The sequence below is a fragment of the Mobula hypostoma genome, chromosome 4, assembly GCF_963921235.1.
Source record: "Mobula hypostoma chromosome 4, sMobHyp1.1, whole genome shotgun sequence".
NCBI lineage: Eukaryota > Metazoa > Chordata > Chondrichthyes > Myliobatiformes > Myliobatidae > Mobula > Mobula hypostoma.
Window position 1 is genome coordinate 40,369,699 of NC_086100.1, and position 144,179 is coordinate 40,513,877.

A 144,179-nucleotide genomic window follows, 5' to 3' on the forward strand; every position below is an offset into this window, starting at 1 on the left:
TCTCAAGCCTCCAGCCTCCAGCCTCGCCTCTAGTCTCAAGCCTCCAGCCTCCAGCCTCACCTCTAGTCTCCAGCCTCCTGCCCAGTCTCACCTCGTCTCTTGCCTAGCCTCGAGCCTAAAGAGTCCAGCCTCGAGCCTCTTGCCAAGCCAAGCCAAGTCTCTAGCCTCTAGTTTCTAGCCTGAAGACTCCAGCCTCGTCCTGCCTGCCTGCCAAGCCTCGTCCCTGCCTAGTTCTGGAGTCCGAGCCAGAGGAAATACCCATGTACCAGGTCCTTGTCCAGTCTCTGGCTCGGAGTCCTAGCCCGGGCTCCCAGCTCTATTGTTCAGTCCTGTTCCAGGTTCCTGGTTTTCCTGTCCATGTCCTTGCCATCGCCCTGTATCCTAGTCCTGTCCCTAGTACTTCAGTGTCTGTGTCTTGCACTTGGGTCCGTTCCCAGCCGTGCCCTTATGACAATTTCATCTTTTCCCTTCTAATGATTCTTTTAGTTCAGCGGTCTTCAACCATCGGGCCGCGGACCGGTACTGGGTCGCAGAGCATGCGCTACCGGGCCGCGAGGAAACGGTATGGTTTGGCAATAGGAGTCAGCTGCACCTTTCCTCATTCCCTGTCACGGCCACTGTTGATCCATTATGCATGCAAGGTCATTACCCGCACGTCATCCATGTCAGTGTGGGAAGGAGATCAACTCTTCGAGCTTGCAAATGACAGCGGGCTGAAAAGTATGTTTGACATAACATCTCTGCAGGCATTCTGGATCAAAGTCAAGGCTGAATATCCTGAGATAGCCACGAAAGCACTGTAAAGGTTGCTTCCATTTCCAACATATCTCTGCGATGAATGCAACGAGAACTAAATTGCGGAATAGACTGGACATAAGTAACCTCCTTTGAGTATCGCTGTCTCCCATCACCCCTCGATAGGACCGCCTTGTTGCAGGGAAACAAGTATTCAACCCAGGGCTCCCAATGATTCAGTGATATTGGTGTGTTGCAATGATCTTATATGTTCATACGGGGAAAATATGTGCTGTGTGTTTAATATCCAAACGTTACTTAAAATGTTATGATGCTATTGACTTACTTATATAACCATATAACAATTATAGCACGGAAACAGACCATCTCTGCCCTTCTAGTCTGTGCCGAACACTACTCTCATCTCGTCCCACCGACCTGCACTCAGCCCATAACCCTCCATTCCTTTCCTGTCCATATACCTATCCAATTTTTCTTTAAGGATAATATTGAACCTGCCTCTACCACTTCTACTGGAAGTTCGTTCAATACTTACTTCAAGGTCCCCTGTCCTCCCCTGATAATTGACATATTGCTATATTCATGCGAGGAAAATATGCGCTGTATGTTTAATATTAAATTCGTTAGATAAACCCTTTTAGAAACGAAATTGAGTGTATTAGCCATTTAGCACCTATATTCCGGTCGTGATTAACACGCCCCCGAGCAGAATCACTGAAAACGATTTGTAGAATAATGTGCACGTACACGCATGCGCACTGGTGCCCACGCAAGGCTTCATGGTCATTGTAATCTCTCTGTGTAAACAATGTATTTGGCTCTACTCTTGTCCGTTGGCAACCCTACCCCCCCCCCGCCCCCCTGGGTCGGCCGGTCCACAAGAATATTGTCAATATAAAACCGCGCTGCAGTGCAATAAAGGTTGGGGACCCCTGTTTTAGTTGCTCTCTATAGGTTTTTAAAAATATCCTAATTCTCCATCTTCCCTCTAATTTTTGCTTTGTTGTATGTCCTCTCTTTTGTTTTTACATTAGCTTTGACTTCCCTTGTCAGCCATGGTTGTACTAATTTGTCATTTGAGTATTTCTTCATTTTTGGAATACACATGTCCTGCACCTTCCTTATTTTTCCCAGAAACACACGCTGTTGCTGCTCTGCTGACATCCCTGCCAGCAGCTCCTTCCAAATTACTTTGGCCAACTCCTCTCTCATTCCACTGTAATTTCCCTTATTCCACTGCTGTATCAGACTTTACTTTCTCCCTCTCAAATTTCAAGTTGAACTCAATAGTATTGTGATTACTGATTCCTAAGGGTTCTTTTACCTTAAACTCCTTAATCACTTCTGGATCATTACTTAACACCCAATTCAGTATAGCTAATCCCCTAGTAGGTTCAATGACAAACTTCTCTAGAAAGCCATCTCTCAGGCTTTTAACAAACTCATTCTCTTGAGATCCATTACCAATCTGATTTTCCCAATTGACCTGCATGTTAAGATCTCCTGTGACTACTATAACATTGCCCTTTTGACACACCTTTCTATTTCCTTTTGTAATCTGTGGTCCACTGTTAGGAGGCCTGTATATAACTGCCATCAGGGTCCTTTTACCTTTACAGTTTCTTAACTCAACCCACAAGGATTCAACATCTTCCAATCCTATGTCACATCTTTCTATTGATTTGATGCCATTCTTTACCAGTAGAGCCACACTATCCCCTCTGCCACCTTCCTATCCCTCCTTTACAAAGTACCCTTGGACATTCAGCTCCCAACTACAACCATCCTTCAGCCACGATTCAGTGATGGCCACAACATCATACCTGGCAATCTGTAATAGTGCAAGAAGATCATCCACCTTATTTCTTATACTCCACGTATTGAGATATAGCATTGAGTGCCATATTTGCTGCTCTTTTTGATTTTGCATCCCTAATGTACTGATACTCACCCTGCTGGCTGCGACTATGTCCCATCACCTGCCTGCCCTTCCTGACAGTCTGACTGCACGCTATCTTTACTTTTTTACTATCTATCCTCTCCTGAGTCCCATCACTCTGGTTCCCACCCCCCTGCCAAACTAGTTTAAATGCTCTCCAACAGCTCTAATAAACCAGCCTGCAGGAATATTGGTCCCCTTCGGGTTCAGGTGCAACCTGTCACTTTTGAACGGGTCATGCCTCCCCCAGAAGAGATCCCAATGATCCAAGAACCTGAAGCCCTGCCCCTTGCTTTAAGGCCTTACTGACGGGGGTGGGGGAAGAAGTGTATAGGGACTGGATATCCATAGTGAAAATGAGGCAATCAGAGTCAGGGAACTAAAAGTGGTTGAAGAGATCGAGAGCATGTGAAGTGCTGCGGAGGTAGGTGGGAAGAGACTGAACCATGGAGATAAAATCGATTTGAGATATGCAGACACGTGTTCAGTGGGGTAGGAACAGGCAGAAACAATGGGCCTACCTGGATAGTCACATTTGTGGATCTTGAGTAAGAGATAGAAACAAGCAGTGTGGAGTAAGGGAACAATGAGGTTGGTGGCAGTGAATGGGAGATCTCCAGAGTTGTTGAGGTTGGTAACAGTGTGGGAGACAATGGCCCGATGCTCCTGAGTGGAATCCCTTCCTAGGGTTAAGTAAGAGGAGGTGTCTGAGAGTTGCCACCTGGCATCAGCAGGTAGAGGTCAGTCTGCCAGACTATAACACCATCCCCTTGTTTGTGGGTTTGATGGTAAAGATTGGGATTGGTGCAGAGAGTGCATTCAGAGGGTGTAAATTTCAAATAGGAGAAAGAAGTGATTGTCGAGATGGTTGATGTCATATCAAGGATGACAATGTTTTATTTTTTAAATTGTATAAATATTCTCATGAAACTGATGTAAATAAAGCTATTTTCAAAAAAGGGAAAATTTTTTCGTGCTGCAAACATACCATGTAACTGTGACTCTGAAGAAGGAATTGTGAACCAGATTTAAATGAATAGCTGCAGTTCAAATACTTGCTCCTGCTATGCACTTTGAAGGACCCTCTTAGTCTCCTGGGCCTCAGTATTTACCTCATAAACACAAGAGGTTCTGTAGATGCTGGAAAGCCAGAGCAATATACACAAAATCCTGGAGGAACTCAGCAGATCAGGCAGCATCTATGGATGGAGGGAGGGGAAGAAGGACTAGCTAGAAGTTGATAAGTGAAGCCAGGTAGGTGGTAATAGTAAAGGGCTGGAGAAAAAGTAATCTAATAGGAGAGGGGAGTGGACCATGGGAGAAGAGAAAGAAGGAGGGTCACCAGGGAGAAATGATAGGCAGGTGAGGAGAAGAGGTAAAAGGCCAGAGTAGCTATTAGAAGAAGAGGGAAGGGGAAGGAAAGAAAAAAATTACTGGAAGGAGTAATAGATGTTCATGTCATCAGGTTGGAGGCTACCTAAATGGAATGTGAGATGTTGCTCCTCCACCCTGAGAGTGGCCTCATTGTGGCAGAAGAGGAGGCCATGACTGAAATGTTGGAATGGGAATGGGAATAGAAATTAAGATAGCTGACCATCAGGAGATTCTGCTTTTGCGGATAGAGTGAAGGTGCTTGGCAGAGTGGTACCCCAATTTACATCGGGTCTCAACAAAGTAGAGGAGGCCACATTAGGAGCACTGGTTACAATAGACAACCCCAACAGACTGGCAGATGAAGTGTTGCCTCAAGGTGTAGCATTTCTGTCACTTGCAGGGAAATGTGCCAGGAGGGAGATTGGTGGGGCAGGATGAATGGACAAGGGTAAGGGTTAGGGCTAGGGAGTGATCTCTGCAGAAAGCAGAGAGTGGGAAGGTGCAGAAGTAAAGATGTGCTGATAGGTTCCGTTGAACATAGTGGAAGTTACAGAGAATAATGTGTTGGATATGGAGACTCATGGGTAGTAGGTCAGGACAAGAAGAATTCTATCCCTGTTAAGGCAATGGGATGATGGTATAAGTGTGGATGTCCAGGAAATGGAGGAGATGCGAGTGAGGGCAGCATCAATGGTGGAGGAAGGGGAACCATGTTATTTGAAGTACGAGGATATCACTGATGGTCTGGAAAGGAAAGCCTTATCCTGGGAACATATGTGGTGGAGACGAAGGAACTGAGAAAAGGGAATAGCATTTTTACAGGAGACAGGGTGGGATGAGGTACAGTCAAGATAGCCATGGGAATCAGTGGATTATAAAATATGTTGGTAGGCAGTTTGTCTCCAGAGATTGAAACTACCAGAAAGAGAAATCACGCCATATTCTCAAAATTTACCTTATAATTTTTCTGTGGGTTTTTGCAAATAAAAATGGTGGAGGTGTTTTATGTTTAAGAAAACTGTAACAACTCATTTAGGAAAACAGTCGATAGAATTATGAAAGAGTTTTACTAGCCGAACATGAGGAAGGATATTATTGAGTATTGTAGACGTAAGCCGACACAGTTAATGCATATTAATACGTTAAAAGCTTACCACGATAAGAAAGCAGATCTAGTTGGTGTTATCACAAAAATAAATGAGGTTGGGGTGCCAAATGATAAGGGGAAAACCCATCTTGAAAAGATAAATATGGTGCCGACCAGATTGGAGAACTCTATTGTTTTGGCCAACTTTGCTGATAAAGTCTCTCACTTAACCCCTGAACAGAGCAAGTGGCTGATAAAGCTAATTAAGAGGCATGCAGATGTGTGTCCGGATGTCCCGAGGCAATGCAAGGGAACAGTACATGACGTTGTTGTTACATCAGATCAGCCTATTAAGCAACAACCCTACAGGATGAACTTGGAGAAGGGCAAGCTAGTGGAGAAAGAAATTGAACACATTGCTAGCCACAGGTATTATTAGGCCATCCAAATCCGAATGGGGTTCTCCCTGTGTGGTTGTCCCGAAACCCGATGGGAGCATACAATTCTGTATAGATTACAGAAAGCTGAACGCCATCACAAAAACTGATGCTTACCCCATCCCAAGGGTAGACGATTGCATCAATAAAGTGGGGAGAGCGAAGTACATCACAAAGATCGATTTGCTGAAAGGGTACTGGTGCGTTCCTTAAACCGACCGGGCTAGAGAAATATCAGCATTTGTCACTCCATCTGGGTTATACGAGTATAATGTTTTACCTTTTGGCATGAAGAACACCCCAGGGACCTTCCAAAGGATGATTAATTCAGTGATAAAAAGGTTAAAGAACGCAGAAGCGTATATTGACGATTTAGTGGTCTGGAGTGACATGTGGGAGGAGCACATTGTGGCAGTAGAGGAACTGTTTAAACGGCTGTCTGAAGCCAACCTGACAGTGAACCTCTCGAAAAGTGAGTTTGGCCATGCTAAGGTCACTTATCTGGGGTATGTGGTAGGACGGGGCAGCTGGCACCGATGCAGGCTAAGGTGCAGGCTATCTCTGAAGTTCCCATCCCGACGGACAAGAGAGCCCTGAGAAAGTTCTTGGGGATGGTGGGGTACTATCGGAAGTTTTGCAAAAACTTTGCAGATATTACCCTCCCTCTTACTAAGCTCTTGCCGAAGAATGCAAAGTTTGTGTGGAACGACCTTTGTCACAAGCCTTCGAGAGTCTGAAGGCAATTCTGTGTCACCACCGTGTATTGAATGCGCCTGACTTTTCAAAACCCTTCTCCCTAGCAACAGATGCTAGCGACGAAGCGGCCGGGGCGGTGCTGTTACAGACAGACAAAGAGGAAATTGAACACCCAGTGGCTTATTTTTCTAAGAAGTTTAATGTCCATCAGAGAAATTATTCCACTGTGGAGAAGGAATTACTGGCAATCATACTGGCATTACAACATTTTGAGGTTTATATTTGTCCGGCACGGAAACCACTGATAATTTGCACTGATCACAATCCATTAGTGTTTTTGGCCACAATGAAGGATAAAAACAAACGCTTATTAAGTTGGAGCCTGGTAATACAGGAATTTGATATTAAGATAAAACATATAAAAGGAACTGACAATGTGATTGCTGATCGTCTGTCAAGGTGTTAAAACTTAAAGTTCTCTGAATTAGCCGAATAGCTGATGACTACCTGTATATTAGTGTGTATCTTATAATGTGCATTCATGCCCATAATTTTTACCCCAGTAAAAATCCTTTTAAGGGTGGGGGTGTCATATGTGACGCCAAGCAGAGCTACCGGATGGATGATGCTAATGAGAGAGGTAACAGAAGACAATGGAGAAACATTCAAAATGCTAATAAGAGAGAAGAGAGAGATTAACGAGAAAGAAACACAATTCAGATATTGACAGACCATTTGCTTTGAACCTGAACTGTTTGAAGTTTGATGGACAGGTGATACCCCAGCAGGGGGATAAAAAGAGCAGGTTTGCTAAGGCACAACACGCCACGAGACCCTGGAAAGAGCAGCATGCCCCCACAAGTTGGTGAGAGTTTGGAGGACTGGTTCGCGGGAATTGGTCAGAGCCTCACAGGGTGTAAAGGTACGATCGGTGGGAACCTGGGGTGTGTGTCCGCCCTTGCCTGGGTACCGGGTTCACCGCGGAAGAACGATCATATCAGGAACGGAGGGGTCACAGTCGGTGAGCACTGCGGGATCAGAAGACATCAAAAGGTCTGCCCGAAACCAACTGCATCTCTCACTCTCTCTCTCTCCAACGGTACAACAACAGCGATTACTTCGAACTGCACTAAACTGAACTGAACTCTACTTCACTGATCATTTTACCCCTAGACTGTGATAGAGCTTGGTTGATTCCTATTACCCTATTTCTGTGTATATGTGTATATTATCATTGCTAACCTGTTACATTTATATCCTTGCGATTAGAGTACTGTATTACTTATTTCTTTAATAAAACTTTATTAGTAATCACAGATTCCAACGAGCATTCCATTTCTGCTGGTTTGGCAACCCAGTTACGGGGTACGTAACAAGGACAAGAAGAACTCTATCCCTGTTAAGGCAATGGGATGATGGTATAAGTGTGGATGTCCAGGAAATGGAGGCGATGCGAGTGAGGTCAGCATCAATGGTGGAGGAAGGGGAACCATGTTATTTGAAGTACGAGGATATCACTGATGGTCTGGAAAGGAAAGCCTTATCCTGGGAACATATGTGGTGGAGACGAAGGAACTGAGAAAAGGGAATAGCATTTTTACAGGAGACAGGGTGGGATGAGGTAGTCAAGATAGCCATGGGAATCAGTGGATTATAAAATATGTTGGTAAGCCGTTTGACTCCAGAGATTGAGACTACCAGAAAGAGAAATCATGCCATATTCTCAATATTTACCTTATAATTTTTCTGTAGGTTTTTGCAAATAAAAATGGCGGTGTTTTACATTTAAGAAAAACTGTAACAACTCATTTATTGTACTCCAAACACTGAACACAAAGTACAGTAAAAGCAGTTTTCGTAATTACATCATCATGACAGACCAGCCTCTTAAAGTGAATCCGAACTCAACGTCAATGTTTGTCAATTATGTACATTTCCACCAATTACATTACTCTACACAGGACCCCCAGTATTCACTAAGACCGACATTATGAGCCTGTCCAGAGCTCAGATGAGTCACCCAGCTCGGGTTTTATGTTCTGCGGGTGGAGAAACTGCAGAGGTTTCTGGCTTGTCTGGGGGTGAGTTGACATGCTCACGGTCATGCCATAACGGCAGCGGCATGGTAGCAGAATCTTCCAAATCTTGCTGCGTCAGTTTAAGGCGATCTACCGAAACACATTCAAGTGTGCCCCTCTTATCTGTGATAAAAGTCTTTTCTCTCTATTCCAAAATGCAGAACGGGCCATTGTAAGGGCACCTAAGGAGATGATGTGCGTAATGGTGGACAAAAACAAATGAGACAGGATGTAAGTCAACTGGAACCCAAGAGTGCTGTACACCATGATGGGAGAGAGGAATAGATAAAAGGAATTGAATTTACTTTTGAGAGGCCAACCAGGTGGTCGTGGCATCAGGAATAAAATCACTTGTCACTCATAACGGCTGCCCGTATACCTACTCTGCTGTGGATAACTGCAGGTCCTCTTTTGGAGCTGTTCTGAGCCCAGCAGGACCCATGGGAGCCAATTATGCCAACACTCATCCAGCAGGAAAGCCCTCAGAGCAGCCTTTAAGGTGCGGTGAAACTGCCTGCATAGGCCATTGGACTGCAGGTGATACGCCATGGTGCAATGTAGTCTAATGCTGAGGTTCTGAGCCATCATAGCCCAGAGGGTCTGAGTAGTGTATGGATCTATTTCTTTTGGAGCAATGACTCACGCAGCACTACATATAAATCTGTTCTCTCTCTCTCTCTCTCTCTCTCTCCCTCCTCTTTCTCTCCCTCTCCCTCTCTCACCCCTCTCTCCTCCCTCTCTCACCCTCTCTTTCCCCTCATCTCCCCCAGTGTAAGTACATCAGTTAAAGACATCTCCCGCATGCATGCTTTTATTTAATTGATATGTAGTTGCAAAGACACAACAAACTGGTGATGAGTAGGAAACTAAATGTCAGAGAATATCTCCAAATGCACCAATAATGAGACAAAAGAGTGAGAGGAAAGATTAAACAGTGCTGAGAAAGCAGCCGTGGATGCTAACAAAAGGACACGTGGCACAGCATAGTACACAGTGAAAGACATAACTAGCAAATTTAAAGTGAAAATAATGTGGTGACGGCTTCAGTCAGGAAAATTGATGAATTTCATAGTGCAAATGAAGGCTGGGAGTCATATATTAAGAGTGTTGAACTGCATTGTAAGGCAAATAGAGTGGCTGAGCAAAATAAAGCCCTCTCACTTCTTAGCTTAATGAGCCCTAAGACGTACAGTCTCTTATGCAACTTCGTAACCCCTGAAAAGCCAATAAGCAAGATGTTCGATCAAATTGTTACAGTTTTTACAAAATTACTTGCACCCGAAACCACTGGTAATAGCTGAGAGATTTAGATTTTACAAAATGAACCAGTCAAAGGATGAAAGCATTTCTGAATCTATGGCGGAACTGCACAAACTTTCCCAGTACTATGACTTTAGAGATTGTCTTTCTGATGCATTAAGGGACAGCCTTGTATGTGGTGTTACATGCTCAAGGAGATCTGGTTTTTTTTGTGAGAATGCTGTAATGGTCTTTTGGAGGTCACTTGATGTGATTTTCCCGCCGTTGTGAGGTCACGTGATGACATGTGCCCCGTGGCTATATAAGGGTCGACTCAGGTGACGCAGTGGGATTTTGAGTTTGTAGATTTCCAGGTAGAACGTGTTGTGCCTCCGTTTCTGTGGCGCATTTGTTTTTGTGATGCAGTTTCATTTTTAAAATGGTTGTACGTTCTGTTGAAAGATTCCATATTACTTGGACTGGGAATTTGTGGCTGAAAGTGCCAATCTACTCAATTCCGACAGTTTTGAAGGGATAGTGAAGAATTCATCGAAGTGAAGGATTGAGAGAAGTCGGCATCGGTTGGCAGTTTAATAAAGGACGACCTTATTGAGTCTTCATTGAAGAGAAGCTGCATTGAGATAACTCTTGCAATAGCGCAATGAGTTCATGCACAAAGGCTCTCTCTCTCTAAACAATTTAAGGTCAGTTGATTTAAACTGTTTATTTTCGGCATCGGGAATCCTGTGGACAGAACCGGCAGTAAAGGTGCATCGGTGAAGAAATCGTTCTCCAGAGAAGTCTCTCCCAATTGAATGTGTAAAACTGTTGGACTTTTGAAGTTATCGCTTTAAGAACTATATCTGACTGTATCACTTTAAGAACTGTTTTCACATTTAACGCTTTAAGAACCAGAGCCGAGTGGAGTTGGTGAACAGCTGTGTACCTGTTTAACCTCCAGTTAAAGTTTTCCTTTTGTTTTTTTTCCCTTATCGCTTATATGTGTTTAATAAATGTTTGGTTGTTTTCATAAAACCTGTCTCGATTAATATTCATTGTTGCTGGTTACGTAACAGTGGCATGCATGGTCAAAGCTAAGAATCCACAAAGCACGTTCAGTGCCTTGTGCATTATGTCCTAAAATGGATGCTGAACATCAGAGCTTGAGGCTTCTGGAATCCTCTCCAAGGTTGAGTGGAGCCATTGGGCCATAACCATGGTCCCAGTAATTAAGAAAGGGAAGGCCAGAGCTGTTCACATATGTAGGGAATTCAAAGCGAGCATCAACCCACTGCTGTGTACTGTGCAGTATCCCCTGCAATTAATAGAAGACATTTTTGCAACTTTGGCAGATGGGGAGAGGTTTTCAAAGATCGGATTGTCACCAACCTATCTGCAAATGAAGATTGAGGAGTCAAGCAGGAAGTTCCTCATAATCAACACTTACAAGAGACTGTTCCAGTATAACTGTCTCTTCTTTGGTGTCACATCAGCTCCAACAATTTGGCAAAGAGCAATGGAGTAAGTGCTCCAAGATATCCCAGGAACATAATGTTACCTTGCTGACATCATTGTGACTGGCAGGAATGATGAAGAGCACCTCAGTACCTTGGTAAAGCGCTACCAGGCTGAGTGAGTATAGTCTGTGGGCAAAGAGGGGAAAATGTGAGTTTTTCAAGAATGAAATCTCATATTGTGAACATGTCATTGACAAGCATGGCTTACATAAGTCACAAGAGAAGACTGAAACAGTGCTACAGGCACCCAAACTGGAAAATGTGTCTCAACTCAGACCATACTTGGGCCTTGTAAACTACTACCATTGGTTTCTCCCAAACATTGCTTCGGCGCTGCACCCATTGAATGTACTGTTGCAGGGAGGATCAAAGTAGGAATGGTCAGAAAGATGTGAAAGAGCATTCAAGGAAACAAAGAGACTAATAACACGAACTGCTCACCCATTATGACCATTACTGCCCATCCGATAGGCAGGCAATGCATCCGCTTATGGCATTAGTGCCATTTTGTCACACACTGTGAAAGATGAATCTGAACATCCAATTGTGTTTGCTACAGGATCACTGATGAGCGCAAAACACAACTATGCACAGGTTGATTGAGAGACCCTTAGTCTAGTATGGGGAATAAAGAAGTTCCACCACCACCTCTACGGACAAGAGTTTACTCGAGTGACAGATCACCAGCCCCTTGTGTCCATTTTCAGTCCCAAAAGATATTCAGGATGCCAGAAAGATCAAAATGGACCCCACAGATATCATTACACCTGTGGCAGTGGCTATGTTTGCTATGAGTACATATTGGCTTTGCTGAGCCATTCATGGAATCCATGTTTCTGATTCCTGTGGATGCTCATTCGAAGTGGTGGAGGTTTTACCAATGAAGGCAACCATGTCAGCAACGACTATCTCTGCTCTGAGGACTATCTTCACCAGAAATGACTTACCAGAAGAAATTGTGAGTGACAACAGATCACAATATACATAATCAGAGGAACTCACACTGTTCATGAAGAAAAATGGCATCAGACATTTCAAGTCAGCTCCTCGCCACCCAGCAATAAATGGACTAGCTGAAAGATTTATCCAAACATTCAAACAGTCCGTTAAAGCTATGAACAAGGAGGAGATTTCTCTACAGCACATGGTGGACAACTTCCTTTTTGAGTATCAGAACTCAGTTCATGGGACGACAAGTCAAAAACCTGCAAAGCTGTTCACGAGCAGGAATCTGAGATTTCACATAGACCTCCTGAAACCAGAACTGTGGAGAGAAGTCAGAATAAACAGTTCAGCCAGATGCAAAATGAAGCAACAAGAGCTTCGAGATTGGACAGGAAAGCCTAGTGCATGATTACAGAGAAGACAAGTGGACACCCGGTAGGATAACTACAAGAAATGGACCATTGATGTACACAGTGAATGTTGGAAATCAGACATAGATACCTCATGTGGAACAGATACCAGATGCGCAACCAAAGAATACACCTGACTCAAATGTATCCAACAAGACAGACACATTGAATACTCCAGACTTACCTCTCAGTGAGGATCATGTCACTAACAGTAATGTGATAGTGGCAACTGAGAATGTTGTCTCAGACAAGACACCTACCAAACCTGATGCCACTCCATAGGCCCAAAGGCACTATCCTGAAAGAAACAGAGTGCCACCCAAAAGATTGAATCACTAGAACAGTGAAGTTAGTTATGGACTTCTATTGTGAAAGCATGTTTATTTGGAATATGGGTTTTTAAAAGGGAAATTGAATGTTTTGTACATATACAGTTTTATGTTGCATTAACCTTAAGGGGGAGGAAGTATAAAAGTATGGATTCATTTCTTTTACAGCAATGACTCCACCCCCACCTAGCACTACATATTGATCTGTTGTCAACGTATGCGCAATTCCCCCTCCCTCTCATGAATACACCAGTTAAAGCCATCTCCCACGCATGTGCTTTTATTTAATTTATATGTGGTCGCAAAGACACAACAGTCTGAAATGAATTGGGGACCTTGTCAGAGGAAATATATGGGCTGCCAAACCAAGCAACCCAAGTGCTGATGAATGCCCATGCCACATCTGTGGCTGTCAACAATGTTAGAGGGACGACCTCTAGCCACCTGGTGATATAGTCCCCCGTGGTAAGGAGGCGCATGAAAGTGCGGAGGGGGATAAAAAACCAACAAGGTCCACATTGACATGGTCAAACCATTGCTCAGGGACCTCAAAAGGTGCCAATGGCGCCTGGAGATGGTGGTTAATTTTTGCCCGCTGGCACTCCACACAGGCTGCAGTTCAATCATGCACGTGCTTTCTAAGGCCGTGCCACACACTTTCTGTAAAACCTTCTGGTCCCAATGTGAGAGGCCAGGAGTCTAAAACAGTCTATCTCCAGTTTGCGAGTGAAAGCCCAGCTTCCCCAAACTTAATGTCAGCCAACTGCAGGCCTATGACTGCTGTTCAATAATCCTGGACCTCTGGATCAGTAGCTTGGTCAGCTGCTATGCTGGCATAGTCAACCCCTAGGTGTATGGCCTCAATGGCTGGCTATGAGAGGCAATCATCCATGGCATTATTTTTCCCCTTGATATGTTGTATATCAGTTGTGAACTCTAATATGCAGGCCAATCGGCATTGCTGCAGTGCAGACCAAGTGTTTAGTATTTTGGCCTTCACATGCACGAAGGGTTTGTGATCAACAAATGCTGTGAAATGGCGACACTGTAGAAGAAAATGAAAATGGCATATAGCCAGAGACCGAGAAGCTCGTGGTCAAATATGCTGTACTTCCTTTCGGGGGTATGGAGTTGACGGCTGAAGAAGATCAGTGGCTGCCACACATCTCCAACCAACTGTTCGTGCACAGCACCCACAGTGCTACTGAAGCATCAGTAGTAATGGCTATAGGCGTGTTGGGGAGCAGGTGTGCCAGTAGGGTGGTATTGGAAAGAGCTTGTTTGGCATGCTCAGGCGCCCTTATCATGTCTGCTGACCAGTCAAGCACATGATTAGGGGTCTTGCCTTTAAGCCCACTATTCAGGGGAAGGATAAGTTCAGCAGCTCACAAAATAAAGTGGTGATAGAAATTCACCATGCCTGTAAACTCCTGTTGTTTCTTAGTAGTGCAGGGCGGTGCAAAATCCATAATAGCAGCTACTTTTGATGGGAGGGGTTTCGCACCACCTGTGGAGATGCAACAGCCGAGAAGGTCAGTAGCACTTAGCAGGGTTAATAATCAACCTGTGTTGGCTTAAGCACTTGTAAAGTGTGTGGAGATGTGATACGTGTTTGGATTTGGATGCACTGGCGACAAGTATGTCATCAAGGTAAACAAAAAGAAAATATGACTCTTTTAAAAATGAGTCCTTCTGCCATTGGAAAGTCTATGCTGTATTTTTCAGCCCAAACAGCATGCGTGGAAACTGAGAGGCCAAATGGAGTTATCGCAGCTGTTTTGAGAATGTCCTCTGAGCACACAGGCACCTGATGGTAGCCCCTAACTGGCTAAATGTGCCAAACTGTCTTGGATGTGTGGACTGGGTAATGATCGTGGGCGGTGGCCTGTGGTAATTGCCACCTGGGCGAAACTTACTGGGAGAGCAGGGTATCTTTAACATCCACAAGCTGGCAGGGTCTTGAGATTGACTATTAGTCCTTGGGCTCACAGGAATTCTGCACTGAGCAGAGGTCTAGCTATTTTAGCCTGTATGAAGTCCCATGTGTAATATCGCTCACTGAAGCACAGTGTCACCCGTTGTATCCCTTAAGTCTGGATCCTGTTGCTATTGGCAGCCTTCGACAAGGTTTCATTGCTCTTTGATTTCTCATCAATAAGTGATGCTGGCAGTACACTCACTTGCGACTGGTATTTATTGTGTTCGTGTCACTCAGGAAGTGTTGCTCTGAAAGGGTGTCCGTAATGAACATTAGGTGACCCTGGCAGCAGTAACTCCATGGTGTTCACTGACCTCTGATGTCCTGATGCACTGGCATTATCGAAGATGCAAGGCAGTCAGTACTTGATGGTGCTTGTATCTAAGCAAGCATAGTAAACACACAGGTCTGGCGTCGTCTCTTTCGCAGCCACAGGCATCCTTATGTTGGGGGCCTTACCGACCATGCTTATTGAGTTAAGGAAAGGAAGAGGAATGATGCACCATTGCCTCGTTGAGTGTAGGCTGTCAGCGATTTTAGCAAGTCCCCTTTAGTTCTTCACAAGTGCATTAGTGAGGGTTATGCAAACTTGATCAGGCATTTGCTGCATGAAGAGTTCTTTAAAAATAAAGCAAGGATGGTGATTTCCCTGGAGAGACGGAATGTGGTCCATGAGCTCCAATGGCTTAGCATCACCCAGGCCAGGCAAGGATAGCAACTGTTTGGCTTACTCAGACTCTGATAGTCCAAAAGTCTGTAAAAGTTGAGTTTTCAGCGATTGGTATTTATTGTGTTCAGGCAGGTGTTCGAGTAGACTCACCACTCTTGCAGCCATGATATTGCTGAGCAACACTACCACAAAGAAAAATCTGGTCTTGTTAGCGGTGATTTCTCGCAGCACACTTTGGGTCTTGGCTTGTACAAACCAAAAACTCTGGCAATTTCAAAGCCACTGCGCTGCCCAACATGTTCAATAACTCTGGAATCATTCTAGAGCTTCGGGGTCACCAATATAGGTTTTAGCAAATAAAAAGGGCAGAGGTGATTTATGTTTTAGAAAAACAGTGAAACTTATTGTACTCCAACCATTGAACACAAAGTGCAGTAAAAGTACTTTAGATAATGATGTCATCACATCAGACCAGCCTCATAAAGTGAACTCCAACTCAATGTTCACCAGCAACTTTGATGTAGAAACATAGAAAATAGGTGCAGGAGCAGGCCATTCGGCCCTTCGAGCCTGCACCGCCATTCTGTACGATCATGGCTGATCATCCAACTCAGAACCCTGTACCTGCCTTCTCTCCATACCCCCTGATCCCTTTAGCCACAAGGGCCATATCTAACTCCCTCTTAAATATAGCCAATGAACTGGCCTCAACTGTTTCCTGTGGCAGAGAATTCCACAGATTCACCACTCTCTGTGTGAAGAAGTTTTTCCTCATCTCAGTCCTAAAAGGCTTCCCCTTTATCCTCAAACTGTGACCCCTCGTTCTGGACTTCCCCAACATTGGGAACAATCTTCCTGCATCTAGCTTGTCCAATCCCTTTAGAATTTTATATGTTTCAATCAGATGCCCACTCAATCTTCTAAATTCCAGTGAGTACAAGCCTAGTCGATCCAGTCCTTCATCATATGGAAGTCCTGCCATCCCAGGAATTAATCCAGTGAACCTTCTTTGTACCCCCTCTATAGTAAGAATGTCTTTCCTCAGATTAGGGGACCAAAACTACACACAATACTCCAGGTGTGGTCTCACCAACGCCTTGTACAACTGCAGTAGAACCTCCCTGCTCTTGTATTCGAATCCTCTTGCTATGAATGCCAGCACCATTCGCCTTTTTCACCGCCTGCTGTACCTGTGTGCCCACTTTCAATGACTGGTGTACAATGACACCCAGGTCTCATTGCACCTCCCCTTTTCCTAATTGTCCACCATTCAGATAATAATCTGTTTTCCTGTTCTTGCCACCAAAATGGATAACTTCACATTTATCCACATTAAATTGCATCTGCCATGAATTTGCCCACTCACCTAACCTATCCAAGTCACCCTGCATCCTCTTAGCATCCTCCTCACAGCTAACACTGCCGCCCAGCTTTGTGTCATCCGCAAACTTGGAGATGCTGCATTTAATACCCTCGTCTAAGTCATTAATATATATTGCAAACAACTGGGGTCCCAGCACTGAGCCTTGCGGTACCCCACTAGTCACTGCCTGCCATTCTGAAAAGGAACATACATCAAAGTTGCTGGTGAACGCAGCAGGCCAGGCAGCATCTATAGGAAGAAGCGCAGTCGACGTTTCAGGCCGAGACCCTTCATCAGGACTAACTTCTGAAAAGGTCCCGTTTATTCCCACTCTTTGCTTCCCGTCTGCCAACCAATTCTCTATCCACATCAATACCATACCCTCGATACCGTGTGCATTAAGTTTGCACACTAATCTCCTGTGTGGGACCTTGTCAAAAGCCTTTTGAAAATCCAAATATACCACATCCACTGGTTCTCCCCTATCCACTCTACTAGTCACATCCTCAAAAAATTCTGAGATTTGTCAGACAGGATTTTCCTTTCACAAATCCATGCTGACTTTGTCCGATGATTTCACCACTTTCCAAATGTGCTGTTATCACATCTTTGATAACTGACTCTAGCATTTTCCCCACCACTGATATCAGGCTTACCGGTCTATAATTCCCCGGTTTCTCTCTCTCTCCTTTTTTAAAAAGCGGGGTTACATTAGCCACCCTCCAATCCTCAGGAACTAATCCAGAATCTAAAGAGTTTTGAAAAATTATCACTAGTGCACCCACTATTTCTTGGGCTACTTCCTTAAGCGCTCTGGGATGCAGACCATCTGGCCCTGGGGATTTATCTGCCTTCAATACCTTCAATTTACCGAACACCACTTCCCTACTAACATGTATTTCCCTCAATTCCTCCATCTCACTAGACCCTCGGCTCCCTACTATTTCCGGAAAATTATTTATGTCCTCCTTAGTGAAGACAGAACCAAAGTAGTTATTCAATTGACACACATCAAAGTTGCTGGTGAACGCAGCAGGCCAGGCAGCATCTCTAGGAAGAGGTGCAGTCGACGTTTCAGGCCAAGACCCTTCGTCAGGACTAACTGAAGGAAGAGTGAGTAAGGGATTTGAAAGTTGGAGGAGATCCAAAATGATAGGAGAAGACAGGAGGGGGAGGGATGGAGCCAAGAGCTGGACAAGTGATTGGCAAAAGGGGATACGAGAGGATCATGGGACAGGAGGTCCGGGAAGAAAGACAAGGAGGGGGGGGACCTAGAGGATGGGCAAGAGGTATATAGAGGGACAGAGGGAGAAAAAGGAGAGTGAGAGAAAGAATGTGTGCATAAAAATAAGTAACAGATGGGGTACAAGGGGGAGGTGGGGCCTTAGCGGAGGTTAGAGAAGTCGATGTTCATGCCATCAGGTTGGAGGCTACCCAGACGGAATATAAGGTGTTGTTCCTCCAACCTGAGTGTGGCTTCATCTTTACAGTAGAGGAGGCCGTGGATAGACATGTCAGAATGGGAATGGGATGTGGAATTAAAATGTGTGGCCACTGGGAGATCCTGCTTTCTCTGGCGGACAGAGCATAGATGTTCAGCAAAGCGGTCTCCCAGTCTGCGTCGGGTCTCGCCAATATATAAAAGGCCACATCGGGAGCACCGGACGCAGTATATCACCCCAGTTGACTCACAGGTGAAGTGTTGCCTCACCTGGAAGGACTGTTTGGAGCCCTGAATGGTGGTAAGGGAGGAAGTGTAAGGGCATGTGTAGCACTTGTTCCGCTTATGTCCTTGTTCCCTATGATCAATTCACCTGTTTCTGACTGTAAGGGACCTACATTTGTCTTAACCAATCTTCTTCTTTTCACATATCTATAAAAGCTTTTACAGTCAGTTTTTATGTTCCCTGCCAGCTTTCTCTCATAATCTTTTTTCCCTTTCCTAATTAAGCCCTTTGTCCTCCTCTGCTGGACTCTGAATTTCTCCCAGTCCTCAGGTGTGCCGCTTTTTCTGGCTAATTTGTATGTTTCTTCTTTGGAATTGATACTATCCCTAATTTCCCTTGTCAGCCACGGGTGCACTACCTTCCCTGGTTTATTCTTTTGCCAAACTGGGATGAACAATTGTTGTAGTTCATCCATGCAATCTTTAAAGGCTTGCCATTGCATATCCACCTTTAAATATCATTTGCCAGTCTATCTTAGCTAATTCACATCTCATACCTTCAAAGTTACCTTTCTTTAAGTTCAGAACCTTTATTTCTGAATTAGCTATGTCACTCTCCATCTTAATGAAGAATTCCACCATATTATGGTCACCCTTACCCAAGGGTACTCGCACGACAAGATTGCTAACTAACCCTTCCTCATTGCTCAATACCCAGTCCATTATGGCCTGCTGTCTAGTTGGTTCCTCAACATGTTGGTTCAGAAAACTATCCCGCATACGTTCCAAGAAATCCTCTTCCTCAGCACCCTTACCAATTTGGCTCACCCAATCTATATGTAGATTGAAGTCACCTATTATAACTGCTGTTCCTTTATTGCACGCATTTCTAATTTCCTGTTTAATGCCATCCCCAGCCTCACTACTACTGTTAGGTGGCCTGTACACAACTCCCACCAGTGCTTTCTGCCGCTTAGTGTTATGCAGCTCTACCCATATCGATACCACATCCTCCCGGCTAATGTCCTTCCTTTCTATTGCGTTAATCTCCTCTCTAACCAGCAATGCTACCCCACCTCCTTTTCTTTCATGTCTATCCATCCTGAATATTGAATATCCCTGAATGTTGAGCTCCCATCCTTGGTCACCCTGCAGCCATGTCTCTGTGATCCTAACTATATCATAGAAACCATAGAAACTACAGCACAGAAACAGGCCCTTTGGCCCTTCTTGGCTGTGCCGAACCATTTTCTGCCTAGTCCCACTGACCTGCACACGGACCATATCCCTCCATACACCTCCCATCCATGTATCTGTCCAATTTATTCTTAAATGTTAAAAAAGAACCCGGATTTACCACCTCGTCTGGCAGCTCATTCCATACTCCCAGCACTCTCTGTGTGAAGAAGCCTCCCCCAATGTTCCCTTTAAACTTTTCCCCCCTCACCCTTAACCCATGTCCTCTGTTTTTTTTCTCCCCTTGCCTCGGGGGAAAAAGCCTGCTTGCATTCACTCTATCTATACCCATCATAATTTTATATACCTCTATCAAATCTCCCCTCATTCTTCTACGCTCCAGGGAATAAAGTCCTAACCTATTCAACCTTTCTCTGTAACTGAGTTTCTCAAGTCCCGGCAACATCCTTGTAAACCTTCTCTGCACTCTTTCAACCTTATTTATATCCTTCTTGTAATTTGGTGACCAAAACTGAACACAATACTCCAGATTCGGCCTCACCAATGCCTTATACAACCTCATCATAACATTCCAGCTCTTATGTTCAATACTTCGATTAATAAAGGCCAATGTACCAAAAGCTCTCTTTATGACCCTATCTACCTGTGACAACACTTTTAGGGAATTTCGTATCTGTATTCCCAGATCCCTCTGTTCCACTGCACTCCTCAGTGCCTTACCATTAACCCTGTATGTTCTACGTTGGTTTGTCCTTCCAACGTGCAATACCTCACACTTGTCAGTATTAAACTCCATCTGCCATTTTTCAGCCCATTTTTCCAGCTGGTCCAAGTCCCTCTGCAGGCTCTGAAAACCTTCGTCACTGTCTACTACACCTCCAATCTTTGTATCATCAGCAAACTTGCTGATCCAATTTACCACATTATCATCCAGATCATTGATATAGATGACAAATAACAATGGACCCAGCACTGATCCCTGTGGCACACCACTAGTCACAGGCCTCCACTCAGAGAAGCAATTCTCTACCACCACTCTCTGGCTTCTTCCATCGAGCCAATGTCTAATCCAATTTACCACCTCTCCATGTATACCTAGCGACAGAATTTTCCTAACTAATCATATTCATTAATAACTATCTGCACATTCAATTCATCCACCTTGTTACGAATGCTCCTTGCATTGACATACAAAGCCTTCAGGCTTGCTTTTACAACACTCTTAGCCCTTATACAATTATGTTGAAAAGTGGCCCTTTTTGAGGTGGGTGTTGCTCCAACTCAATGTCAGTGGCTGTGAGTTATGTATGTTTCCACCAACTGCATCACCCTACATTTCTATCATGGCAAGAAGTAGAGGGGTAAAAATAAGAAGGTGATGATTAAGAGAATGCTAATCTTTAGTTGTTGACTTGATTGGCTACACTTCCTTCTCTAGTACTACTGGCCTTATTATTCCAAATTATACTCCACATAAAACATTTCAAAGACTTTTAGCTAAAATATAATCACTAGAGGTTCTACAAATACTGGAAATCTTGAGCATTCACACAAAATATGGGAGAAACTCAGCTAATCAGACAGCATCTATGGAGGGGAGTAAACAGTCATCGTTTTGGGCCAGGACACTTCATCAGATGGAAATGGAAAGGGAGCCAGAATAAGAAAGTGGGTGGAGAAGCTGACAGATGTGAGGAGAAATCTGCATTCCCCCCCCCCCCACCACTTCACTTTCTTATTCTGGCTTCTGTCCTCTTGCTTTCCAGTCCCGATTAAGTGTCTTGAACATGAGCTAACCAAAGGAAGAACTATCCCTAACTAATTCACACCTTGGGGGCTACTGAGGTAAAACCATTCAAACTCCCCCCCCCCCCCATGCACAGATATTCCTCTTACGGATTTTACAGCCAATTTCTAGATTTTTCTCTCGTTTCTCCACCTTTATTTTCCTGTGTTTTTCTCGTGATTTTGTTCTTTTCTCGTTGCACCATCTCCGTCACGACCCGACCCTGCTGTGACCGAAGTCCGCGACGTGCTCGGCTCCGGCGCCTTTGATGGACAGCTGGAGAGCACGAGCTGCCGTCGCGCGGTGACAGCGCCGGCCCCCTGCAGCTCCTTTCCCGGCATCCACCAGGAGGGCCGTGCACCGCCATGGACGACGCGAGGAAGGGCCAGCAGCCGGCGGCGCGCCGGGGCGACGAGAAGCAAGCTGCTGCTAAGGAGAAGGACAAGAAGGCCAATGGCGAGAAAGAGCAGGAGCAAGAGCTGGTAATGTATCTGTCGGGCGAGTGACGGTCGTGTTCGCCGCTCGTGGGTTTGCTGTGTCACTGTGGACACAATGCTGGTGTGTGCAGAGTCACTGAGGCCCGAGCTGAGGCCTGTTGAGCCCGGACCCATTCCACCGCTGCCGCTCCTTCAGCATCTTCCCGACAGCACCCCAAATAATCTCTTGTTTCGGAAACATATCGCTACGTGCGAGTGAGCCGGGCCCGGGCTTCTCTGAAGAAGCTAGGCCGCAATCAGTGCCTCTCAACTGCTGTCGCGATAAATGTTTATATCGGTTGGACGTGCCGTTTAGTTTGGCTGCAAATGTGCTGAATTTATATAGTGTTTATATTCACAACGGTTTCTGGATGTTTGCAACATCTCTTTGTGAAGTCTGTTTTAGCGAATAAGATTGTATGAGATTTCATCAACTTTACACTGTCTTCGACGTTTTCAGGTGAGTTAAACCTCACCTTTCGATGATCTAATTTGACAATTTAGGTCATTCAGAAAGTCCCGAGCTCATGGTTTTTCTCTAAATACGAGCTTAAAACATCGAGACTATTTGGGCAACTCTGAAGGAGCTCATTGGAAAGTGTTTTAAAAGCAAAGTTCCTGAAAATATGTGGTACCAGCTGTACCTCAATGATTGTTATTGGAGTCATTGCAGATGTCAGTTGGTGGCTCCGTGATCTGCCTGTATCTGTCAGTGACTGTATAAAATCTGCAGGTTGGCAAAACTAATGTAGAATGCTGTGTTGATGAGGCTTTTTGTGGAGTCAACACGGAGCCATGTTGGGTGAACACAGCCTCGTATGCTGATGGGTACAATCTGTTTGTGGTTGACCATTGCAAGTTTAATTACATAATTAAACAAAAGGTTTGCACTCAAGATTCCAGTGATGTGGAACTCTTTGTGATCTGACTAGTGACACACACAGATTTTACTCTGCTGGATGTAGAGTCATGTAGATGATACTCATTAGTATCCAAACAGACTTTTAATCTGTTGTTTTACACATTGCAGAGCAATGTAATGCTTTTTCCAGTGAATATAATGAGCTTAAAGAGAGCTAGAAATAAAACTCCAGACCCTGTCTCTGGACATGGACTTACAAACGTACTGGATCGCAGCTTAGGGTAGCACAGCCATGGATGTGCTTTAGATGCCACAGTTTCAAGTGTTTGTAAAATAGTCATAGTCATACTTTATTGATCCTGAGGGAAATTAGTTTTCATTACAGTTGCACCAACCAAGAATAGAGTATAAATATAGAAATATAAAACCATAAGTAATTAAATAATAATATCTAAATTATGCTAGGAAATAAGTCCAGGACCAGCCTATTGGCTCAGCATGTCTGACCCTCTAAGGGAGGAGTTGTAAAGTTTGATGGCCACAGGCAGGAATGACTTCCTATGACGCTCAGTGTTGCATCTCGGTGGAATCATTGGGGGATGTGGGAGTTTGCATTGGTTCCTCCATGTTCTGATGGTCAAAGTGAGCATAGAAGGCTTTGAGGTCATCTGGAAGTGAAGCCCAGCTGTCTCCTCTGTCACTTGATTTAACCGTATAAGAGGTGATAGCATTCAAGCCTTGTCACAGCTGTCGAGCAGCCCTCGTTCATTCAAGTTTGGTCCAGAATTTCCACTTCGCCTGTGAGATGGCTTTTACATGCACCTCTTGTAACTATCTTGGTCTCCAGACTTGAATGCCTCTGAACCAGCCTCAGATTACGGAAATCATGGTTCATCCAGGGCTTTAGATTGGGGAAGATTGAATGATTTAGTGGAGACACACATGTTTTAATGAAGTCTGTTACAACCATGGTGTAGTCATTCAGATCTGATATAGGTATATAAAGAGGGGCATAGACAGGGTGAAAGCATGCAGTCTTTTTCCCAGGGAGAGAGTGCTAAAAATAGGAGTGCAAAGACTTTAAAATTGAAGGTGGGAGATTTAAAGGGATATCAAGGGCAGCTTTTTTATACACGGGGAGATGCTTATTTGCATCGAGGTGCTAGAAATGGAGATTGAGGTGGGTACGTTATCCAAAACAGTTTTAATGTCATTAGTTTTTGTGAAATTTTGTGCAGCAGCAGTACAGTGCAATGCATGAAAATCTCTAAATTAGAATAAATATATATTAAAAAATAAATGGTTTATAGAAAGAGCAAAAATAGTGGAGTAATATTCATGGGATGGTTTTTGTCTGTTCAAATATCTGATGGCCGAAGGGAAGAAGCAGTTTGTAAAACATTGGATGTGTGTCTTCAGGCTTCTGTACCACCACCTTGATGGTAGCAATGAGAAACAGGCATGTCTTGCATGATGGGGTCCTTAATGATAGATGCCACCTTTTGGGGGATCATCTTTTGAAGATTTCCTTGATGTTGGGGTGGTTGGTGCCCATGATGGAGTTGGCTGAGTTTTCAACCAAATTAGCAACATTTAAAAGCCATAGTACTTGGATAGGAGAAGTTAAGAAGGCTAAGGGACTTGTCACATAAAATTTACAACACTTGGGTGAAAGTTATTCTGGAATGACACACCAAAGACTCACGCTGGTTTTTGTAGATGTACCGTCAAGAGCATTTTAAGTAGTTGCATCACCGTCGGGTGTGGAGAGGCCACTGCACAGGGTGGGAAAACACTGCACAAAGGTGCAAGCTCAGCCAGCCATCAAAGGCACTAGACTCCCCAGCATCAGGGCATCCTCATAGCTGATCCCTCAGAAAGGTGACATCCATCATTAAGGGCCCCCATCACCCAAGACATCTCCTCTTCTCACTGCTACCATCAAGGAGGAGGTACAGGAGCCTGAAGACATGCACTCAACGTTTCAGGAACAGCTTATTCCCCTACACCATCAGATTTCCGAATGGGCAATGAACCTATGAATGGTACCTCACTTTTTTTTTATGTATTGCAATGTACTGCTGCCTCAAAACAACAAGTTTCATGACACGTAATGTTGAACCTGATTCTGATTCCTTCTAACTGTTCTAATCTGTTGCTGTTCAAGATACTTGCCCTCTTCCACCATGATGAGATTTCATTGTACCTGAATTCAGGGTATTCCAAAAAAAAAATCTAATCATACTATTCATGTCTTAAGTGTTTTTGTTTCTCTGTTCATACTCTCAGCCCTTAACTCTGTTGTCTCATGACAGTGCAAGACTTCAGACGTCATTCTTGCATCTTATTATTTTGAGTATTTTGATTCCCTTTCTAAGGAAGACCATAGTATTACTTGGTGATTTTTTCAAAAAAAATGTACCATCAGTGGTCTAATAGTAATGCTTCTAGGTCTATCCTGCACACTTTTCGAGAAATTTCTAAGGTCTAGTTAACTTGTTTTTAATCCTACTAGGAATGAAAATCTTAAGAACATAATATTGTACCTAAAGTTTAGCCATTATGTGCAAAAAATGATGTCTGCTTTTCAATAACTTGTGAAAACTTCTTGCAAATATTTAACTTATTTCCAGATTTTTTTCATTTTTGTCAATGTAATTTTTTTTTCTTCTAAGTTTACAAAAAATGTTTTGTGACCTGTGTTTGAAGAATCAATTTAGACAAGTAATGGAATAATAGAACAAATGGACAAAAAAAAAACGGCAAGTACAAAGTTCAATATAAATTGGAACTTATGAATGCATTTGAAGTCTTAGTATGTTGCCAAGTAAGACTGACCAGTAGGAATAGGACAGTCTGAACAAAGATGGTGGTCACCTGCCTCAAAAATTGTAGACAACTTCAGAAGAGTGAGGGCTTATCACATCCAAATAGGGTGTTGTTTGTGCATTTGATTTGTGGGCCTTTTTAATGCTTTGGGCCAATATCTTTCTGGAGTGGTTTGAAAATGTTTCGTGGGAAAATTACCCAAGCTCTTGAGGAGAAGCTTCATGTTTAAAGATTGGAAAAGAAAATGGATCAGTAATTGGCAAAGTGGTTTTTCAAAATTAGGGTGATTGTGGTAAAAGGGAAAACTGATGTATCAAGAATCTGCATAGTGACAAAACTTTTTTTTTTGCAGTTGATGCATTTATTGCTCTACAACTCTGCACTACATTGATGACTGCATTGGTGTTGCTTCAAGCACCCATGCTGAACGCGTCAATTTAATCAACTTTGCCTCCACATTCCACCCTGTCTTTAAATTTGGTCTATTTCTGACAACTCTCCCCTTTCTCGATCTCTCTGTCTCCATATCTCCATATCTCTGTCTACTAATATCTTCAATAAACCTACCAATTCCCACGGTTATCTTGACTACACGTCTTCCTGCCCTATCTCCTGTAAAAATGCTATTCCCTTTTCTCTGTGCAATCATATCCGCCGCATCTGCTTTTTGTAGACAGAGCGAAGAAATAATTTTGTCACTGTTAGTTGGCTAGAAGTTCAAGTGCAATGGTCATGGATATCCATGAAAACAGCCAATTAAAGTTAGGTCTCACCAATGTGCAGAGGGCCGCATTGAGATCTCCGGATACAATATATGACCCCAAAAGATTCACAAGTCATTAGTTGCCTCACCTGGAAGTACTGTTCGGGGCACCAGATGGAGGTGAGGGAGGAGGTGAATGGGCAAGTGTAGCATTTATGTCACTTGCAGAAGTACGTACCAGGAGGGAGATCAGTGGGGAGGGACAAATGGACAGTGGAATTACAGGGGGGCAATCCCTATGGAGAGTGAGGGGGAGGTAAAGATGTGTTTGGTGGTAGGTTCCCATTGAGGGATGGCAGAAGTTGCAGAGAATGGTGTGTTGCATCTTGCCCTTGAGCAACACTTTTGTTTGGCTGTTTTCATGGATATCTGTGTATGGTTAAATAACTATTAAACTTGAACTTCTCTCCAACTGACAGTGACAAAACTCACTTCCTTTTAAACACAAGCATATGCAACTGATGCTGTTTTAAAAACTGAACACTCTTAAGTACGGTATAGTGTCTTAATGGCCATGCAAGTGTGCGCGGCTGGTGTTGGTTAGGAACTGTTCAGCAATAGTCTCCTGCCCTTATTAAACGGAATAGTGTCCAAAATAAACAAAGGAAGTCCTCCCCTTTGAAGCTGACTTCTCCCCTTCCTTTCCAGTCCTGAAGAAGGGTCTTGGCCCAAAACATTGACTGGTTACTCTTTTCTGTGGATGCTGCCTGGCCTGCTGAGTTCCTTCAGCATTTTGTGTGTTGCCTTGGTTTTCCAGCATTTGCAGATTTTCTTGTGTTTGTGAAGGGAATCCTGGCTATTTTCTCAACTTAGTCTTTGTTCTTTAAGAGTTGTTCCAAATAATGGGCTGCTCTGATTCAACATTGACCCAATTTACTGGAATGTACTGTACTTTAAAAATGAGAGAGAATGGAGCTGTACCATCTATTGTCTTGGGTAGATTTATAGCAAAGTCTCGAATGTGATTTAAAATACTGATCAAAGATAATTTAGATAGAACTCTTGTTGGTCTCCTGTGGCATTGCATAAGAAGGGTAAAGACCATGTAGTCATATGAGATTGTGGACTGTAGGATAATTTGACTGGTGTGGAAGTCAAATCTGGATAAACTCACTCAGGGACCGTATAAGTATAAACCCTTTATTCAAAGCCTCTGGGGCACTTTGGTTAGTCGCTCAAACAGGAACAGTCAGAAGGATAACATTGTAGTTATAGGTTCTGCAAGTGCTGTTCCCCAGGAAAAGTTTCTCCTGGCAGCTGCAGTGACAAATTGTATTTGCCACCCTGGCATGGGGCACATGTAGGTGTGGCCAAGAGGCTTCAGAGGAGGAGGCCATATTCAATGAGAACCTGAGGTACCACCCTTCAAAACACTGTCATTTGCAGTCGCTCGGGGTTCCCTTGCAATTCTGGACTTCACTACCCCAGGTGTTATTAGAGAATCCCCAGGCAGAGGGTTCCTTGCTAGAATTGAGGGGGATCACTGACAACTGTACCATAGTCTTTCCATGCGAGGGTACTTGCGCACATATTCAACATGCCCTGCTTCTTAGTGTTTGGCATAGTTGTGGCGAAGGGACAGGAAGGTATTATGGGAGAAATCATACAGCGGGGGATGTTTTTGGCCATGGCACTTGGGGAACTACTCCCTGTGTGGGCCTTGGGGAAAAGGTGGTTTTAATCTTTGGGGAGCTGCCACATATTCGGTGGCTACAGCTCCCGCCCCTATGCATGACTTTAGTTGACTGGAAGCCCGTAAAAAGAAGGCAAAAGATAATGGCCAAGTACATGATAAAGTCCGTAATTGTTTTACAGTCAGTACGATGTATCCACCGCGGGTGTCCTTCCAAATTGACTGCCGTGGGCATGATGAGCAGTACTTGGAATGGTCCCTTCCACCGTTGTTCTAGTTTGCCACGGCTCCAGTTCTCAATTAGTACGTAGTCCCTGGGTATGATGTTGGGGTAGTCGCCTTCTCTTATCGTATCATTTTCCTCCTTGTATGCCTGACGTACCTATGAATGTAAGGCTCAGATAGTCTTAGTTAGGTAGCCCGTTTATATCAAGAGTGGGAGGCCATGCGGAACCCCATGGAGTCCTTGGGGGCTTCTGGAAGATGATTTCAGCTGGTGACAACCCCATTTTTTTCTCGAGGGGTGGCCCTCGTATAGAATAATGCTAAGGACAATACCTATAACCAATTAAAGCCAGTCTCTTCCATGAGTTTTGCCAATTTGATTTTTAACCTACTGTTTGCCCTTTCCATTGTACCTGCAGCCTGGCGATGGTGTAAGCAATGGAATTGTTGTTTAATGGTTAAGGCATTGCAGATTTCCTCATTTAATTTTGCTACAAAGTGGAGACCGTTATCTGAACTCAACATTTTTGGTAGCCCATACCGGGGGATTACTTCTCACAACAGTATTTTAGCTGCTGTCAGGGCTGTATCATTTGTGGCAGGGATTGCCTTGATCCATCTACTAAACACATCTATGATCACTAAGCAATATTTGTAACAATGCACTCTAGGTAGTTCAATAAAATCAATTTGCAAACATGAAAAAGGCCTCCAGGTAGGGGAGTGGCGCCCGACACACAGGGTGTCCCCTTTCCCACATTGTTCTTACAGCATATTAAACATGCTTTTGCCCTCTTTGCTGCGGCTTGCTGCAATTTCGGATGCCACCACGTTTGCAGCAAACTGTTTACCATTCCCTCCTTTCTGAGGTGAGTACAAGTATGAATATAGTCAAGGAGAACTGGTAGAAAATTGGGTAGAGATGCAGACCTGTCCCGCAGGGGTGTACCAGAGGCCCGTCATGGGACCCTCCTTACAGCCCATCTGTGACCATAGTCAGTGTTCCTCCGGAACGTACATACAGCTTGCATGTCTGGCATACCCGTGCTGTCTGAGAGGTGCAGGGGGTTTTGGCAGGGCCCCGATGGGTCTATAGTTTCGAATGCTTGGGCTGCGGTTTTGGCAGCCTCATCAGCTATGGTGTTACTGGTGGAGATTTTATCAGTCTAGTGAGTATGAGCGGTGCATTTGATAATGGCCAATGTTTTTGGAAGTTGCAAAGCAGTGAGGAGATTCTGTATTGAGTAGCATTGCTAATTGGATGTCCTGAGGAGCTGAGGAAACCCCGTCATTCCCAAAGCACACCGTAGTCATGAGCTACCCTGAAGACATATTGAGAATCAGTGTAGATGCTTGCAGATTTGTTGGGGAGGATGCAGGCACGAGTGAGGGCAAATAACTCAGCTTTTTGTGCTGACATGGCTGGTTGAAAGGCTGCCTGCTCGAGCACCATGTCATCTGTGATCACAGCATAGCTGGAACATCTCTGGCCTTGAGGGCCCATGGAAGAACTACCATGGACATACAAGGTTATGTCGGGGTCCTGTAGGGGTTGGTCCGTGAGGTCTTCGTGGGCGGTAGTGAGGAGTTGATTTCACAGCACGCAATTGTGTTCAGAATCATTTGTAACCTGCGGTGGCGACGTTAGGAAATTGGTCGGGTTTAAAGTGGAGCAGTGAGAAAATGTCAGCAGCGGGTTGCTCAGTAAGGCTGTCTCATAGCAGTTTTGTCGTGCCTGAGTGAGGTGCTGCGTCTGTCGGGAGGTCAAAAGTTCCAGCATCGAGTGGGAAGAGAGCACATTTACAGGCTGATGTAGGGTAATATTAGAAGCTGCAGTTACCAGGGTATATACTGCCTTCCTTGAAACTCCACCCGTAGGGGTTGTGTCCGTTGGTATGTTTGTTCAGACCCTTCGAACCCCGAGAGGGCAATGGTGGCCCTGGAAAGCCAGAATCCATGTTCTGACACTATCTCATGATCGAGAGTGGAAGTGGTTGCCCCCGTATCAATCATAAATGTAAGTTAAATTCCATCTACCTGACGGATTATGTTGGGTTCCTCTTGCAGGTTGCTCCTCACAACGGGCAACATTTTCCAGGGTCAGTTAGCAAAAGGATTGTTCCTGGAGAATGGGGTGACTGCCTGGTTTGGCCTTGGGCGTCTCTGCTGAAACCAGGGGCACCTTGCCTTCCAGTGTCCTGGTCGGCCACAGTTAAAACACGCTCCAGGCTGAGCTCCCCCGGCATGGGTGCTTGCTGGGGTGGCCCGTTTCTTCTCTCGGGGATAAGGTCATTGGGGTCGTCCCTTTATTGCCATCAGCTGGCCGGGTCCTGGGGCGCATGGGTCATCTTGCAGGGGGTAAGGCCAATCAGGGAATTGATCCCAATCCTGGTCTCCTGGTTACAGTGTATGGCCATGATGCCAGCCACTATCTGACCTCTGTCGGTGTCCCTCACCCCATTGGACAAAATCATGCTTGACTGCAACTCTCTTTGAGGTGGATCTGGACTCCGTGCTGGAATCCCAGTAGTAAACTATGGCCCGCCGCATCTGATTACAATCATTATCTGGCCAGTTCGTATTCTTGGTCTTAATCATCATGGCTAACTTAAAAGGGAGACGTTGGAGTAGCAGCACATTAAATTGAGGGGAAGTATTCCTATTATTAAAGATCTGGTCCCCCGCATAAGTCTCATAGCATGATACAAAGCGCTTCCGGTAGTCTAACCCTGATTCCCGGGTTTCGGCTTACATTCTAGTACCTTGGTAATGTTAACAGACGGTTGCAGTGCCTTTTCCAATCCCTGGATTATCTGGTTAGTCTGATTTTCAAAGCTTGACACTTGGCACCCCCCCCCCCCCACCTCTTGCTGTGTAAACATAACTTTGCTGGATCAAATAACGACAGCACAAAAAGATCGTGACTTTTCACCCATTTATTTCTTCGAGCTCAGCCGGCGAGTGAACTTGAACCCGACATCAGGGACAGAACCTTTCTCACCTCCCCGGAGGTTCTACAAGTTCGCTGCCTGATGTCAGAATTGTCAGAAGTTATAAGGCCACCGACACAAAAGAACAATCAGTTTAATAACCATTCTGGCCAAGTCAATGGACTGTTGATACAAAAGTATACTCCAGCCACCTTAATTAAAGAAAAGAATGTCCTACCTGGTTTGCTGGAGCCACAACTTAATTACAAAAATAAGAACATCTGTCAAATTTGTGCTTTAATTATGAAAGGAATGTTCTGTCTAATTTCCATCAGGTACTGCTTTTTGTCAAAATTAAAAGGTGTGAAAAGCCCAGAGACGTCTTATGTGGATCTGGGCAAACTTTGACCCTTACCTTGCTCCAAAGAAAGCAGCTGTGAGACATTATTCAAACACACTGCAGTCACAGACATAGTCAGTACTGAATCCATTGTTTACAGGAATGTGAGAATCCCCCATTCCCTTAAACTTTATCAGCTAGGGCTATGTCCACACTACGCCGGATAATTTTGAAAACGCTGGTTTCGGGTAAAAACGACAGGCGTCCACACTAGGCGTTTTTCAAAATATCTCTGTCCACACCAAACGGAATATTTGGGCGAATTTACTCCTATTGGGCATACGCAGACACATCTACAGAAAACAAGCGAAGAGGAAACGGTATAATATTTACGTTTCCACGGCGGCGTTGTGCTATTTCCATAGAATAAAACTGGAGTACCAACAACAGCGAAGGAAAGTTTTCAACAATGTCTTCGAGGAATACAAAGAAAACCTCCACTGGAAAAATCAGACCGGACTTCTCCGTTTAGACAGACAATGAGGTCGAGCTGTTTCTGTGAGTTACAAACGACTACAAAGTCAGCAAAGCAGTGGAGATGTTTAATTCCAAACAAACTATTAACGTAGGCAATAAAGTAAACAACACATGCATGAAGCTGTCCTCTACCCAAGATCAACAAGTCAGTGGAATTTTCTGCCGCCAGACCTGCACAGTATTTCTGACATTAGTATTTTTAAAGATAGATTCAATCAAATCAATTTAGGGGATCTGGTCAAAAAAGCTCACTTTACAATTTAACTCTCACACTGTTCACACCGACTGTGCGTTATAACAGCGGTGGTCAGTCAGCGATAGTGCCGGCCTGGAGACCCTGGGATACAGGAGATTGAGGGTACGACCACCGCAGACTGGGAGACCAGAGGGTACAGGCAGAAGAACAGAGGATGCAAACAGAGAAACCGAGAGGACCAGCTTGAAAGCCACGATGAGTTTAAATTCCATGCAGAATATTTTGGAGGATCAAGAACCAAGAACCAAGAACAGCCGCCTGGCAGTGCTTGCGCAGTCCCAAGCAGAAGCAGAAAAAGTATTGTTGTCGTGGTATTGTCATGACAACGTTTTAAAATCTCTCCGTTTACCCCGTACATGCTGGAACGCGAAACAATCGCTTTCAAATTTACACACTCTGGAGAATGTTTTCGAAAATCTCCGTTTTCGGGGGATGAAAATGCCGGTTCAATGTGGACGGAGGGTCAAAACGAAGAGAAAAAGCTTCATTTTCAAAATTATCCGGCGTAGTGTGGACGTAGCCTAAGTCTGGTATCCAGTTCTGCCTTCTATTTCCGTCCCTCGTCCGCAGATAATATCATGCAACAAAGACCGAAAAGATCCTGGGGGTATCATTATTCATCTGAATTGTGTTCCACACATATTGTGCAAGAAGTGCTGGTTTCTCTTTTCTGTCAGGGTCATGATTCATTATCGTGATCATCTCTTATGTCTTCCATGGAGCATAGACAGGATAACCACTGGCTGATCTTGCTTCCCCGCCCTGGGATTTGGCATCATTCGGATAGTTAACTGTCTCTGGGGTTCAGGTGGGGGACTTCTCTCGGGGACTGAGCTTATCCGTTCTTCGGTATCACCTTGTGGGATGATTGGATATGGGAGCTTTGTCCTCCCCTTTCCCCTCTGTTTCACCCTTCCTTCCACGGTGTCAGAGAACCCCAGAGATATTTCAGGTCCCCGGGTCTTATTATTAGCCAGTCTTTATCGTGATCACTTTCGTCAAACAGACATGCTCCCGGGATCCAGTATCTCATTTCCTATTTGTCCCTGCACTCGTGGCTTTTGGCCCTCAGTTTTATTCCTCGACCAAGGCTTTCCATTTGTTACTGCAATTCTTTTTCCAGACCATTTTTATGGCTTGGTCACAGCTTGTCACATCCCAAGACCCTCCCCATGGGCACACTTTGTCCCCCAGTTTCTTATGTAAGGTACCACTTAAAACACATAAATCTCTTCTTTATCATGAAACAGCTCATACTTTTTGCCTAGTGAAGTTCCTGTACTATTTTTTATGACACAATAGGTCATGTCCCATGTTTTTGTCTTTTTACCAGGCACGGTGTCTTCTGCTCAATTCTCCTGGTTTCTTTACCAGACCTTGATTCTTACCTGACTTTAATTTTTACCCAATACCTGCGCATGGTACGTACTGTTCAATTTTCCTACTTCCTTTACCTGACTTTAATTCTTAGACTCTTAAGTTTTACCCGACACATGGCACCTGTCCAATTGTATGGTTTTTATCCTTTTTTTTTAACCAGACACGGTGTCTACTGCTCATAACTCTTACCCGACACCTGTCAGGTTTTCAATTTTCAAATAGTTGTCCTACCTTATATGAGTCTCTTGGCAGATTTGACCTGGGTCCCATTGAGGTCCAGGTGAGGGGCAGAGACTTACACCAGTATCGTAGGGAGCGAGCGACAAAGATAATTTGTCTTTGCGGGCCCGATCGGTCCCCATAGATAGGATGTTTGGTCTGTCGCTTACTCAGCCTGCCTCCGTGTCACAGTCCCTATGTTGGTACCCTGCTCGCAGTGCCAAATGTGGAAGTCAAATCCGGATGAACTCACTTGGAGACCCTTTATTCAAAGCCTCGGGGGCACTTTGGACAGTCAGTGACTGTTTCTGCTCAGTCCACCAACTAACTGGCAGTTCCTCTTGCAGGATAGATATGGTTGCTCACATACACACACACAGGTCAGGCTGGAGCTTATTCATGTGAATGACAGTACAGAGAGACAAATTACAGAACAGATGTAGTTGCTCACATACACAGGAGCAGATCTTATCTATGTGCATGACTGCACAAAGAGGCAAGGACCTTGAAGCCCTAACTGCCTAACTACAAGGAGAAATACTGCTCAACATTGAACAGCAAGATTAGCACATCTGTTGATCATCAGTAGTTTCTTGCAGAAAAACAGGCTGCTATGTTTAACCGACCGTGTTAACCCTTTACATACTTTATCACGGGGGGAGGGAGAGAAGAAAAACTGGCATTGAGAAAGCAGAGGCTTATTTATATTCCATATTGTATTTCCAAGTACATTTATTATCAAAGTGTATACTGTATACAACATTAAGATTCGTCTTCTTGCAGGAAGTCACAAAAACAAAGAAACACAATAGAACCCATTTTTTAAAAAATCCCCGCACTACAAAGACTGTCAGACCTCCAATGTGTGAAGAAAAAAGAACAAATTGTGCTACCAATAAAAAAAGTAAACAAATAACACACAGTATCAACCAGAATCCCTGAGAATGAGTCCACAGCCATGGAATCAGTTCATCACTCAGGCAAGTGAAGCTAGTCCAGAAGTCTGATGGCTGCAGGCCATAGCCACAGAGCCAGTTCAGTGCTGCAGCAAGTGCTGATGGACGCAGGCCACAGCTGCAGAGTCAGTTTGGTGCTGAAGCACCTTCATCAAACTGTGCAAAGTTTTTTAAAAAAAACTAAATGAAGTTCAGAGTCTCCAAAAGTGAGTCCACAGCTGTGGAGCTCGTTCAGCACTGAGGCGAGTACAGTCCATCCAAGAGACTTGTGGTTGCAGGCCATAAGAGCTCCTGATCCTGGCAGTGTGGACAAGACTCCTGCATCTCCCATCTGACGTTAGTGGTGGGAAGAGAGGGAGACTGGTCAAACACAGACAGATAGTGCTGAATACCTGTTCTTTTTCCACTCTCATCCTTGATGATTTTAATCTGGCTCAATGTCTTAATCAGCACACAGTAATGGAGCTGCTCATGGGTTCCTGTTCTGCTTTCAGCATCCACCCCTGTCGATGGCTGCCACAGCCATACCGACACTCTAGTTCAGTGGTCCCCAACCACCGGGCTGCAAAGCATGTGCTACCGGGCCGCGCAGAAACAATATGATTTGGCGATATGAAACGGTATGAGTCAGCTGCACCTTTCCTCATTCCCTGTCACTCCCACTGTTGAACTTGAATGCACACAAGGTCATTACCCACGCGAGTCATCAATCAGTTATTAACCTACAACTACTCGATGAGCAAAAAACAAATGTCGCTTGAGAGTTTCTTTGGAAGAGGTGGTAGGGGACATAAAAGACTTAACGATGATAACGCAGAGACAACTGAGACCGAGACTGCGAAAAAAAAAAAAGCTTCCTTCAAAAGAAAATATGACGAGTCGTACATAAAATATGGCTTTATTGTGACTGGTAACTCGCACGCTCCAAACCCCCTGTGTGTGATATGTGGAGACAAGCTGTCTAATGAGGCAATGAGGCTCTCAAAACTGCTTCAGCACCTTGAGTCCAAATACCCTGAACTTAAAGACAAACACGTTGAGTTTCTTGAGTGGAAAAAAACGTGATACACAGGGCTGGCTAGCCAAAAAAGTCTCTTGATCTTAACAGTGTATTGAGTAACGTTGTTGAAGTTATCAATCACATCAAAGCAAAAGCCCTTAACCCACGTCTGTTTGAGCAGCTTTGCGAGGAAATGGATACAGAGCACAAACGCCTTCTCTTACACATTGATGTCAGGTGGCTATCAAGGGGGAGAGCCCTGGCAGGTTTTTTGAGTTAAGAGAGCAGCTACAGAGGTTTCTTTCAGGAAAAAAGTCACCACTGGCAGCACACTTCAGTGACGAGGAGTGTATAGCAAAACTCGCTTATCTGTGTGACACCTTCAGCCTGCTCAATGAACTCAATTTGTCACTTCAGGGGAGAATGACAACTGTCTTCAAGTTGGCAGATAAAGTGTCTGCTTTCAAAGCCAAACTGGAACTGTGGGGACAGCGGGTGGACAGGGGCATATTTGACATGTTCCCAACATTAGCTGGGATTTTGGGAGAGGCTGAGGCTGCCCCGTCCTTCTCACAGCTGGTGCGCGTTCACCTATCTTCTCTGTCAACAGAATTTGAGCGTTACTTCCCAACCGCAAATGACCCAAGATGTGCAAAGGAATGGGTCTGTGACCCATTTTTAAGTGTCCCTGGTGAATCGTCCATGTCAGCGCAGGAAGAAGATCAACTCCTTGAGCTTGCAAATGACGGTGGGCTGAAAAGTATGTTTGACAGAACATCTCTGTCGGCATTCTGGATCAAAGTCAAGGCTGAATATCCTGAGATAGCTGCGAAAGCATTGAAAACATTGCTTCCATTTCCAACATCATATCTCTGCGAAGCAGGGTTTTCTGCAATGAATGCAATGAAAACTAAATTGCGGAATAGACTGGACATAAGGAACCCCTTCGAGTATCGCTGTCTCCCATCACCCCTCGATGGGACCGTCTTGTTGCAGGAAATCAAGCCCAGGGCTCCCACTGATTCAGCGATATTGGTGTGTTGCAATGATTTTATATGTTCATAAGAGGAAAATATGCGCTGTGTGTTTAATATCCAAACGTTACTTAAAATGTTATGATGCTATTGACTTATAAGTGACTCATAATCGACTTATCACTATATTCATGCAGGAAAATGTGTGCTGTGTGTTTAATATTAAATTCATTAGATAAAACTTTTAGAAACAAAATTGAGTGTATTAGCCACTTATAAGTGACTTATAGTTGACTTATCACCTGTATTTCGGTCGTGATTAACACCTCCCTTGTCGGCCAGTCCGCAAGAATATTGTCAATATTAAACTGGTCAGCGGTGCAGAAAAGGTTGTGGACCCCTGCTCTAGTTCACCAAATCCCCCAGGAGATTGCAAAAGCACTAGATTGGTTTGTCGGCTCAAAGGTACAGCCTTAAAAGGGAAACTCCAGGCTGCAGTCGATTGCAGTTCAGAAGTATATCAGAAGAAGAACAATGTCTACAGTGGTGCTAGAATGTTTATGAACCCTGTAGAATTTTCTCTCTTTCTGCATAAATATGATGAAACAAGTCCTAAATCTAGATAAAGAGAATGTAATTAAATAAATAATGCTAAAAACATTATACTTGTTCATTTATTTATTGGGAAAAATTATCCAATATTACATGTATTTGTTTGAAAAAGTAGGTGAACCTTTGGGGTAATGCCTTTTACAAAGGGATGAGATTGGAGATGTGGGTTTTAGAGGTGCCCTGTCCTATTTTTAAAAAAACGTACCAAGTCAAGTTACTGACTGAGCCCGCTCTTCTCAAGAAGCATCTGTTTATGTGCCGATGCTTTAGTCAAAACAACTTTCAGAGGACCTTAGAAGAAGAATTGTAGAGATGCATGAAGCTAGAAAAGGTTTCAAAGGCATTTCTAAAGACCTGAGTGTTCATCTGTCCACAATAAGAGAAATTGTCCACAAATGTAGGAAACTCAGTGCTATTGCTACTCTCTCTAGGAGTGGGCATCCTGCAAAGACCAAGAACACAATCTGCGATGATGAAGGAGGTGTAAAAGAACCCAAGGGTAACGGCAAAAGACCTGTAGAAATTTCTATAATTTTCTAAAGTCTTTGTTCATGTGTGCACTATAAGAAAAACACAGAATGGGAATGATGTTCATGGAAGGACATCATGGAGGAAACCACTGGTCTTCAAAGATAACATTGCTGCACGTCTCAAGTTTGCAAAAGACCACCAGCATGTTCTGCAGTGCTTCTGGGACAATGTTCTGTGGACAGGTGAGACAAAAGTTGAACTTTTTGATAGAAATGCACACTGTTTGGAGGAAAAAGGGTACTGCAGACCAACACCAAAATCTCATCCCAACTGTGAAGCGTAGTGGAAGGAGCATCATGGTTTGGGGCTGTTTGCAATTGTTGAGGGAACACTGAATTCAAAATTGTATCAGGACATTTGATGTCAGGGTAGCAGTCCATTACCTGAAGCTTAATAGAAGTTGGGTAATGCAACTTGACAATGATCCGAAAGACAAGAGTAAATCAACAACAGAATGGTTTCAAAAGAAGAAAATTTGTGTTTTGGAATGGCTGAGTCAAAGTCCTGACCTTAATACTATAGAAATGTTGTGGAAGGACTGGAAGCAAAAGGTTCATGCAAGGAAGCCCACCAACATCCCAGAGTTGCAGCAGTTTTGAAAGGAGGAACGGCCTAAAATTCGTCCAAACTGATGTGCAGGACTGATCAATATTTATCAGAAACATTTGGTTGAAATTATTGCTGTACAAGGGAGTCACTGAAAGCAAAGGTTCACATTCTGTTTCCAAGAAATATATGTACTATTGGATCATTTTTCTCCCTAAATAAATTAATTAACAAGTATGTTTTGTGTTATTTAATTGGGTTCTCGTTATCTAGTTTTAGGACTTGCATGAAGATTTTATCACATTTTGGCATGTTTATGCAGAAGTAGGGAAAATTCTACAGAATTCACAAAATTTCTAGCGCCACTGTAGTAATTTTGTGAGCTGTCTGCAGCATATTGCCATTGGTTGCTGATGCCGTATTTCCATATTATGCATTTTACTTTCAAGGCCATGGGTAATAGGGAGTTCATTCACTTTTTGTGTTGCAAATGCTCTAGAGGAGGAAAATGCTCGCTTGTGCTGCTGAAAGATGGGTTACATTTAAACTTGCTAAAGAGTCTCAGCCCGAAACGTTGACTAGACTTTTTTCTATAGATGCTGCCTGGCCAACTGAGTTCCTTCAGCATTTTGTATGAGTTGCTTGGATTTCCTGCATCCACAGATTGTCTCTTGTTTGCAATGAACTTGTGTGGCTGAAGCATGATTCTTAATTAACAACTACTGTCGATTATTCTGAAATCATGCAAATTTCAGTAACTGCTATATATGGTAGTTATAGCAAAAAAAAAGCAGAGAGAGAGATATCCAGAAAATAATCAAGTAAATTATTTTGCCTTGTTGTTTTTGCTGCTTTTTTTATTCTGTGGATCATCATTGGCATGCTATTTTGGCAATGGAATGTGTGGTGACACCTGTAGGCTGCCCTGAGCACATCCTTGGATGTGCTAGCTGTTAACACAAGTGACACATTTCACTGTATGTTTTGATGTATGTGTGATAAATAAATCTGAATCTAAATCTGTTCTTGCTGATTAACTGCTGTAAGCCTAATATTTGGAAACCAAGGTTAAATCTGAATCAAAAACATTCAAAAATTATTTTCAAGATGTTTTCCGAAGTTTCTCTTTTCAATCTTTTTATTAATTTCAGCATCATAAACATTACAGAAAATAGATACAAAGAAATTGGGATTACATTATTGATAAATAATTTATACAAGTATGAGCTCAATTGACACATAATTAATGGGCCTCCCAAAATCTCAAAAAGTACAAATATAATATAGGAAAATATAAAGTGAAAGTATAAAAATATCATGAAAAAAGAAAAAAAAATTATACCCCAAAAGGAAAAAAATCTAACCCAACTGGAAGAAAACTAAGCAACACACATCAAAGTTGCTGGTGAACGCAGCAGGCCAGACAGCATCTCTAGGAAGAGCTACAGCCGACGTTTCAGGCCGAGAGGGATCGCTCCCTACGCGACTCCCCTGTCCATTTGCTCCCCCCCATCCCTCCCCACTGATCTCCCTCCTGGCACTTATCCTTGTAAGCGGAACAAGTGCTACACATGCCCTTACACTTCCTTCTTTACCACCATTCAGGGCCCTAGACAGTCCTTCCAGGTGAGGCGACACTTCACCTGTGAGTCGGCTAGGGTAATATACTGCATCCGGTGCTCCCGATGTGGCCTTCTATATATTGGCGAGACCCGACGCAGACTGGGAGACCGCTTTGCTGAACACCTACGCTCTGTTCGCCAGAGAAAGCAGGATCTCCCAGTGGCCACACATTTTAATTCCACATCCCATTCCCATTCTGACATGTCTATCCACGGCCTCTGGAGGATTAATCTCTTTCTAATTCAATAATATGGATCTTCTAGCCATTAGTGTAACAAAAGCAATCATCCAACTAGCTGAGGGGGTCAGATGATGATGTTCTATCATTGGTAAACGAAAGATTGCAGTAATAGGATGAGGTAAATCAATATTCAAAACAGTTGAAATAATATCAAAGATATCGTCCCAGTATTTCTTCTGCAAAGGGCAAGACCAAAACATATGAGTTAATGAAGCTATCTCAGAGTGACATCTATCACATACAGGATTTATGAGAATAATAACGAGCTAATTTATCCTTGGACATATGAGCCCTGTGTACTACTTTAAACTGTATCAGCACATGTTTAGTGCATATAGAGGAAGAATTAACTAATTGAAATTTTTTTTGCCATTTCTCTATAGGTAAAGTAAGCTTAAGTTCCCTTTCCCAGTCGTTCTTAATTGAATTCGATACATCTGGATTTATTTTCATAATCATATTGTAAATAATTGCTATTGAACCTTTCTGAAAAGGATTTAAATCTAGAATTCTTTCCACTATATCCAATGAATATGAAATCGGAACGGTAATAAGAACAGTATTTAAGAAGTTTCTAATCTGTAAGTATCTAAAGAAATGGGATCTAGGTAAATTATATTTATTAGATAATTGTTCAAAAGACGTGAAGCAGTTATCCAAAAATAAATCAGAAAAACATATTATACCTTTAGTTTTCCAGATTAGATAGGCTTGATCCAAAAAAGAAGGTTGAAAAAGAAAATTAAATAGAATAGGGCTTGCTAAAATAAATTGATTCAATCCAAAAAATTTTCAAAACTGAAACCATATTCGAAGAGTATATTTAATTATTGGGTTATCCATATGATTGTCCAATTTAGAAAAATCAAAGGGAAGCGGAGTCCCTAAAATAGAACCTAATGAAAACCCTGAAACACATTTACTTCAAGATTAACCCATTGTGGACTTGAAACTGTGTCCCAGTTCAATGTTCAAAATTTTAAATAATGAATATTAATTGGCCAATAATAAAATCTAAAGTTCGGCAATGCTAAACTGCCCTCCTTTTTGAGCTTCTGTAAGTATCTTTTACCTAGTCTAGGATTTTTGTTCTGCCATATGTATGAAGAAATTTTTGAATCAACAGTGTCGAAAAAGGATTTTGGGATAAAAATAGGCAATGCTTGAAATAAATATAGAAACTTGGGTGGAATCATCTTGACAGCGTTGATCCGACCAATTAAAGACAACGTCATTGGTGACCATTTAGTAAAGAAACCCTTAATCTGATCAAATAAAGGGAAAAAATTAGCCTTAAATTAATCTTTATGCTTCTTGGTGATTTTTTACTCCTAAGTAAGTAAAATAATCAGTAACTAATCTAAATGGTGAGGATTTATAATTTAGGACCTGCATGTTTAACGGAAAAAGTTCACTCTTATTAAGATTCAGTTTGTAGCCAGAAAATTTGCTAAACTTAGCCAACAAAGATAAAATTGCAGGAATGGATTTCTCTGGGTCAGAAATATATAGTAGTAAATCATCTGCATATATTGATAACTTATGTATCTCATTTCCATGAATAATACCTAAAATCTTTGGTGAATCTCGGATAGCAATTGCTAGAGGTTCTAAAGTGATATCAAATAATACAGGACTTAAAGGACAATCCTGTCTAGTACCACGAGATAATCGAAAAAAGGGAGATCTTTGATTATTAGTAAAAACTGAAGCTAGAGGAGTATGATATATCAGTTTAATCCAAGATATAAATATCGGACTCAAGCGTACTGAATAAATATGGCCATTCAACTCTGTCAAAGGCTTTCTAAGCATCTAATGAAATGACACATTCTGGAGTTCTAAGTCAAGGAGTGTAGACAATATTCATTAATCTCCTAATATTAAAAGATGAATAACGATTTTTAATAAATCCAGTTTGATCCTCAAATATTTTGAGGCAATACCTTTTCTAACCTAGATGCTAATATTTTAGAAAAAATCTTAGAATCTATGTTCAGCAGGGATATCGGTCTATATGATGCACAATCAGTAGGATCCTTTTTTAAAATTAGGGCAATAGAGGCTCCATAAAATGATTGTGGTAGTTTACCTATACTGATTGCATCTTTAAAAATTCTACTGTATAACCATCTGGACCGGGTGATTTACCAGAATTCATTGAAGAAATAGCACTCTTTATTTCTTCATCCATAATAGGTGTTTCTAACTTTAAACGTTCTTCGGACATCAATTTTAGAAAATTCAATTTCCTTAAAAAGTCAAACATCTCATTGGGATCTTGAGGAAATTCTGACTGATATAGAGATGTATAAAATTCTTGAAAAGATTTATTTATCTCGTCATGATCGACTGTCAAAGTATCAGGTATACAAATTTTAATAATTTGACGTTTGACTGAAGCTGTTTTTAATTGATTAGCTAATAATTTACCAGATTTATCACTGTGTATATAAAACAAACTTCTTGTTTTCATTAGTTGGTTTTCAGTTGATGATAAGAGTAAACTATGCTCCATTTGAAGTTCAACTATCTGTTTGTAAAGCTCCTCATTGGGAGCAATGGCATATTTTTTATCAATATCTTTGATTTTATCAATCAACACAAGTATTTCATTCTTAACTCGTTTTTTCAATCCAGCAGAGTAAGAAATAATCTGACCACGGATATATGTTTTAAATGTGTCCCATATAACCCCACTGGGAATTTCATCAGTAGCATTAGTTTAAAAAAAAGAAATTAATCTGATATTTAATGAATTTTACAAAATCCGAATCTTGAAGCAAATTAGAATTAAAATGCCATTGTCTGGTATTAGAAGATATGTCCGTTAACTTGATAGAAAGATTCAAAGGTGCGTGATCAGAAATGGCAGTAATGTCATAGTTACAATCAATCATGGGTGGAATTAAACGAGAGTCTTTTTAAAAAAAAAAAGTCAGTCCTAGAATAAGTATGATGTACATGTGAGAAAAATGAAAATTCTTTATCCTTAGGATGTAGAAATCTCCAGATCTCTGAGATTCCCGAATCGATCAGAAACGAGTTGATAATAGTAGCCGAATTGTTTGGTAAAGCCTGAGTAGATATAGATTTATCCATCGAGGGATTTAAACAACAATTAAAATCACCACCCATTATCAATATATAATCATTTAAATTAGGAAAGGAGGTAAATAATTGCTTAAAAGTTCCGGATAATCCACATTTGGGGCATAAATATTAACCATAACAACTTTTCTATTAAAAAGTAAACCAGTAATTAACAAAAATCTACCATTCGGGTCATAGAGAGTATCCTGATGCACAAATGCAATTGAGGAATCTATAAAAATTGAAACTCCATTCACTTTAGCTCTGGAGTTTGAATGATACTGTTTTCTTTCCAAAACTTGAAAAAGCGCTGATTATCCTCTTTCCTCAAAATTAGCCTTAAATTTAATCTTAAATTTCTTTTAGTTGGATGATTTAATCCATTTGTATTCCAAGAAACAAGATTAATCCTCTGAGCCATATTTACCAAGAATCAACCTTTTGGTATGTAAAGAGTTAACCAAAGTGTAAACTCATGAAATCGGAAGAGGAATCAGCATTTGGAAAGGAAACAGAAGTTACGACACTGCAGACATTTTTGTAGTTCCAGATTAGCCCAACTGGAAAAAACAAACTAATAGTAAAAGTCCCCCTGCCCACCCCCTGGAAAAAAACTGAACTAAGCCAAGAAAAAGCCAGAAACCTAACTAACACTAAATCTACCCCCATTTCTCAAGAAGGCAGCTCACAAAATATGTGTTGGTAAGAAGAGTACCTAAGATCTGAAACAGAAGAAAAACTACCCTATAACAACGAGAAAGTCAAAAATTTAACATACAATAAAATAGAATACCTTCGTATTATATTTTCTGAAATTATAATAAAAAAGAGACACCAATACATATTATTAAATATTGAATATTTATAAGGGAGAATAGTTAAATGAAAAAAAGGTAATCTGGAAAAGGAAAAGTATTATGGGAAGAAGAACCCAAAAAGATGGCGGAATAAAAAAAAACAAAAGGTATTGTGGGAAGAAGAAGACAAAACGCCATCATGGTTATACGAGAAAAAACTTAATATTCCCCCTCATAAAATAAAAGATTTAAAATCCAACTGATAACAACTGTTTCGGAAATCATAAATTTATAAATATACAAATTAACGGGAAAAAAACTAATCCACCGATAAGGGAAAATTTAGGTAAAATATATAAAAAAAACCAATGCTACCAATCAAAACCAGAAATCTTAAACTTATGAAGGTCAACCTTCATAAATGAATTATAGGTTTGGAAAAAAGACAAAAAAATCAAAACCAATATTGCATGAATCGTACATTAATTAGACCGTGGCATCTGATTCAAGTTCATCCAAGAAACTTCGAGCAGCACTTGTAGAATTAAAGAAGCGTAGCTGGCTGTTCAGAGGAGAAATTCTTAGACACGCAGGGTACAATAATGCTGGTTTGAAACTTTTTTGGTAGCATTCCGACATCAGAGGTTTGAAAGTCAGTCGCGCTGTCATCACTTCGGGACTGAAAATCTCAAACAACCAAAATTGATCTTGAAATTTAATCATTCCCTGCTTTTGGGCGACTCGAATTAGTTGCTCTTTAGCATGAACATAATGAAATTGGATAATTAATTGGTCTGGGTTTAGATTTAGGATCTGGTTTTCGACGTGAAATACGATGAGCACGATCGAGCAATGGAGGAATATCTGGGAATTCAGAGCTGAATGCAGCCTTTAGAAGTTTAGAAAAGAATACTCTAGGGTCTCCTTCCTTGACATCCTCAGGGAGACTAATTATATGTAAGTTCTGTCTTCTGGATGGATTTTCAAGATCAATAATCTTGGATTTAAGACTCTCCAGCTGTTTATCTGTCGAAAAAAACTTTTAATTCCAAGCTCTGAATTTTTTGATCTCTGTTGCGCGCTTCCTCCTCCAAATCGGTAATCCTGTTTTTTTGCTGTGTAACTTCATGGTCAAGAGCATTAATCGCTTCCGTAATTGATTTAATCTCTTCTGTAACATTTCTGCGTATTTCTTCCGATTGTTCACGGAGCAGATTCGACATTATCTTGTAGGTTAATTCAGGTTGTTTGAGATCAAGTTTCTTTTTCCCGTTGCCATCGGCATCTTTTGCAGATTCAGGTTCTCGAAGTTTAGATTTTGTGCTTGTTTACTCATATCTTCAAGATTCAGGATCTAAACTCACAAAAAAGAGAAAAGAAAAGGAAAAAAATTCTATTGTATGAGTCTTTTAGTGTAGATAAAAATAAATTAAATAAAGGTGCTCATGAATATAAAATGAAACGGTAATGGAGCGAAGCCAAGAAGTAACTTCACTCCATGAGTGCCTCCTTGAGAATCCCGTTTTCCCAAGTTTCTATTCTGTTCACACAGTGTGAAGCAGAGTTCAGTTTTCATGGGGTACTGTGTAACTATTTCACAATTTCCATTTTTTGTTGTCAACTATTTTTCAGTCTGAAGAGGATAAGCAGCTGCAAGAAGAGCTGGAGTTGCTTGTGGAAAGACTGAGTGTAAGTACATTTTCTGTTCTAAAAGCCGATTGTGTTCATTTTCTCTTCTGGAAAACATAAACGTACTGCAAAGAATAAAATATTAAACACTAATAGCTCAGCATGCATGATACACTTGACGGTCTTGAGTTTTAGATTCAATTTGTATAATTCCTTTTTTGAAACCTTGCAAGTGCAACCTTCATCCTAAACACTTCAGTATCTTGTAACTGTATAACCTGTCTGGTGCCTTGAAAATTTCTAAGATGCCTTTAAAGGTGCCTTGAGTAAAACTGCATTCTTGGGCATTTTAATTCCTAGGAACCAAATGCTCAACTTTATCGAGCTGCTCTGGAGGAGCTCCGAAGGCAAATTCGTTCTTCAACCACTTCCATGACATCTGTTCCTAAGCCACTCAAGTTCCTTCGACCACATTATGAAAAGCTGAAAGAAATTTATGAAGGAATGCCATCAGGAGAAAATAAGGTAACTTTAAGGTAGTTGTATCGGAAATTATTTAAAAATTCATCTTGTTCTTTGCTGATTCATCAATAGGCAATGGTGTATGTATTCGCAAACTAAGGAGACATTGTACATTTGTTAAACCATAAGAAATCACTTTAATAGAGTCATTTAGAACATGCAGTACGAAAAAGCAAACAAATGGTTTGTGAAGTAGGAGTACAGGAAACAAATTAATATTTATAATCCACTAAACGAGCTGATCTGCACAATGCTGAACAAATTTTCATGTCTCCTCCTCCCCCACCCTCTCAACGTACTTGTTTCTATCTTCTCCAACTCCAGTATGGACACAAGGCCTGGTCATTACTAAACCTAAGGGAAAACTCTGTCCTTAGCACAAAGGAATTGTCCCTTTTTATATCTTTCCAAACCCCTTACACTGGTACCTTCTTATGCATTTAGTACCTGCGCAATAATCTCACCTTCCCCAGACAGATGTTTTTCACCATTTTCCACTATTATGGCTATAGACCTGTATTTCCTTAAATTTCTCAAAGGATTGTTGTGGACAGATTCTCTTGTATTTTATCGAAATAATCACACTGCAAGGAAATACAATGTAGTCTCACATTTCCATTTTTATTTTAGAGTATACTAATGAGGAATCACATTTAACTCTTTTCTTACACTCTACCCTTTAATTCCACATTAGTACTTTATAGAAAATTTATGGTAAGTACAAGTTAACTAGAATTATTATAATTTTATTTAAGCAGTGAGATTATAATATGAATTCCATATAAGCAATAAATTAAAATAAACTGCGCTCTAAGCAAAGCTAATATGATTAGTTCACTTCCTCTTTATTCCTGAGTCCCATCCATTATTCTGAGTAATGTGAATCTGATCGCAATTAATCATGATTAAATTTCACAGATGTGTGTGTATTGTTGGAATGGGGAATGTCTTCTATGGTAGGTCTTTGTATGTTTTTCCTGCATGTCCAGACGGTGACCTCTACTTGTGAAGGTCCATGCCATTGACAGAGTTAATTCCGGGGCTGTCATTTTCATCTGGGAGTAAACAATGTCTATTATTATCAATTTTACAAATGTTTTAAATCATTCTCATTTGGTCATTTTCTCCATGTTTAAACACACGAATTGATCTTTTCCTTGGACTGATACCCAATGTTACTACAGTCTTCCCCTTGCTAACTGGAGAATTTGGAATGTGCACCCATACTTTCCCTCCTACAGTGGGAGCTCTTTCTTCAGTGCCTGTTTCCTTTTCCAGTCCTCGGTTACATTTGATCATTCTGGTCATCGGTGATCCTTGGGACAAAAGTCTGTTGTCAGGTTGTGCAAGGCTTGGGCTAATACAGTCAGCCACCCTTGTAAGTTGTCAGTTGGTGTCAGTAAATGAACCTGTTGTTTTGTAAGTCCATTCATCCTTTCTATCATCCCTTATGCTTGGGTATATAGTACACCTAATGAATGCCCAGTCTTTCACAGCCTATCCCAAAATTGGGGTCCCATTATCCGATTGTATCTCCTGAGAGTCCCCATATTATCTATTCAACTTCTTCAATCTTTTAATTCCATTATATTGTAAGTTATAAACTAAATGTTACGCTTGAAAAAGCATAAAGGGAGCCACGGTAGTGTAGCAGTTAGCCAAATGCTACTACAGTTCAAAACATTGGAGTTCAATCCCGGCGTCCTCTGTAAGGAGTGTGTACATCCTTCCATAGAATATGTGGATTTTCCCTGGGTTCTTCAGTTTCCTCCCATAATCCAAAGACAGAAGTAGGTTTATTAATCATTGTAAATTATCCCCTGATTAGGCTAAGGTTAAATTAGGGGTTGCTGGGTAGCATGGCCAGATGTGCCTGTTCACAGCTGGCATTGTAAATCTGGTAGCCTTCAGTGAAGTAATTATTTGCTTCCGATAGTTTTCAACAGTTTCTTGAAGGAAAAGGTAACATTGATGGACATTTTTTAGTTGGATGTATTTATTTCTGGCTACGTATTTCTCATCAATTATTGAAAGTTCTATACCCTCCCAAATTCAAGCCCACATTTCTCGTTCACATTTGAATCATTTCTGTCATGTTTTGCTCTTTTTATACAGTTTCAGATTACTCCTACAGTCAGAACTAGCATCCTAAAGTGATTATGTTAAAGGTAACCTATCAGTTCTCAATCTTTGTGCAGCTCTTGTATGTTGACTAGAAGTGAGAAAGCATTTGCAGTTAGTATCCACATGGATCTTTCGGAGGCAGTTGCTATTTCTTATCACAATATGCATTCGTTGACCACTTTATTAGTTACTTCTTGTAGAGTGACCAATGAGTGTATGTTCTGCTGCAGTCCATCCACTTCAAGGTTTGACATGTTTACACACTCAGAGATGCTCTTCTCCATACCACTGTTATAATATGTGGTTTCCTGTCAGCTTCAAACAGCATGGCCATTCTTCTCTGACCTCTCTCATTAACAAGGGATTTTCGGAAACAGAACTGCCATTCACTGGATGTTTTGTTTGTTTTTTGCACCATTCTCTACAAACTCTAGAGACTGCTGTGTGTAAAAAAATAAATAAATAAAATAAAATAAAATTTAAAAAAATAATTCCCAGGAGGTCAGCAGTTTCTGAAATACTCAAACGACTCCATCTGGCAACAACAATCATTCCACAGTCAAAGTCACTTAGATCACATTTCTTCCCCATTCTGATCTTTGGTCTGAACAACAGCTGAATCTGTTGACCGTGTCTGCATGCTTTATGCATAAAGCTGCTGCCACATGATTGGCTGATAGATTTTTGCACTATTGAGCAGGTGTACCTAATAGAGTAGCCACTGATTATACTTTATATTTCAAATATAATGCATTAGAGGAAATGTAATGCACAGTTAGGTAAGCTGGTCGGTGAACGAAATGCAGGGCATTGGTTTGATGAGAGAGGGAACTCCAGGAGTCAATGCAGGCCCACCTCAGTAATATTCAGATTTACACATGTAGTGAATAAGAAGGTGATCAGTAAGCAATGATTAGATCTCAGGATTTCAAGGTGTGAGCAAGGAGACAGAGTCTATCACCAGTGAAAAGTGAAATTGTGAAAAACAAGCACTATAAAAACACCAAACATAAAAGGACCAGTTGGAATTTGTGCTTTAAAAAGTATATTAAAAAAATGAAATTATCAGAATTGTTGGGAAATTAAAGTAATTTGTAGTATTCTGGGATCATTTGATGAAGTACAACAAAAGATTTGTGCACGAGAGATGAAAAAGTTTCTCCCTTGGATCCCTTTTTAAAAAAAAAATAATCAATCTTTTCCCTCTCACCTTAAACTGATGCCTCCTAGTTTTAGACTTCCTTATCCTTGGAGGGAAAGGACAGTGAGCATTCACCTTATCTCTGCCTTTCATGATTTTATAAGCCTTCAAGCTGACCCCTCGGTCTCCTGTGCCCAAGAGAGTAGAAATCCCAGCCTATCTGGTCTGTCCTTGTAGATCAAGTTCCCCCAGTTCCAGTAACATCCTAGTGAATCTTTTCTGAACCATTTTTAGCTTAATATCTTCTATAAAGCAGGTCAACCAGAATGGCACACAGTATTCCAAGTTAGTCTTGCCAACATCCTATCTCATGTAATCAGTGTCCTGCTAAGCAGCACTTTCACCAGAGTGAGAGTGGTACTTGAGATCAGATTATGTATCTGTGTCTGAATAATGTGTTGCTAATAGAAAGACATTTGGACATGCCCAGCAAGCCAGACCAGAGCAATAAAAAAAAAAGTTGAGCCAAAATTATGACAGGCAGCAGGGACCAGTTCTGAAACAGAAGACTAGGTTACCCAAAATTGGAGTATTTGCTATTGTGTCCAGAAGGCTGCAACATATTCTGACAGAAATAATGCTTTTCTCATGCTTACATTTGGCTTTGTTGTAATAGTGTTATGTAATTGTTATCTTGCCTTGTCCCTCCCCATTAACTTTGCTACAGAGCATTTCCATTCTTTCCCAAGGGACAACCCTGATCTTCCAATAACTGTCACTTTAATTCTCTATCTCACTTCCACTGGCGTTTATCTGTAGCCATCTGCACTGTTCCAGTGGGGTCCAGTGCAAGCTTATGGAGCCACCCTTTGGTCTGTCTAGGTAAGTTACAGCCATGGGAATTCTAATGAATGCAGACATTTCCTGTTTGTATCGGAATTGTCCAATACTGCCCTAAAATTAATAAACTCTAGTATTAACTTATTCTTCTCTCTCTATAATCACAGTCTCATCTGCTGGGTGTTTCCATCACCTTGTATTTTTATTTCCAATTCACATCATCAGCAGTATGTTTATTTTCCACCTGCTTTCTTTCACCAGCTGGGTTTAAAGGGCAATATCTCAAATGGAAGCATTTTAATGCTGTGGAGCTATACCCATTTTGGAATTCATGCAAACTTGGAGATTAACAAATGTATCTTATTTCAGGGGTTTCTTTTAACTGTAAATTCCAAGTGAAAAGTGATAATATTCACTGTAGTAAAGACATTTTTTTCGTTTGCAGCGATTCTGTGCTGACATTGTGTCAGTATTAGCCATGACCATGAGTGGAGAGCGGGAATGTCTGAAATATAGGCTTCTAGGATCTCAAGAAGAATTAGCTTCTTGGGGGCATGAATATGTCAGGTATGTTTAGTAAAATTTGTGATTGTTTTCTTGTTTAGATGTTGTGATATTGTTTGCTAGAGCACATGAGTATTTGACCAAGCAACTTAATTACACGAACAAAAAGATTATTAAATAGTATGGAGAATTAGCTGAAAGACAAGAATAAATTAAGTGACTTGTGAGAAAATTACTGGCATAGACTCAGTAGGCTTTAGTTGATTGCTTTGCATACGCTAGCACTCTTGAGTCTTGTGTTGTATAAATCCAAGACCGCTTTCAGGCGCGAGACTACAGGTGCTGGAATCTGGAAGAATTCAGTGGGTCAGGAAGAACCTAAGGAGGGAAATGGGCATTTGATGTTTCACGTCTGTCCATTTCCCTCCATAGAATGTGATTCCAACTTTTTTTTTAATGCTTGTTCAAAGTTCAAAATAAATTTCTTCAAAGTACTTTTATGTCACATATACAGCCCTGAGATTTGTTTTCTTGCGGGCATACTCAATAAATCCATAAAAGAATAGCCATAACAGAATCAATGAAAGACTGCACCAACACCAACCTGGGTGTTCTACCAGTGTGCAAAAGACTACAAACTGCAAATACAAAAGTAAATAAATAATAATAATAATAAGTAAATGAACAATAAATATCGGGAACGTGAAATAAAGAGTCCTTGAAAGTGGGACTATAGGTTGTGGGAACATTTCATTCACGGGGCAAGTGAAGTTATTCACTTTGGTTCAAGAGCCTGATGGCTAAGGGTAATGATTGTTCCTGAACCCGGTAGTATAAGTACCGCCCCCCGATGACAGCAGTGAGAAAAGAGCATATCCTGCATCATGGGGGTCCCAAATGATGGATGTTGCTCTCCTGCAACGGCGCTTTGTGCAGATGTGGGGAGGGCATTACCTGTGATGGATTGGGCTGTATCCACTACACTTTTTGTAAGTTTTCCATTCTAGGGCATCGGTGTTCAATACCAGGCTGTGATGCAGTCAGTCAACATACTCTATAAAAGTTTGTCAAAGTTTTAAATGTTATACTGAATCTTCACAAACTCCCAGGGAAGTAGAGGTGCAGCCATGCTTTCCTTGTAATTGCACTTCTATGCCGGGCCCAGGACAGGGCCTCTGAAATGATAATACTGAGGAATTTAAAGTTGCTGACCCTCTCCATCTCTGATCCTCCAATGAGGACTGGCTCCTGGACTTCTGGCTTCTTTCCCCTGAAGTCAATAATCCACTGCTTGCTCTTGCTGACACTGAGTGAGCCAGATTTTCAGTCTCACTGCTACACGCTGATTCATCATCGCCTTTGATTTGGCCTACGACAGTGGCATTATCATCAGCAAACTGTAATATGGCATTGGAGCTGTGTTTAGCCACACAGAAATAAATCATAAATGTAGAGTAGGGGGTTAAGCACGTAACCTTGAGGCTCACTTGTGCTGATGGCGATTGTGGGGGACATGTTGTTGCCAATCCAAAATGACTGAGGTCTACAAGTGAGGAAATCTAAGATCCAATTGCAATATTGAGGCCTTGGAGCTTATTAATTAGTTTTGAGGGGATAATGGTATTGAATGCTGAGCTGTAGTTGATAAAGAGCATCCTAATGTATATGCTTTGCTGTCCAGGTGTTCCATGGTTGAGTGTAGAGCCAATGAGATGGCATCTGCCATGGATTTGTTGCTCTGGTAGGCAAATTGATGTGGATCTAAGTCTCTTTTCAGGAAGGAGTTGATATGTTTCATTACTAACCTCTCAAAACACTTCATCACTGTGGATGTAACTGCTACTGGGCAATAGTCATTGAGGCAGGTCACCATGTTCTTCTTGGGCACCGGTATAATTGCTTGAAGCAAATGGGTACCTCAGAATGCCAATGCTAAAGGTTAAGGATATTGGTGAACACTACAGGCAGTTGATCAGCACAGGTCTTTATTACTCTGCCAGGTACACCATCTGGGCTGGATGCTATCCATGGATTCACCTTCTTGAAGGATGCTTGCACGTTGACCTCAGACTGAAATCACAGGATCATTGGGGGCTGTGGGAGTTCATAATGTTTCCTCCATATTTAGATGCCCAACGTAAACATAGAAGGCATTGAGCTCACCTGGAAGCGATGCCCTGCTGCCGCCTACATCGCTTGATTTAACTTCATAAGAGGTGATGGTATTCAAGCCCTGCCACAACTATCGAGCTGTTGATTCAAGTTTGATCCGGAATTGCCACTTTGCCCATGAGATGACTTTCCAGAGATCATTCCTGGACTGCTTGTAACTTTCTTGGTCACCAGACTAGTATGCCTCTGATCTGGCCCTCCACAGCTCTACGGTTTCATGGTTCATCGAGGGCTTCTGATTGGGGAAGACTCTTAATTGATTGTGTGGGAACGCCTTTGTCTACAACTTTTTAAGGAAGTCTGTTACAAACATGTTGTATTCATTCAGATCCACAGATGAGCCTTTGAACGGCTCAGTCCACTGACTCGAAGCAATCCTGTAGCTGTGACCAACTCTGTTGTCCTAAACTCTGGAGTTTTGCTCTTTAGCCTCTATCTGTATGCAGGTAGGAGAAGGACAGCCCGGTGATCCAATTTACTGAAATGTACAAACCCCATTTCCAGAATGGTTGGGATATTTTCCAAAATGCAATAAAAACAAAAATCTGTGATATGTTAATTCACGTGAACCTTTATTTAACTGACAAAAGTACAAAGAAAAGATTTTCAATAGTTTTACTGACCAACTTAATTGTATTTCGTAAATATACACAAATTTAGAATTTGATGGCTGCAACACACTCAACAAAAGTTGGGACAGAGTTAAAATAAGATTGAAAAGTGCACTGAAAAGTCATGCTACTGTGACAATTATAACCGCCTGGGCTCGGGAGTACTTCGGAAAACCATTGTCACTCAACACAGTCCATCGCTGCATCCAGAAATGCAACTTGAAACTGTATTACACAAGGAGGAAGCCATACACCAACTCTATGCAGAAACGCCGGCGAGTTCTCTGGGCCCGAGCTCATCTCAGATGGACCGAAAGACTGTGGAACCGTGTGCTGTGGTCAGATGAGTCCACATTTCAGCCGTTTTCGGAAAAAACGGGCGTCGAGTTCTCCGTGCCAAAGATGAAAATGACCATCCAGATTGTTATCAGCGAAAGGTGCAAAAGCCAGCATCTGTGATGGTATGGGGGTGAGTTGCATGTATGTGAAGGTACCATTGACTCTGAGGCATATATTAGGATTTTAGAGAGACATATGTTGCCATCAAGGCGACGTCTCTTCCTGGGACGTCCATGCTTATTTCAGCAGGGCAGTGCCAGACCACATTCTGCACGGGCTACAACAGCGTGGCTTTGTAGACACAGAGTGCGTGTGTTTGACTGGCCTGCTGCCAGTCCAGATCTATCTCCTATTGAAAATGTATGGCGCATCATGAAGAGGAGAATCAGACAACGGAGACCATGGACTGTTGAGCAGCTGAAGTCTTATATCAAGCAAGAATGGACAAAATTTCCCATTTCAAATCTACTACAATAAGTATCCTCAGTTCCAAAACGATTAAAAAGTGTTATTAAAAGGAAAGGCGATGTAACACAATGGTAAACATGCCTCTGACCCAACTTTTGTTGAGTGTGTTGCAGCCATCAAATTCTAAATTTGTGTATGTTTACAAAATACAATTAAGTTGGTCAGTAAAACTATTGAAAATCTTTTCTTTGTACTTTTGTCAGTTAAATAAAGGTTCACGTGATTTAACATATCACAGATTTTTGTTTTTATTGCATTTTGGAAAATATCCCAGCTTTTCTGGAAATGGGGTTTATAGTCTGGGCATGGAACAGTCGGCATTCCTTATCTCAGGATAACAGTGGTCTTGTGTCTTGGGACGTCTGGTGCTACAAGTTGTATATTGATGGTAGTCGGCCAGGGATTTCTTCAAACAAGCCGTTTGAAGTCCCCAGCTATGACTTGAAATGCATTGGGATGGACTGTTTTCTTGTTTGGAAAGGGCATCATGCAATATGTCAAGTGCTTAAGTATAATCAGCCGCTGGGGTATGTAAACTGCAGGTCAGGATTGTGGAGGAGAAACGCCCTTGGTAAATAGAACGGTCGGCATTTGATAGGTGTTCAAGGTCGAGGGAACACAAGTTTAACAAAATTGCCATATCTGAGCGCCACCAAGAGTTTATCATGAACACACACTTCCACCTTCTGCCTTTTCCATATCAGCAGTTTTGTCTGTATGGAAAATCGAAAAGCCTTCTGGTTTAATTGTTGTATCTGGCATTCCCAGAGAAAGCCACAACTCACTCAGACATGGAACAGAATAATCCCTCATTTCTCTCTGATGCGGCAATCTTGCTCTCAGGTCCTCAATTTCGTTCTCTAGCAACTGCACTTTTGCTAACAAGATGCTGAGCACAGGGGGCCTCATCTCTTGGCATTTCAGCATGGCTTGGAGTTCGTTCTCCTGTTTCAGTTCAGCAGGGTGATAACCTTTATCAGCTTAAAGGTACTGTACCTGCTTGGTCTGCCGAATCCTTGAGATAATCCTGAAATCTGTAGATCATTAAGTTGATTTAAAAGAACATTGCTTAAAGGGAAATTGCATGCTGCAGATTGCAATGAGAGTAATTCAAAAGAGATATTTAGAAGTATTGTCTGCAGCCTGCAGAATATCACTGGTTTATTAGCACCATTATGTAATATATTCGAAATCTTTTCTGTGAATTTGTACTTTTAGACTATTTTGTGGTTTAAATATAAGTAAAATTACTCAAGGGAAGGATGGTAGGAAGACAAACTAAATACACAAGATATTGCAGACTGAAATGAAGAGTACTTCTTGCCTGAATAGTCATTATACATCTGAATTGGAACTATGATTATTGGAAGTTTTGCTTTGGCAATGATGTTAAAAGAAAATAATGGAACTGAACAAACTTACTAAGGGAAAGATTCTCCATTTTACTTGAGCATCGTTATATGGTGCTGCATTTTCTTTTAAGCTTCAACACTGCTTGATTTTTTTTCAAATTTGTATGTAGAGTTTTCTTTTATCTGCAATCTTTTTGTTAATAAGGATGTATTTTTGACATTAAAATTATCCTCTTCTAGGCATTTGGCTGGTGAAGTTGCAAAAGAATGGCAGGAGATAGATGAGAATGATAAAGCTCAACATGAGGTATTGCTCAATCTGGTAAAAGCAGTGGTTCCCTATAATATGGCTCACAATGCTGAACACGAAGCATGTGACCTTCTCATGGAAATTGAACGTCTTGATATGCTAGAAGAGTATATTGATGAAAATGCATTTTCTAAAGTCTGCTTATATTTAACAAGGTACGTTGCTTCCTCTTTCTGTAAAGAGATAACAGTGGAAAATTAAACTTATTTTGTAGTTTTAGTTATGGCCTGAACTTGTTCGTATGTCTAGTACAATTTCAATTTCTAATTGCTTTTTGTCTCTTAATGGAAGGCAAAGTTTATTGATCTTTTACTGGGTAGAAAAGCAAAAATCTATGTAGAAGTATTGCATAATGCTTTGTTTTTTTAAAAAATGTTAATATTTACTTTGTGACCTTATAATATTTGCATTTATAATCATCCCTGTGCTATCTAACTGATGGAACTGCTGCAGATAGTACTATTGCACCATCTAACTCCTTAACCTAGACTTGTATTCTATTCTCCAATGCTTTTTAATTTCCCCGCTTCCTGAAAGTGACTCAAGTTTTCTTATTCAAAATGTCAAATTTGAATATTCAGGTCAAATGCTTCTTGAAAGTGAGCGTCTTTTACCAGTATCCTTTGGTTTCATTATACCTCCAGCTCCAATCAATTTCAAGAGACTGCTTGGTCTTGATACATTTGAGTTTGTGTAGAAACCAATTTTGTCGTCTTCCTTTGTGATTTAGAAATTCAGCATCTCGTGCATGCCAGCTTTATCTCATGAGTGGAGAGGGATCTTGGTGTCTGAAAAAAGCTTTCTGAAATGGATTGCAGTAAATGTATTATCACAACCTGAATAAAATTCATAAAAATGATCAATCATAATTTTTGATTCTGCCTACTTTTATATATTAAACACCTAGATTGCATTAGAATTTACTGGAAGGCTTGCCCCCAAAATGAAGTTAATTATTACTTAAACTCTCAAAGTTTGTTGATCTTTAAATTTATGCAACTTATGACCTTTTTTTGCTTTCTTTTTCCAGCTGTGTCAGTTATGTTCCTGATCCTGAAAATTCTGAACTGCTTCGGTGTGCTCTTAGTATTTTCCGAAAATTCAACAGATACCCTGAGGCTCTGCGTCTTGCACTGATGCTGAATGACATGAAATTAGTCGAAAGTATATTTGCTTCCTGTAAAGATGTGTATGTAATCCCATATATATCAGTTGTTAAAATGTATTTTGTAAAGTTGATTGCGGGTACTGAACTGTAGTTTCCAGTGGTTTTTGAATGTATTCTCTTTGAAGCCATTTTGTAAGGCAACCAATGGTTGAATACTAAGAACAATAGTAATACCAAATTGCAACTTCAGCTGGAATCAGCTAATGGCACAAATTGATAAGCAGAATCTTTGCATTATTTTCTACACTGAGTAGAGCTTTTACTCAGAAGGATATTTGGAAGTAAAATGCAGAGAAAATATTTAAAACAATTTTTATTAAATTTGTAATTTGCTTTGAGAATTACACAATTGTGGAATTTGTAAAGTTATTCTTGTTTTTTTCAATTTGGTACTTAATGAGCAAAATAATCTCCCCATAAAGGTTTTAATTGCAGTATCAAAGCTAGCTAATATGATAATTATTGATTCAGTTATTCCCTTTAACTAATTTTAAGTTGTGGAGGTCATTATAATTGACTGCTTGCTTGCTCTGGGACAACAGATGAAAAATATATAAGGCAAGATTAGTTGCTTTCAGATTAGCGAACCTATTACTCTTTAACTTTGCTTTCAAAATTTAACATTATTATCAAAAGTCAATTTAGCCTAACTAGTTCATGTACATTTAATTTAGGTTTTAAGTTTACTTTGGACTTTGGTACAATCTAAATAATTAACATTTCAGTGCAGTGGTAATAATGCATGCATTGTTACAGGTGTGACATTGAAATAATGAACTTAGGCTCTGTGAATTTTGATTAGGATATAACATACCTGTTTAAGCAGTGGTGTATTCCCTTGCAGTCCTTCCCAGGAGAATCTACTTCACTATGCTTATTTTGTGTGAAAATGTGGCAGATACCTACGAAGTGATTACTGCTTCACAAAATTATTCGGTAAAAATATTTTGGGATATTAAAAGGAAAATTTCAAAACTTTGGGATCTCCTAAAACAGTTTGCAGCCATTGATCTTCTAATTGATTTGCATTTTTATTGTCAAAATTGAGGCTGCTTGCTTGATCACCAAGTTTACAGGTGTGAATTTAGAAGTACTGTAGCATAGTGGTTTTTACACTAGACTAGTAAACAAGAAATCAAAGCAAATTAAAAATGGAGGTTAATTCAAATCTCACAACAGTTGAGGGGTAATGGTAGCTGTTCAACCATTGGAATTTTGTTAAATCTCATTTTGTTTGTTTCTGTTCTTCATTGTCCATATGTGGCTTTAGTCTAAAGTCACATAGATCCACAAATGTATTGTCTATTCAAAATGGCCTTCTAAAATGAATTCGTAAACCCTCACTGTAATAAGGTGATCATCTTGAGAACAATTATAGGTGGATGAGTACTGGCCACATTTATTCAAGGATGACCAAATAATCTGTTTTACTTTTGTTCATTCAAGCGGAGGGAGGGAAATACTGGCAAAGCATGCTATTGTACTTCAAATGGTGCCGTGGAGTCAAATACACACAGTTGAGAAAGCAGATATGTCTTGCTCTAAGATTGGAAAATCTGCAGATGCTGGAAATCCAAGAAACACACACAAAATGCTGGAGGAACTCAGTAGACCAGGCAGCATCTATGAAAAAGAATAAATAGTATTGAAGAAAGGCCTTGGCCTGAAACGTTGATTGTTTAGTCTTTTCCATAGATGCTGGCCTGACCATCCATTGACAATCCATTGATGTGGATTCCACAAACAGTTAACCTCTTTATCCTGGTATCACAAACATGTTGCTGAAATAAATATATCAATTGATACTTGGTATTCTGAGAATTATGCAAATGTCAGAGGTATATTCTGTTGTAATAATATTTCAACTAATTGAGGATGTGGTTCCTATAGATCTGAAGTACATTGCTGATATTGCTGCTGGTATTTTGAACATGTAGATGTGTTAGAGGATGAAAACCTGCACTATTTTAGCAGATGATTAAAATTTGCTTCAGTACTCTTGAACTAAGAATGAGAACAATCTGTCTTGATTGATCTTTCTTGATGAATATATGTATGCTTGGGTAGAAAAAGTATATCATAGGCTTTATTGATGGTTCTTCTGTCAGCCAATATAGAGGTCTTACAAATATGTGCTGACTTCAGTTCAGAATTTTATGGAACCACACTGGACATTTATTAGAGTTCACTCTTTCTGATACAAAGTAAACAATAAGCTGCAAAAACACAATTCAGTGATTTTTGTTTAAAATATTCCTTTCATTTGATCCACAGTATAATACAGAAGCAAGTAGCGTTTATGTTGGGTCGTCACGGTGTATTCTTGGAACTAAATGAGGACGTGGAAGATTATGAGGATCTGACAGAAATAATGTCAAATGTCCAATTAAACAGTAATTTCTTGGCCCTTGCACGAGAAGTAAGTAGCATTTGAATGTTAAAAAAATGTTCAGTTAGCTTATATACAGAGTTAAGTGTGAATGCTGAATCTGAATAAACAACCTGGATTATAGGATTAATTTTATTAACAAGAAACACATCCATTTTTTTTATATTCATTGTATCATGGGAAAGCATAAACTGACATTTATATTGCTCTCGAGATGATCTGGATAAAGTGGGCAAATATTGAGGATACAAAACCACTAACATGCTTTGTATTATTGATTCTCTGTACATTAAGGAAGGTGGTTGTGGTTCATCTAGTGAGAGGATTCCCCTGAATAAGTAAGCTCTTGGTTATCACATTGTCACATAAGTATCACTGAAGTAAATCCAATGTTAGTTGACGCAAGATATCTGAGCATTATATGAAACAAAGTGCAAATATGTTCTGGGCTTCCCAGTCTGAGAAAGACTCTGCTAATCTTGATTTAAGCTTTAGCCGATGTAGCAAAGGTAGGTTTTGAGAGGTTTCTGGTTATTATTCCTGCTAAGTCCTTCCATTTTTTCATTTACTGTGCAAAGGAAATGAGCAGAGACAGGGTACTTAGGTACATCTACTGATCTACTGATTAAAAGGCAAAATTGTGTTTGGAGCAAATAGGAATTTTGCTCATAATCTTGTTATAGAAGTATGTAGATTCTTGGGTTAGGTTCTCCAGAGCTTTCTACATTTAACAGTCTCTACAGGATATCTAGTGATATTGTTTATTTATATGCAATGAGGATGCTTATAATGTTAGCATTTTCTTCTGATGCTTGATGTAGTAAATAATTCATAGAGAAACTGAAGCTTTGCAATTTGAGGACTTGAAATTTAAGATAAATGTGTTCTCTCCCTAGTTGGACATTATGGAGCCTAAAGTTCCAGAGGATATTTACAAGACACATTTAGAAAACAACCGTAAGTGTCTGAACATTCATTTAAAATTTGGAATGATATATTGCTTCAGCTATTTTAGGTTTGCACATTTACAGTGTATTAACACTGAGTTCAGATTGTATACCATATTTGTAAGAGTGAAACTGAAGAAGTTTATTATGTCAGTTGCCTTTTTATTATATTCTGGTATAGCAACTTGCATTCAGTAGAAAATTCAGAATACATTTTAAGAATTGGCAACCAGTAGTTATAATTTCCATCTTCAAGTAAGATAGAATTAATTGTAGGCAATTACAAAGTAGTTAGTTAAACTTAAACATTGGTAGCTGGAAAGATGCTAGAATCCCTAATAAAAAGACATCCATAGATCCCAGAGACAGAATATATTGAAAATACCCCACATGACCTTGATAACAGAGGATTGGTTGCGAATTTTGAAGTTGGTTAACTCTTCTTCGATTTGTACTAGTCACTCCCTAATTCAATTTAAAATTGTACATCGTTACTATTTGACAAAGGAGAGACTGTCGAAAATATTTCCTAATGTTGATTGTCAGTGTGATAGATTTAAAACTGAGACGGCTACATTAACACATATGTTTTGGTCGTGTTCTGTATTGAAACAGTTTTGGAAATCTATTTTCTCTATAATTTCTAAAGCTTTAAAAACTAATTTAAAACTTAATAAATTGACAGTTTTGTTCAGTATAATTCCTCAATATATTCACAGTATTTCCATATCAGACCAACATGTAATTGCATTTATCACATTATTGGCCAGAAGGGCTATTTTATTGAAATGGAAAGATGCCTCTGCTCCCACTTTGATACAGTGGTTCTCTCTGGTAATGTTATGTCTTAGTTTGGAGAAAATTCGAAGTCGAACTTCTGATCCTAGATTTGACTTTGAGAAAAGATGGGGTTCTTTTGCCTGTTACTATCACTTGATTTGAGTTAATTAAGATGGTCCCCTTCTGATTCTTGTGTAATTGGATTTGGTTGGCAGATTGATGTTTTTTCTTTTAAGGAAGCTTGTATGGTGTATAGCTCCGGGGTTGTGCATCCAACGGGTTTTTTTTTCCTCGTTTTTTTTTCGGTTAGTAGGGTTTTTTTTTGTTTTAGTTAGTAGGGATTCCTTTTTCCAAAAGACATTAGTTTTAACATTTTGTTTTTTCTTATTATTATTGGTATACTGTTTAGCTTGGTTAATCAGTTATTTGATAGTTTAACTCTAATTGTACATATTGATATGTTGATTTGACTACTTTAATATATTTTTTGATTTTCAATAATAATTAATAAAGACTTAAAAATAAATAAATTTCTGGAAATAAATCCATGTCAAGGGCCAGTTAGTGGATTGAAAATGACTACAACTTGAAAAATGAAGCCTAGAAATTAAAACATCTTATTTAGTGAAACAACATGGTAACAGGCCCTTCCAACCTACACTGCCCAGTTACACATATATGACCAATTAATGTACTAACCTGTACTACTTTAGAACGTTGGGGGAAACTGGAGCACCCAGAGGAAACCAACCTGGAAAATGTAAAAAAAATCCCTTAGCCATGGAATTGAATCTAGGATGCTAGCACTGTAATAACATTTCACTAATGGCTATGTTGTCATGCTTCGCCCAGTGGGAAATGGCGTTCTGCTGCTTTGTTTAAAATGTACATTGGTTTAAATGTACATTTATCAGAATTTACAAATGACACCAACCATTAGTTATATGGATAATGCACATCTAAGGGGGAAGTTAAACTTGATTATGCTGAGTACGAGGATGAATATTTAGTCCAATAATGTGAGGTGATTCATTTTGTGGACAGTTATGGGGACATGGTGCACAGGAACTGAGATCTGGAAGGATAGCTATATAAATCACCAACAACCATTCCGCATGAAAGCAAGTTTTCATATTATCTCTTCACTCCATGTGTTATCAAGTACAGCTGGAGTCACCAAATGCAACAAAAAAGACAGTGACCTTCTACAACACCACTATATCACTATATGGTGATGAAGACCTGTATTACTGAATGAGGCATGTCTGACCAAAACAATTTCTGTACAATTATAATACACATCTGCTTAACAATCTGAAAAAGTAACCAGGTATGCGGTGTCCAAAAAAAAGATGGATTAATTTGATCTGGTACCACTTTATTATCCTACTCTTGCTCATTAGCAGGGCATTGGAATCTGTCATCACTGTGCTGTCAAAAGATGCTTCCTGACTAATAATGTTCTCAAGCCTCCTCATCACTAGAACCACTCATTGCAGCAATTTAAGCAAGGGATAGTCAACAACAAAACTGTAAGCACAACATTTTACTACCTACAAAATCACAGTTAGCAAGCAGTCTGTGGTAATTTGTTGCCTGCATATTCTCCGGAATACAGCTTCCTGATTTAGAATTTTTTTAGACTTTCCTTCCGCCATGCTCAGTCAAAATCATGGCTCCTAGAATAAGTGTAGAAGTGATCTTGCCAAAACTGAAAATATGCAGTCATCAAAATAATGAGCAGGATGAGATGTTTTTTGGAAAAGAGGACACCTAATAGGGTTTTTTATAAAATTTGTGGTGAGTGAATTGCATTAAAATCCCAGTCAAGGGGGCACTGAGAATTTGTTGATGCAAGTGAAATTGAGTACTTGAAAAACAATAGAATAAAAATAACATGGGAAGAGGAAGGAGAGTTATGTGGTGTAATTACTAACATAGTCAAGTTGGCTTTTATTTGTGCTGCAGATTGACTCTCAGTCCCTTCCAAGTTAACCATTATGCGGCTATCTCGAGCAAACAGTTAAACTTAGAAATAGTTCTTAACAAGTTCTCATTCATGCACAGTCTTAAAGTAGTAAGTTGAAAAGTCCAGGAGATTTCTTTACAGTCTTTACGGAGAGACTTTACTGCAGCAACAGTTTCTCTGAAGTAAGTGACGAATCTGTTGATCACAGTCACGAAGAAATAAAAAAACTGACCTTTTGGCTGGAGGGTGGACACTGCACAAAACTGTCCTGACCTTGCAGGGGTTTTAACTCAAACGTGCCTGCCACAATTTCCCCAACGAAGATTAAAAAGGTCGATCATTCCCAAGAAGCTGAACGACATTAACTTTACCCGATCATTTGTTCCCCTACCTTGGTAAGGTCTTCACTCTCCAATAGTAGACTGTAAAGGTAAAACAAAGGTACAACAAACAAAAACTGGCAGCAATTGGCGAAACTGCCGGCAACAACGTTTGCACCTTAAACTAGAAAGTAAAAACTGCGTCACACTTTGGCTGCTTCTTTAAATACTGCAAGGAACATGCCCTCATGTGACATAACATCACCCCATGGTCATGAGACAATTACATCATCCCACTGTCCCGTGATCAAACTGTGGGCATGTAACAGGGTTTAATTCTGATGTTCTTTGTTAGGGGTTTGTACGACCTCCCCATGAGCATGCAGATTTCCTACAGGTGTTCCGGTTTCCTCACTCATTCCAAAGACATCGGATTAGTAGGTTAATTGGTCTCATGGGTATAATTTGGCAGAGTGGCCTGTTACCATACTATATCTCTAAAAAATAAATACATACTTTGATAAAGAATTTACATGGACCTTCAAAAATTATTCATTTATACTTACATGGACATCAGTGATAATTGCAAAAATGTAAATGTAAGTAATGAATTTGACACGTTTTAGAGCTTTGACTAAAAATGCTAAATGGATGTTGTTCTTATCTACTGTCTGACATCGGCATTCTTCCTTCAGTCATGGAATCATACATCACAGAAATGGTCCTCCAGCCCACCGCATCAAACTAACCTCCAGCCCATCTCCTCCCACGCTGGAAGCCAAGAAGCTACACATAAGCAAACATTTCCTTGCACAAGTTCCTCAGCATAAACTTCACCAAGGATCTCACATGGTCTGTACATGCTGGCTGTGTGGTGAAAAAGGCACAACAGTGCCTCTTTCACCTCAGACAGTTGAAGAAGTTTGGTGTGGGCCCCCAAATCTTAAGCACTTCCTTTAGGGGCAATTGAGAGCATCCTGGCTGGCTGCATCACTGTCTGGTATGGGAACTGTACTTCCCTCAATTTCAGGACTCTGCATAGAGTTGTGCGGACAGCCCAGCGCATCTGTAGATGTGAACTTCCCATCATTCAGGACATTTACAAAGACAGGTGTGTAAAAAGGGCTCGAAGGATCATTGGGGACCCAAGTCACCCCAACCACAAACTGTTCCAGCTGCTACCATCTGGGATACTACCACAGCATAAAAGTCAGGACTAGCAGGCTCTGGGACAGTTTCTTCCACCAGGCTATCAGACTGCTTAACTCTTGCTAACACAACTGTATTTCTATGTTATATTGACTATCCTGTTGTACATACTATTTATTATAAATTACTATACATTGCATATTTAGATGCAGACGTAACGTAAAGATTTTTACTCCTCATGTATATGAAGGACGTAAGTAATAAAGTCAATTCAGTTCAAATTCAAATACCCAATAAGTGATCTGTTAGTCAAATTCATAATTTGTTTATTATCAAGTACCAAAATACAGTGAAAAGCTTTTAATTTCATGTTATTCGGAATGATTATTCCTTAAGTGTGCATCAGGGTAGCACAAAAGGGAAAAATGCAGAATATAATATTACAGTTAGAGAAACTGCAATGCAGATAGACAAATAATGTGCAAGGCCGTGATGAGATAGATAAAGTGATCAAGAGATCATCTTTCAAACAGTGGGTTGAAGCTGTCCTTGAGCTTGGTTGTATATATTCTTAAGCTTTTTGCATCTTCTGCCCAGTGGGAGGGGAAAGAAAGAATGGCTAGTCTGTGGAAGCGTAGATGGTCAACAGAGGAAGTGGAGATGCTGGTGTGATTTCTTGACTATGGCTTTCATGTGGCTGAACCAAAACAAATTCTTGGTGAAATTTATATCTGGAAACTTGAAATTCTCAACCATCTCTACCTTGGCACCATTAATAACGATAGGGCCATGTATGCTCTGTCTTTTTTCCTGAAGTTAATGACCAGCTCATTTGCTTTACTGATATTGAGGGAGAAATTGTTATCTTGATACCTATCTCCTGCCTGGTCTCATTGTTTGAAATGAGGCCCACCATAGTATTGTCATCTGCAAAGTTGTAAATGGACTTAGTACAAAATCTGGCCACATGGTCATGGGTGTCAGGGGCCCAGTATATAGGTGTCATGAGAGTCAGGGGCCCAATACATAGCCTTCCAGGGCACCAGTGTTGATAGTAATTATGGAGAAGGTGTCTCAGCAATCCTTATTGATTGCACTCTTCCAGTTGCAGAGGGATGTGCTGAATAGTAGATCTGGGACTTTGAAGATGAGTTTGTATATGTGAGGTTTGTATAATTAACCAGACTTGAAGTAAAAATCTGACAATTACTTCTCTAAGTCTTCCCCCCGCCCCCCCCCATTGGCTTCTTAAGTTTGTCAAAGATGGGGGAGATAGCGGAGATGAACTCCCACTACTGATTGAATGCTCTCAATGGCATGCATCTCAAATAGCCTCTGACAACCAAGTCCAACTCCTGCCTTCATGTTTGACTTAGCTACTAAGCTTGGTGCTTTCTACTGACAGAAGAAGGGACAAAAGTGGGTTACTGGTGCCTTAAAACCAGTCGCTTCAAGCAGATGGGGCTTGCCAGATGTAGTTGGCAGCTCATCTAGGAGACAGAAAACTCTGATCTCAAACCCCTGCTGCCTTACAGCTATACCCACTCATGGGAGGGCTTCAGGAGTAAACCCCAAGGGAAATTCTGGAGCTAGAGCCCCTAAAGCAGTTCTACTGGCAACTCTGGCGCCACTGATGTCAAACTGTATCAGTCTCTGCCATTCCTCTGAATTAATCAGTTGTGTGGAATTTGCTGCATGGGCAATAGCTTGCTCTCCGTATCAGTCCTGGCTTGCATATCATATAGACACTTAGGCCACAATATTCATGGTCAACACCTGACCAACAGAGGACCTGAATTTTCCCATTTTGCAGTAAAAGTTGAAATTGGGACCAATGACAAATTGAAGATGCCACTAAAACATAATATAATATTTACATATGAAAGGTGTTCATTTGAGCAAGGCAAAAATCCCCACTTGTGGAGAAAATAGTCCTGGGGGGGCGGGGGGGCAGTGCAGAGGGAAGTAACAACGGGGAAAATACTAGAATATTTAAGTGTTATTAGTTACAACATATTAATGCGTTTAGTGATATTTAATGCAAGAATGTTGTGATGAGCTTAAAAAGTAAAATTGTTCTTGGAACTAAATTATACGTTTAATTATACTGCTTCAATTTTTTTTTTGTTTAAATTGCAGGTTTTGGAAGCACTGGCTCCCAGATAGATTCTGCGCGAATGAATCTAGCTTCTTCATTTGTTAATGGTTTTGTGAATGCTGCATTTGGTCAAGATAAACTACTGACAGAAGATGGCAATAAATGGCTTTATAAAAACAAAGACCATGGTGAGTATATCCAGACAGGTGTTGAAATGCAACAGATGATCTGAGCTTTTTCATTGATCTGTTATGTCTGTTGCCAGGCATGCTAAGTGCTGCAGCATCGTTGGGAATGATACTACTTTGGGATGTTGATGGGGGACTGACACAGATTGACAAGTATTTGTATTCATCGGAGGATTATATTAAGGTGAGTCAATTGACGTATATGCTTAAACTTATTTTATTCAGTATTGAGTAGAAATGACTGCCTCGGATACCATGTCATGGCTATGTAAGTGAAGACATTGAGGGCTCGGGGGTGGGAGAGCCTCCACACCAAGTACCACCTAACAAATTCAGTAAACAGTGCAGGCAGTTGCTAGTTCTCAAATATGAATTTACTTCATGTTGCCTTTCCCCAGTAAATATTTTAAGAGGTAATGTTAGGTTAGATTAGAGTAGATTATGAGAACACACGGTCCTCTTTTATTGTCATTTAGAAATGCATACATGCATTAAGAAATGATACAATGTTTCTCCGGAGTGATGTCACAGAAAACAGGACAAACCAAAGACTAACACTGACAGAACCACATAATTATATAGTTACAGCAGTCCAAAGCAATACCATAATTTGATGAAGAACAAACCATGGGCACGGTAAGTAAAGCCTCAAAAGTCCCCGAGTCCCCGATAGCAGGCGGCAAAAGGGAGAAACTCCCTGCCATAAACCTCCAGGCACCGTCAACTTGCCCATGCCTTGGAAGCAGCCAACACTGAGTCCATCCGTCCGAAAACTTCGAGCTTCCGACCAGCCTCTCCGATACAGCCTCCCAAGCTCCATCCTCTGCCAAGCGTCTTCAACCTCGCCCCGACTGCTGAAACACGGAAAGCTGAGGATTTTGGGGCCTTCTGCTCCGGAGATTCAGGTTACCACACAGTAGCAGCGGCAGTGAAGCAGGCATTTCAGAAGCTTCCCAGATGTTCCTCCATACTCTCACGTTTGTCTCCATCAAATCAGAATTGTGCACGGCCCCCTACTTGACAGATAACAGACATCACCACCGAAGTGGCCGCGTGCGCTGCCGTCGTGTCGCCACCTTCTCCTTCTCCATGTTGATGCCATGGTTACCATTTTAGTTTACTTATCTAATTATTGATTGATTGCTGCTAATTGAATTGATTCCCCAGAAACCTGGTAACATTCCTAGTGTCCAATCTGTCAGTTTTGGACTGGATGGAACAATTGCTATGTATGAATATATACCTTATCATGCAATCACAGATCTATATACAACTAAAACTCTCATGTTCTGTCTGTCTGTTTGTGACCTCCAATTAGCGCAAATGGTACATTACAGGGGCACAGTTTTTTGGCTAAATCGAATTAAAATGCGCTAACTTACAGAATGCAGGCAAAGTTCAGGGTTATATGTTCATATAAAATTGCTTATTTACCAAAATCAACAGGCTCGCTTTCACCCGTAAGCCAATCTGCCATCATGGAAATCGGGACATGACAGCCCGACAAATGTGCACGGCCAGCCTCAGCAGCGACACCTACCGGAGCAAAAGGGCAGGGCAACTCTATTTCGAAGGGTCACATTCTGCTAATCACCATCAGCATGTGCAGGATTGGGACAAGTCTAACTGCCACCCATCAATAAGAGATAATTAAATCTTATTGTAATGACGTACTTCGACACCCATAAAACCCTTTGCTGCAGTCAAAGGACAGCTATGACTGTATCACGTCCATTTAGGTGAGCGCTAATCACATCATCAAGAATAATCAGCGTCCTTTGGTGTTACTGCTTTGTATCTTCTATCCAGCATTATTGTCAGCCTAATTGTACCACGTGGAAAGGGAAGGAGGACATTATGGTCAAGAGATGACACCAGACGTCGTCGGGAAGTGGCAAGAAGAGGGAGAGAACAAGAATCAGATGAGGCCAGGGCCGCATGACTCCAGGATGAAAGAGTCAGGACAAAAAAAGATGAGAGAAGAAGAGAGAGAGGAGGAGAGGCATGCATGTCTCCAGGATCAGAGACAAACAACAAACAGCAGAAGAGATGGGGATAAAAGGGCTGCACATCTCCAGAATGACAAAAACAGGCACAGAAGGAGGAGAGAGGAAGAGACAAAGGAGCTGAGAAATGCACGTCTCCAGGATCGGAGACAAAGAACAAACAGCACAAGAGATGAAGAGACAGGGGATGAAAGGACTGCACGTCTCCAGAATGACAAGAGGCACAAGGGTGTCAGATAAACCAGAAATGATGCCATCAAAGGTGTCCTTCTTTAAACGAAGAGGACCTATATTTGCTTTGCTACACGTCGTTCTTCTTTAATAAACTGGAGTTTTCTACTTCAGTTTCCAAAGCAAAGTGATACCAGTAGCATTCAGGAAAATTTAATGTTCATTCTGGTCACATCAGACTGCACTACCCTTCTCTCAAAGGGTGCCCCAACGGATCACCCCGTTGTCTAGTATACCTTAACGATTCATGCCTTGTAAACACTTCATGGTCTGTAACTGATGTAAAGGTTGCTAAGTTTTTCTGCCAGTTATTTTTGTGATTAGAAGCTGTTTGCTTTCACATAACTTGAAATCAATGAATCAGATAAATATGTCTTACTGTTTTTCAAAAGAAAACACTTTAATTTAAAATTTGAATACTATTTCTCTCAGCCTCTTATAACTGGCCCAACGAATGCATTTGCTGCTACAATACTGTACAAAAGTCTTAGGCACATGTAAAAAAAATGTAACGCAAAGATGCTTTCAATAATAATGAAATAAAGTTTCTAAATATCAAAAACTTTACTTTCAAGAGCAGTAAACAGTAAAAAAAATAATATTTGGTGTGAGCACACTTTGCTTTTAAAACTGCATCAATTCACTTAGATACACAGTCGTGCAGTTTTATAAGAAAATCAGCCGGTAGGTTGTTGCAAGCATCTTTGCTTGCTTCTGTCCCTCTGGGTAATCCCACACAGCCTCGATAATGTTCAGATCAGGGCTCTGTGGTGTCCATACCATCTGTTGCAGAACTCCCTGTTCTTCTTTTCACTGAAGTTATTTCTTTATGACCTTGGCTGTGTGTTTGGGGCCATTGTCCTGCTGCAGAATGACATTGGGACCCATCAGGCACCTCTCTGGTGGTATTTCGTGACGGATGAGAACCTACTTGTACTTCTCAGTGTTGAGGATTCCATTAATTCTGACCAGATTACCAACTCCATTTGCAGCAATGCAGCCCCAAACCTGCAGTGAACCTCCACTATGCTTTAGTATTGACGGCAGACACTCATCCGTGTAGTGCTGTCCAGCTCTTCTACAGACAAACTGCCTCCTGTTTGAGTTGCTTTTTGGCAGCAACTCTTCCATGAAGACCATTTCTGATAAGACTTCTCTGGTGTACTTGGATTCAGTGAGTTCAGAGCTGCTACTTCTTCTGATTTAGAAGGGACGTCAGTTTGATGTATCTCTCATATGCTGCACTCTGTTTCCATGGTGTTTCTGGTCCTCAATGTTGCCTGTTTCTTTATGCTTCTTCAGAAGAGTTTGGATGGCACATCTTGAAACTCCTGTCAGCTGTGAAATTTCTGCTTGGGAGATGATGCAGGATGACCACCCTGTGTCTTGTGGTTGTGCTCACTCTTGCCATGTGTAAGAATAGGTGATTTGAAGTTTAAACTGGCACATCTGCCATACCCTCACCTTTTAGTTTGGTTGTCCTTTGCTCAGTTTGATTACTTCTATACCTGTTTCTATTTCATTTCTTAATCAGTTTAGTTTATTCAGCTTATTATGTCATTGATCATTGACATTCCTTTGTTATGCTTGTTGAATTGTGTACTGGGGGTATATATCTACAAAGTAATTAAACTGTTATTTGGAAAAGTGGTCTGTTAGTATGTTACTTTCTTTAACGAAATACAAAAATGCCTCAACATTTAATTTTTTGGAAAAGGAATGTTTTGGGAAATCTAGAATTTACTCTTTTCTACTGACACACGAATGCAGAACAGACAAAAAAAAACCTAAAACAAAATGTATATAAAAATCTGAGATACCTAAGACTTTTCAACAGTACTGGATATATTTTATTTGAGTATCTGGAAGAGGATGTTATTGGATAAATTTTGGCGAGTTTGAGCATTAGAAGGTATTATCTCTTAGAAAATTTTAACAGTATAGTAGCTAAGACTTTCTTTAAAATAGATGGGATGTTAGCGTGCTACTGCAGATGAATAGGTCTGTAGATTTTTTTTATTGGCATTTTGGATCAAGCTTCATTTCAGATCATTTTTGTCTGGAGTTCTCTGACACAAGACATAATATTTTAAGACATTATTTTAAGCCATATCTGTCCAATGCAATAAGTGGTTATCAGTTGGAATATTTCACCTATAATCTGTTGAGATGATCACTTCACAGAAGAAAAGAAAAAAGCTATACAGGTTGCGTACCACTTATCCAAAAATCCAAAATCTGAAAGCCTCTGAAATCCAATGTATTTTTTGAGCACTGACATGAGGTCACAAATGGAAAATTTCACAAGGCACTGGGAAGGTTTCCAGGCAATGCGTAGGTCTCTGCGCACCACAGACAGTTCTGAGAAGTGACTTCACATATGTAATGAACAGAAATTAATGAAATATAGAAAAACACTGCATAAAGCGAAAAATGAGATCTCAATTTTGTACTGAAAGAGTGGATTCTTTAGTGTTGCAGTGAACATATGCCGCTTTACAGTATGCTGGTTATGAAACAAAGATCTATCATGAATAAGCAATTGAAGGTAACTGAATATTCAGTAGGCTGGTTGCAGAAATTTAAGAAAAGATTCAGCATTAAATTTTTAAAGATTTGTGGTGATAAAGCATCTGCTGATCACGAAGCAGCAGAAAAATTCGTTGAGTTTGCCAAGATTGTTGCTGATGAAAATCTAACACCAGAACAAGTCTACAATACTGATTGTTTTTATACCTTATATAAAGCCTTAAAAAGTCAGACAGATATAGTGTACTGTAACCTTTTAATTAAAAAAAACATTGTAGGTAGAGGCTGAAAGCCTAAGTTGTTTGGCGATCCCAAGCTATCAAATTATACATTCCAAAATACTTCTAGCCTCAAGCATTTCAGATAAAGGGTACTCAACCTGTACTTCTGTCACATTTTCAAGCAGAATAAACAAAGAGGCCTGACTGAGTGTGGTTTTACAATGTATCCATCTGATCAAACTGCTTGTCATCAATTTACATTTCTTTCCCTAGTCTGGTGCCTTGCTAGCATGTGGTATTGTAAATTCTGGTGTCCGGAATGAGTGTGATCCAGCTCTTGCTCTTCTCTCAGATTATGTCCTGCATAGCAGTAATACAATGAGAATTGGAGCCATCTTTGGGTAAGTGTTGTATTTATTAGGGCACAGAAAATAATTCTCAACTGCCACTAGTTAATGCACTGCATGCCTGATTTTTCTTTTGCTTACCCTAAAATGCTGAATTTGGAGTTGTCCTAATACCATTTTCAGCATTCTGTAAATTTAATGTGCTCCACCATTTCATGATAGCTGATCCATTTTCCCTCTCCTGCCTTTCCCCGGACCCCTTATTGGACTCCACAGCTGCCTTTGGCAAAGAATTCCACAGATTTACCACTCTCTGGCTAAAGAAATTCCTTCTCATCTCCATTCTAAAAGGATGCCCCTCTATTTTGAGGCCGTGCCCTCTGGTCTTGGACACTCCCACCACAGCAAACATACTTTCCACATCCATTCTATCAAGACCTTTCACCATTCGATAGGTTTCAGTTAAGTCACCCCTCATTCTTCTAAATTCCAGTGAATACAGGCCAGAGCCATCAATATGCCAAGTGAGGCCTCACCAGTGTTTTATGAAGTCTCAACATTACATCCTTACTTTTATGCTCTAGTCTTCTTGAAATGAGTGCTTACATTGCATTTGTCTTCCTCACCACAGACTCAACCTGCAAATTCACCTTTATGGAATCCTACACAGGGACTCCCAAATCCCTTTGCACGTCAGATTTTTGTATTTTCTCTCCATTTAGAAAATAGTCAACCTTTTTATTTCTCCTACTAAAGTGCATGGCCATAAGTTTACTGACAATGTATTCCAACTGCAGCTACTTTTCCCATTCTCCTAATCTTTTTATCCTTCTGTAGCCTCCCTATTTCCTCAAAACATATCTTCATATCATCTACAAACTTTGCAACAAAGCCATCAATTCTATTATTCAAATCATTGACATACAATGTGAAGAATTGGTCCCAACATAAACCCCTGTGTAACACCACTAGACACTGGCAGCCAACCAGAAAAGGCTCCCTTTATTCCCGCTTTTTGCCTCCTGACAGTTAGCCACTGCATCCATGCTAGAATCTTTCCAGTAATACCATGGCCTCAAAGCTTGTTAAGCAGCTTAATGTGGCACCATGTCAAAGGCCATCTGAAAATCCAAGTACACAACATCAACTGGTTCTCCTTTGTCTATCCTGCTTGTTATTTCTTCAAAGAATTCCAACGAATTTGTCAGGCAAGATCTCCCCTTGAGGAAATCAGGCTGACTATGGCCTATTTTATCATGTGCCTCCAAGTACGCCAAAACCACGTCCTTAACAATCGATTCCAACATCATCCCAATCACTGAGGTCAGACTAACTGGCCTATAATTTCCTTTCTTCTGTCTCTCTCCCTTCTTGAAGAGTGAGTGCCATTTGCAATTTTCCAGTCTTCCGGAACCATTCCAGAATCTAGTGATTCTTGAAAGATCAATTCTTTCAGTTTCCTAAGAACCTTCTCTCTAATAATGGTAACTTGTGACACCTGGAACTTCCACCATACTGCTAGGGTCTTATTCACCATACTTATTCAGTTCATCCACCATTTCCTTGTCCCCTGTTACTACCTCTCCAGTATTGTTTTCCAGCAGTCCGATATCCAGTCTTGCCTCTCTTTTACACTTCATGTATCTAAAGAAATTTTCTTATCCTCTTTAATGTTATTGGCTGGCTAGCTTTCGTATTTCATCTTTACATTAATGACTTTTTAGTTGCCTTCTGTTGGTATTTAAAAGCTTCCCAGTCCCCTAACTTCCTACTAATTTTTGCTGTATTATGTGGTAGATATATTTTGAACTGTGGCAGAGAAATAATAAAAAATTATTTCTTTTGATCAAGCTCTATTTGTATGCGCTTCCTTTACAAAGACAGCATTTTGGAAATATAACACTTCATAATTAAATCATTTATTGAATTTATTTTCCGGTAATCCAGTTGGTAGCACCCAAATGGAATATTTGAGTGACAATAGGATAACTAAAATCATAAATAAAGCATCTAAAATTAAACAGCTACATATGTGCATGACTGACCTTAGCAAATTGAAATTTCCCTGAAACTGGAATGACTCAGATTTTTGTAGTGTTTTAACATTGCCTTACTATAATTAACGTAGTATTTTTGAGAGATTTTTTTAATGAAATTATTCAGTTCTGTGAATAGAAACTGCATCACTCCTATCTCTATTTTTGTCATGTTCCCTCAGTTTTTACATAACTGAACTTAGGTTTTTATTAAATTTATAATGTTCATGTATTATTTTCCCTCTCTTGTGTTCTGTTTCCATTTTAGAGATGTGACCTACGTTCTTAAAGTAATTACTGTAGAAAAAGGCTTGTTTACCAGTCAGATTTTTTTTTAATTTTTGGAGCAAGGTCAATCTTTGACTTCTTCACATGTGCCAATAATTGCTTTGCAAGGTTATTAGAGGTGAGGTATTCCTAATGGGTACAACCATTTCTGCAAGCCCAAGTAGAAAATATTTCAGTCTTTGCAAGCTCCTTGTTAATGCTCAGCTTGCATCCTCTACATCTAAAGGCTATTGTGTAAGGCTATGTCAGGTTTATTGTAGTTTCTTAGTAGCATGCTATTCTGGCTTTATTTGGAAATTCCAGTGCTGCCATTGCTGTATACAATTTGTGGGTGGTGTTGAACCTTGCCAGTGGTAGTTTGATGTTCTGAGGTGACCACAGTGTGTCGTCTCTGATACAACACGCTGGATGCTATCTGTGCCACTTGCTCAGAAGCTGCATTTCCTCGACAATGTCTGTGAACGTAGCTTGTGAAACTTTATACATGTTTTATTTTGGCTTTGGGGCAGAGTTGTCCTTAACAGAGAACACTAGAGCCACTCAGCAGCACAGGCTATTACTGTGGATGAAGAAGCAATTAACATTTCAGGTTGAGAGACTTTTATCAGAAAAGGGAAAAAGCAAGTTAATTTAAGTAGCAGAGAAGGGAATGGGCGATGATTGGAGGAACAAAGGGAATATTTCCAAGACCGATACTTTCTTTGTATAGTTTGGCCTCCTAGACATGCCGTACCTTTAATCTGATTTAAACTGCTCCACAAGTGCCACATTTTCACCCTTTCACAGATATTCCCTTTGTTCAACCCGTCCTCCTATCCCATCTGCTCTGTGGCCTAAACTAACTTTTTTCCTCTTTACTAATTTTAATGAAAGGTCCTGATTCTGAAATGTTAACTAGTTCTCTTTCCATACTGACCATAGTGTTTTCAGTATTTTCTGCTTTTACTTAAGACTTTCAGCACCCCACCGGTCTCACTCTCTCTCACTCACACACAGCCCGAGTGAAACACAGTGTTCCACTTCAAACCTGGGATGCCACGGCCACACTGAATGTCAGAGGTACCGGGAATATCGGGTTTTATGGGAGAAGTTCCCCCGGAAAATTCAGTCGGACCCGCAGCGGGAATCAATATATACTTTAGTACCTCAACTCTCACATGCTTGACGCTGCCTAGTGTTGTGATTGGGTAAAGCTCTTTGCGTAAAGCCCTCACTGAGCAGGCCATCATATCTGTTGCTAGTTGTCAAACAGAGGTGCAGCAGAGTCAGAAAAAGTCATAAGTAACACCAACCATCCCATTCAGAAAGACTTGGCAAAACCATCACAGAAGAGTTTAAACCCTCATGGTCCTGAGAGAAGTAGCTACCATCTACAGGTTGCACCCAAAACTCAAATAAAGTACTTCACCACTAACCACCATGAAGCTCTGTAACGTGGAGCCCATTTGGTCACTGCCAATACACTGCTGTCAACAGAATCCACCGAGGACTATCTGGTGACTGCACAATTGGAATGTGCTTCATGAGCCGAAGTACTGAAATGTACTAAACTGCAGAATACATAATTATTAAAGTTTACTCTTTCAGAAGAGTTATCATTTGTGTAAGTTGCATCATTGTATAATTTCTACAACTTTATGGTTTGCAGGCTTGGGCTTGCTTATGCAGGATCCAATCGGGAAGATGTATTGGCTCTTTTGCTTCCTGTGATTCAAGATTCTAAATCTAGCATGGAGGTATGGTAAAAGCAATTCCCAGTATTGAAAACCTGAGATATTATTTAATTGACTGTGACTGACTAAATGTATTTGAAATAATGCTACATTGGACGGGGCTAGTTGATCCATTCAGCAATAATTTAAGTGTACACTCATTGCTATTTTGGTTTGACCTAGTTATTGAATATTAGTTTTTGATAGATGGCAGAGTGACTTTGATTCTGCCATTACTAAAGGAGGAAATTCAAGGGCTTACAACAAATGGCAATTGTGGGCTTTAATAATGTGTTGAAATTTAGCATGTATTATTGAACTAGTTTTTTGACTTCCTGCCCTCTTCCAGTTTAAAAATTAAATTAAATGATTGAAACTTTAATATTTTGATCAGTTGTCTCATTATTTGATTTGAATTATAATTTCTAGGTAATAGGTGTGACTGCTTTGGCATGTGGAATGATTGCAGTGGGCTCTTGCAATAAGGCTGTCAATACCAGCATCAAGGAAGCTATAACGAAAAAATCTGAGCAAGAGTTGAAAGACACTTATGCAAGGTGGCTGCCATTAGGCCTAGGTCTCAACCATTTAGGTAAGAATATCTATTGTGGCAAAGCAAGTACTAATTGAATGTTACTATTTCATAGCATTTTGGATTTCACAAAAAAAAGGTCCTTTCAATGTTGCATTTGCAGATAATGTTGCAGAGTAATTGATTTCTAAATTTTAGTGAATTTTACTAACTCAAGCCGTTATAACATAAAGATTGTCAAGGTTTTTGATCAGTGCTCTGCTTAATTATTTTCAGTTCTTGATTTTTATCCATTAAGTATTCTGAGTTCTCAAGTTTTAGATATTGTATGCTTCTCATGGCTTGTTGGAAACTGAAGAGTTCACATTTTAGCCGAGTTTTGGTGTATTTTTTATAGTTTTTCTGCCATGCGCTACTAATTTGGAGAGAAAGCAAAAGGGGAAATTTGCACTTGTACTATAAATTTCATTTGTTTTGAACGTATTGAACTTTATTACCTTTAAGGTGAAAGACTGTTTTAAACCTACAGATTCATCAGGTAGTAATGCAAGATTTTGAGGAAGTAAGGGAGAAGCATTTTGAACAATGAAATATTTTGCTGCAAAGGTACAGAAAATTGTCAACTTAAAGGTTGCATTTAGTATGTGCTTTTCATGGGATGTTTTGAAATATTACCAAAGTGGTGAATTTTCGGTCATTACCTTTTTTATCAGTAATGTTATAAGAACATAAGATATAGCAGATAAAAACAGATTTCAGTAAAGTTAAATTTAAGAATACAGACTGAGATCCAACATTACACACTTAGCTATTTAGAAGAAAATGGGTAGGTAGTAGTTGAGATCTACAAACTACATTTCATAGCACAGGTGTGTTTGTATTAGAGGACAGAACATTAACTGATATAGAGTAATTTTGCAGAAAAAAATTAGACTAAAATGTGTAATTGCAAATTAACATGTTGCAATGATTTTTAGTATTTTAGAATTAAATTCTGCATCCCTCTTTTCCTTACCTACCACTCCATCAGCCTCTGCATCCAACACATTATCCTCTGCAGCTTCCGCTTTTTCCAAAGGCAGGGGTTCCCAACCTTTTGCGCACCGCGGACTGGTTTAATATTGACGATATTCTTGCGGGCCAACCGGCAGGGTGGGGGTGTTCAAGTTCAACAGTGGGCGTGACAGGGAATAAGGAGAGGTGCAGCTGACTCATATCGTTTCATGTTGCCAAATCATATCATTTCTCTGCCGCCCAGTGGTTGGGGGCCACTGTCCAAAGGGACCCTCCACTAAACATACCTTTACATTCCCTACCCCCTCCCCTTTCTGCAGGGATCGCTCATTCCACAATTCCCTTGTCCATTATTCCCTCCTCACTAATCACTAGTCTCCCTCCAGGTACTTATCCTAAGTAGTCTAAGTGCTACACCTGCCCATGCACCTCTGCCCTTGCCTCCATTCAGAGCTCCAAACAGTCCGTCCAGTTGAGGCAAAATATCACCAGCGAATCCGGTGGGACTATCTATAGTGCCTGGTGCTCCCGATGCGGCCTCCTCTACATCAGTGAGACCCATCGTAAGTTGGTGGGCCACTTCATGGAGCACCTCTGCACCATCTGCCACAAGCGGGACTTCCCGGTGGCCAAACTTTTAATTCTGATTCCCACTTCTGTTCCGACATGTCGATCCATGGCCTCCTTTTGTGCCAAGATGAGGCCATTGTCAGGATGGAGGAGCAACATCTTGTATTCCGTCTGGGTATCCACTAACCTGATGGTATGAATTTCAATTTCTCCTTCAGGTGAACAAGATTTCTTCCCTTCCTCCCCTCCTCTATTTTCTACTCTGACCTTTTTCCTACTTCTCACCTGCCTATTACTTCCCCCAGGTCCCTTCCTCCTTCCCTTTTTCCTATTGTCCACTCTCCTCTCTGATCAGATTCTTTATTCTGCAGCCCTTGACCTTTCTACCCACCTGGCTTTACCTTTTACCTTCCAGCTAGCCTCTTTCCTCATCCCCCTACCTTGTAATGCAGGCATCTTTCCCCCTTCCCTCTCAGTCCTGAAGCAGGATCTCAGCCCGAAACATCAACTATTTACTTTTTTCTATCGATGTTGCCTGACCTGCTGAGTTCCTCCACCCATTTTGTGTGTGTTACTTTGGATTTCCAGCATCTGCAGATTTCTCATGTTTGTGATTCTATACATAGTTAAAATTATATAGTTGATTACAGAAAACCTTTGATCGGAAAATGGTAACGATGGATAGTTTAATCCAACAGATGTTAAGTACATCAAACTCAGTAGTTCACTAGGGAGATAGATAAAGAAATCTGAACAGTTGGGGATACTACCTGATACAAGAATGGAAACCAGAGTAGGCTTTCCAATCCCTCATACAAGTTTTGATAATCATAAAATATTTTAGTTCAGTGTTATTTTCCTGCAGTAACCTAATATCCTTTGATTCCATTTATCAAATTTCTTTTTCAGTCTCTGAATTGAATTTACTCAGTGTTTACATGTAGCCCATTTAGATGGGGAATACCAATGATTTTTTTTCATCTATCCTGAATGGTTGTCCCTTAGTCTGAGAATGTGTGTGAACCCTTGTTCAAGATCTGCAAGAATTTTGCAGACCTTAAATAAGGTGTCCTTTCATTTCTTTAATTCTTAACTCGAGGAAAGGCCTGCTCTGCTAATCTTGCCTTGTATTTCAAATTACAATCCCAAGAATAAATCTGGTTCTTTTACTGTACTCCTGTGAGCTTGCTTGGTGAGGCGGGTGGCTAGACACCCTGCAGGACAAAAAACAAGACCTGTCAAAGGGCGAATGAACCCTCTCATAGGGTCAATGGTCATCTAGCACAGGAGTCCCCAACCTTTTTTGCACTGCGGACCAGATTAATATTGACAATATTCTTGCTGACCGGGGGGTGGGAGGGGCGGGTAGGGTTGCCAAGGGACAAGAGTAGCAGTCAAATATGTTGTGTTTACCCCAAGAAAGACTACCATGACTACCTGCGTGGGCACCAGTGCGCATGCGTGTATGTGCCGATTTTTTTTTCTACAAAGCGTTTTTGGCGATTCTGTTCGTGGGTGGGGGGTGTTAATCACAACTGGAATATGGGTGATAAGTGGCTAATACACTCAATTTTGTTTCTAAAAGGGTTTATCTAACGAATTTAATATTAAACACATTGTGCATATTTTCCTCGCATGAATATAGTGATAATTATCAGGGAGGACAGGGGAGTTTGAAGTAGGGGACCATGCACAATCCTGATTTGATGGAGACAGACGTGAGAGCATAGCGGAACATCTGGAAAACTTCAGAAATGTCTGCTTTGCCTCCGCTGCTACTGTGTGGTAACCGGAATCTCTGGAGCTGAAGGCCCCGAAATCCTTGGCTTTGCATGTTTCAGCGGCCGGGGAGAGGTCGATGGCACTCGGGAGGCTGCATCGGAGAGGCTGCTTGGAAGCTCAGAGTTTTCAGACGGTTGGACTCAGGGTCGGCTGTGGTCGGCTGCTTCCAAGGTATCGGCAAGTTGACGGTGCCTGGAGGTTTATGGCAGGGAGTTTCTCCCTTTTGCCGCCGCTATTGGGGACTCGGGAGTCGATCAACTCGGGACTTTGAGACTTTTTTTTACTGGGCTTATGGACTGTTCTTCATCAAATTATGGTATTGCTTTGCACTACTGTAACTATATGTTATAATTATGTGGTTTTGTCAGTGTTAGTTTTTGATCTGTCTTGTTTTCTGTGATATCATGCCGGAGAAACATTGTATCATTTCTTAATGCATGTATGCATTTCTAACTGACAATAAAAGAGCACTGAGTGTTCTCATAATCTAATCTAATCTAAGTTTTGAATGAACTTCCAGTAGAAGTGGTAGAGGCAGGTTTGATATTATCATTTAAAGAAAAATTGGTTAGGTATATGGACAGGAAAGGATTGGAGGGGTATGGGCTGAGTGCAGGTCGGTGGGACTAGGTGAGAGTAGTGTTCAGCACAGACTGGAAGGGCCGAGATGGCCTGTTTCCGTGATGTAATTGTTATATGGTTATACAAGTCAATAGCGTCATAACATTTTAAGTAACGTTTGGATATTAAACACACAGCGCATATTTTCCCCATATGAACATATAAAATCATTGCAACACACCAATATCGCTGAATCAGTGGGAGCTCTGGGCTTGTTTCCCTGCAACAAGACAGTGCCATCGCGGGGTGATTGGAGACAGCGGTACTCGAAGGGGGTTCCTTATGTCCAGTCTATTCCACAATTTGGTTTTCGTTGCATTCATTGCAGAGATATGTTGGAAGTGGAAGCAACGTTTTCAGTGCTTTCGTGGCTATCTCAGGATATTTAGCCTTAACTTTGATCCAGAATGCTGGCAGAAATGTTATGTCAAACATACTTTTCAGCCCACCATCATTTGCAAGCTCGAGGAGTTGATCTTCTTCCCGCACTGACATGGATGACGCGTGCGTAGTGACCTCGTGTGTGTTCAAGCTCAACAGTGGGTGTGACAGGGAATGAGGAAAGGTGCAGCTGACTCATATCACCAAATCATATTGTTACCTTGGTTGGGGACCGCTGATCTAGCAAACACATGCCATGAAGCAGGGAAAGGGCATCCCTTGCATCGAAGCTTGGTCTGGCCATTCACTGCAACAGAACATCCCCCAGCCGACTTGGACCCCACCGTGCCGCTGGATCCAGGAGGGGATGTCGAGAGGGTGGGTCTGGACCTGTGCAACCCCCTACTCACCTAAAATCCACTCACGCACAGGCTGTTCCTTTCTGAGGAGTGGGGTACCACCCCACTAACTGACTGAAAGGAACTACCATCATCCTATGGGATGGATAGCCAGAGAGAGAGAGAGAGAGAGAGAAAATATACTTCCTTGGTTGGAGGTTCAGAGTCAACCAACAAATATTCTAGGTACTTCAACTTCAAAATGAGTGACCCTATTTTTTCCACATTATATTCCATCTACATGTTCTCACGATTTCCCTAACTTATATACTCCTGATAACTCTGTCATCCTCCTCAGATCCCACACCAGTACCCATTCTTAAACCAAAAAGCTGGTAACATAGCACAGAACCCTGTTGTAGATTAAAGAAATAATAACTCTGCACTGGTCAGGATCCCAGCCTGAAAATTATCCTATTTTCTGTTTTCCGTATAAGGAAGAATGCAAAAAAAAAAGTCAATTCTATTAGAGCAATGTAGATTATGGGATGATAGAATAAAAATGCAGTTATCGAAGTTACATAGGATGAATACAATCAGATTTCCTCGTATTTGAGTCTAGAATGAGAGATCATAAGGACAATTAAATTTGAGAGCTTTATAACATTGGGAGGAAGCATCTTTTAAAGTTGTGTTCTTCGTTCCAGGATTAAGGATCAAAGCAGAGACAAATCAGTAACTGAGATTTGATGGGAGGGGTTACTTAAACTGGTATAGAATGGATGTACTACTTTACAGTGAGGATCACTGTGGTGTGGACCAGTTGAGTCAAATGCTTTTATGCTGTAACTTGTGTATATTCCTGCATTTTTAACATTTTTCATTGAGGGTTAATGAAGATACTTGCCAAATACACAAAATTATCTTTACCCTTTTAAAATATGATCACACAGTGTGTACTATGCTTTGTTTCTGGTTTGCTCATTTCACATTAGTAGCTTTTTTTATACACAGACAAAAATGGTAAACACAAAGCCGTTTCTTTGAAAGAATTGATGTTATGTATTTCTGATTTGCAGGAAAAGGAGAGGCCATTGAGGTAATTTTGGCTGATCTAGAAGTGGTTTCCGAGCCTTTCCGTAGCTTTGCCAATACTTTGATTGATGTCTGTGCCTATGCAGGTTAGTCACGGTACAAATCCAACCAATTTAATTAACTGACGATCTTTTTGACTGGAATCAGATCTTGGGAAACATATTTTCATTTACACTTCTTAACAGAATATAGTTTCATTATCTGAAAATAGAAATTGCACTGTTATACTAAGTTTTTCCAATTCCAATCTTGTTTTTTGATCTATCTTTGCATTATATAGTGGAGGTTTCCTTAACAACTTGGCTCGTTTTAAAGGCTAGTCTATTTAGATGCATACTTGCCATATTTACTCAAACCCTATCATCATTGTGTTTTTATCTTAATGGTATCAAAGCACCAGGTTGGATTATCTTTCATGATGCTGACCTATTTATATCAGCCATCCTTTCTGGATTGCAACTCTTTCCCTGTACAAGAAGTATAACATCCATTTTAGTTGAAAGAAAGATTGTAATCCAAAGTTCAAAGTAAATTTATTAACAAAATACATATACGCCACCATATACAACCCTGAGATACATTTTCTTGCGGGTGTACACAGTAAATTCAAGAAACACAATAGAATCAATGAAAGACCGCACCCAACAGGCTGGACAAACAACCAATGTGCAAAAGACACCAAACTGTAAATATGAAAGAGAAAAATATAAAAATAAATAGCGAAGTAATAAATATCAAGAACATGAGATGAAGAGTCCTTGAAAGTGAGTCCATAGGTTGTGGGAACATTATAGTGATGGGGCAAGTAAAGTTACCCCTCTGTTTCAAGAGCCTGGTGATTGAGGGGTAATAACTGTTCCCAAAACTGGTGGTGTGGGTCCTGAGGCTTCTGTACCATCTTTCTCATAGCAGCAGCATGAAGAGTGAGTGAGGGTGGTGAGGGTCCTTACGGTAGGTGCTGCTTTCCTGTGACAATGTTCTGTGAAGATGTACTTAGTAGTGGGGAGAGCTTTACATGTGATGGACTGGGCTGTATCCACTACTTTTTGTAGGCTTTTCCATTCAAGGGGATTGGTGTTTCCATACCAGGCTGTAATGCAATCAGTCAATAATCTCTCCTCCACCACACATCTATAGAAGTTTGTCAGAGTTATAGATGTTACGCCAAGTCTTCACAAATTCCCAAGGAAGTAGAGGCGCTGTTTTGCTGGCTTCATAATTGCACTTGGGTGCTGGATCAGGACAGGTCCTCTGAAATGATAACATCGAGAATTTAAAGTTGCTGAACCTCTTCACCTCTGATACCCCAATGAGGACTGGTTCATGGACCTCGGATTCCTCCTCCTGGAGTCAATAATTAGCTCCTTCGTCTTGCTGACATTGAGTGAGAGGTTGTTGTGACACCACTCAGCCAGATTTTAAAATCTCCTTCCAGTATGCTGGTTCATCACTACCTTTGATATACCCAATGACAGTGGTGCCATCAGCAAACTTAAATATGACATTAGAGCTGTGCTTAGCATCGCAATCATAAGTATGAATTGGGTAGGGCAGGGAGCTAAGCACACAACCTTCTGATGCACCTGTGCTGATTAAGGTCGTGGCGGAGATGTGGCCAATCTGAACTGACTGGGTAAGTGAGGAAATCGAGGATCCAATTGCCAAAGTTTTGAAGCTTATTAAATAGTTTTGAGAGGATGATGGTAATGCCTAGCTGTAGTTGATAAAAAGCATCCTGGTATGTGCATCTTTGCTGTCCACATATTTCAGGATAAGTGAAGAGCCAATGAAATGGCATCAGCTGTTGACCTGTTGTTCCGGTAGGCAAATCAGAGTGGATCCAAGTCACTTCTCAGGCAGGATTTGATATGTTTCAACTCCAGCCTCTCAAAGCAATTCATCACAGTGGATATAAGTGCTACTGGACAATAGTCATTGAGGCAGATCACCACTAAGGCACCAGTATAATTGTAGCCTGCTTGAAGCAAATGAGCATCTCAGATTGCCAAAGCTAGAGGTTAAGGATATCAGTGAACACTCCAGCCAGCTGATCAGTACATGTCTTTATTACTCAGCTAGGTACTAGGTACCCCATCTGGGCCAGATACTTTCCATGGGTTCACTCTCCTGAAAGATGCTCTCACATTGATCTTGGACTGAAATTACAGGGTCATTGGAGGTTGTAGAAATTCACGAAGGTTCCTCTCCCTGTTTCAATGGTCAAAGCGAGCATAGAAGGCATTGAACTCATCTAAGAGTGAAGCCTTGTTGTCACCTATGTCGCTTGGTTTCACTTTGTAAGAGGTAATGGTATTCAACCCTGCCACAGGTGTCGAGCATCCCCTACTGATTCAAGTTTGGTCCTGAATTGTCGTTTTGACATGAGATTAAACTTGAGAGCTCTATAACATTGGGAGGAAGCATCTTTTAAAGTTGTGTTCTTCAAGATGGCTTTCTGGAGGTCATTCCTGGACCTTTTGTATCTTACTTGGTTCCCAGACCTGAATGCCACTGATCTGGCCCTCTGCAGATTACAAAAATTGCATGGTTTATTCAGGGCTTCTGACTGGGGAAGACTGATTTTATGGGGACACACTCATCCACAACTTTTTCAATAAAAGTCCATGACAACCGTGATGTATTCATTCAGATCCTCTGATGAGTCCTTGAACGTGGTTGAGTCCACTGACTTGAAGCAATTCCATATCCACTCTTCTGCCTCCTGCAACTTTCTCTTTGCTGTCCTTATCTCTGGAGCCTTGCTCTTTAGCCTTCGCCTGCATGCAGGAAGGAAGAACACCCAAGTGATCAGATTTTCCAAAAATGAGGACTCAACATGGAATGGTAGGCTTTTACCCAGCTGAGGTTAAAGGGTTAAAGAGAGGAAGCATGTGTGCTTGCTATAAGACCTCCCCTTCCTCCCTAAATTCAATGACATAGTTGGATGTCCTCAGCCTTCCTAGGAATGATGACCGCATTTCCCATTTATTCCCTCTAATTTATCCCTCAACTCAAAATTCAGGCTGTTGCCAGTTCATGTATTTCCATCTTCACTTCTGCTTATATTTAATTGATATGGTGACCACACATTTTATAACTGTAGAGCAAGAAAAATATTAAACTAGCAAGGCAAAAATGCAGCATGATAGGTGGACAGTTTAGACAAGGTAAATTTAGTGCAGTGCCATTTTTTTTCACATAGGAAATGATCCATCAGTGCATGCATTGATTTTGCATTCATTGTGACATAGAACAGAATATCTCAGGAATAATCTATTTGGTGCCAACCATGTTGCCAATAAATTCCATTTACCTGCATGTGGTCTGTATTCCAATATTTCCTGCTTGTTCATGTGCCAGTCTGAATGCCACTTAAATATTGTTATCATACCTAATTCTACCACCACCTCTAGCAGCACTTTCCAAGCACCAACCACTCTGTTTTCAGAAAAAAGCCTTTAAATCTCCTTTAAACTTTTCTCTTCTCGCCTTAAATCTATATCCTCCAGTATTTAAAATTTCTATAACAAGGACAACTATCTTTTTCATCCTATCTAAGTTCCTCATACTTAATCAAATGTAAACATGAGAACTGTTCTGCCTACTATTTTTGTTACGTAGGTGTACAGGATTATAGGAAGGGAGGGAATTTAGAAAATCTTTATAGCAATTTGTGGGCTGTATTAAATATTTTGTTTGTTCACCTTAAAATTCTACAGGCTCTGGTAATGTACTGAAAGTCCAGCAGTTACTTCACATTTGCAGTGAGCATTTTGATTCAAAAGAGAAGGAAGATGATAAGGACAAAAAGAAAGAGAAAGATAAGGACAAAAAGGAAAATGCTGCAGATATGGGAGCACATCAGGTATTGTGTAGTTGCAGAACATATTAATCTAATTGAAAATGTAACTACAATCAGCATCTTAAAGTTTCGTAGTGCATGATGAAATTCCACAATGAGTCAGCTATTGTGTTGAAACTGAAAATTGCTGAATTATTAATCCAGCTTATAGTTTTAATTGTGTATGAAAATAGTAGAAAAATGTATTGAAAAGATTATGGTTGAGTTGTATTTTAATGACCTTGGTGATCAGAACAAACAATAACCTCATGTAAATATTTGTAATTCTTTCTTTTTAAGGGGGTGGCAGTGCTTGGTATTGCTTTAATTGCCATGGGAGAAGAGATTGGAGCAGAAATGGCTCTGCGTACATTTGGCCATCTCGTAAGTTCTACAATAAGTTTGATAAATGCTGGTTTAGAAATTTGCATTTTGAAACCATGTCTTAAGTCTTAATTTACAAGGAGAAACTCCCACCATTAAGTATTGAACAGAACTCCATATTTATATTAAATACATTTTTTTAGTTTACTGCTTTAAACTGTTGAGACATGTAGTACTTTGACTAACTTCATGGGCTTGCTTACATTATCTCTCTTACTTTCATAAACGGCCAGCAGAACTACTGTATCACTCTTACATGAAGGTGGAATTCCCACACTTCTACTCAGCTAATAGTTGGTCCAAAAATGCAACTACATTCTCTACTGGATTCCACATAGAGTTCAGTTTTATTTTAAAATTGCCTGGGGAAAGAAGAATAAATGCAAGCTAAGTTTCATCACTAATTAATTATTATTTAGTATTGTTGTTGATTTAAATATCTAATAATATAACACAAAAGATTCTGCAGATGCTGGAAATCATGAGCAACAAGTGAGTGTCACCAATATTGTAACATTTCATCCAGTGTTTTTTAACTTTTGCTTGATTTTTAAATGTTTGTGAATGTTAGCAATGGTGTTTCGATGCTCAATAAGCATTGTGCATGCACCAGAAGCATTTCAGTAGCTGTCTTGTGAATTTTACTCAGCAAGGCTTATAGAACGTAGAATAGTACAGCCCATTACAGGCCCTTCAGCCCACAATGTTGTGCCGATCCTCAAACCCTGCCTCCCATATAACCCCCAACCTTTAATTCCTCCATATACCTGTCTAGTAGTCTCTTAAACTTCACTAGTGTATCTGCCTCCACCACTGACTCAGGCAGTGCGTTCCACGCACCAACCACTCTCTGAGTAAAAAACCTTCCTCTAATATCCCCCTTGAACTTCCCACCTCTTACCTTAAAGCAATGTCCTCTTGTATTGAGCAGTGGTGCCCTGGGGAAGTGGTGCTGGCTATCCACTCTATCTATTCCTCTTATTATCTTGTACACCTCTATCATGTCTCCTCTCATCCTCCTCCTCTCCAAAGAGTAAAGCCCTAGCTCCCTTAATCTCTGATCATAATGCATACTTTCTAAACCAGGCAGCATCCTGGTAAATCTCCTCTGTACCCTTTCCAATGCTTCCTCATCCTTCCTATAGTGAGGCGACCAGAACTGGGCACAGTACTCCAAGTGTGGCCGAACCAGAGTTTTATAGAGCTGCATCATTACATCACGACTCTTAAACTCTATCGCTCGACTTATGAAAACTAACACCCTATAAGCTTTCTTAACTACCCTATCTACCTGTGAGGCAACTTTCAGGGACCTGTGGACATGTACCCCCAGGTCCCTCTGCTCCTCCACACTACCAAGTATCCTGCCATTTACTTTGTAGATTGTACTTTGTACAAGGCTTACATTGCTCTGAACAGTACCTATCCACTGGAAGATGGATTCTTAATGAAATGTGAGGCGTTCATCCAATCCATTTCTCAGTACCATCACCTCACCTCTACTGCCATTTCCAACACTTATGTAAGAGAATTATTTTGAGGCATTTGGATGAACTTGAGCAATTAGTCAGGCTGAGGTCTTGGCATTTGCTGTCAGGCCAATGCCGTCCAACCCATCTTCACTTGCCTTTTTTTAATAGTTCATTCAAGATGCCCATTCAGCCCATCTTGTTTATGCCAACCATTATGCCTGTCTACACTAAATCCCACTTGCCTACGTGGTCAGGGATCCGTCTACATCTTTCCTATCCAAGTACCTCTTTAAATGCCTTTTGAATGTAAAGCCCATTTCCTAGAGAAGATCAGTGACCTATAGCCTTTCAGAAAATGCTTCAAGATTATAAACGTTATGTTTCCTTCAAAAGGGGAAAGGATTCACTGTAACCCTCACTCATTGTTTGAATGTCCTCTGAAAGGAATTAAAAAGGCTTCATCACATCCAACTTCGCTCTCTGCTCCTTGAATTAAGTAATGTCCTCCATATTCTTTTAATTCAAAGGAGTACAGTAACACCGTGGTTAAGCGAATATACCTGTAATCCAGAGACCTGGACTATTGATCCAGGCATTTTAACTCAAATTGTGTAATGACATTTGGGAGCTGGGTTGACTCAAACACCTAACTAAGTGTCCTTTTAGGAAGAAAATGGGTCATATTTATTTGTGCTGGTGAATATTTTGGTTGGCTTTTAGCTAACAATTGAAATGCTTGAGCAAAATGTTGCTTTCAAGAAAATCTATGATGGACAATAATCACTAGCTTTACCAATGGCATCTGTTATTAAAATAAATTCTGGTGATACTTGTCCCACTGTAATTATAATGTAGGATAAAACTAAAAGTGGAGTGTACGAAAATTTTGTATAATTTTTATAACTCTTTAAGACATGTTCATTTTCTTTTTATGGTAGTTACGGTATGGTGAGCCTACTTTAAGACGTGCTGTACCTTTGGCACTGGCACTGATTTCAGTCTCTAATCCACGGTTGAGTATACTGGACACTTTGAGCAAATTCTCTCATGACGCTGATGCAGAAGTTTCTCATAATTCTATCTTTGCCATGGGTATGGTTGGAAGTGGTAAGTAATGTATCGTAATGCTCTTACAGCTTAAATTATTTAGTTGTGGGAACAATAAGAATATGCTATGTCCGTCTTCAGATAACTTTCTGATGTAATCAATCTGCATGCTCACGTGTTGAGATGAACAGAATGATTCTGTACTGTCAACTTCACTAAAGTTTAACGCTTATTCTTTAAGGTCATTAACAGCATAATGCTTTCTATATTTTAAACTCTTGCAAATCTTGAGATCCCCCTGTGCACACAGTTAAGCTAAATTCATTTTACTTGTAGGAAGTCAAGACACAGTAGGTTTGAAGACGCAAAGTACATCTCCAGCGATGTGACTCTAATCTAGGTGCCATGTATTATATAGGATTCTGCTAGACCTGGTGTTGGGTCATGAGTCTGGCCTAGTGACTGATCTTTCAGTGGGTGGACTGTTAGGGAACAGTGGCCACAACTCCTTAACTTTCAGGATAGGTATGGTCTCTGTGGAGTCTTAAACTGGAGCAGGACAAATTATGAGGGCATTAGCCAGGAACCAAGTTAAAGTCTGTCCCAAGCCTTATAAGCTGATCAGACAGGTCGGTGCTTATGCTGGTTTCCATGGCGTGGTGACTGAGAGTACGAGACTCTTTTCTCCCCCCCCCCCCCCGGGTTAGGACGCCAGTCTATCGCGAGGTTAACCCCCAGAATTTTGCCGGTACCCATTTTCAGCTGGGTGGACTGGAGCAGTGTGTGGTTAAAGTGCCTTACTCAAGGACACAACACGCTGCCTCGACTTGGGTTTGAACTCACGACCTTTAGATCGCTAGTCCAATGCCTTAACCACTTGGCCATGCGTCACACTTAAGCAGGAACTAAGAAGCTTTAATTGGGAACACCTTTTCTCTGCCAAGTACACGGTTTAAAGGTCAATTGTACAGAGTACAAGGAAGGTATGTTCCTGTTAGAAGGAAGAACAGGATTGGAAAGATAAGAGATCCTTAGATGTCCTCAGGTGATGAATTTAATCAAGAAGAAAAGGGAAAAGTACGTAAAGCTTTGGAAGTTAGGATCAAGTGAACCACATGAGGGGCATAAAGAAGTGAGAAAAGAACTAAATAACAGAATTAGGAAAGGGGCGGGGGGGGGTTATGATAGTCCTTAGCGAGTAGGATTAAGATGAAACCCAGGGTATTCTATACATCAGGAGCAAAAGGATAATGGGGGAGGTGGGGTGGACATTTGCTTGGATGCAAATGAGTGAGGTACTTTCTGAGGAAAAGTATATGGAGGACCAGGCAATCAATGCTGTGTGTATAAATACATTGGGTATTTAGAGGTCAAGGAGGAGGAAGTGTTGGGCCTCCTAATGAGTATGAAGGTGGATAAGTTCCCAAAGCCTGATGGGATTTACCCAGATTATTGAAGGAGGCAAGAGATGGGATTGCTGGGCCCTTGACCAGCATCTCTAGGTTCCAGAGGGTTAGCAAGTGGCTAATATTGTATTTCTATTTAAGAAGGTAACAAGGGAAAATCCTGAGAACTACAGACCAGTGAGTCTCACGTCAGTTGTAGGGAAATTGCTGGAGAAGATTCTTAGGACTAGGAAATATGAGGATTTGAAAACCCATGGCCAGCATAGCTTTGTGTGTGGCAGGTCATACCGTACCAACTGGATTGAGGGTAGGGTAGTGGATGTTGTCTACATGGATTTTAATAAGGCTTTTGACAAAGTCCCTCATGGGAGGTTAATCCAGAAGACTAGGATGCATGGGATCTGCGGCGAATTGGCTGTTTGAACTCAGAACTGGCTTGCACATAGAAAACGGTAGAGGTTGAAGGGACTTATTTGAGCTGGAGGTCAATAATTAGTGGAGTTCCGCATGGATCTGTGCTGGGACCTCTGCTGTTTGTAATATATATAAATGACCTGGATGAAAATGTAGATTGGTGGAGTTGTGGATAGTGTAGAGGACTGGCAAAGAATACAGCACGATATAGATCAGTTCCAGATATGAGCTGAGAAATGTCAGATGGAGTTTAACCCAGATAAATGTGAGGTGTTGCTCCTCGGTGGGACAACTGCAAGGAGACAGTACACTGTTATGGGCAAGGATCTTAACGTGTTGCTGAGCAGAAAGAAATTGGGATCCAAGTGCATAGCTTCTTGCTTGTAGCTACACAGGTTGATAAGGTGGTTAAGAAGGCTTATGGAATGCTTGCTTTTATTAGTCGAGGCACTGAGTTCAGGAGGTTATGGTGCAACTTTATATAACTCTGGTTAGGCCACATCTAGGGAATTGTGTACAGTTCTGGTTATGCCACTAAAGGAAGGATGTTGAGGCTTTGGAGAGGGCAGAGAAGGTTTACCAAGATCCCGCCTGGTTTAGAGGGCATGTGCAATCGTGAGATGCATGGGATCTGTGGCAAATTGGCTGTTTGATCTCAGAACTGGCTTGCACATAGAAAACAGTAGTGGTTGAAGGGACTTATTCGAGCTGGAGGTCAATAATCCATGGAGTTCCGCATGGATCTGTGCCTCCTTCTCTTGCTTCTTCCATGGCCTTTTGTCTTCTCCTATTAGATTCTCCCTTCTCCAACCCTACATTTCTTTCACCAATCAATTTCCCAACTCCTTACTTCATCCCCCCTCCCAGTTTCACCTATCACCTTGTGTTTCTCTCTCCCCTCCCCCCACATTTAAAATCTACTCTTCATCTTTTCTTCTCCAGTCCTGCTGAACGGTCTCAGTCTGAAATGTTGACTGTACTTTTTTCTATAGATGCTCCCTGGCCAGTTGAGTTCCTCCAGCATTTTGTGTGTGTTGCCTGGATAAACTTGGGTTGTTTTCTCTGGAGCATCGGAGGCTGAGGGGAGATCTGATAGAGGCTTACAAGGTTATGAGAGGGATGGATAGAGTGGACAGAGAATATCTGTTTCCCAGGGTTAAAATGTCTAATACCAGAGGGCATCTGTTGAAGGTGAGAGGGGGTAGGTTCAAGGGGGGTGAGAAGGGTACATTTTTTATTTGGAATTATGGATGCCTGGAATGCGCTGCCTGGTTTGGTGGTAGAGGCAAATACATTAGAGGCTTTTAAAAGGTGTTTGGATAGGCATGTGGATGTAAGGAAGATGGAGGGATATGGACGTGATGTAAGTAGAAGGTATTAGTGTTTGGGTGTTTTGCTTTTTAGCTGGTTCAGTACAACATTGTGGGCCAGTTGGCCTGTTTCTGCCCTGTTCTATGTTTTATCATATGCAGGAACTGTACTGCCATTTTAAAAAAAGTGATAAATTGGCAAGTTCAGGTCATGCTTTATTTCTGCAAATCTTATCCTTTGTTAACATTTGCTTCAATTTATAAATGGTCCATTGAAGCTTCACTTGCCTTCTTACAATTTGATAGCAGAGATTAGATATTTTCTGTCTGATTTTCAACAACTTCAAAGTACAAGATAGCACATATTCCCAGAAAGCTTGCTTGTTGGCTTAAAGTCATGGTACTAAAATTCAGTTTTTTTTCCCATTGGTTGAAATACCAAAGCAGTCATCTTGTACTTCATTGCTTGAAACATTATGCATTTTGCCTTGAGCCAGATCTTAAATTGAGTGAGATTTTTGTTCATATTCAGACTCTAGCTAGAAGCATACGTTTTAGAGGCCCAAGGTTTGACATGTTTTTATTTTGAATTTGAGTTGGAAACAATGTTTTCAGTGTCGATGGCCACTGATAATAATCCGGGGGGAAAACTAATTCACATATAACTTAATTTTGATTCCTTTATTTCCATATATGCCACATCTTGCACAATCCACCTGCGATGTGTCATACATAAGTTGTTGTAATAGAGTTCATTTTGGTAACTTGCCCAGATGCCTTTCCAGAGCATCATTGTCCATTTTAGTACATGTGAATGCAGGGTGACGCTGCAAACATGACTGATAATGGAAACAGTTTACATTAATGATCTAATGCAACTACTTCTTTATTTGAGCAGGCTTGAAATAAAATACCTCTCCTGCTAAATGTTAATGTTATTGAATTAGAGTCACCAAAAGCTTTTTCCTTTTGTTATTTTGACTTGTTGAAGATTTGGACATCTTGATAAAACTATATCTGAATCTGAACATTGCTGTTCTTAATTATTTGATATCAGACTCAAAAACCTTATTCTAGTTTGTAATTCTCAGTGTACAAGTTGTACAAATTCTCAGTGCAGTATCAATAAACCCTCATAATTTTGGAGCTTTGCACCTTCGGTATCCTTGTCAGGATAGGCGATCTTTACAATGCAAGACTTTCTGAAATAAATGCAGTGACTGACTATATTTTGTGTATTACAACAATGACCATCTTTCTGTTTAAGGTACCAACAATGCCAGGTTGGCTGCCATGCTGAGGCAATTAGCACAGTACCATGCAAAGGATCCAAATAATCTTTTCATGGTTAGAATAGCACAGGTCAGTGGTTTATCTTCCTTTATAATTCATCGTTTAAGATGGTGAATGATTGAGGGTAAATTGACATATACATTGATTTGCAACTCTAATAATTTGTATATCAAATATTTTACACACTTTAATCCTTTAATTAATCAATCCCAAGATGCATTTAGTTTTAAAATGTTATAGTGACCATGAATTCAGTCACTAATGGAGTTTTTAATCTGTACTTAATCGGAGCAATGTGATTCAGAATGTATATAGAAGGAAACAGTCAATCTCATTGGCAAGGCTCAAATGAGTTGTATCAATTTGATTGAAGTACAGCAGAAACTTGGTACGCAGGCAAAACTGTACAATGCCTTTACTAAAGAAGAATATTGTCTGAAGTAGACAACTGAAAAAGTGCTGATGTCGATATAAATTCTTAATTTGTACAATGGTGTGGTTTTTTTTTAACCAAATGGTTAATGTTAACAATTAACTACAGCGTCTATTCTCTGGGAAGCAATGAACCATCATTGCCAGGAGATTTTTTTCCACAATACACTGTACTATATATTTGAGCTCGTGCATTAAATGCTGCTCTTTATTTTCCATTGCAATAATTTGATCAGTTCTTATTTGGAACACTAGGTGGAGCAACCTAATTGACTGGAAGGGAGAAGTCGCAGTAGCCATCTTGTCCATTTGCAAGCCAGTACTATACTTGATAGTGACATGGCACTGTATTAGTGGGTATTTGGATTTGGCTGGAGTTCTATTGTTTTATTAACTACTGATATTTTATAATGGAATTCAATGTCAGAAGTTAATTGAATTTTGTTTTGTATTCATATAACTAGGGTTTGACTCATCTTGGAAAGGGAACACTCACACTGTGTCCATACCACAGTGATAGACAACTGATGAGCCAAGTAGCAGTGGCTGGTCTTCTCACCGTACTGGTCTCATTCCTCGATGTAAAGAACAGTAAGTTTTCATGTTGCTGTGCATAGGTTGGTAACACATAGCTAACAGAATTATTAATAATATTTGTATAAAAATTGAAAGAATGTAAAATTGGAACAATATGAAACTAGGCCTCAAAGTTACTCTTTTCATCAGTTTTAGCTGTCATGCCTTGTCTTTGCAAACTCCTCAGGAAGTAGAGGTGCGGCCTTGTTTTCATAATTGCACTTGCATGCTGGGCCCAGGGCAAGTCATCCAAAATAACATCGAAGAATTTAAAGCTGCTGACTCTCTTGGCCTTAGATCCTCCAATGAGGACTGGCTAATGGACCTCTGGCTTCCTTCTCCTGGAGTTAATAATCAGCTCCTTAGTCTTGCTGACATTGAGTAAGATGTTGTTAAGATTTCACCTTATAGGAAATAATAGTATTCAAACCTTGCCACAGCTGTCATGCATCTGATCGTAACTTCACATAAAATTGCCATTTGTTCTTACGCTAGCCTTCTGTCGGACTCACCTGGAATGTTTGTAGGGTTCTGGTTCAACAGTCTTAAAGACACAGATCTAACGCTTAACAGAACTGCGATTCTCCTAGTTGATCCACAACTTCTGGTTTGTGCCTGATATGTCCTTAAAAATACACACTCATTCCCACAGGTTTTGATGAAGTTGGTGATGACTGTGGCATAATCATTCAGATGTGAAGCTGAATCCCTGAATATGGTCAGTAAGATCATGGTTGATCTAATCTTTGGCCTCAACTCTATTTCCCTGCCAGTCCCTATATCATTCCCTTTGCTGTACAAAAACCTCAACCTTGATTATACTTAAACACTAAGCAGATTCCAGTCCCTCATCTCTTTTCTGCTTACAAGTATCATCGTTAAGCATTGAAGTAATTTTTCTTGTAGCAATTTTACTGTGGCCAATGGTATTCTTAAATCATTTCATATTACTGACAACTAGCGTTTAAACCACCATACCCTCGCTAATCAACAAGCTCCAAAACCTGGGCCTCTGTATCTCCCTCTGTAAGCGGATCCTTGACATCCTCATCAGGCAACAACAGTCAATGCAGATCGGAACTAACATTTCCTTGCTGATAGTCAACACTGGCACACCTCAAGGTTGTGTGCTTAGTCCACTGTTCTACTCTCTCTACACCCATGACTGTGTTGCTAGGTGCAACTCAAAAGCAATTTATAAATTTTCTGATGACAGAACTATGGTTCGTAGAAAATTAGATGGGGACAAGGAGACATACAGGAGTGAGCTAGATCAACTGGTTGAGTGGTGTCGCAACAACAGCCTTGGATTCAATGTCAGTGAGAACAAGGAATTGATTGTGAACTTCAGGAAGGGGAAGTCAAGAGAACACATCATCGAGAGATCAGCAGTGGAAAGGGTGAGCAGTTTTAAGTTCCTGGTTCTGAATGTCTCTAAAGATTTATCCTGGGCCAACATATTGAAGCAATTGCAAAGAAGGAGCGAAAGTGGCTTTAGTTCATTAGAAATTTGAGGAGTCTGTTTACGTCACCAAAGACACTCTGGGATATCTACAGATGTACTATGGAGAGCATTCTAGCAGGTGGTATCACCGTCTGGTATGGAAGGGCCACTGCACAGGATTGGAAAAAGCTGCACAAAGTTGAGAGCAACCCACACAAAATGCAGCCCAGGCAGCATCTATAGGAAGAGGTACAGTGGACGTTTCAGGCCGAGACCCTTCGTCAGGACTAACTGAAAGAAGAGATAGTAAGAGATTTGAAAGTGGGAGGGAGAGGTCCGAAATGATACGGGAAGGCAAGAGGGGGAGGGATGGAGCTAAGAGCTGAAAAGTTGATTGGCAAAAGGGATACAGGGCTGGAGAAGGGCGGGGATCATGGGACGAGAGGCCTAGGGAGAAAGAAAGGGGGAGGGGAGCATCAGAGGAAGATATAGTGAGAGGGACAGAGGGAGAAAAAAGAAAGAAAGGGGAAAAAATAATAAGTAAGGGATGGGGTAAGAAGGGGAGGAAGGGCATTAATAGAAATTAGAGAAGTCACTGTTCATGCCATCAGGTTGGAGGCTGCCCAGACGGAATATAAGGTGTTGTTCCTCCAACCTGAGTGTGGCTTCATCTTTACAGTAGAGGAGGCCGTGGATAGACATGTCAGAATGGGAATGGGACGTGGAATTAAAATGTGTGGCCACTGGGAGATCCTGCTTTCTCTGGCAGACAGAGCGTAGGTATTCAGCAAAACAGTCTCCCAGTCTGCATCGGGTCTCACCAATATATAGAAGGCCGCACTGGGAGCACCGGACGCAGTGTATCACCCCAGCCGACTCACAGGTGAAGTGTCGCCTCACCTGGAAGGACTGTCTGGGGCCCTGAATGGTGGTGAGGGAGGAAGTGTAAGGGCATGTGTAGCACTTGTTCCACTTACAAGGATAAGTACCGGGAGGGAGATCGGTGGGAAGGGATGTGGGGGGACGAATGGACAAGGGAGTCGCGTAGGGAGCGATCCCTGTGGAAACCAGAAAGAGGTGGGGAGGGAAAGATGTGCTTGGTGGTGGGATCCCGTTGGAGGTGGCAGAAGTTATGAAGAATTATATGTTGGACCCAGTGGGGTGGTAGGTGAGGACAAGGGGAGCCCTATCCCTACTGGAGTGGCGGGAGGATGGGGTGAGAGCAGATATGTAAACAAAGTTGTAAACTCAGCTAGCACCATCATGGGTACTAGGCTGCCCAGCATCAAGGACACCGTCAAAACACGATGCCTCAAAAAGGCGGCATCCATCATTAAAGACCCCCATTACCCAAGACATGCTCTTCTCATTGCTGCCTTCAAGGAGGCAGTACAGGAGCCTGAAGACACACAACCAACATTTTAACAACAGCTCTCATTGCTGCCTTCAAGGAGGCAGTACAGGAGCCTGAAGACACACAACCAACATTTTAGCAGCTTCTTCCCTACCACTATTGGATTTCAGAAACCACGATGAACCTTTGGACACCACCTCACTATTTGTTTTTTTTTTCCTTTCCTCTCTCTTTGCACGACATATTTAATTTAATTTTTTATATGTACAGTGGAATCTGGTTAATTGGGACGCATCAGGATCAGTATATTTTGGCCCAATTAGCCCAAGTTTCATTGAAATAGTTAAAAGGGTATTTAAAAAAAAAGACAAAAATTATGTATTTAAGTAATACTACTAAAATTACTACAGTACTTTAAAACTGTATTAGTTCCTATAGTTATCGATACAGGAACTCAGTGTACGCTGATATACTCTTTTGCTCAACTGTAAATGAACCATACTAGTGCAGATAATGGACTGCCTTCATATAATGCTTTCGACTATTGCATTGTCCAAATTTTCATTTTAATTGTAACATTCAAGATGATTGTTGATACCTTGTAATTCTTTGTAGTGCTTAACTTGTTGAAGATATGAAATTATGTTACTTTTACTCCCGGTTGTTTCTGGAATCTCCAAGCTTGAATGTTTGAAACCGCTGTGAGCAAAAGAGTTCTGAATTGTCTTACCATTTATTACTTGCTAACCATCAGTGACAAAAATCACTTTTTTTGAACAAAAGCATGCAAGTGACACTATTTAAAAACTTTTTGCTCTAAGCATAGCGTAGTATCTAACGGCCACACGCAATGCACGCGACTGACACTAGTTAGAAATCTTCAGCAATAGTCTTCTGCCCCAGTTAAGTTCCAGATAAATGAATTGAATCCTGGCTATTTTCACAATTTGGTCTTTAAGAGGTGTGCCATATAAGCAGCTGCACTGATTAACTGATAGCCCAATTAACCAAAATTTCTTATTCTCATTTATAGTTTTTTTTATTATGTATTGCAATCTACTGCTGCTGCAGTACAACATGTTTCATGACAAATGCCAGTGATAATAAACCTGATACTGATTCTGATTTTTAAAAGACTTGTTAAAAAATGTCTGAGCCCTGACACCTGGTTAAGTGAATGGATTCTGTAAAGTAAATGATAGGCAAAGGCACCCAAAGAAAAACACCAGTTTAAAATTTTTTAAAAATGTTGGTTGGCAAAAGGGAGATCTGTTAATACTGGAAAGGGAATATAGTGCTTAAATGAATAAATCCACACTTATACTGTTCATTTTCAGGATGTAGGTATGGCCGTCAAGCCAGTATTTATCACTAATCTTTAACTGCCCATTTTGAATCACTGCTGCCATGTTATTTAGAGGGTACTAAGGAGTGAATAGTATATTTCCAAGTCAGGGCATGTGTGACTTGGAGGTAAACTTGCACTTGGTTGCTTTTCCATGTGTCTGCTGCTCGCATCCTTTCAGGCTGAGGTTGCATATTTGGGTGATGGTATTGAAGAAGCCTTAATAAGAAGCTGCAATGGATTTTGCAGATGTTACACACTGCAACCACAGTTTACCAGTAATGGAATGAACTAATGATAGGATTGTCAAGTGGGTTGTTTTGCCCCAGATGATACTGAGTTACTTGAATGATGTTGGAGCTGCAGATCTCCATGCATTTGGAGAGTGTTCCACTATACTGTGAGCTTAAGCCTTCTGCACATCTGATAGATTTTACTGATGTGAGTTGCTTGCTGCAGACAAACCCATTTCTGATCTCTTGCATCTGTGGTATTTGTGTCTAATCCAATGAATTTTCTGGTTAATTGTGGCTTCCCTAATGTTGACCATGCAAGACTTAGTGACAGTGCAACTGATTATTTTTGCTTAGATTCTCCTGAAGTTGGTTATTGTCTGCCATTGGTGTACTGTAGGAGTTACTTGAGAGCTATCAGCCCATTTCTAAATCTGGGGGATACAATCTTAGCAAAATTTGAAACTAAGAAGTTGAAGTAAAAATGTTGGAATAATGTTTTTTATATTTTTTGCAGTAATTCTTGGGAAGTCCCATTATATTCTCTATGGACTGGTTGCAGCAATGCAACCTCGTATGCTAGTTACTTTCGATGAAGAGCTCCATCCTTTGCCGGTATCAGTCCGTGTTGGCCAGGTAGGAATGCAGATGCTGCAGTCATCACTATTTTCAAATCTATGCTTCCAATATTAGCTGTCTTATAAAAGGGTGTGATTCGCTTGGCAAAATACAAACACCACAGAACATTGAGTTGTTTGCACTTGCCAAGAATGCAGATTAAATACCTTGGGCCTGACAATTTATTTTAAGGTGTAAGTTCACATCTCTGGTTCTCTGCTGAGGCTTTCTCCTTTGGGGAAAATAGCAGACAAGTTATCTGTGAAGCAGTAACATTTGTAAAACCCTCCATAAAGAAAAATAACTAATATATAAACTTAATTTCAAAAAAATTATAGTCATCCATTACTAAATGTGTGCGGCGCATGGCCAAGTGGTTAGGGCGTTGGACTGGCGACCTGGAGATCATGGGTTCGAGCCTTGGCTGAGGCAGCTTGTGTGTCCTTGAGCAAGGCACTTAACCACGCAATGCTCCAGTCTATCCAGCTGAGAATGGGTACCGGCAAAACTGCTGGGGGTTGACCTCGCGATAGACCGGTGTCCTATCCGGGGAGAGGGAGACTCGTATTCTTCAGTCGCTTCACGCCACGGAAACCGGCATAAGCACTGGCCTGATGGGCCACAAGGCTCATGACAGACTTTAATTACTAAATGTATGGAATGAGTTGATGATGCCAGTCTCCAACATCAAAGTTGGATTGCAGTTGGTAAAACAGAAGCAATACCTTTTAAAAACAAATCACTATCCTTTTTCTTGCAGACAGTATGTCTGTGCAAGACAGTACATGTGCTAGTTAGTTATTTTGTATGTATTGCATTTAGTCAGTTAAAACTTATCAATATGATATTCCTTCCTATCTAATTTGATCTCATATATGTTTTGTTTAGTAGCAGACCTGTTAATTGTACCATATAAGCATCCAAGCACAATATGACCATAAAACATCAGAGTAGAATTAGGCCATTTGGCCCATTGAGTCTGCTGCACCATTCCATCATGACTGATTTATTTTCCCTCTCAACCCCATTCTTCTACTTTCTCCCTGTAACCTTTGACACCTTTACTATCAGCTTCCGCTCTAAATATACCCAATGACTTGGCCTCCACAGTCATCTGTGGCAGTGCGTACCATAGGTTCACACCTTCTAACTAAAAAAAATTCTTCCTCGTTTTTGTTCTAATCTAAAGGGGCATACTTGTACTCTGAGACTGTACCCTCTGGTCCTAGACTACTCCCACTATAGGAAACATCCTCTCCACATCCACTCTATCTTGGCCTTTCAATATTTAATAGGTTTCAATGGTACTTCCCCCTTAATTTTCTAAACTGCACTGAGCCCAGGCCCAGAGCCATCATTTGCTCCTTGTACATTAATTGTTCCATTTCCAGGATGATTCTTGTGAACCTTCTCTGGACTTTCTCTGATGTCAGCACATCCTTTCTTAAATAGAGAACCAGCACTTCTCACCATATTCCAAGTGTGTTTTGACCAATGCCTTGTAAAGCCTCAGCATTACATTGCTTTTTTTATTCTAGTCTTCTCAAAATGATTGCTAATGTTATATTTGCCTTCCTTACTACCTACTCAACCTGCAAGTTAACTTTCAGTTAATCTTGCATAAGGACTCCAAAGTCCCTTTGCACCTCTGATTTCTGAGTTTGCTTCCTGTTTAGAAAATAGTCTTCACCTTTATTCCTTCTACCAAAGTGTATAACTGTACACGTCCCTATACTGTATTATATGTGCCATTATTTTGCCTATTTTCCTAATTGGTCCAAGTCCTTCTGCAGACTCCCTGCTTCCTCAACTGTCTTTGTATCATCTGCAAACTTGGCCACAAGGCCATCAGTTCTGTTATCCAGATCATTGGCAGATAACATGAGAGGAAGCAGTCATAACACTGATCCCTGCAGAACACCACTAGTCACCAGCAGCCAACCAGGGAAGGCCCCCTTTATTCCCACTCTTTGCCTCTTGCCGGTCAGCCAATGCTAGTATCTACCCTGTAATACCATGAGTTCCTATCTTGTTTAGCAGCCTCGTGTGATACCACATATCAAGTTGAAAGTCTGCTGATATCAGTGGGAATGAAAAGTTGAAAAAAACATCTTTCCTTGTCTTTCTTTGGCATATGCGGGTTACATATATGGTAGATATTAGATTGGATGACATTGTGACAAGCATTGGGTTAGTATTTGAATATTAGAGCTCAAATGACCCTGTACTTCTGACCCTGCACACTGTAGTTTGTGCAAACAACTTTGGGAGAAATTATCAGACAGTCTTAAGTGGGAAAAGAAAAGGACTGGGAATCTAAAGTGTGAGTCAAATTGTTGAAGATCCATTAACTTTTTTTCTCATTGCAGGCTGTGGATGTTGTAGGGCAAGCAGGAAAGCCCAAGACTATCACAGGATTTCAGACGCACACCACGCCTGTGCTATTAGCACATGGTGAAAGAGCTGAATTGGCAACTGAAGAGTACACACCTCTAACCCCAATCCTAGAGGGATTTGTCATTTTGCGCAAAAATCCCAATTATAGTGTGTAGTTTGTACCTAATATTTGGCCCTCTGTATATGGAGTTTCTTTTGAAGAAGTCATCCATAGATCTATGCCCGCAAATACTGTTGATCTATTGGTGAAATATTTGCAACTTTACTCTTGAGCCAGTTTTGAATATTGGTTCAGAGCTTCTATATTTTATATTACTTTTACCGCATGATGGATGTTCTTCATTAAATTTTGTTATAATTCTACAGTATCTAAATAAACTTATTTCTGGTCCATAAATCTAGGTTTGTTTGCAGTTTTAATATTTTAGTGATTTTTGTTCTATTTATGTCCCATATTATGCTATCAGTGCACATGATGTATTAATATCACCGTTTTAAACTAATATCAAAAAGAGGGGACATTTAGAGCAGGAAAAAAACTTTTTAAAACCATCTTGTACAAACAGAACAAATGAATTGTTTCCATGTTTCTGATCAAGCTCCATATGATCCCTATTGAAACAAACTTTTGATGCATGTGAAAATCATTTAAGAAAAAAGTGTGCTTGACTAGGTGTCACGGTGGCATAGTGGTTAGTGCAGTGCTATTACAGCTTGGGGTGTCTTAGAGATCAATTCAGTGAGAACATCAGATAGATATTTTGGGTTTGATTTGTTTTACTGATAATTAAAGGAATGCCTCCCCTTCCACAGCACACTTTTCTCCCCAGTGATCTACTTTTATTTTTTGTATTTTTATATTGATAAATCTTTTCGTGGTATAGTGTCAGCAATGTAATTTAGATAACTATGGCTTTTATAATGCTGGTATATGTTGCTGGCTTGCGTATTCTACAGTGAAAAGTGTAACTGAGTATCTCATTATGAGTTTTGGGAGGAGAAGAAACCTGTGTTAGCAAAAAAAGATAGGATTCAGGTGATGTTTTTGAGGGCATAGGTATCATGCATCTTACAATGATACAGGAATAGGCTATCTTAGGTCAGTGCCAGCAATTACATTAGTTCCATTCAACTTTATTTTCTGTGCTCCAAGAAAATTATTTAACAATTTGTTACAATTTATCATGGAAATATAAAGTTGATCTATTGCTAAAAGGTACTTTAATTGAGAAAATATGGTTTCACAGAGGATTATTAGAGTCAGCATAATAACAGCTTGGAACCAGCCCCCTTCGTTCAACATTCATCCCATCATGGTGCTGATCATACTAGTCCCATTTGCTTGCATTTGACTTGTATCCCTCTAAACCCTTCCTATCCATGTACCTATTCAAAATGGCTTTTGAGTGTTCTTATTATTCCTGCCTCAATTTTCCCTGGTAGTCCATTCCATATATGCACCACCCTCTATAAGAAAAAGTTGCTGCCTGGGTCCCTCTAAAATCTTTCAGCTCTCACTTAAACCTATTTAATTTTTTTAAAGATTAAAGTTTGTCATGAGCCTTGTGGCCCATCAGACCAGTGCTTATACCGGTTTCTGTGGTCTGAAGCAACTGAGAGTACGAGACTCCCCCCCCCCCCCCCGAATAGGACGCCAGTCTATCGCAAGGTTAAACCTATACCCACCAGTTTTTAGTTCCCCTCCCATTGGAAAAAGATTCTATATTTACCCTATGCCCCTCATAATTTTATGCACCTCTAAAAGGTCACGCCTCAATCTCCTTTGCTCCAAAGAATAAAGTCCCAACCTGCTTAACCTCTCCCTATAGGGGTCAGTGCCCTCAAGTCATGGCTGCATCCTCATAAATCTTCACGGCAGTCTTTCCAGATTATTAATGTATTTCCTATGACAGAACATCTGAAACTATACCCAATATTCCAAGTGCAGTCTCACCAGCATCTTGTACAACTGTAATATGTTCCAACTCATACAGTGCCCTGTCTGATGAAAGCCAGCATCCTAAACTCACTTCCACCAACTACCTGTGATGCCACCTGTACTTGGATGTACTGTACCTGTATTCCTGGGTCCCTTTATTCCAAAGCACTCCCCAATTGAAAGCTGAGCTAAAAATCAAAATGTAAAAGTAATAGGCAAGTCAAGTTATCTGGAAGCCTCTTGGGCTGGAGCTTAGCATGTGATACCATCTGCATCGAAGAACCCAAAATTAACATGATGGCATGACTACTGTAACGATTTCTCCTTCCAGTAAAAATTTTTATCCCCTCCCCTCCCCTCTTCTATTCCCCACTCTGGCTTTTTATCTCTGCTCACCTGCCTATCACTTTCCCCAGGTCTCCTGCTCCTTCCCTTTCTCCCGTGGTACACTCTCCTCTCCTACCAGGTTCCTCCTTCAGCTCTTTACCTTTCCCATCCACTGGCTTCACATATCACTTTCTAGCTAGCCTCCTTTCCCCTCCTCCCCCCCCCCACCCCCACCTTTTCTTCTCTGGTGTCTTCCCCCTTCCGTTTTAGTCCTGAAGAAGGGTTTCGGCCTGGAACATCAACTGTTTATTCATTTCCATGGATGCTGCTTGACCTGAGTTCTTCCAGCATTTTGTGTGTGTTGCCTTGGATTTCCAGCATCTGCAGACTTTACATGGCACAGAAGCAAGTTTAGTTATTTTTGTTTGTCACAGACTCATAGCAAAGTAGAGATTTGACTCTGAAGTAACCCTCCTTCAAGCTATCTTTTGCATATGCTGTAGTGATGTGCACAGGATTTCAAATGAATATGAAGTATGACTTGTGCAAAATTAGTAAATTTCTTTTGATTTAAATTCATATGTCCATGAGATCCATCTTATTATTTCACTAGCTATGTCAATAACAACTTACATTGAATGGAAAATTTCATTGAATAATAAATCATACCTAAATTCCTCTTGTATATTTTACAACTGACAGTCCGTTTGTATTCTTCATTCTATTTTAAACATGCATTGTCATGAATTTGTACACAAAATACATTAGTTCATGTTTGATTGCTATTGATGTGTATATTTGGTTTTTGGGGTTCCAGGACAAGATTCTTCCATGACAGGTGAAGCATCAGTGATTGGGTGAGGTGTAGAGGGAAGTGCAGGTGGAAATGAAATACTGTTGCTAGAATTTTCAGACTTGGTATTCATAGAATTTGGAAGCATGCCTGTGCAGGCTCTTAGAGAACTATCAAATATATCCCAAAAATAAGCTCTGTCCTTCTGCATATTAAAAAGCTATCAAATTTATTGAATCCTTGTTAGATGAAACTATCTGGAGCAAATAAACAGTGCTGCTTTTTGTAATAAGCAATAATTCTTTCCACATTCTTAAAAGAAGTTAATAGCAAAAACTCTTCAAGTTACTGAGACTGCATGTATTATTTCTGGGACACACCCAACTTACTCATGGAGAGCACAGGAGAATTTTGGCAACAGGTGAGACTTTAGAACTACTTGTTTATACTGCAGTAATGCTGAGGTTTAACCATTTAAAGTACAGGTTGAATACTCCATATCTTAAATTCCAAAATCCGAAAACCTGTGTAATCTGACTTTCTTTAAGTGCTATATGATAAGGAAAATTTCACAAGGCGCTGGGAAGCTTCCCAGGGGATGCACAAGTCTGCGCACTACAGACAGTTTTGAGAAGTGAGGTCACATATATAATGAGTGGCAATGAGATTTGTTAGCTTTGGAGGGAACATATCCTACTTAATGGTGTGCTGATCATGAAACAAGCGAAGATCTATCATGACAAAGTGAAAATTGAAGGTAATTGTGAATATTCAGCAGGCTGGTTGCAGAAATTTAAGAAAAATTATGGCATTAAATGGCTGTATCAGAATACACTGTGTGATGACCAAGTATAAGACAAAGACGGATTACCAGGAGCACCTAAGTTCAGTGTTGGAAATGATGGCAATCCAAAGCTATCTCATTATGTATTCCAAAACCTGAAATGCAAAACACTTCTGGCCCCAAACATTTTGGATAAGGGGTACTCAACCTGTAATTAGTATATTGGTAGGACCAGAGGGGGGGGGGAATTCCAATAGATTATGAGTAAGTCTGTAACTAATGGTCCTATTAATGTGCTTTACATGTAAATGTTAATGCCTCACCTCAGGATGCAAGAGGAAATGTTAATTAAAACCTCATTGGAAATCTAAATGCCAGGATGAAACAGTGGTGCAGCAGGTAGTGCTGCTACTCAAAGCTCAAGAGACTGGATATTATAAAGTCCTTGAGTGTCATCTTTATATAGTTTTCAGCCCAAGTGCTTCAGTTTCCTCCCCTTTCTCAAAGATATGTAGATAGTGCTGTTGTCTCAGCACCAATGACCCAGAGTTGATTCTGACTTCCAGCGCAGACTTGCAGATAAGTTACTTGTACTGCAACTGGGTGGCAAGAAAATTGATGGTTGAGGGAGAATTGTTACAAAGGAAGTACAGCAGTGACTCTAATTTCTCAGAAGTTTGTGAAGAATTGGTATGTCATCTAAAACTTTTGACAAACTTCTATACATGTGTGGTGGAGAGCATATTGACTGGTTGCATCATGGCCTGGCATGGAAACACCGATATCCTTGTGGATACAGCCCAGTCCATCACAGGTAAAGCTCTTCCCACCATTGAGTACATCTATGTGGAGTATCCTCTCAGGAAAGCAGCATCCATCATTAAGGACCCCCATCATCCATGCTCTCTTCTCACTGTTGCCATTAGAAAGAAGGTACAGGAGCCTCAGGACCCATATCAGCAGTTTCAGGAACACTTAATACCATCAGGGTCTTGAACAACAGCAGATAACTTCACTCACTCCATCACTGAACTGGACTCACTTTCAAGGTCTCCATCTCATGTTCTCAGTATTTATTTGTTTATTTATTTATTGCTTTTTTCTCTTTCGTATTTGCACTATCTGATTTTTTTTTGCACATTGGTTGTTGTCCGGTTGTCCGCCCTGTTGGGTATGGTCTTTTATAGCTACTATTGTGGGATTTTTTTGTATTTACTGTTATTGCCTGCAATAGAAGGAATCTCAGTTGTATATGATGATTTGTTTCTTAACAAATTTACTTTCCACTTTGAAATGTTGGGCATGTGAAAACTAATAAGTTACAGGAAGATAAGTGAGTAATATGAGTATGAAAGATGGAGATGACTGAAAGCCAAATGACCTCCTATACATTTAGAAAATATAAAATCATTAGGAATTTGTGCAGCAGTTTAACTTACTGGGAGTAAATGCAGGGACTTGAGATTAAAATCATTTCTGTAGGTCTGTATCTAAACTTTTAAATTGATGTTAAGAATAGGCCTGAGGAATTGCTGTATAGTCACAGTTGCTTTTTTTTAAAGTAAAACCATTACTCATTCCAGTGACTCAAATAGAAAGTTAATGATGCTATGGCACTGTTCCAAGACCAACAAAAATTCTGGTTTCCTAGCATTTGGTTCTCTGGTTCTGCAATGTCAGCCTTGTTTGATGGTACACTCTTGACTATGAATCAGAAGATTGTGGGATCTCATCCCAGTTTAATGACACTGCTTACTTTAAGATGGTACTTCAATGCAGTGGTATAGGAGAACTCTGTTCACTCAAATCTTTCTCATTCACTTGGAAAGCAAGGTGAAATGGCTGAAAGTCTGACCGAAAATATAAATAATTTTATAAATGAGATTCTGACACTTGAATGCTTGTTAAGCTCTCAACAGATTCAAGCACTCTTATGCCCATAAAATGGGTGAGTTCATTGTCAATATTATTTTTAACTATATTGTTGAGCTGAAATGTTTCTCACAGAATGCCTTCAGCAGCTGGAAGCTGAGTGCTTCGGCAACTACTGATTACCTATTAGAAACTTTGTCATGCTCTCAATCAGATCGTGGATTTATAGGAACATATTTTCATAGCTAGCTTCCACAGAAGTCTTCAGCTATTACTCAGAGTTTCCACATTAGCTCCCTACTTAAATTGGTGGTAACAATACGAAAGAAGTTACACACGATTCCATGTTATTTCCCAGACAGATAAGCTATAGGTTTCACTTTCCCCCTACAACATGGGTGTTTCAATCTAAGTTTGTGCCAACTCACAGAGTGATCCCATCAATCCATTCCCCACACTTATTTATCTGTGACTTATTTTCTCTCACATGCCCATCAACTCTCTTTGATTCTCATTCTACCCAGCAACACAAGTAGTTAATAATAGTCATTTAAAGTATGAGCATGTCCTTGGGATGTGAGAGGAAAACAAAGCACCCAGGGAAAACCATGCACACACGGAGAGTGTGCAAACTCCATGCAGGAAGCACTAGAGCTCAGGACTGAACTAGTTCCAACCTCTGCCCTACAGCAGTTGATTAATCCTCAATTCCCATATCCATTTATTTATCTAAGACCTCTCATGCAACATTTCAAGTTGATCAAGGGGCTACATTGTCCACAGCTCTCCTCTTCCAATCACATACAGCTTCCAATTTGATCTTGATTGGACGAAAGCATCGGAGTACCAAAGCACAGGGGGGGTTCCTTGGCCAAGCAATTTATGTATTACCAAGATAATAGAATTCTTCATACAGACAGAGACAGGAGAATGTATAATGGGGAATGAGGAAATAGAAAAAATATTTGATTTTACTGTAATAAATATTATATAATAATTATTGTGTGTCTGCAGTCAATGAAGAGCCAAGAACAAAGAGGTGAAGGAACTAAGTATTTGTAAAAAATATTACCAGAGTGAAAGCTGATAAACCCAAAAAAAAAGATTTACATCCTTGAGATTGGAAAGAGGTAGTTTTAAAAATAGTAGATGCTCTCATACTTTTATGAAATTATCCCTGTGAATTAGATAGTAGCAAATGTGACACGTATTTATTTATTGGCTTAGAGCACAAAGGAGGCCCTTCCAGCCGCCCAGCAATCCCCCCAATTTACAATGACCAATTAATCTACCAACCGGTACATCTTTGGACTATGGGACGAAACCCATGAGGTCATGGGGAGAATACATCATCTCCTTACAGACAGCAGCAGGAATTGAACCTGGTCATCTGTACTGTAAAGCATCGTATTAACCACAACGCTATCATGCCATCCCAAAATGTAGAACTTTAGACATGTTAACCTAATGTCAGAGGTAAAGAAAATGAAGGATGTAATAACACAACACTATGAAAAGAAAATTGGGATTGAACGGAGTTAGCAGAGACTTATGAAAGGAAATTCATGCTAGACCATCTTGGTGGAGTTCTTTGAGGATGTGCGTACAATAGACAAAGAACCAGTGAATGTGATGTTTCCAGATTTTCAATACGATATCACAGATGATTGATCACTTGGATAGATAATGTAGAATTAGGGAAAATATTTCTTTGGGATATTGTTTATTAGATAAGGAAAAGGGTGAAAATAAATGGATCATTTTCAAGCGGTTATGGTACTGCAGGGGTCAATCCAAGCTTTTCACAGTCCATGTCAACAACTTGATCATATCTTAAAGTTTACTAATGGCCATAAACCACTTTGGATTGTGACTGTAGGAATGTGTGTAAGGAGGCTTCAGTGGGAAAAGCAAGATGAATGAAAGGGTAAAAACATGGAAAATGGAATTTAACATGGTAAAAAAAAAGTGAGGTCAGCCATATAACAGAAAGGCAATGTTTTTGTTAAATACTAGGTAGTGTTGATGTTGAAAGAGATTGAAGGCCAACATGTAAGTAAAGCACACGATTAGGAAGGCAAAATATATTTTATCCTTGAAAGGATTTAAATACAGGAATTTTATTGGTGAGACTGCACTTAAGGTTGTTCTCCCTATCAAAGATGGGATATATTTGTCATAGAGGGAGGGCAACAAAGGTTCACTGAACCATTTCGCCAGTTCCAGGATGTTAGGTTTGCCACTTGAAGAGAGGTCAAGTGGACATAAGACTCTATTGTCTGGAAGAATGAGAGCAGATCTCACAAAATCCTTAAATGGTTTGACAGGATAAATGTAGGGAGAATATTTCCCGTGGCAGAGGATTCAAGAATTATGGACACAGTTTCAGAATTGCCCAGATGAAGAGAAATTTCTTCACTGAGGACGGTGAAATTCTCTACTCCAAAAAAAAGAGGTTCTTTAAAACAGATTTTTAGACATCAAGGGCATTAAGGGATATAAAGATAATGCAGGACAAATATGTTAAAGTAGAAGATCACTATGCTTTTGAAAGGTAAAATATGAAAGATTGGATGGCTGACATCTGCTCCTATTCCTATGTTCCTCATGTTATATAAAATCACAATGTTACCTATACTAACTTTTTAACAGAATGATAAATCATCCCATAAAAACGACTTGCACACTATGACTTCGAATGAAGCTTTGTATTAAATTTGCGGATTACTTTAAATTATAAGATACATTACGTACTGTAGTTTTGTGGAGAAGGAAGTTACAAAGATACATACACAAGATGAATGTGCAAAACCAACAATGATTCAATTTGGTCATGAGGGTTTATCCACTTTAGATTTCGAAAGTACAAAGGAGAGTATTTTTTAAAATTGGAAATGCTGGGATGAGTGCAAGCAAAAATAGTTAAGTGTAAAACTGTTGATAAATTCAAAAAGCCATCCCCATTAAATACCTGTGAATCCAGTCCCATGCTAATGTAATTGACTCTTAATTACCCTTTGGGTTGGGCAACCAAGCCTTTTACCTCAATCAGCCACAGTGCAGCATAAGAATAGTAACAGGTGGACCACTCCCCTCACCAAATCAGCAGATGATAAAAAGTTTTACATTCAAGTCAGTTTGCATAACAAAGCCCTTCTCACCTTTATGTACCAAGGTTGGGAGAACTAGTTCACAGGTAGTCAAGCAAAAGCATACTTAACAGAACTTGTGCCTCAGAGGACCTCTATCACCAGCTTTGTAAGTGCCCTGCTCCAAAGAAGAACGACTGTATTGTATAGAATGGGACACATAACTGGTTCTGTTGTCACATAAAACGTCCTAATGAAGGGTCCCGGACAGAAACATTTACTGAGTGGTGTAATAACAACCTCTCACTCAATGTCAATAAGACCAAGGAACTGATTGTAGGAGGGGGAAACTAGAGGTCCATGAGCAAGTACTCATCAGAGGCCCAGAGGTGGAGAGGGTCAGCAACTTTAAATTCCTGGAAACACACACAAGATGCTGAGTCTCGGCCCAAAACATCTACTATATTCTTTTCCATAGATGCTGCCTGGCCTGCTGAGTTCCTCCAGCATTTTGTGTGTGTTGCTTGGATTTCCAGCATCTGCAGATTTTCTCTTGTTTGGTTTCAAATTCCTGGGTGTCACTATCCGAGAGGACCTGTCCTGGACCCATCATATAAATATAATTGCAAAGGAAGCATGACAGTTACTCTATTTCCTCAGGCATCTTCAGAGATTCAGTATGTCATCAAAATCCTTGCAAACTTCAACCGATGTCTGATGGAAGGTGTGCTGACTGGCTGCATTACAGCCTGGTATGGGAGCACCAATGCCTTTGAGTGGAAAGTCCTACAAGAGGTAGTGGATTCGTCAAGAACATCACGGTCCCTACCATTGAACACGACTACATGAAACAGAAACATAGAAAACATACAGCACAATACAGGCCCTTTGGCCCACAAGGCTGTGCCAAACATGTCCCTACCTTAGAATAACCCAGGCTTTACCCATAGCCCTCTATTTTTCTAAGATCCATGTAGCCATCCAGGAGGCTCTTAAAAGACCCTATCGTTTCCTCCACCACCACCGCCACCAGCAGCCCATTCCACACACTCACCACTCTCTGCGTAAAAAAAAGTTTACCCCTGACATCTCCTCTGTACCAACTTCCTAGCACCTTAAAACTGTGCCCTCTTGTGCTATCCATTTCATCCCTGGGGAAAAGCCTCTGACTATCCACATGATCAATGCCTCTCATCATCTTATACACCTCTATCAAGTCACCTTTCATCCTCCGTCGCTCCAAGGAGAAAAGGCTGAGTTCACTCAATCTATTCTCATAAGGCATGCTTTCCAATCCAGGCAACATCCTTGTGAATCTCCTCTGCACCCTTTCTATGGTTTCCACATCCTTCTTATAGTGAGGCAACCAGAATTGAGCACAGTACTCCAAGTGGGGACTGACCAGGGTCCTATATAGCTGCAACATTACCTCTCAGCTCTTAAACTCAATCCCGTGATTGATGAAGGCCAATGCACCGTATTGCCTTGTTAACCATAGAGTCAACCTGCATAGCAGCTTTGAGTGTCCTATGGATTTGGACCCCAAGATCCCTCTGATCCTCCACACTGCCAAGAGTCTTACCATTAATACTATATTCTGCCATCATATTTGACCTACCAAAATGAACCACCTCACACTTTTCTGGGTTGAACTCCATCTGCCACTTCTCAGCCCAGTTTTGCATCCTATCAATGTCCTGTTGTAACCTCTGACAGCCCTCCACACTATCCACAACACCTCCAACCTTTCTGTCATCAGCAAATTTACTAACCCACCCCTCCACTTCCTCATCCAGGTCATTTATAAAAATCACAAAGAGTAGGGGTCCCAGAACAGATTCCTGAGGGACACCACTGGTCATCGGCCTCCATGCAGAATATGACCTGTCTACAACCACTCTTTGACTTCTGTGGGTGAGCCAGTTCTGGATCCACAAAGCAATGTTCCCTTAGATCCCATGCCTCCTTACTTTCTCAATAAGCCTTGCATGGTGTACCTTATCAAATGCCTTGCTAAAATCCATATATACTACATCTACGGTTCTACCTTCATCAATGTGCTTAGTCACTTCCTCAAAAATTTCAATCAGGCTCGTAAGGCACAACCTGCCTTTGACAAAGCCATGCTGACTATTCCTAATCATATTATGCCTCTCCAAATGTTCATAAATCCTGCCTCTCAGGATCTTTTCCATCAACTTACCAACCACTGAAGTAAGACTCACTGGCCTATAATTTCCTTGGCTATCCCTACTCCCTTTCTTGAATAAGGGAACAACATCTGCAACCCTCCAATCCTGCAGAACCTCTCCCGCCCTCATTGATGATGCAAAGATCATCGCCAGAGGCTCAGCAATCTCCTCCCTCACCTCCCACAGTAGCCTGGGGTACTTCCTGTCCAGTCCTGGTGACTTATCCAACTTGATGCTTTCAAAAGATCCAGCACATCCTCTTCCTTTGTATCTACATTCTCAAGCTTTTCAGTCCACTGCAAGTCATCCCTACAATCGCCAAGATCCTTTTCCGTAGTAGATACTGAAGCAAAGTATTCATTAAGTACCTCTGCTATTTCCTCCAGTTCCATACACACTTTTCCATTGTCACACTTGATTGGTCCTATTCTCTCATGTCTTATCCTCTTGCTCTTCGCATATTTGTGGAATGTCTTGGAGTTTTCCTTAATCTTGTCCGCCAAGGCCTTCTCATGGCCCCTTCCAGCTCTCCTAATTTCATTCTTGAACTGAAACTTTGCTATAGAAAAGTAGCATCCATCATCAAAGACCCTCACCACCCAGGCCATGTCTTTCCTCATTGCTGCTGTCAGGTAGAAGTTATAACACCACCAGGTTCAAAAGCAGATACTACCCCTCGGCCATCAGGCTCTTGAAGAAATGGAGATAACTACACTCATTCAATTTCTGGTGTTCCCACAACCAATGGTCTCACTTTAAGGACTCATCTTGTTATTTCATGCTCGTTATTTATTGCTACTTATTTACGTTTGATTTGTGCAGTTTGTTGTTCATCGATCCTGTTCACTGTTACTGCTCTATAGGTTTGCTAAGTATGCCCACAGGAGAAAGAATCTGAGAGTTGTACTGACATGTACTCCAATAATGAATTTTACTTTGAACTCTGACTGTTAACTTTTTTCCATAGATACTGCATGGCCTGCTGAGTTCCTCAGCATTTTCTGTGAGTTGCTTTGATTCTATTGTGTTTCTTTGTATCTACAGTGAATGCCTACTAGAAAATATGGTGACATAAACGTACTTCAATAATAAATTTACTTTGAACATTGAAGATTTAGCTACATGTTGACTCATTCATAATGACAAACCCAATGCCTGCTTTCTCTCGGAATTTTCAGAATTCTATTCCCATATTATATTGAACTTCAATCGGATTGTCATCACTGTTGATTTCAATATTCAGATTAATGAATGATTAAAACTCTCAAATGTGAACTCTATGGCAGCTGAATTCATGAATTTATGAGACAGCCTAGATCTTCACCAGCATGTCACCAAGCCCACCCATTAATCTGGAAATGCACTTGATTTTGTAATGACATATTATGAACAACTCTGTCTGTTGCCATTATCTCTGATTATTTTTGCGTACTTTTTAGTGCTTTCCTGTCTGTACCCAAGATTACAAAAGAAATTACAATTGAAAAATGTACTCAATGCTGCAAAGCAACTTAAATTCTCTGAGATGGCTAGTCTATCTGAGCCACGTGACCTAAATTGCTCAGTTAATGGAATGGTTCTTTCAATCACATCAAGAGAAAATCTGCAGATGCTGCTTGGCCTGCTGAGTTCTTCCAGCATTTTGTGTGTGTTTTTCTGGCTCTTTCAATGATAACTTGACCAATATATCAAACACTGTGGCCCCACTTAGGGTTAAAAATAAATCACTGAGTAAAACATCACCATGGTTAAACTATTCTGTCCGCAAGCAGCTGAGAGAAAATGGAGCAAACCTGAGCATGAAGTCCACCGTCAAGAAAAAACTGGCCTCTGTAAATGCTGCTACAGTATACGCTCTAAGAAGAGCCCATGTTTACAAGATTAAAGACTTTTAACTAAAACCAGGTTGAGGGAGCATATCACTCCCATCAAACTCCTCTACATCTGCTTCCTGTATCTATTAGAATTGATTTTTAAGTTTTCTTGCTTGCTTTTAAAGCTCTCGATGATCTGGGACCAGAGCACATCACAGAAGCGCTTTCGTTTTATAATCCCGCTCGAGCTCTCAGGTCTTCTTCCGTCTGTCTCTTAAATGTAAACAATCTCGTTGGCAGGTAAGCTTTTTTAATGACGTTCCAAAACTATGGAAGTCAATACCTAAAAACTATAAGGGAGGCAAATTCATTGGGCACTTTAAAATGCCAGCTCAAAACCTATTTATTTAACCTTGTGTTTTAGCTAACATTATTTTGTCTTTTATTTCTTATGTTTGCATTTTGTCCCATTGTAAAGTACTTGAAACTAAATCATCTGTATGAGAAGTGCTCCATTATTACCATTATCATTGTATTTTCAGCTCAAGCTGGTGAAACCTGGTATGTGCATAGCCAAGCACACTCATTTCTCAATTGCTAGGAACTTTAGGGCTATTCTCGTGGTGTTCAGTATTGTGCCTTTCTGAAGATTTACATAAATATTGCTGTGTAGGCCTAATTGTTTAATGCTATTGTGTAGTGACTTTGCGATGATACCAGTTGTAGCAATTACTATTGGGATAATGCATACCCTATTCAGTTCTGTATTATTATTATTATTATTATGATTATGTGGCACAAACATTGTGCCAAGATGGATAAACCAAGAACAAATTATCATATCAAAATTGATATAACCATCACTCAGCCATAACCAGAAGGTCAGATTCTGGGTCCACAAAGGATGTTAAACAGTATGTCAGGAACAGTACCTGAGTTCAACTTGATTGTGTCCACTACACAACATAGACAACGCAAATCAATCTCAAAAACGACCATTCACACCAAAATTCTGCAGTCTTACCACATCAAACAGTATTTCCACTGATCATGGAGCCCAGTGTGTGACAAAGCTGAAGTATTTGTAGCTATCTTCATTCGGAATGATAGACTGGATAATCCTCCTTGCTTCGTGAGGCTCCACCGTCACCACAGATGGAGGTCTCCAACCACTTTAATTCACTCTATCTAACATCTGCCTTTGAGCACCAGACACAGAAATAGCCATATACCCCACACATAAAGTCAAAGACCTGTGTTGCAAAATTAAACCAGTGGTGTGTAAATTATTTTAACAGGAACAATGAGATTTACAATCCAAAATGGCCACTCACAAAGATGAAATTTGATTTTCGCTGGATATAAATAGATGCAGATACTTTCAGTCATATTTAAACACACAAATGCCATTATCCTTTCTGATCCATGTCCCCCGCCCCTCTGCTGTCCTCTCCCTGCTTCCTCTGAGCTCCACTTGCTGCCGCTCACTGTGTGTTGGGTATTGCTTTCCACCTCACCGACGACTCTACATCTCCTGGACTTCTTTAAAGTGCTGGTGTCTCTCTGATTGCCAAGAAGAAGGGGTTATTATTGGAATGGTTCAGTCAAAAGCCGGAGTCACTGGAGCCTTTAAGACAGCGAGTAACTACTGGCTTTTGATTGAACCATTCAAATAAAAACACATTCTCCTTACTAATCAGAGAGGGGCTTCAGCAATTTTAAAATTATACTGAAAATCCTTCAAATGAATATCCATTCTTTAGCCAATCAAGACTGGAAAGTTAACACCATTGGGTCATTATGGAGCCCAAGGCATCTGGAATCTTCTCAAGGCAGAAGAAAACCTCTCAAACGGTTCAATTCATGGCAAGCAGAGGCAGGCAGTGAGCCAGAGCAGGAGCAGACTGTGGAATTGGCAAATATGCCATCGGCAGGAAGTGCAGGCAGGCCGAATACACTAATCCCACCGGCCAAATGTTCTCCGTGGAGTTAACAAATTTGATCACTGCTACAGCTCTGGCATCTACTCAACAATATGCAAAATTGCTCAACCGTGTGCTGCTCACAAAAGGCAGAGCACGTGGACCCACGCCAGCTATTGTCCTTTAAATGGCCACCAATCAAATACGGCCGAATTCCGGAAACGCAGTGCGTGTGGAGTCAAAGGAACACTTGATGGAATTTGGCTCAAAGAAACGCAGGTGAAGCCAAAAAAATGCCCAGGGATGCAGGACTGAATGTTAGTGAAGTCATTTTCAGTGATATTGGTCTAAGAGTAAACAATATTGAGTCACCAGCAGAATTACCTTGTTGCCCGTCAGTCAATTTTTGAAGCATTCTGAAAACATCTATCTAAACATCAGTCCTGAAGGAGAGTCTCGGCCCAAAGCGTCAGCTATTTACCCTTTTCCATAGATACTGCCTGACTTCTGAGTTCCTCCAACATTTTGTGTGTGTTGCTTTGGATTTCTAGCATCTGCAGATTTTCTCATGTTTGAGCCCTAATCGTTTGTGGGATCTCAGAGAACTAATCCATTTACAACTTGGTTGATTCTATAACCTTATGTGTATATCAATATATGTATTTTCCTTCCAGCTTTCATTTGTTAAGGCAGCTCAAAAGAGGCGATAGTGAGATAGGCAACACACACACACACACACACACACACACACACACACACACACACACAGAAAGCTGAAGGAACTCAGCAGGCCAGGCAGCATCTGTGGAAAAGAGAACAGTCAACATTTCGGGCCGAGACCCTTCAGCAGGACTGGAGAAAAAAGGTGAGAAGTCAGGGTAAGAAGGTGGGGGGGGGGAGGGAAAAAAGAAATACAGGATGATAGATGAAATCGGGAGGTGGGAGGGTTGAAGTAAAGAGCTGGGAAGTTGATTGGTGTAAAAGATAAAGGGCTGGAGAAGGGGGAATCTGATAGGAAAAGACAAAAGACCATGGAAGAAATAAAAGGGGAAGGAGCACCAGAGGGAGGTGATGGGCAGGTTAGGGGATAAGGAGCGGGAGGGAAATTGGAATGGGAAATGATGAAGGTGGGGGGTATTACTGGAAGTTCAAGAAATTGATGTTCATGCCATCAGGTTGGAGGCTACCCAGACAGAATATAAGGTGTTGCTCCTCCAACCTGACTGTGGCCTCATCGCGACAGCAGTGGAGGCCACGGACTGACGTGTAGGAATAGTAATGGGAAGTGGATTTAAAATGAGTGGCCACTGGGAGATGATGGAGCATAGGTTCTCGGCGAAGTGGTCTCCCAATCTCTCTGTCTCTATCTCAGGAAGCAGCCTATCCACTGATGTCTTTTATAAACCCACTGACTCTCACAGCTACCTGGCCTATAGTCTTGTTTCTTGTAAAAATGTTATCCTCTTCTCTCAATTCCTCTGCTCTGCCACATCTTCTCTCAGGATAAGGCTTTTCTAGAAGAAATGAAATGTCCTCCTCCTTCAAAGAAAGGGGCTTCCCCTCCTCCACCATCAAGACTGCCCTCAACTGTATCTCTTCCATTTTGCGCACGTCTGCCTTCATTCCATCCTCCTGCTACCCTTCCAAGGATAGGGTTCCTCTTATCCTCACCTACCACCCGACCGGCCTCTGCATCCAGCACATAATTGTCTGTAACTTCTGCCATCTCCAACGGTATCCCATCACCAAGCACATCTTTCCCTACCCCCCCCTTCTGCTTTCCACAGGGATTGCACCCTACACGGGACAACTCCCTTGTCCATTCATCCCTCCCTTCTGATCTCCCTCCTGGCACTCATCCTTGCAAGCAGAGCAAATGCTACACCTCCTCCCTCACTACCATTCAGGGCCCCAAACAGTCCTTCCAGGTGAGGCAACACGTCACTTGTAAGTCTGTTGGGGTCATTTACCATATCTGGTGCTCCCGGCGTGGCCTCCTGTATATCGTTGAAACCCGACAGAGTTTGGGAAACTGCTACGCTGGATCCTGTTCTTCTGATTCCATTAACTTAAATTATATTAAATTTAAAACCATTGGTCCTCACCCTAAGTCTCACAAAGAACAGACTCATTTCAAAATACATTGTGGTTAGATATTGTGTATCCACATTTGGTTGCTGCTGGCTCACTTTCATTGATGAAGGTAGAGCATAGATATAGTGTTTATGGATTTTAGCAAGGCATTTGATAAGGTACCCCATGCAAGACTCATTGAGAAAGTAAAGAGGCATGGGATCCAAGGGGACATTGCTTTGTGGATCCAGAACTGGCTTGCCCACAGAAGGCAAAGAGTGGTTGTAGACGGGTCATATTCTGCATGGAGGCCGGTGACCAGTGGTGTGCCTCGGGAATCTGTTCTGGGACCCTTACTCTTTGTGATTTTTTATAAATAACCTGGATGAGGAAGTGGAGGGGTGGGTTAGTAAATTTGCTGATGACACAAAGGTTGGGGGTGTTGTGGATAGTGTGAAGGGCTGTCAGTGGTTACAACCGGACATTGATAGGATGCAAAACTGGACTGAGAAATGGCAGATGGCGTTCAACCCAGAAAAGTGTGAGGTGGTTCATTTTGGTAGGTCAAATAAGATGGCAGAATATAGTATTAATGGTAAGACTCTTGGCAGTGTGGAGGATCAGAAGGATCTTGGGGTCCAAGTTCATAGGACACTCAAAGCTGCTACACAGGTTGACTCTGTGGTTAAGAAGACATGAGGTGCATTGGCCTTCATCAATCGTGGGATTGAGTTTAAGAGCTGAGAGGTAATGTTGCAGCTCTATAGGACCCTGGTCAGACCCCACTTGAAGTACTGTGCTCAGTTCTGGTCGCCTCGCTACAGGAAGGATGTGGAAACCGTAGAACGGGTGCAGAAGAGATTTACAAAGATGTTTGCCTGGATTGGGGAGCATGTCTTATGAGAAAAGGTTGAGTGAACTCGGCCTTTTCTCCTTAGGGCGACGGAGGATGAGAGGTGACTTGATAGAGGTGTACAAGATAATGAGAGGCATTGATAGTGTGGATAGTCAGAGGCTTTTCCCCAGGGCTGAAATGGCTAGCACAAGCGTTAGAATTTTTAGGTGCTTGGAAGTAGATACAGAGGAGATGTCAGGGATAAGTTTTTTACGCAGAGAGTGGTGAGTGCGTGGAATGTGCTGCCAGCGGCAGTGGTGGAGGCGGAAACGATAGGGTCTTTTAAGAGACTCCTGGATGGCTACATGGAGCTTAGAAAAATAGAGGGCTATGGGTAAAGCCTAGGTAGTTATAAGGTAGGGACATGTTTGGCACAGCTTTGTGGGCTGAAGGGCCTGTATTGTGCTGTATGTTTTCTATGTTTCTATGTTATATTGGGAGTTTATGCCATTCATTGAGATAAACTCACACAGCAGAATATAACAGAAACTTCAGCAGACTGCAGGCTAATTTAAACAGCCAGCTACTTGAATCAGAAATGGGTGTCCAGCTGAAACGAATACATCGTCCTAATTTTATATGTGACTCCCTCATTTACACTTATTAAATGGCATAGCTATTCAAATTCAAACTCTCTGAGGAGCATTAACTTAGTTGTTAATTGTTCACTTAATGAGCTCTTGATCATAACAATAGGATTAGTGAGAGGTTAGCAAGTATGTTCACCGCAGGGAAGGAAGAATTAAAGGAACTACATGAAATCCAGTTGTGAGAACTGAGATATAAACAAGACGGGAACATATTGGCAAAATAGCTGCAATATTCTTGGCAAGGAAAGAAGTTTTAAAAAGTCACAAATGAGTAAATTTAATATTTTTACACATTTCCCCGTTTGCCAACAGTGTGGAGGAATGATTTGGGTGTGAATCATTTAGTCTTTCACCCACTGTGCTCCTGACAGAATAATCCACTGAAGCATCTCAACCAGCTGGAGAATAATCCATGGCAGAGGGCACCTTTGTAACAAATCGTCATAAGATTAAACAGCAATAAATGAAACATAACATGAACTTTCATACCGGTACATTAAGGTCCAACAAAACGCGTACAAGCTGAATAGTCTACCTCTCTTCCTGTGTTCCTGTGTTCCTGTAATTTAAATAGTAATCAGAATTAATCTGTTTCTTTTTAACATGCATTTAAATTGTAAAACGACTATAAATATTGGGGCTACAACTTTGACTCTTGCAGTGAAGTAATTTTTTTGTGTTCTGTGTTGTATGACGTTGCACTGTGAGTTGTGGGAGTGACAGTTGGACTTATGGTTTTAATCAAGAAGCTTGTTCTGCTCTGTGGATATTATTTAAAAGCCAATACTGCCCAAAATGTAATAAGGATTCATTCCGATGTTGCAGAGTGTCTTCTGAAAGTTTTAAGTTTTATTATACCTACTATAATTGAGGTATAACTCACTTACTGTCGTAACTGTGATAATAAATTTACTTTGAACTTTGAACTTCCACATTCTGCTCTTTGAAAGCTCATTCAAACGGCAAATAATTAAAGAAAACTTCTCACTTAACTGACCTTGAGCCAATGAAATATTTTTTGTAAATAGTAAAAGTAAATGGCGTGTGGCCTCTGATGATGACATTGGTTGTCGTAACATCATCAAAATTCGCACCACAGAATACACTGAGAGGGAGGGGTAGGTTCCTGTAGCTCAAACGGCAAAAATTCATGGAATGTGTTGGTCCTGCTGAGGTTAATGGCAGGCCCCAATGTTATTTTACTCCAGTTCCTTTACCACACAGCTGTCCATTCTGTGGCTTGAAAAGCCTGCAAAGTAAAAAAACTACTCCTGAAAGTCAGAGAAGGTTGTTGTGAAAGGGTTGGGGGAAAGAGAGAATTGTTGGTTCAGAATGTGCAGCAACAAGAAGAGAGATCCTGAGGGTGCAGCTTCTAAAAATCATGTGCAGGTCTGAACACCACATGGGTCAGAAAATGAAGTGGGGGGAACTAACAGATCATGGCAGCAAGCTGCTTGAGCAACTGGTAGGTTACTTCAGTCACTCTATGGTATGCAAATTCAGGCCTGGAATTTGCACAACTTGCACTTCATGCAAAGGTCATTTGCCAAGTCTATGATAACCCTCTGGTTCAATAAATAGTTAGACTTCTCTGAACCCACAGGAAAGCAGTTTATGGTTTACATCACAAATAGAAGCTAAGAAGTTTATTTGTCGGATTTTCTGCAAAGCCTTTGTTGTGTTCTGTTGCTGTCAACTGAATTTTGTACCAGGATGTTCAGTGAAAGTTAAAAGTCTGACCAGAGGCATTCACACAATATAAAGTCAATATCTTCCAGCTCATCATCTTAAAGATCCCTCTCATTGTAAAGGGAATGATACTCAGTAGTACTAATCATTAAACAACAGGAATTCTGCAGCTGCTGGAAATTCAAGCAACATACATCAAAGTTGCTAGTGAACGCAGCAGGCCAAGCAGCATCTATAGGAAGAGGTGTAGTCGACGTTTCAGGCCGAGACCCTTCGTCATTAATCATTTCATCATTAATCGTTACTAATCATTAACCTGATGTATTGGCAGGTTGTGCCTTCCTTTAACATTGGCACATAGCGATTAAGTTCAAATATTTCCCAATATCTACAGAAGCAAACCTTGTATAACTAGTATAATTACATTCTATCTGTGCCTTGGGTGATATTCCTGTCTCCTTAAACTGGAAGTCTATGCATTCGTTTTTGTTGGGTTTCACAAGCTTCCGGTAAGACTGCGGCACATGTGAATGCAGCGACCTCTTGGTGGCCAACCAAAGGTGCTTTTTCTTTTGTAAAATTAGATTTTTTCAATCCAAAGACAATTCTACTCAACAAACATCGGATACTGCAGGGCTACTCCATCAGTGAGTTGCTCGTCGATCGTAGTCGGTGGCAGAGCCAGCTGAGGTGTTGAAGGAGCTGGTCGGGATATCGGAGGAGCCCGCCGACGTGTCGGAGGAGTCGGTTTGGGTACAGAGGAGCTGACCTGGGTGCAGACCGTGCTGCCTGCTACTCAGAGGCATCAACGTTGGTGCAGTATAACCATAGGAAATTTCTCAGACATTTCACTTGCGATCGCAAGACTCTGTTGACAGTGATAATGTAAGTTACCGCAGGCCTGTTACCCTTGTCTGGTGGAGGGACGGTCGACATGGAAGCTGTGTAGCCTCAGTTGTAGCAACGACTAGGCCTCAAGCCTCGGCCTTGCCTCCTGCTGCAGACCAGATGAGGGAGCAGTGGAATGACAGGCTGGATTGCGTGTGTCTGTACACTGCCGGGATGCTGTACCATTGATTGCGGGATGTTGCCACTAAGGATCTTGGACTATACATGATTTTTTTCAAGCGAATATGTTCCATATTTTGAATTAGGTTACTCACTATTTTTGAATGTCTTGCACTTTGCCCCAGAGGAATGCTGTCTCGTTTAGCTGTATCTATGTATGGTTTGAATGAGAATTAAACTTGATTTGAAGCGTACTGATGAACTTGCTTATCCTGCTCTCCTTTTGCCTGTAATGACTGTGGACAGAGTGAGGGAGGAAGTTGTTATTCTCCCTTTCCCCATCTCTGCACACAACAATCCCTTTACAAACTGAAACAGCTGCCAAACCACCCACTATCCGAGTATTGTGTAATTCCATTGGGTAAGAAACCCAAAACAAACAAACCTACCCCCTCCCCTTCAGTGTAACTTTTTATTTAAGTGTCCTTCTTGGTGAGCCCTAGATGGAAGTTAAACCACAGTCTGTTCAGATCCTGCCAAGGGCACTCCTACCTAGAGTTTGAGAATATCTGCAGCTGGAGACAAACAATAACCTAAAAATAACTGACCTCCACATCAGAAAAAAAAGGCCAGTCAGAGCTAAGTTAATTTTACGCTTTCAGCAAAAAGAATCTTGTAGGCACCATCTACAAAGACGTGGAGCTAGCTACAGTTAACACCAACCATCCACACTTCAGCTTCTGTTTACTTTTGCAGTAGACTGATGGAGTCATCGAGTTATACTGTATGGAAAAAGGCCCTTGGGCCCATTCCAACCATGCTAATCCCATTTGCCTGTATTTGGCTCATAAACCTTTGAACATTTCATATCCTTATACCTGTCTAAATGCCTTTTGAACATTGTAATTGTAGCTGTCTCTACCACTTCCAGTTTAAGATGACGCTACTTACTGGTTTAAGCAACAACTTGCTAGTGAACAATGAACGAAAGAAAGCAACTAAATACTTGGTTATTTGCACTTTTTCTGGTAAACAGTGGCCTCTGGCTTCCCCGTCGGAGATGAGCTGAATTTCCTGAATGAAGGGTCTCGGCCCGAAATGTCGACTGTACCTTTTCCCATAGATGCTTCCTGGCCTGCTGAGTTCCTGTGGCAATTTGTCTGTGTGGCTCAGTTATCCAGCATCTGCAGCTTTGCTCTTGTTTGTCTGTACGACCTGGCATTTTTGCGTTGTGGCTGGAAACTCGCTGAGGCAGGACAGTTGCAGCGTGTCCGGCTGAAGGTGCTGGAGTGGTCTTGGAGGCAATTCGATGCAGTGGAGCTGAGGTGAGGCGAGGAAAGGTCCAAGGTTTGGTTGATTTAAAAGCCTAGCCGAATTGGAAAGTTCGGGTAATTCGATGCGGCCGAGGCGAGGTGAGGAGAGATCTGAGGTTTGATCGATTTCAGATCCAAGACAAGTTGAAAAGATCAGCTACTAGCTATATTGATGTGGCAGAGCCCAAGTCCGAGAGCAAGGAATGAACTGATATTTGAGTGCTGAGCCAGATTGAAATGGTCAGAATTTCAGGGTCAGAGGGAAGAAATGGGCCAGTTCAGCTCACTGCTCCATGGAATTTTCTCAAATCTGAGCTGGACTGAGGTTGGGGCCTGCAACTAGTGGACTCCTGGATCGATTGCGATGATTCCTAGCGTTGTGGCAGGGTTTGTCCATCTCTGTGTTGGACTGAAGCCGTGGCCTGTGTCTGGTGGATTCTGGATTGGCTGCAGTGGCGCCTAGCACTGTGAACTTCAGTCCTGAATGCCGTTTGCTTGCTTTTATCATTGGCGTGATTTGTTTTTTCTCTCTGTCTGCACATTGGGTGTTTGACAGTCTTTTGCTTTTAATGGAGTCAACGGAGTCTTTGTTTTGTGGCTGCCTTTAAGGAGACAAACCTTGAGGTTGTATGAAGTATATGTACTTTGATAATAAAATGTGTTTTGAATTTGAACTTTGAACTTCCTCTGGCAGCTCATTCTATACATGCATCACCCTTTATGTGAAAAATTGGCCCTATAATCTTTCCCTTTATGCCTTAAACCTATTCTCTCCAGTTTTGACTCCCCTCTTCCAGGAAAAAAGACTGTGACTACCTACCTTATCCCTGTCCCTCATAGCTTTTTAATGTTGCTAAGGTTATCCTCAGCTTCCTTTGCCGCAGGGGAAACAGGCCCTGCCTGACTATTCACTCCTTCTAACGCAAGCCCTCCACTCCAGGAACATTCCTGTGAAGCTTTTTTTTGTACCCTCTCTCAATTTTATATTTACAACTTTTTACATAATAATAGCACTTGTAACTCCAGCTCTTCCCTGTAGACATGTGGAAACACTCATGCACCAAGTATCTGAAAGAAAAGGTTACAGTACAAAGGTTGCACAAGCTTTGGCAGACTTCAGCGCTGATGACTGTGTACTGAAATATTGGCTCTAATCCATTGAGGCCTACACTGAAGCAGCAGTCTCCGAAACTTTTCACAAAAAAAAAACTCTCAATGACCCAAATAATTCTTCCATGTGGAAAAATTTAAGGATATTTACAGTACGAAAAATGGAGATGTTGAATGTATATTTTTAATAAATTCCTATTTATTGAATCCTTGACATTAATGGAAAAGAAGATAACTTGTAGCATAAACACAAGAAATTCTGCAGGTGCTGCAAATCCAGAATAACACACACAAAATGCTGGAGGAACTCAGCAGTTCAGGCAACATCTATGGAAATGAATAAACAGTCGGGGTCTTGGGCCAAGACCATTCATCGGGACTGGAAAGGAAGAGGAAAAAAAATAAGGTGGTGGGAGGAGGGGAAGGAGTACAAGCTATAAGGTGATAGGTGAGGCCAGGTGGCAAGGGGAGTGAGAAGCTGGGAGGTGATGGATGGAGAGGGTAAAGGGCTGGAAATGATGGAATCTGATAGGAGAGGAGGGCAGACCATGGGAGAAAGGGAAGGAGGAGGGACACTAGGGGGGTGATAGGCAGGTGAGGAGAAGAGAAGAGGGGGCTACAGCAGGGTATTGAAGAAGAGGGCAGATGGAAGGACGAATTTATGGCACGTCCCTTGAAAAGAGCTAGATGACCAACAAGCTGATTGTAGCTCAGGAGGAAAATGCAGCACAGTAAATGCCAAGTATTTTGAAGGGTCTAGTGAGCTTCTGCCACTTTGACCTTAGAACCTGACATGCCACTATATTAAATCATAAGTGAGGGATCTTCCAGATCATCACAAAACCATCATGAATATCAGCTGTGTGAATTTACAGACACAGGAACGTGACGAAATGTTACCTGAAAAATAGTCAGCTGAGATGATATAATTGAAGATGGATTGATTTTTTTTTTAGGGAGTTGCTCACTTTTGATGTCCCTGGATGCTTTCTAACAATGCTTTTGGAAAATAACACACATGATTCTTATCAAAGCACATTGAATTGGAGGTGATCTTTTGAAATGGATTAGGGATTGAGAAACTGGAAACTGAAAATTGGGGTCATTAGGAGAGGATAAAGCAGCAAGATCAATGGTTGTATCACAGAAGAACTGAAATTCATGGAGACAGGCTTTTTGTTCTATGTTAGAGATGTGCTCTGCTCAAGCCTCCTCCTATTCTTCCAAAGCCATCTCCATCAGCATAGCCATCTACTCTCTCCATTCTTGTGTGCAGACCACACAGTTTAGGTGTACAGATTCAATTTGTGCCTCTCTTCTCAATGATCTAGCTAAGAGTATGGTGCAAATTCTGAACAACAATGCCAGGGCTTAAAAGGGTTGAATTATTAGGGCTGGTTGGATGAACTTGCCAGAGAGCTTTCTTTGATATCAGTTATTGGCCTTGTGTAGACCAAATCCCACTTCTAGTTATAAATCTTCTTAATATATTTTCAGGAATGTCTTGCATTCAGTCTTATTCAGTCAGCTTTGTTTGGCTCAGGAGCACAGTAAACACCACAATCAAAAAGAAAGACTTGAATTGTCACAGCATCATTCATAGTCTTCCCATATCCCGAAACACTTCAGTCAATGAAATGGTTTTCAAGTGCAGTTACTATTCCAAAGTAGGAAATGATGTCCCTAGGGGTAAAACAATCACATGACCTCCAGTTGCTAAACTGGGCCAATTAAAGATACATGGGAAAAACGTGAACAAGCTACCAACAAGAGCGTCCAATCTATGAACACTTTCCAACTTTACAAAAGTGAAGAAGAGCCAACTGGCCCCCAAAAGTGAAAGGGATTTTGACATCTGAAAATTAAAGTTAAGTAGGAAAAGAGATCATCGCTAGTACTTTCCATTATTTCCTTTGAAACATTGCTAACTAAAGGCACACATGAATACTGTTGTAGAGAAGGGTCACCTGCCACACATTCCAAAAGAGGCTGGGTTTCCAGGTTGCATGGTATCCAGGGAGAGACAGCTAAATGGATTCATAGTTACCTCGATGGTAGGAAGCATAGAGTGATGGTCGAAGGTTATTTCTCAGATGGGGTCTGTGATAAGTGCTGTGCCACAGGGGTCATTGCTGGGACCTTCGTTATTCGTAGTGACACACACAAAATGCGGGAGGAACTCAACAGGTCAGGCAGCATCTATGGAAAAAAACAGAGTCAGCATTTCAGCCCAAGACCCTTCCTCAGGACTAGTTATTTATGTGAACATAAAAGGCTTGATTGGTAAGTTGAAAAAGGCACAGTTGGTAAGGTAAAAGGTGAAACATTTAAGAGGGACCTAAGGGACCTTTTTATGCAGAGGATTGTGAGTAAATGGAATGAGCTGCCATGAGGCAGGTATGATAGCAACACTTAAAAGACATTTGGATAAACACATGGCGAGGAGGTATTTAGAAGGATATGGGTCAAATGCAGGCAAGTGGGACTGTCTTGGGACTGGCACCATGGGCAGAATGGGCTGAAGGGATGGTTTTCATGTATTACTCTATGACACTTCCATCTAGTGCTCCGAAGCTACCAGCAAGAAGAAAGCAGATATCATATCCACAGGTGTTCTGCTTTACTGTGAATGCCTGTAAGACAATGAATCTCAGGGTTGTGTATGGTGACATATACTGTATGTGCTTTGATAATAAATTTAGTTGGAACTTTCAGAACTTTTGAAATAATCTTAAATAGATTCTTCCGTTAGTAATGATAGATGATGGTAAGACAGATGAGCTGAAAAAATGGTATTTATTTAATTAATTCTAAAGAATTGACTAGAACAAAATCAGAATACAGTTTAATATCACTGGCAGATGTCATAAAATTTGTTGTTTTGCGGCAGCAGTACGTGGCAATGCATAATGATAAAAAACTACAATCATTATTTTTAAAAATTAAACTAAATAAATAGTGCAAAAAGAGAGGGAAAGAATAGTGAGGGAGTGTTTATGCATTCATGGATCATTCAGAAATCTGATGGAGGAGGGGATGGGTTGAGTGAGTGCCTTCAGGCTCCTGCACCTCTTCCCTGCTGATAGCAATGAGAGGAGGACTTGACCTGGCTGCTGGGGGTCCTTGATGTACCTTGCTGAGTTTGCCACTTTGTGCAGCTTTTTCCGATCCTCTGCAGTGGCTCCTCCATATCAGACAGTGATGCAACCAGTTAGAATGCTCTCCATGGTACATCTGTAAAAATTTGCGTCTTTGTGACATACCAAGGCTCTTCAAACTCCCAATGAAATATAGCTTTTGTTGTGTCGTCTTTGTAATTGCATCAATATGTTGGGCCCAGGATAGATCTTCAGAGATACTGACGTGCAGAACTTGAAATGCTTATATTCCCACTGCTGATCCCTCAATGAGAACTGTCATTTGTTCCCTCAGCTTCCCCTTCCTAAAGTCTACAGTCAATTCCTCGGTCTTAATGATGTTGACTGCAAGGTTTGTTGTTGAGGCACCACTCAACCAGCTGATCTATCACTCCGGTACATCTACTCATCACCATCTGAAATTCTGCCAACAATTGTAGTGTCATCGGCAAATTTATAGATGCCATCTGAGCTGTGCCTCGCCACACAGCCATGGGTGTAGAGAGAGTAAAGCAACGGGCAAAGCACACACGGTTGAGATGTGCCAGTGTTGATTGTTAGCAAGGGGGAGATATTAATTCCAATTTGCCCAGAATGTGGTCCTTTGGTGAGGAAGTCAAGAATCCAATTGCAGAGGGAGGTATGGAGGCCCAGGTGTTGAACCTTGTGATTGGAACTGATGGTAGTATTAGGTTGAACACTGAGCTGTAATCAATAAACAGCAGCCTGATGTCAGTACTGCTACTGTCTAGGTGACCCAAGACCAAGTGAAGAGCCAGTGAAATTGTGTCTGCTGTAGATCTATTGTGGTGATAGGCAAATTGAAGTGAGTCCAGCTCCTTGCTTAGGCAGAAGTTGATTCCAGCCATGTCAAACTTCTTGAAGCACTTCAGCACTGTAGGTGTGAGTGCCACTGGACGATAATTGTTGAGGCAGTTCATTCTGCTCTCCTTGGACTCTGGTATGATTATTGCCCTTTTGAAGCAGGTGGAAACCACATAATGCAGCAGTGAGAGATTGAAGATATCCTTGAACACTCCTGCCACTTGGTTGGCACAGGTTTTCAGAGCCCTACCATCAGGGCATGACGCCTTGCACATGTTCACCCTCTTGAAAGATGTTCTGATATCAGTCTCCGAGACAGAGATCACAGGGTCACCAGATGCTGCAGGGATTTGCAGAGGTGTAGTTTTATTTTGCCTTTCAAAGTGTGCAGAAAAGGCATGGAGCTCGTCTGAGAGTGAAGCACCATATCCATTCATGATGTTAGGTTTTGCTTTGTAGGAAGTCATGACCTGCAAATCCTGCCAGAGGCAATGTGCATCTAATTCCGTTTCTAACCTGAAATGGAACAAAATAGTGTATATCTTATAAGCCAGTTGACCGTGCTTGCTCTCAAACCCGAGGAAGTTAATGCAATCTACGTAGAATAGTGCAGTTAAACCACCTGTTAATAAGCACAGCTGTATTTACCTGCTGTTTTGTACTTTTAACTACTTTATCTACAGCTAAAGCAAACAAGATTCAACAGTGTACTCAAAGGACAATACACTTTATTTATTTTACTTAGTGATACAGTACAGAGTAGGCCTATCTGACCACCACGCTGCCTCAGCCACCCCACAACTGCGATTAACCCGAACATAATCACAGGACAATTTACATTGACCAGTTAACCTACCTGGTGCGTCTTTGGACTGTGGGGGAAAACCAGAGCATACAAGTATTCCGGGGGAGGACGTACAGAGACTTCTTACAGGACAGTGTCAGAATTGAACTTTGAACTCCAGAATGGCCCAAGCTGTAATAGGGTCGTGCTAACCGCTGTGCTCTGAGGCACCCACAGAACTTAGCCATGGAACAGCATCTTGCTTTATATATTTTGTTTTTAATTTTAAAATGCATACTATTTGTTCTTGAATTAAGTTCTTCTTAGGCATCACTTAAAGCACCAATGCTAGTTTCGGCAACTCAATTACACAAGAGATTCTGCAGATGCTGGAAGACCTCAGCAAGTCAGGCAGCATCTAATGAGTGATCAATGTTTTGGGCTTAGGCCTTCATCAGGACTGGAAAGGTCAGAAACCAGAATCACAAGGTGGGGGAGGGGAGGAAGAACAAGCTGGGAGGTGATAGGTGAAGCCAGGTGAGGGGGAATGAAGTCAGAAGCTGGGAGTGGATTGGTGGAAGAGGTAAAGGGCTGAGAAGAAGGAATCTAATAGGAAATGACAGTGGACTATGGAAGAAAGGGAAGAAGCAGAGGAACCAGAGGGAGGTGGTGGGCAGATGAGGAGAACAGAAGGGATGAGAGGGTAACCAGAATGGGGAAATAGAAAAGTAGAGAAAGAGGGAGGGGCAAGAAATTACCGGACGTTCAAGAAAGCAATGTTCATGTATCAGGTTGGAGGATACCCAGATGGAATATGAGGAGCTGCTCCTCCAACCTGAATTTGGCCTCATCATGGCATTAGAGGCCATGGATAGACATGCTTGAACGTGAACAGGAGTCGAATTGAACTGGGTAGCTACACCTCACCTGCAAGTCAGTCATGGTCATCTATTGCATCCTATGTTCCTGGTGTCCCATTTCTTCATTAATGAGACCCAACACAGATGCGGGGACCACTTTATCAAGCACCTTCACTCCATCTGCGCAAAATGCAGGATCACCCAGTGGCTACCCATTTCAATGTGACTTCCCATTCCCATTCACCTACCTGCTTGTACTCTTTCCCCTCCCTCTATCTTCTCATTCTGGCTGCTGCCTCCTTCCTTTCCAGTCCTCATGAAGTGTCTTGTCCCAAACCATTAACTGTTTATTCCCCTCCATAGTCGCTGCCTGACTTGCTGAGTTCCTCCAGTATGTTGTGTGTGTTACTGGCAATTCAACTGGTGGCTTATATAAAGGCTGGAAGGAAGTTAGTTCTTATTCAAAATGTTTTCTTTACCCATGTAGCCTCACTGAGCTTGGTCTTTATACTTCCAAGATTATTTGATTGGCATTTATAAAATAATAGAACAACTACATTTCACTTCTGTAGACCAATTATTGTAACCTAATTGATGGGGGTGAACCTGAAGTTATGGCTGGAGGTTATTTAGGAGAAAAACTAATCTGTACAATGGGTTGTTCTTCTTTTCCAAAAGTAGACTAAACCTGTTGAACAGGTTTCCAGCCCTTGCTGTGAATGTTGTTTCAAGGAAACAAGCGAGATTTATGGAGAATACTGGGAAACACAGAGTCCAGAAATCACAAAAGCAAGGAGGCAAAGAGCTGTGTTTATGTAGTCAGCGTTGAAGACACTGCACTCACTGTTGACTTTGAAGAATCCTGCATACCAAAAATGAAGTGATTTGTGACGAGCACTTCCTTTCTCCCAACATCTATTGCTATCATGTATCAGTCAAAACGAATCCCTAATGGCCTCCAGCAGTAATCTCATCAAGCTGGCTGGCCAGTCGATCATTCTGAAAACCTCTTATGGTCAGGAAACCAAAAGTAAAAAGTACACTTACTAAAATAACATTTTAAACATTTTATACAGTACTAGAAAAAGAAATTGACTGAATGGTCACAGTCTATGAGATCAGTGCCAAAACTGAAATATTATTAAACTATTTTCTAAGGATAGACAAAAATATCAACACTATAATTTAAACATTCATCACATTAAATATAAATCTTAGGAAACTGTAACCCATGGAGTCAAATTTGGTAGCATTGTTGAAAAAAGGTTTTAAAAAAATCACCAACACAACATGCAACATTTACAGGATATTATACAATGGAAATAGTCCTAATATTGTTAGCCGATCATTAGTTTCGGAGGGGTGTAGGAAGGAGCAGAGAATCACTGACAGTAGTTTCTGGATGTTCATGATTAGCTGGATATGTGCTCTCTCCAGATGTGTCAGTCAGTATCACAGCATCATTATATAAAATACTGCGAATTCTTGGATCATTAAATCAGCAAAAATCCAGACCAGTGTTTAAACACTTGTTGAGTACAAATAGTGTATTAATATTGCTGGACAATTCATAGTGGATTGTAAAATTTCAAGAGGGGAACTTTGATTAACCATTCTTCCAGAATCTTGCCATAACACTCTGATGGAAATCGAGTGGAAACATTCTGATAAGGACTGGAATCTGAATACACCAGATTTGAACCTACATTGAGGAATCTAACTTGGCAAGAGATGAAGTTTCTGTTCATTCCAGAGCATTCGTACTGGGAGATGGGAAGGGTTGTAACACAATACGAAGAGAATTCTAGCATCTTTGATCTAGAAGAGACGCTGCAGCAGACTGAGTCTGATGCAAAGGTAGTCTGCAAGCAGTGCTCCCGCAAGAGGCAGCATCGGCCATCAAGAACCCCCACCTCCCAGGCCATGCTCTCTCCTCACTGCTGCCTTCAGGAAGGAGGTACGGGAGCCTCAGGTCCCACAGCACCAGATTTAGGAACAGTTATTTCCCTTCGACCTTCAGGCTCCTGAACTGGGGCGGATAACTTCACTCTCCACAACACTGAACTGATTCCATAATCTATGGAGGACTTCCAAGGACTCTACAATTATTTATTTATTTATTTATTTATTTACTCGCTTGCTTACTTACTTACATTTTGTATTTACATAATATGTCTCCTTTTGCAGATTGGTTGTTTGTCAGTCTTTGTGTGTAGTTTTCCATTGATTCTACTAATTTTCTTTGTCCTTTCATGAATGGCACCAAGGAAATGAATCTCAGGGTAGTAAATGGTGACGTATACATACTTGGATGATAAATCTACTTTGAACTTTGAAAAGTGTTACGAGATGAGTTGAAAGAGGCTGAGGGGTCAGGTTATGTCTACAGAAGAAGCACAGTCTGAAAAGGAAGGGAAATAATGAAATGCCAGACTACAATGTAAATTGGTCTCCAGAGAAATTACCAAATACCTGCTGCTACTGTAGGTCCTGGCAACAGGAGGTAGACAGGAGCCTGAACTGAGATTGTAGTGGTACAGGCAGTATGCTACAAAATGTTCTCTTGCTGACCCCATAAGCTCCTGCAGGACTCAGTGGGCAGACTGATGGGTGTCTGATTTCATTGTCAGAACCACACCTGCGGATTCGTGCAGGTAATTGTTCATTACCAGACAGTTTATATTCATAAATAATAAGTGTTTAATAATTTGCCACATCACATCTTCCACTGAGTGCTAAATTGAAACAATATGTCCACATTGTGTGTCAGTGCCTAGAAAACAGGTCTCCAGCCAAGACCACTGCTCCGCCCTCTTACTGTGTGCCTCTGATATGCAGGAAATTCTCAACAATTAATGCCAGAAGCGAACACCTTCTCAGAATGTGTCACAAGTTGTTAGAAGGACCCAATTCTATGATTTTTAAAGCTTTTTAAACAAATCCAATTCTACAGTTCTAAACTTGTTTAAGAAACTATAAATCTGAACTTTGATAAACTGATTCCAGCTGTGACCACTATTCACTCCTAGTCTGTTATGTTGCATTCACTTCAGAGTAATGTACAATATCGAAAAAAATATAAAAATTTTCTTTTTGCTTTTAATATTTATTTAGAAATACAGCAGAGTAACAGGCCCTTCTGAACCAATGAGCCCGTGTCATCCACGTAATCAATTAACCTGCTAAGCTGAATGTCTTTGGAAAGTGGGAGGAAACCAAAGCACCCGGAGGAAACTCATGTGGTCACAGGGTTACAGGCAGCAGCGGGGAATCTTCTTTATGCAGAGAAAACCCTTCTCACAAATTTGAGGAGGTAACTAAGAAGATTGATAAAGGTAGGAGAATATTTGGACTTTGATAAGACATGTGACAATATTCAGCATGGTAGGCTGATTCCGAGTTTGTTTTCTGGTAAAATTCGTATAATTAAATCCTGCATCAAAACAGTAACAAAAATCCTCACTGAAGTCCTTACATTTTCCGATATAATAAAATCCCAGAATATTTGTGTAACCGATTGCGTGGTGACACAAACGTATGGGAATCTATTTTCACTGGTGTATAAAATGTTAAATTTTAATCACTGAATTTATCTGTAAACACCATGTGCAAATTGAATTCTGGTATTCCTGTCTTTTTTAAGAGAAAGTGAAATAGATTATGCAACAGCTTTTCAGTGCTTCCCACTTAGTGGCAATTGTTAACGTGGAAACAAAGAAAGTAACAACCAGCTAAATTAATTGACAGCTTTGGGATGGTGAAAGAGTTTTGAAACAGTGAATGTTTTGTTTTAGAATTCAGTCACAGATATTTTCAGAAAAATGCAGTGATTAATCATCAGAAGTCCCTCAAACAGAAATGAAATGAACATCTAGTTCACTTGTTTTGATTTTTTTTATTAGCTAGCACTGTGTGAACTTTCTTTGCCACTTTAAACATCTTGTCTTTATAACATTTCCTGTTTCTGTTGAGAAGCCAATGGTGTGAAACCTCAGCCAGGAGTCTCCCTCCATAGATTCTGCTTCACCTCAGAATCAAAATCAGCTTTATTATCATTGACGTATGCTGTGAAATTTGTTGTTTTGCGGCAGCAGTACATTGTAATACATAATATTTTTTAAAATTAAATATATATTTAAAAATAAATAAGCAGCGCAGAAAGTGAAGGAGAAAATACTGAGGAACTGCCCATGTTCTTTGTTAGGAATCTGATGGCAAAGGGAAAGAAGCTATGCTTCCAATGTTGAATGTGTGTCTTCAGGCTCTGGTACTTCCTCCTTGATGGTAGCAATGAGAAGAGAGTATGTCTTTGGGATGGGAGTCCTCAATGCTGGATGCCACTGTTTTGAGGCACCATCTTTTGAAGGAGTCCTCCATGCTGGGAAGGCTAGTGTCATGATGGAGCTGGCTGAGGTACAGTGTTCTCTGTGAAGTTATATCCCAAACAGCAGCATAATACAAAGAGCCTGTGCTTTAAGGACAGTTCTAAGGTTGCACCCTTAGACAAGCATTAACCATGGCAGGAAGATCACTAGCTCAATTAACGATACCCTCCAGTCTGCTTGATCACTGGAAGGTGTGGTCCGTGATTGAACATCACAACCAGACCCATTCGAAGATTGAGGACAAATTGAAGGAAGCACTGAGCTAGGTGTAGCTGCTGTAAAGACTCTGTGGGTAACCTCCCCCCTCCATTGTTCACTGGTGGGAGATTGAGGGGTGTGCTGGAACCATGTAAAAGAATCTCAGACTCCTGGCTCGCAAAAATGCTGTTAAAGGAAATCTGATGTTGCATTGATACTATATATGCGCGCATGCATGGGCCTCCCTTGGTCAGAGGTGACCATGAATATTGCAAACTATTTGTCTAGATACGCAAGCCTGGGCAGTACGATATGGAGAGCAATGTGTTGTCCATGTAGCAAGCTCCATCTCTCCACACATCTAATGAATCCAAAGGAACACCAGAGACCGATACAGTTTGGTACCAGCAGCATGGCGGAAGTTGCCAGTTACATTGAACTCAATGTCGGACTGCCTTGGGGACTCCAGCTCCGGATTTTTCCCTTGGGCTTTACTCCCAAAGCCTTACCCATGAGTGGGTGTAGCCGCAAGGCAGCGGAGGTTTGAGCTCAGAGTTTCTCTTCTCCATGGCTAACGAGCCCCATTTGCCTGAAAAATCGTACAAGATTTATACAAGATTCTGCACAAATCAATGCACTGTGTAGACTGCAAATGATATGAATAAAGTATAATTTTGAAAGAAGATAATTTTTATGTACTATACGTAGGTGTAATCCAAGTCTGGTCACAGAGCAGTGGAGTAATAGAAACACATAGCACAAATACAGCCCCTTTGACCCACCCAGACCATGCCACCCAAGATGCCCATCCAAGTTGGTGCCATTTGCCAGCATTTGGCCCATAATCTTTTAATCCATGTACCTATCCAAATGTCTCTTAAAAGTTGTCATTTTACCTGCCTCAACCACTTCATCACGCAGGTACCAATCTTCTTGTAAAAGAAGTTGCCCCTCAAGTTTCTCTTAAATCTTTCCCTCTCATCTTGAAAATACTGAGTTCAACAATTTTGTTTCCTTCCCTCTTCCAGGATAGCTAATGATGTTCCTTTATTCAAGAAGGGAAGCAGCGATAAGCCAGGTAACTGCAGACAAGTGAAACTTAAGCCAGTGGCAGGAAATTATTAGAAACATAGAAAACCTACAGCACAATACAGGCCCTTCGGCCCACAAAGTTGTGCCGAACATGTCCCTACCCTAGAAATTACTAGGCTTACCTATAGCCCTCTATTTTTCTAAGCTCCATGTACCTATTCAAAAGTCTCTTAAAAGACCCTATTGTATCTGCCTCCACCACATTTTCCGGCAGCCCATTCCACGCAGTCACCACTCTCTGAGTAAAAAACTTACCCCTGACATCTCCTCTGTACCTACTCCCCAGCACCTTAAACCTGTGTCCCCTTGTGGCAACCATTTCAGCCCTGGGAAAAAGCCTCTGACTATCCACACGATCAATGCCTCTCAACAACTTATACACCTCTATCAGGTCACCTCTCATCCTCTGTCACTCCAAGGAGAAAAGGCCAAGTTCACTCAACCTATCCTCATAGGGAATGCTCCCCAATCCAGGCAACATCCTTGTAAATCTCCTCTCCAGCCTTTCTATGGCTTCCACATCCTTCCTGTAGTGAGGCGACCAAAACTGAGCACAGTACTCCAAGTGGGGTCTGACCAGGGTCCTGTACAGCTGCAATATTACCTCTCAGCTCCTAAATTCAATTTCCCAATTGATGAAGGCCAATACACCATACACCTTCTTAACCACAGAGTCAACCTGTGCAGCTGCTTTGAGTGTCCTATGGACTCGTATCCCAAGATCCCTCTGATCCTCCACACTGCCAAGAGTCTTACCATTAATACTATATTCTGCCATTGTATTTAACCTACTAAAATGAACAACTTCACACTTATCTGGGTTGAACTCTATCTGCCACTTCTCAGCCCAGTTTTGCATTCTATCAATGTCCCGCTATAACCTCTGACAGCCCCCCACACTATCCACAACACCCCAACCTTAGTGTCATCAGCAAATTTACTAACCCATCCCTCCACGTCCTCATCCAGATCATTTATAAAAATCATGAAGAGTAGGGGTCCCAGAACAGATCCCTGAGGCACTCCACTGGTGACTGACCTCCATGCAGAATATGACCTGTCTACAACCACTCTTTGCCTTCTGTGAGCAAGCCAGTTCTGGATCCACAAAGCAATGTCCCTTTGGATCCCATGCCTCCTTATTTTCTCTATAAGCCTTGCATGGGGTAGCTTATTAAATGCCTTGCTGAAATCCATATGCACTACATCTACTGCTCTTCCTTCATCAATATGTTTAGTCACATCCTCAAAAAAATTCATTCAGGCTCATAAGGCACGGCCTGCCCTTGACAAAGCCATGCTGACTATTCCTAATCATATTATACCTCTCCAAATGTTCATAAATTCTGCCTCTCAGGATCTTCTCCAACAACTTACCAACCACTGAAGTAAGACTCACTGGTCTATCTCTGCTCCCTTTCTTGAATAAAGGAACAACATTCGCAACCCTCCAGTCCTCTGGAACCTCTCCCGGTCCCTATTGATGATGCAAAGATCAACGCCAGAGGGTCAGCAATCTCCTCCCTCACCTCCCACGGTAGCCTGGGGTACATCTCATTCGGTCCCAGCTACTTATCCAACTTGATGCTTTCCAAAAGTTCCAGCACATCCTCTTTCTTAATATCTACAAGCTCAAGCTTTTCAGTCTGCTGCAAGTCATCACTACAATCACCAAGATCCTTTTTCATAGTGAATACTGAAGTAAAGTATTCATTAAATACCTCTGCTATTTCCTCTGGTTCCATACACACTTTCCCACTGTTACACTTGATAGGTCCAACTCTTTCACGTCTTATCCTCCTGCTCTTCATATAATTGTAGAATGCCTTGGGGTTTTCCTTAATCCTGCCCACCAAGGCCTTCTCATGGCCCCTTCTGGCTCTTCTAATTTCCTTCTTAAGCTCCTTCCTGTTAGCCTTATAATCTTCTAGATCTGTAACATTACCTAGCTCTCTGAACCTTTCGTAAGCTTTTCTTTTCTTCTTGACCAGATTTATAACAGCCTTTGTACACCACGGTTCCTGCACCCTACCATAACTTCCCTGTCTCATTGGAACGTACCTGTGCAGGACTCCACACAAATATTCCCCGAACATTTGCCACATTTCTTCCATACTTTTCCTTGAGAAGTTCTGTTTCCAATTTAAGCTTCCAACTTCCTGCCTGATAGCTTTATAATTCCCCTTACTCCAATTAAACGCTTTTCTAACTTGTCTGTTCCTATCTCTCTCTAATGCTATGGTAAAGGAGATAGAATTATGATCACTATCTCCAAAATTCTCTCCCACTGAGAGATCTGACACCTGACCAGATTCATTTCCCTATACCAAATCAAGTGCAGCCTCTCCTCTTGTAGGCTTATCTGCATATTGTGTCAAGAAACCTTCCTGAACACACCTAACAAACTCCACCCCATCTAAACCCCTTGCTCTAGGTCGATGCCAATCTATATTTGGGAAATTAAAATCTCCCATCATGACAACTCTGTTATTATTACACCTTTCCAGGATCAGTTTCCCTATCTGCTCCTCGATATCCGTGTTACTATTGGGCGGCCTATAAAAAACACCCAGTAAAGTTATTGACCCCTTCCTGTTCCTAATCTCCACCCGCGGACTCTGTAGACAATCCCTCCATGGCGTCCACCTCTTCTGCAGCCGTGACACTATCTCCGATCAACAGTGCTACGCTCCCACCTCTTTTGCCTCCCTCCCTGTCCTTTCAGAAACATCTAAAACCCGGCACTTGAAGTAACCATTCCTGTCCCTTAGCCATCCAACCCTTAGCCATCCAAGTCTCTGTAATGGCCACCACATCATAGCTCCAAGTACTGATCCACGCTCTAAGCTCATCCGCTTTGTTCACAACACTCCTTGTGTTGAAATAGACACATCTCAAACCATCGGTCTGAGCACATCCCTTCTCTATCACCTGCCTATCCTCCCTCACACGCTCTCTTCTATCTTTCTGTATTTGAGAGCCGGATACCTCTTCCCCAGTCTCTTCAGTTTGGCACCTGAGAGCATTTCTATCACAAACAAACCTTTGATTTCTGTCAAGCGGTCCTCACATGACCTTTATCCTCCTCCACCTCACTATCTGCTCTAACACTCCGGTTCCCCTCCCTCTGCAAATCTAGTTTAAACTCCCTGGAGCAGCACTAGCTAACCTATCCGCAAGGATGTTAGTCCCCCTCCAGTTCAGGTGCAAACTGTCCCATCGGAACAGGTCCCACCTTCCCTGGAACAAAGCCCAATTATCCAGAAACATGAAGCCTTCCCTTCTGCACCATCTCCTTAGCCACGTATGTAGCTGCATTATCTTTCTATCTCTAGCCTCACTAGCACATGGCATGGGCAGCAATCCTGAGATTGCAACGCTGGAGGTCCTGTCCTTCAACTTTGCACCTAACTCCCAAAACTCTCTTTGCAGGACCTCTTCCTTCTTCCTATCCACGTCATTGGTTCCTACATGGACCACGACATCTGGCTGCTCACCCTCCTTCTCACCTTTGGAGAGAATACAAATGAATAGGAGTCACATGCACTCAGAAAGCTGAGAGCTGATTAGGGAAAGTCAGCAGAGAAAACCTTTCTCACAAAATTGATTGAATTCTTTGCAGGGATAACTTGCGTTTATTTTTATTTATTATTTAGTGATGCGGCACAGAACAGGCCCTTCCAGCCCAACGAGCCACATCGCCCAGCAACCCACCTATTAAACCCTAGCCTAATCACAGGACAATTTACAATGGCCAATTAACCTACCAACCAGTATGTCTTTGGAATGTGGGAGGAAACCAGAGCACCCAGAGGAAACACACACATTTTTTGGGAAGGACGTACAAAATTCTTACCAATGGCGCGGATTGGAACTCAGAAATCCAACATTCCAAGCTGTAATAACGGTAACCGCTACATGTTTGGGATAGCCAGCCTGAAAACCTTTGCATGATTCTCCTGAGTCTGGCTTCTTTAGGAACATGAACAATGAGAAAATAATTGAAACTTTGGTTTTATACTCACCATTAGAAACATGGTGATATATTTAGCCCTTGGGAGACTAGTGAGAGGAAACTTTCTGAAGGCTTCGTGGCATTGTGTTCATGCTTTCATACAAAGCCTTAAAGATTAGCTGGTGTAATTGAGGGAAAAGGCCGCACTTCCTCTTAAATTTCATACTTAGAAAATGGTAGTTTCACAGTTATAAGAACTGTAAAGCCTGTTAAAACAAAAATCAAGGTCACCTAGACAAACTTGGTGCAGGGTTGTATCTGGGCCTGCAATATGACTTTTTTTTGTACTGTTCAGTACAGGTCAAGTTGACATGAAGTATTTTTAATAAAATCAATCAGGGAAGAACTGTAAAGAAAAAGTAATTTTTATTAGGCACATAATGAGCAAACGTTTGGACAGTATGTTTTAAGTCTTTTCTCCTCGGGTCCAATACTATCACCAGTTGTATAGCTCTACTATGAATGATGCAAATTGGGAGAGCTGGTGTAATTGTGCCATATATTGGCATATTTAACTTGCGAACGTTCCACAGGTAGTTTACCAACTTGTTGTAGTGTACAGCTATCAACCTGAGTTTCCCACCAGTATAGAAAATACTCAATTTGCATTTGAAAATCCTCATTTACTTGGCAGGTTTCACTTTGTTTTACCTCAGTCTATTCAACACTGTGTTCTTGTATAAAGTTAGTGTAAGAGGCACCAGTAAGTTTATTCTTGCTCTCTTCTTTCATTCATTCCGAGGGGTATGAACTTCATTGACTGGGATCAGCAGTAATTGGCCATCCCTGAATATACTTGACTGTCAAAGTCAAACAAATGTTAGTTGTTGGCCAGACCAGATAGGGAGAGCATTCCTTACGTTGGGATAGGGTAAGGAATAAGCCATGTTTGCTATACAGAAATCCAATAGTGTCATTGTTATCTGACAGTAGATTATTTATTTCATATGTATTTAATTTGATGAACTGATGTTACATTTAAAGCTGCTGCGATGTAATTTCAATGAGTGTTCTTGAGTAATTTGTCCATAACTGGTTCAGTAACCAATCAGGCAATGGAGGTGGCATGATTGGTAAATTCGCAGATGATACAGGAACTGTTAGCATAGTGAAGAAGATTATCTAAGAATCTGGATCAACTGGGAACGGCCGATTGAATTTAATTGAGACAGGTGCAAAGTGATGCATTTCATGAAGTTAAACCAGGCCAGGAATTACACAAGAAATGACAGAGTCCAGGGGGATGTTACTAAACAGCAAGACTTTGGGGTACAGGTATGTTTTTTCTCTGGAAGTGGCTACACTGGTAGGTAGGAAGGTAAGGAAAATGTCTGGTATATTTGTTTCCGATGACTGAGGCACTTGGTATAGGAGCTGGGTGATCATGTTATAGTTGTACAAAATACTAGCTAGTCTGTACTTGGAGTATTGTGTGCTTTCTGGCCACCATCCTGTTGGAAGGATGTGATGAAACTAGAGAATGCAGAAGAGATTTTCAGGATTGTTGCCTGGATTGGGAGACGTGAGTGATACGTAGTGATTGGATAGGCTAAAACTGTTTTCCTTGGAGTGAAGGGAGATAAGGGGTTACCTTATAAAAGCTTATAAAATTATAAGGCTCATTGATAGGGTTGATGGATTTAAAATGAGAGGAGACATTTTTAAAGAAGAGGGTGGTGGGTATCTGAAATGAGCTTGCCGAGGAGGTTATTACAGATAGATACAATTACAATGATTTCTTGTTACTTGTTACATACACCTGGTAGGGTGCATTCTCCAGTTACCTTGTAAGGTAACCATAGCCTTCAGCCAGGAACAGATATCATCAGGTGGTTCCCAACCTTCACGGAGTGTTTCGACCCTTAACCACAACAGTCTCCAGTTGGTGGGCTGGCAGTGGTGGCCAAATCACTGCCCATCTGCTCCTGGCTTCCAGCTTCCCTCCTCTCACCTACTCCAAATCCAACAAGAGGTCGTTCTGCCTCTTCCCCCATCCTACGGGCTGCTTGTTTTTTTTCTCCTTTCGTCCAGGCCCAGATCTGACAACAACCGCCATGCTGATTTGGCAGGGGAACCTCTGTAGCCGATCTCCACAGGGAACAACCATGCCTGCCATCCCTTGTCTTTACACCCCTGCACTAAGGGCTGGTACTTCAAGGCCTTTCTCTCGTGGGCCCCTTCCCATCCCTCCTCCCACGGCACAGTCAGCTCAACCAGAATTATTTTCTTGTCTTCGGTTGACCACAGTACAATGTCCGGGCGTAGGGTTGCGTGCATCACATCCGGGAACTGCAACCTCCTTCCCTCATCGACCCTCATCTCCCAGGACCAGGCCGTTAGCAGCAGATTGGGCTTTGGTTGTTTGGTTACGAAAGCCCTAGCTCCCTCTTTGATGAAGGTGATGGCCTTCCTCAAATCTGTGTCAGCCGTCCTCTTCTTGCATCTCTCTCGCTCTAGTGTGTCAGCAAGAGCCAGAAGCACCTTATCATGGCGCCACCTATACCGTCCTTGAGTTAGAGCTGTTATACACCCGGACAGTATATGAGCCAGTGTCCCCTTTTGACCACAGAGCTTACAGTTCGGGTCCTCTCTCATCCCTCATGTGTACAGATGTAATCGTGAAGGAAGGGTGTCATACATGGATCGCAAGAGGAAGGAAATACGGAAGGGCTCCAGTCTCCATAACTCTGCCCACGAGATCTTGCGCTTAGGCAGATCCCATTTTGTCCAGGCACCCTGGGACCCTTGTTCCACTGCCTTTGACATCCGCTTCTCTTCCTCACGGATCCATACTTCAGCCTGTATCATGTCTCGCCTGTTCCTTATGCTTGCGTTTCCCCACTGCTGGAAGTGAACTGAGCTGAGACCTTGCTGCCCGACGCAGGGGTTGCCGT

The 144,179-nt window shown here is 41.1% G+C and overlaps 1 protein-coding gene across 1 annotated transcript; it reads left to right on the top strand.

Annotated features, from left to right (window-relative positions):
• The first annotated feature begins 21,789 nt into the window (after positions 1-21,789).
• Positions 21,790-105,543, top strand: psmd2 (proteasome 26S subunit ubiquitin receptor, non-ATPase 2). The gene is made up of 21 exons (XM_063045683.1): positions 21,790-21,949; positions 45,923-45,979; positions 46,280-46,444; positions 50,992-51,113; positions 56,233-56,457; positions 57,333-57,491; positions 59,745-59,889; positions 60,756-60,816; positions 67,164-67,310; positions 67,388-67,494; positions 72,571-72,698; positions 76,617-76,704; positions 77,110-77,272; positions 82,998-83,099; positions 86,733-86,878; positions 87,155-87,238; positions 89,649-89,817; positions 94,155-94,249; positions 95,077-95,203; positions 100,082-100,200; positions 102,552-105,543. The coding sequence occupies exons 1-21, from the start codon at positions 21,833-21,835 to the stop codon at positions 102,732-102,734; spliced, it is 2,709 nt and encodes a 902-aa protein (XP_062901753.1). The 5' UTR covers positions 21,790-21,832; the 3' UTR covers positions 102,735-105,543.
• Positions 105,544-144,179: the final 38,636 nt, after the last annotated feature.

What these genes read in the sequence shown, in the direction of transcription:
- psmd2 (XM_063045683.1), top strand. Translation starts at nt 21,833, where the DNA reads ATGGACGACGCGAGGAAGGGCCAGCAGCCGGCGGCGCGCCGGGGCGAC. An exon ending in GACACATTTAGAAAACAACC is followed by an intron (nt 60,817 to 67,163) that starts GTAAGTGTCTGA and finishes TTTAAATTGCAG; the next exon opens with GTTTTGGAAGCACTGGCTCC. An exon ending in CATCGGAGGATTATATTAAG is followed by an intron (nt 67,495 to 72,570) that starts GTGAGTCAATTG and finishes TTCTTTCCCTAG; the next exon opens with TCTGGTGCCTTGCTAGCATG.